This window comes from Camelina sativa, chromosome 11 (genome assembly GCF_000633955.1).
Source record: "Camelina sativa cultivar DH55 chromosome 11, Cs, whole genome shotgun sequence".
Lineage (NCBI taxonomy): Eukaryota > Viridiplantae > Streptophyta > Magnoliopsida > Brassicales > Brassicaceae > Camelina > Camelina sativa.
In genome coordinates this window covers 39,091,767-39,218,361 of record NC_025695.1, presented here as the reverse complement: position 1 = coordinate 39,218,361, position 126,595 = coordinate 39,091,767, and the positions used below count along the sequence as shown (strand labels likewise).

The 126,595-nt window shown below is 36.3% G+C and overlaps 15 protein-coding genes across 17 annotated transcripts; 10 read left to right on the top strand and 5 right to left on the bottom strand.

The window, feature by feature from the left end:
• On the bottom strand, nt 7,065–9,076 carry LOC104725576 (probable UDP-arabinopyranose mutase 4). The gene is made up of 3 exons (XM_010444252.2): nt 8,510–9,076; nt 8,163–8,413; nt 7,065–7,770 (listed from the first exon to the last, which is right to left on the bottom strand). The coding sequence occupies exons 1-3, from the start codon at nt 8,828–8,830 to the stop codon at nt 7,224–7,226; spliced, it is 1,119 nt and encodes a 372-aa protein (XP_010442554.1). The 5' UTR covers nt 8,831–9,076; the 3' UTR covers nt 7,065–7,223.
• On the top strand, nt 17,641–19,679 carry LOC104725575 (heavy metal-associated isoprenylated plant protein 3-like). Of its 2 annotated transcripts, none has more exons than XM_010444250.2 (5): nt 17,641–17,810; nt 17,905–18,076; nt 18,173–18,381; nt 18,499–18,580; nt 19,196–19,679. In XM_010444250.2, exons 1-5 carry the CDS (start codon nt 17,802–17,804, stop codon nt 19,609–19,611), a joined length of 888 nt encoding a protein of 295 aa, XP_010442552.1. In that variant the 5' UTR covers nt 17,641–17,801; the 3' UTR covers nt 19,612–19,679. The 2 variants fall into 2 exon arrangements, with proteins under 2 accessions (XP_010442552.1, XP_010442553.1); XM_010444251.2 differs by having other exon boundaries at nt 17,647–17,810; nt 19,217–19,679.
• LOC104725574 (HVA22-like protein e) lies at nt 25,800–27,099 on the top strand. Its single transcript, XM_010444249.2, has 5 exons — nt 25,800–25,944; nt 26,121–26,147; nt 26,238–26,360; nt 26,461–26,593; nt 26,864–27,099. The coding sequence occupies exons 1-5, from the start codon at nt 25,898–25,900 to the stop codon at nt 26,882–26,884; spliced, it is 351 nt and encodes a 116-aa protein (XP_010442551.1). The 5' UTR covers nt 25,800–25,897; the 3' UTR covers nt 26,885–27,099.
• On the top strand, nt 42,175–42,507 carry LOC109127419 (RNA-directed DNA polymerase homolog). The gene has a single exon (XM_019232069.1). It carries the CDS (start codon nt 42,175–42,177, stop codon nt 42,505–42,507), a length of 333 nt encoding a protein of 110 aa, XP_019087614.1.
• On the bottom strand, nt 51,227–52,657 carry LOC104725573. Its single transcript, XM_010444248.1, has one exon. It carries the CDS (start codon nt 52,486–52,488, stop codon nt 51,934–51,936), a length of 555 nt encoding a protein of 184 aa, XP_010442550.1. The 5' UTR covers nt 52,489–52,657; the 3' UTR covers nt 51,227–51,933.
• LOC104725572 (11-beta-hydroxysteroid dehydrogenase 1B) lies at nt 53,973–55,758 on the top strand. The gene is made up of 6 exons (XM_010444247.2): nt 53,973–54,205; nt 54,350–54,542; nt 54,658–54,743; nt 54,838–54,969; nt 55,046–55,210; nt 55,300–55,758. The coding sequence occupies exons 1-6, from the start codon at nt 54,023–54,025 to the stop codon at nt 55,591–55,593; spliced, it is 1,053 nt and encodes a 350-aa protein (XP_010442549.1). The 5' UTR covers nt 53,973–54,022; the 3' UTR covers nt 55,594–55,758.
• On the bottom strand, nt 55,454–57,407 carry LOC104725571 (11-beta-hydroxysteroid dehydrogenase-like 4A). The gene is made up of 6 exons (XM_010444244.2): nt 57,185–57,407; nt 56,905–57,097; nt 56,738–56,823; nt 56,426–56,557; nt 56,130–56,258; nt 55,454–56,046 (listed from the first exon to the last, which is right to left on the bottom strand). Exons 1-6 carry the CDS (start codon nt 57,365–57,367, stop codon nt 55,870–55,872), a joined length of 900 nt encoding a protein of 299 aa, XP_010442546.1. The 5' UTR covers nt 57,368–57,407; the 3' UTR covers nt 55,454–55,869.
• On the bottom strand, nt 57,758–59,974 carry LOC104725570 (SUMO-activating enzyme subunit 1B-1). The gene is made up of 10 exons (XM_010444243.1): nt 59,797–59,974; nt 59,493–59,544; nt 59,200–59,395; nt 59,039–59,118; nt 58,842–58,958; nt 58,687–58,737; nt 58,525–58,591; nt 58,342–58,445; nt 58,142–58,246; nt 57,758–58,059 (listed from the first exon to the last, which is right to left on the bottom strand). Exons 1-10 carry the CDS (start codon nt 59,877–59,879, stop codon nt 57,958–57,960), a joined length of 957 nt encoding a protein of 318 aa, XP_010442545.1. The 5' UTR covers nt 59,880–59,974; the 3' UTR covers nt 57,758–57,957.
• On the top strand, nt 62,504–65,076 carry LOC104725569 (squamosa promoter-binding-like protein 13A). Of its 2 annotated transcripts, none has more exons than XM_010444241.2 (4): nt 62,504–62,873; nt 63,465–63,966; nt 64,072–64,205; nt 64,289–65,076. In XM_010444241.2, the coding sequence occupies exons 2-4, from the start codon at nt 63,506–63,508 to the stop codon at nt 64,792–64,794; spliced, it is 1,101 nt and encodes a 366-aa protein (XP_010442543.1). In that variant the 5' UTR covers nt 62,504–62,873; nt 63,465–63,505; the 3' UTR covers nt 64,795–65,076. The 2 variants fall into 2 exon arrangements, with proteins under 2 accessions (XP_010442543.1, XP_010442544.1); XM_010444242.2 differs by having other exon boundaries at nt 62,523–62,600.
• On the bottom strand, nt 66,106–66,662 carry LOC109127550. The gene has a single exon (XM_019232496.1). The coding sequence runs from the start codon at nt 66,504–66,506 to the stop codon at nt 66,303–66,305; it is 204 nt and encodes a 67-aa protein (XP_019088041.1). The 5' UTR covers nt 66,507–66,662; the 3' UTR covers nt 66,106–66,302.
• On the top strand, nt 67,395–71,185 carry LOC104725568 (CBS domain-containing protein CBSCBSPB5). The gene is made up of 15 exons (XM_010444240.2): nt 67,395–67,680; nt 67,766–67,942; nt 68,184–68,364; nt 68,474–68,606; nt 68,700–68,870; nt 68,988–69,066; nt 69,189–69,302; nt 69,395–69,461; nt 69,540–69,645; nt 69,728–69,786; nt 69,950–70,059; nt 70,143–70,261; nt 70,352–70,437; nt 70,527–70,616; nt 70,736–71,185. The coding sequence occupies exons 2-15, from the start codon at nt 67,797–67,799 to the stop codon at nt 70,913–70,915; spliced, it is 1,641 nt and encodes a 546-aa protein (XP_010442542.1). The 5' UTR covers nt 67,395–67,680; nt 67,766–67,796; the 3' UTR covers nt 70,916–71,185.
• Nucleotides 74,913–76,981, top strand: LOC104725567 (protein NUCLEAR FUSION DEFECTIVE 4-like). The gene is made up of 3 exons (XM_010444239.1): nt 74,913–75,295; nt 75,527–76,344; nt 76,449–76,981. Exons 1-3 carry the CDS (start codon nt 74,957–74,959, stop codon nt 76,909–76,911), a joined length of 1,620 nt encoding a protein of 539 aa, XP_010442541.1. The 5' UTR covers nt 74,913–74,956; the 3' UTR covers nt 76,912–76,981.
• Nucleotides 104,661–105,302, top strand: LOC104725566 (nuclear transcription factor Y subunit C-8-like). The gene has a single exon (XM_010444237.2). The coding sequence runs from the start codon at nt 104,678–104,680 to the stop codon at nt 105,209–105,211; it is 534 nt and encodes a 177-aa protein (XP_010442539.1). The 5' UTR covers nt 104,661–104,677; the 3' UTR covers nt 105,212–105,302.
• Nucleotides 116,083–118,131, top strand: LOC104728770. The gene is made up of 2 exons (XM_010447706.1): nt 116,083–117,658; nt 117,749–118,131. The coding sequence occupies exons 1-2, from the start codon at nt 116,083–116,085 to the stop codon at nt 118,129–118,131; spliced, it is 1,959 nt and encodes a 652-aa protein (XP_010446008.1).
• On the top strand, nt 123,327–124,021 carry LOC104725565 (nuclear transcription factor Y subunit C-6-like). The gene has a single exon (XM_010444236.2). It carries the CDS (start codon nt 123,352–123,354, stop codon nt 123,880–123,882), a length of 531 nt encoding a protein of 176 aa, XP_010442538.1. The 5' UTR covers nt 123,327–123,351; the 3' UTR covers nt 123,883–124,021.

The following is a 126,595-nucleotide window of genomic DNA, read 5'->3' as shown; positions in this document are numbered from 1 at the left end:
TTTTTTTTTTTTTTTTTTGGTTAAATACTTTACCGGCTGCTCCTAGTGTCCCTCTTATATATAGATAACCTTTGATTGGGAAAGAATAGATGGGTTTACTTTGTGGATATTGACAAATTGATGAGGACGGGCTTAACTTTTGCATATACCCTTACTTCACCATATAAGCACTCATGCCCTCATAATTGAGTTTTTTTTATTTCTTCTACATTATTAATATATATGTATTCTGATAATCTTAGTTATCTCCAACATATTTCTTAATAAACAAATGTTTTTTTGTTATTTTGACATCACTTAGTATATCATTTCAAAACATATTATTGGTAATTTGATATGCTTGTTTCATTCAATTTGGTCAACGAAAATAATTTCGTTGCCTTTACGAAGGCGAATACCACCTGATTTTCCCTTCGAGAATACGTGTTCTAATTTGTTTTTAATTACTGAGAGAACACACGTCCTCTGTTCGGTTGGATTTATTATTCAATATTTGAGCATCTAAATGAAAAATTATAAATGGTTTTGAATGATTCTAAATGAATACGAAGACAGTTGTGTAAATTTCGAAGGAAAATATTGCTATAGACTTGGAAAGATTAGTTTAGCATTTTTTTTTATAACCTATAAAATTTATGGTCAAAGATTTACTCTATTCTTTATACTGTATAAAAGAATGTCAAACAACAGTTTTTTGGGTTGCCGTTAAAAACAATACTTAAATAAGGAGACATGTTTTCCACATTTTGTATGAAGTGTATCTCCTTTTGTATATTAAATATAAAATCGGTACAAGGGAATTTAGCCTATAAGATAGAATCCATTTGGGAGAGATACATTATAAACCTATTCTGGTTTAAACTCATAAAACTAGATGAAACTAAATTTCTTAAAGACTGGTAACTCTTAACCGGGATCGTACGTACCTTGCAAGAGTTTTTTTGAAAATCATGTGAATATCATTAAATGAAGAGCTGTAGATAATACAGAGTCGTAATGCACAAGCGAACAATCCTTGCCAAAAAATAATAAAAAACAAGGAGAATTCGAATCAAAGCCTTTTGTTGAGTAGAGAACTAGTCATAATCAAGCCAAATTGGGAGAAGTTGCTTGAACTGCTTTCGATGTTGTTTGGCTAGAAGAGCATCTCGGATTTGGCGGTCTAGTCTCTTGAAGAGAGCGAGAGCGACAGTGGAGATGTTGTTATGGTATCTGCTGTTGCGTTCCTGCCATAGAGCGTAAAGAGTGGCCTGAGCTACAAGACGTCGTAGGCTAAGGGGGGAGATGGAATCTTTGGTATCAAGCTAGACTGAGAAAGCGACCCAAGTGTGAAAGGTGAATGAGGAGTAGCCCAAGCGATGGGTTACTTTGCTCCAGAGAACCTCGCTGACTTCGCAATGGAGAAAAATATGGTCTCTTGATTCCAGGTACAACCCACATAGGCAGCAGCGTGGTTCGATTTGCATTCCCCATCTTGCGAGTCTCTCTCTTGTTGGTAACCTATCCAAGTGCATCAACCACATGATAAAAGCATGGCGAGGGATATGGCCTTTGAACCAGACGGGATTTGTCGCAGAGCCTCCCAGGTCCTCTTTGCAGAGAACTGGTCAAGCTCCTTTGCTTCAATACACCATACATAAATATCCGGGACGGGGCAAGCAGAAGTTGGATTGAGGTAAGGTGGATTTGGAGTTCTTCTGCTTGAGCCGATCGCGCAGGGCGAAGGGTCCATCCAAGATCAGAGCATGCATTGGAGACTGTTGCGGTTATCGGGATCCCTGTCTGAGACGGTCCCGTAGGCCCCATAAAGTCGATCAGAGGATCAAAGGGAGTCCACCAGTCAAACCAAAAAGTGAGCAGTTCACCATTACCAAGATGGTTGCGGATGAAGTTGCGGGCAAGAGGTCTTAGGTTAAGGATAGTTTTACAGGTTCATGAGACTTGCTTCTTTGCATCAATGGACCAGAAAATATCATCCTTTCACCTTCGTATTTCTTAGCCATAGTGCCCAAAGAGAGTCCGACGCCGAGAACAATCGTCATATGAATTTCAGGCAAAGAGTCTTGTTCTAGGCTTGCAGGTCTCTGAAACCAAGCCCACCTTCGCTTTTAGGGCGACAGAGACTGTGCCAAGCAACTTTTGCGGAGTCTGATTTGTTAGGATCTCCACTCCAAAAGAATTTCAAACATAAACTTTCGATCTTTTTCAGACAGCCTTTAGGTAGGAGAAAAGCCGACATCCAGAAGTTGAGGGTTCCATATGTCACCGAAGCATTGAGTTGCGCTCTACCCGCATAGGATAATGCTCTAGCAGTCCACGAGGAGAAGCGACTGATAAGTTTGTCCAGTAGAGGTTGATACTCTGCAAGTTGGAGTTTCTGGTGCATTAGTGGGAAGCCTAAGTAGCGAATTGGAAGTGAACCAATTTTGAAACCAAGAGAAGAGATCTGGGAGGTTTCAACTTGGTTCAACCCAGCAAAGAATAGGTCAGTTTTACTCTTGTTTATAGCCAGACCCGATAGGTTTGCGAATTCTTGGAAGACCTCAGCAATGTTGCAAAGAGAACGACTGGACCCATCAAAGAATACCATAATATCATCTGCAAATGTCAGGTGAGATACCATTGGTGCACTAGCATTAGGATGGACTCCAATATAGCCATTATCGTAGTTGAGGGTGGGCAGCCTGGAGAAACTTCCATAACTAAAACAAACATATAGGGAGAGAGGGGGTCGCCTTGTCGCAAGCCATTTTCACCCTTGAAGTAACCACAAAGCTCGCCATCTATGCATATAGAAAAGCTTGTGGTGGTGATGCACTCTTTGATCATTGAGATGAAAGCCGGTGGGAAGTTCATGGCATGGAGGGTATTGATGAGAAATCCCCAGTGGACAGAGTCAAATGCTTTCCTCATATCCACCTTTAACATTCCCCGCGGAGAGATGTTTTTTTGGTTGTACCCTGGACTAATTCCGTTGCTAGAAGAACATTTCCAACCAGGAGCCTTCCTTAAATGAATGCAGACTGATTCCTCGAAATTAGATCAGGGAAGACCTTTTTGAGACGGTTTGCAGGATCTTAGAAACGATCTTGTAGACTGTGTTCAAACAGGCTATTGACCTGAACTTTGATATTCTCTGAGCATTTGGTGTCTTTGGGATCAAAGTCAGGATTGTGGCATTCCACTGTTTTAACAGCTAACCCGAGTGGAAAATTTTTGTAACCGCACCGACGACTGATTGACCAACTGTTGCCCACTACGCCGTGAAGAACTCTACACAGTACCCGTCAGGACCTGGGGCTTTGTTTTTTGGGTGAGAGAAAACAATCTCCTTGATTTCTGAGGGGGTAACAGGCGCCGACAGTAGCTTAACTGCTTCAGGGGAACATCGTTGGGGAACCAGAGAGGCAATTTCCTGTGTAGAGACCGTGGAAGGAATCTGCTGTTCACCCAGAAGCTTCCGGTAGAAGTTAATTGCCATGTTTTTGATTCCCTGACTGGTGTCTACTATCTGGTCATGGTCATCAAGAAGGAAAATGATCTCATTTTGGGCTTGTCTTGATTGAGCGGCACGATGGAAGAAGCTAGAGTTTTTGTCACCCTCATCTAACCAACAAATTCAAGATTTTTGTCTAAGGAAGGGTTCCTCAGCAAGAGCCAAGGTACACCAGATTCTATGAGCTTCAGACTCTTGCAGTGCATGAGATGGAGACGGATCAGAGAGCAAGCTTTGTTGACACGCGAGGAGCCGATCATAAGCTTCTCTCACCCTCTTTTCTAAGTTGGAGTAGTTCTCCCTACTAAATTCACGAATTACCAGCTTAAGTTCCTTCAACTTCTTAGAGAGTTTCAACATTTCTGAGCATTCAAATTGCAGACCATCTCACCATAGTTTAACCAGAGCAGCAAAGTCAGGGTGTCGATTCAGCAAGGAGAGGAAATTGAATGGTATCGTTTTCTTTGGCTTTTGGGAGTCAAAAAAAATACAGCATGTACTATGGTCAGAGAAACCAGGTTCCCCAAAGACGGCCAATGACAAGGGGAAAGATGAGAGCCAATCATCGTTCACCATAATACGATCCAACTTTTTAGCCACAAGACCGGTGTCTTGTTTGTTAGACCAGGTAAATGTGTTTCCACAATACGGCAGGTCGTTGAGAGCAGAGTTGGTGAAGCATCAAGATATGTCCAACATACCAGTTGGTTGTGCATTCTGGTCCATGTTGGAGTGCTCTGGGGGTAGAGGATTTGGTTGAAGTCCCCAAGAACAGACCAAGGCTTTCCTTGTACAAGAGGAGAGGATGCGAGATCTTGCAATTCTGCCCAGAGTGGCTTTCTAGCTACATTGCTGACGCTAGAAGCATAAACCACAGAGATGACCAGTTCAGTAGCAACAAAAGGCAAGTTAACAAGACAAGTTATCATTTGGAGTGACTTGCTGAGGATGGAGACTTGAACCGATGGGTGCTAGACGATCCAAATTTTTCCTAAGTCAGAGAACTCATAATTACCGACAAAAGACCAGTCAGGAAGAGCACCCGAGATTATATTCTGCGCATTCACAGGACTGACATGGGTTTCTATTAAACCGCAAAAAAGAGGATGATTATTACGCATCCATTTCCTCAAGGGTATGGTTTAGAGGTTTGAAGGGCCTCCAGCCCGGGCTTTCCTCAACTATTGTCTCAACATTCGCTTAGACACCACTTTTAAGAAACAATCCTCATCTGTTACAAGGTTATCATCTTCTTCAGAGAGGTTGTCTTGGCTCGAGAGGGACGTATTTCTATCATGGTCAGGTCCCTGATAAGCTTCCTCAGTGAATAAACTTGAGCGCAAGTCAACGCAGATTTCACCTTCTTCAAGACCCAATGAGGGCACTACAAGTGGAGCTTGGCGATTAGGGGGGGGGATTGGTTTGAGGCGCATTGTTAGGGATATTCACCAACGAGGGGTCCTTGCTTGGGATAAAAGAACTACGCTTGATCATCCCTAGATTAGTATCCCTAGTGGTAGCAGGGATTGAAGGTGGCGGTGGCTTGGTGGAGGTTGTTTCGGTTGTGTTGCCAACAATTGGAAGCTGGTCCGGGACAAGCCGTTTGCCTTGCTGTTTGCTCTGTTGTTTATCCTTTTTAGCTCTTAAGCAGAGGGACGAAGGGTGCTTAACAGAGCCACACACAGTACAGGTAACCAGGGCTTTAGAGCAGCGTGAGATGGTGTGTCCTACCTGTTTGCAGTGAGAGCAGAGAGATGGAAGCCAAGGGCTTGAGACATTAATGCTCTTTGTCTGTCCCGGTTCGAATCTGGCATTTACAGCTTCGGGAATGGGTTTCCTAGGGTCGATGATAGTATAGACCTTAGCAACTTCTATGTTTATCAGATTTTCTGTTTGGGGATGAAGGCAGACAGGATGACCCACCAACCCTGCGATGTGCTTTAGCCCTTCTCTGTTGAAGAATTCTAGCAGTACACCCACAAAGTCCAACCAAACAGTCACCATGGTCAGCTCAGGTTTAGAAGGAGTGATGTCCAAGGACCATTTAGCAATAAACATTGTTTGGCCGTCGATTTGCCAGAGGCATTGGCTAAGGATGCGTCGTCGTATATTTGGACAGGGAACTCTGAATAGGTATGAGTTACCCTCCATCTTTGAGGCTGTAATGTCTCTAAGTTGGCGACTCCAGATACCATTGACAATGGCCTGTACTGCACCTCGCGGAGGAGGCTCGTCGTAGAATTGACAAAGAACAAAGCAATCCGAGGCCTTTTTGTTCTTCTCTATAACCGAATTGGGGATTGTAACACAAGCCTCACCCGAATCTAGAGTATAAGGTGTACTTTTCCTTTCCAATTTGAGGGCACTTCCATTGACCAGATTTTTCCATGGGGAGTCTGGTTGGACCGTTGCGAGAGCACTCAACGGAGTGGTCGAGGGTGGGTTCTCCGTGGGAGGATGTTGTGGTGTACTAACCGTTGTTATCGATTCAGGGGCCGCCGCTTGTGGAGGTGGGACTGTAGCTAGGGTAACGGGATTAGGGTTTGCCGCAACCGCTATAGGAGGCGATGTGAGCCCTGTGTGCGGGGAGTCAGAGGTCTCTCTGTTAGTCGAGCTTTTCAAAGGCTCAGGTAACGTCTTGGGAGGGTGAGAGGGGGGAGAGCTACCAGCTGCATCATTGGACGCATGTGGGAGTGAGGGCCTCTCCGATGAGTTACTAGAGGTTGGGTTTGTTTTTGGCCATGGTGGCCGGTGAGAGCCTACACCGAGATTGGCGAAGGTGAAAGAAAAAGGAATTGGATCGCATTTTTTTTCACCTTTGCAGAAAGAGAAAGAGCGCATGTAGAGCGTGTGTAATTTCTTTTTCCACCTTGTTTTAAAAGATCCAAGAACAACTAACTAAGAATATAAAAAAATGCAAACAACTTAAAACTTATTATATAACATAAGATTACAAAAACTACTATTAAAAGTCTTAAGAGAAAACGATAAACAGCACACGTGTACGTTAGGAACATGAAGTGCATCTCTTTTTTCCGTCATGAAGTGCATCTTTAAAACCCGAAAAAAGTCAATATAATTGTTTCCACATCTTTTTAATTCTTTAATTAACTTTTGGACAGATTATATCAAGAGAGAAAAAAAACACTTCATGCAAAAGCCTACCTCATATTACGTCTACCTTAGAAAGACACTCCCAGAGACGGCAATATCAATACGTCTTGTTGAGATAAAATTTTATTTCACGTTAAACGACAAAAAATTTGATAGATAACGGCAAAATCATCAACGAAGTCATCCATGAAATAAGAAATAACGATATTCTTATTCTTCCCATCACGCTCAAAGAGCCGGCTCTATGAATTTAAAGGCGACAAACAAAGAAAAATAAAAAGGCTGTTTTGACGTTTATAAGAGTCGAACCCGAGCTAGAATACATGCAATACAAGATTAATACCACTAGATTAGACAAATTTTTTGAAAAAAAGGCCGAAAATTGGCTATAAAATATAGAATTTTCTATAGAGCCACAAGCATTGCTTCATTGGTTTGGTCTTTGGGTCGGCTCTGAGCTCAATACATATCAAGTTATTACATAATCACGCACACTTCCAAAACGGAGAAAAGTAAAGTACAATATCATATAATAAACTCACATCATTACTTATTCAAAACAAAACATTACTTATACATGTAGCAACAATAGCATCACACACTATAATCTTCATCATTTGGCCTTGACATCTTTGATAGTGCCCTTCTTAACCGGCGGGTTAAGCTCCTCATCGCACGCCTCATTCTTAACCGGCGGGTTAAGCTCATCCCACGCCTCAATCCAAGTGACCATTGCATCTGCCAAGTTTTCAAAGTAAGGATCCACTTTAGTGAGATTTTCTTTTGTCATCTTCGAAAGTTCCATATAGCACTTAGTTGCGGTGTCAGATTCTTTGGAGAGACGAAGGTTTTGGAAGAAAGGAACCATTTCTTCTTGCCAGTGGAGTCCCTTGTGCTCTTTCTTCAGGTTTACGAACGGGTTACTGGCTTTGCTGTGCCATAGATACGGCAAACCGGTCTTGACCCCAAAGCCCAAGTGGTCACACACCACCTTGGCTGCCCAACCAGCCCACATGTCATCATACCGGGAAATGGGCTGGCCTTCACCCATAAGGCCGAAGTACATAGCAGGTCCAATAAGCTCTCTGTTGAAAGCAAGATTCATGCCACACATTGGGTACAATACTCCTTTTGGGATTGTCATTACTGCATCAACATACCTGTAAATACCAAAAAAAAATCCTCTAACAGTTTCTTGGCTAAACAAATTCTTTGTTTTAAAAAAAAAAACCATTTTCTTTAATATTAACCATTAAAGAAAAATACAGATGAGGGACGGTGGCAAAACATATCAAACCAAATGAATTATTTTTTTAACATTGAGAATTGGTAAAATATCTTTAGACTTGAAAAAAATAGGAATCACACAAATTTCATCCTACCGAATTGAAACAAGTTGATAATTTAATATACGAAACTGGTTAAAATTTTATTAAAAGTTTTTTTTTTTTTTAAGTATTAGTTGTCAATTATTTCATCCTATCCAAACCGAGAATCTACAACCAACCCAAATATAACGCTGGAAAGGATGTTGAAATTTTTATATTATGACCTGGTGTTACGTTCGCGGGGCTTTACGAGTTGGGTTGGAGCATCGTAATCAGGGATGTTGAGCCAAAGGCCATGAGATATGGCGGTTTGGACACCTTCCCTTAAACTGAAAGGATACCCTCTGACGAAATCAGTTCCATCTCTAAAAGGGTCATAGAGAGTGTTGAAGTAGTGTGGTGTTGAAGGTGTTTCAAGGTTCTTTATGTGCTGAGCTATCACATTGATCTCTTTCCCACTTGGATCCTTTGCCACCTTTTTTTTTTGTTTTCAAAAAGAAAAAATGTATAAAGTTGCATGAATATAATACTATCAAAACGTGTAACGAATATAAATGGAAAAGAGACTTACAAAGCAATCATCATCAATGGTGTAGATATACTTCTTTTTGGACACCATGAAGCCAAAGCAACGACAACCACCATCCTTGTAGGAGATACAACTAGCTCTTGGACCAAGGATCCTGTTGATATCATTGCGGTTGTAGAGCTCGTAGTCATAACCATCAGGAACTCGGATATTGATCGAAGGGTCTCCATCTTGGACAATGATCAAGTGGTAATGCTGCAAAAATGGTCTCCATTGTTCAAGAAAGTCGAGGCTTCTAATGGTTGGGATCACAATATCCACATCGTCCTTTAAAGGTGCCGCTTCGAGGTTGTAGCCAGCCATTTTTGGTACTTAAGAGAGTTAAGTCTTGAATTGGGACCAAGATAAAAAAAATTCTTCCCTCCAAGAGGTCCGTGCTTTCTTTGTTGAAGTAAGTACAAAGGGTTTGATTTGAGATTTCATAAGAATTGGCTTAGTGAAATCCCATATTTCATAATTAGCTCTGTGTATGAGGTGATTGTTCTTAAGGGGAATGGCTTGAGATTTATATAACGGTTCTCAAATTCCTTTATAAAAAAGTGAATTGATGATCAACTACATTTCCTTCATAATCGTGGTTGTTTGAATATTGCGATCACTAGGAATTATATAGGTTAAATCTCGTTATCGAGAAGATAGAGGACGACGTTCATTTTAAATGCTCTAAACTATATAGTCTACTTAATATAAAATATTCCACCTTTTGTCCTATTGCTTAAAAAACATAGATGTTTCTAAACAGAACATCAAATATTTTTTTGAGTATATATACAATTTAGCTATTAACCAAATATCAAAAGACGGATCGGAAGCTACCTAACTTGCTTATCAGTAACCTATACGAAATAAATTTCTTTAGATAAACCAACAGATGAAAAACTGCCTTTATTGTACCTTTCTTTACTAGTTAATGAAAGAAAAAAAGAAAAAGACATTTAGATACTGATTTGGAATTTCTGAATTAAGTGGAACAACAATAGCTTAAAAGTTGGAAATTGTAGACTTAATGGACGACCGTTCAGTTGATTCGTTGAACAATTGTTTTTTTTTTTTTTTATTGTTTTTTTTTGATAAATCGTTGAACGATTGTTGAACCACACTATTCAATCATGTCATATGTTTTCAATTATTCTCGACACTACTAGAGAGAAGAAATATTCTTGTGTAAAACATATACACTTTTAGTTCTGAAGAAGAGAGATTAACTAAAAATTGTGAACATAATTTCTTTTTTTTCAAGAAAAAGAGAACGTAAATATTTTTTAGGTCCGCTAACTCATTGTATTAGATCGAAAACTCACATTACAACCATCCCACATGGGATTCTTCTGATAAATTCATTAAAAGGTAAACTAATTTTGTCGTGTAGATAAACCGAAAATAACTTCTAGAAAGGAATTTGATATAACTACAAAAGGGTTTTCTCTTTAGTCCTTTTCCAAAAGGAGCGAAAAGAAGTAAACAAAGTTAAAAAAAAACAGATTTTACCCACTTTTTACTTCTTTTTCTAGTAATTTCTCCGATTTTCAAACATTTTTCGCCGGACTTTGGTCACGACCGATGCCCTTCCGGAATGAGTCCGGCGCAGGAGACGCCCCTCATGTCTGGCCGTCTGCTTTTGTAACCAAGGAGACGCCCCATCACCTATACTCAAGCATTAACCCTCGCCTGCCATGGTTGGTAAGGAATATGAACAGAGTACTTCAAACCCCACTATAGTAACCTCTCGACTCTCTATCATTTAAGACTTCCCTTAAATATCTTGAACTCCCTCACCTCAGTATGAAGAACTGTATTTCCACCTGCATTTATTATTACTCGCAAGTTAACTCTCAGCTTTTAAAGCAAGAAACCTCAGCTTTAACGGCAAGAAAACTCTCAACTTAGTGTGAAGAATCCTAACTCCAAACAAGGAGACCACGAGCTTCTTTCGACTCTCTTCACTATGGAGAAAAGTATCCCCTACCACCTGAAAGGCAAAGAAAAGCAAGATGAGTTTGCTCCACCTGTCCGCAGAAGAGTCAGAGCACCAGATCTTGACAACATGGACCTTATAGAGGAAAACGCTCTCACACTGATAGGACGACTCACCAATCCTGCTCAACAGAGACTATGGTCACTCATACCTTTCCTATCTAACAGATGGAATCTCCGGGGTAAAGCTACTGGATCTGACTTAGGAAATGGTTGTTTCCAGTTTCTCTTCGAATATGAAGAAGATATGATCAAGGTCCTAGCCAACAGACCTTACCATTTCGATAGATGGATGGTCATACTCCAGAAGTGTGAGCCTATCATCTCCCCATCCTTTCCATCCAAAATCCCATTTTGGATTGACATCAAAGGGCTACCAAAACATTACTGGAAACTCGAAATGATTGAATCCATTGGGGAGGGAGTTGGCGAGCTCCTAGACCAGGAAATCACCTCCACCATGATTAAAATGCGCATTTTGATAGATGGTCTCCAACCTCTCATTAAGGATACAATAGTGGAGTTCCATGATGGCAGTGAAGCCCTCATCTCCCTGGAATACAAGGGACTGAAAAATCACTGCTCTCACTGCAGTAGACTGTCGCATGAAAAGAAAGATTGCCTGGGACTAGTTAAAACAACCAGAGAAAGATCGAGGGAAATTACAACAAACCAGCCCCCATCTCAAAAAATAAGCTCACCCTCCTCAGGACGCAATGCCTCCTCTCATCATCCCATCCAAAACCACTACCCCGCCAAACGGGTTCATCAGGACCACCCCAATCTCAAGGAAGATACCCGGAGGATAGACTTCTAAGTCTCAGAGCTTACTCGGCGCCAAGAGCGAGACACCAACCCCCAGTACTCCCTGCAAGATTGGATAGACAACCACAAAGTTACTCTAGAGAGAATCCCTCCAGACATCACCCAAGACAACTGTTCCCTGAACGTCGACCTCAGTACTGGCAATGGAGGGAAAAACACAAAGTAAAGAAAGAAGTACAAACATACCTATGGACTTCTCTGAAACCTCACGCCCCCGACGTCCCCCTCTTGAACGAGATACTGAACCAGAGGTCACACCTCCCCATAATACACTTCCCCCTCCCCCCTGTGGTACCTTCACGAGAAGAAGTAATGGGAGAGCTCCGTGATGTCACCATCCAATATGTAAGTGTTCCTGACCCTACGGAACAAGCCGCCAGAAAACAAAGAGTCATCCAAGGGGAGGCTCGAAATCTAATGGTGGAGACAGCCTCCCAAATTATTACAAATGCTACAATCGCATGGTGGAGACAGCCTCCCAAATTATTACAAATGCTACAATCGCAAACAGGGAGTTTGAAGAGAGCCAACCTGATATGAGCCATGATCTCCCGCAACATCCGGCTCTAAATGCTGAGGGTAGAGAGGGGACAAAAAAGAAAAAACGAGGCCGCCCTCCAATCAATAAAGCTGCAAGCAAAGGACCAACACATTTGTTAGGTGCCAAATCTAGCAAGAGAAACAAGGTGCTCATTCAAAATTCCCCAAAGCGAAGAACCAATCCTGAGAACCATACATCCCATGGTGGAGAGAACACTGTGAACAACGGCACTGGGGGACAGAATAGACAAAGTCACCAAAATTTTTCAAGACAAGCTGATAACAGACCGTCTACTAGTAGAGTCCCACCACAAGCTACCATCATACCATCCATTGTAAAGACCAAGGAGGGTTTTTGGGATCCTCCACAACCTCTTCCTTAAGAACTCTGAGCTTGAACTGTTGTGGTTTGGGGAATCCCATGACAGTTTGCAGACTTCGGGAGATACACAAACGTTTCTCCCCAGACATAATCTTCCTCATGGAGACAAAGAATGCTGATGACTTTGTTCTCACTAAACTCCAATGTCTAAATTATTCAGCAATTAAACTTGTCTCACCTCATGGCCAGGGAGGTGGGGGTCTTGCTCTACTCTGGAAAAATCATATCGAACTCGAGGTACTGCAGGAAAGCTCAAACTTCATAGATACATCCATCAAAGCAGAGGGAAAAAGCTTTTTCGCTACCTTCATCTATGGCGAACCTGAGAAGGCAAAGAGAAAATTAGTGTGGGATCAGATAACTGATATAAGCAAAATGCAAAGTGATCCATGGCTATTAACATGTGATTTCAATGACATGATAGACTCATCTGAGAAACAAGGGGGCCCAGCCAGACCAGAGGGATCTTTCATTGACTTGCGCACAATGATGTCAGAACTTGATCTTTTCGATCTGCAACACTCCGGGAACTTCTTATTTTGGCAAGGTCGACATTATAATCACTTAGTGCAGTGCAGATTAGATAGGACAATGTCGAATACCTCCTGGGCTAAGGCCTATCCTTCAGGTCGTTCCCAGTATCTCGAATTTGAAGGCTCTGATCACCGACCTCTCATGACTTTCTTTGATCTACACAACAAAAAGACTAAAACGCAACAAGGAAGTCACACATCTCATTAAGGAAAACTAGAGGCCAGAGGAAGAAGAGCAAGTTGAACAGAAAATTAACAAGTGCAGAACTGCCCTTATCCGGTGGACAAAGCAACATCATTTCAATAGTCAGAAGAGAATAGAGGAGGCTCGCCAAAAACTAGACATTTCAATGTCAACTTCTTCAGCTAACACCATGATGATAGCGGTAATAAATGATGAGTTAAAACAAGCTTACAGTGATGAAGAGGCATTTTGGAAGCAGAGAAGTCAACAGCTGTGGCTGACTCTAGGAGACAAAAATACTGGGTATTTTCATGCTATCACCAAGGGAAGGAAAACAATCAATAAACTTGCTGTGTTAGAAGATGATAATGGACAAGCTTGGTACGAAGAGAACAAGATCCTGCAATTCATAACAAACTACTACAATAACCTTTTTCAATCTGTAGGTTTGTATGACTCCACAACGGTGCATGAGGCTTTGTCTCCATGGATTTCCGAGGATACAAACCGAAAGCTGATCTCTCTACCATCACAAGAAGAAATCAAAGCGGCTTGATTCTCCATTCATGCTGACAAAGCCCTGGGGCCAGATGGTTTCTCAGCCAGTTTCTTTCAATCGAACTGGCAAACTGTGGGAACTCAGATCATCACTGAAGTCCAGAGCTTCTTCTCCACGGCTATCCTACCAAATAATATAAACAAGACCTATGTCCGTTTGATCCCTAAAATCACAAATCCAAAGAAAATATCAGACTATAGGCCCATTGCCCTATGCACCGTGTATTATAAAATCATTTCAAAAATCCTTACCAGAAGGCTGCAACCCATCCTGCACACGATTGTGTCAGAGAACCAATGCATTTGTACAGGAGAGAGCCATCTCAGACAATGTGCTCATAACGCATGAAGTTCTCCATTACCTGCATTCCTCCACAGCAAAACAAAGATGGTATATGGCAGTTAAAACTGACATGAGCAAGGCATATGACAGGATTGAATGGGATTTTATATCCAAGGTACTGGAACGACTAGGATTTCACCCTACCTGGACAAGCTGGATCATGCAATGTGTTACCACCGTGAGCTACTCCTATCTCCTAAATGAATCAGCACAAGGACTGGTAACCCCCAAGCGCGGTATCAGACAGAGAAACCCGCTACCCCCCTATCTATTTATCCTTTGCAGTGAAGTGCTGACAGGCCTATGCAAGAAAGCTCAGGATGAGAAAAAGCTTACAGGAATCAAAGTTAGAAAACATAGTCCAAGACTCAGCCACTTACTCTTCGCAGACGACACCATGTTCTTCTGCAAGATGGATCAACAAAACTGCAACACTCTGCAACGAATCCTTCACGAGTATGGAAGAGCCTCAGGACAAATGATAAACGCAGCCACGTCTGCGATCACAATCTCTGCTAAAACGCCCCCTGAAACAAAAGACAGAATCAAATCTCATCTGGGGATCCATAAGGAGGGAGGACTTGGTAAATATTTGGGGCTTCCTGAGCTGTTTGGCAGGTAAAAGAAGGACCTCTTTACAGCAATAGTGGATAGAATCCGCCAGAGAGCTTGCAGTTGGTCCTCTCGACACCTCACAGTTGCGGGGAAAATGACAATGCTAAAATCGGTACTAGCTGCAATGCCAACTTACTCCATGTCCTGCTTTAAGCTCCCCTGCTCCCTGTACAAGCATATACAATCAGTTCTAACTCGTTTCTGGTGGGACTCGAGTATGGAGAAAAATAAAATGTGTTGGGTTTCCTGGGAGAAACTAGCAAGAGCAAAAGGGGAAGGAGGCCTAGGTTTCCGCGACTTACAATGCTTCAATGATGCACTCCTGGCCAAAATAAGCTGGAGAATTTTGACAAAACCCAACTGCTTTTTAGCTAGAGTCCTCCTCGGTAAATACTGCTACAAAACCCCTTTTCTAGAAAGCAATCCCCCGACCTCGACCTCCCATGGCTGAAGAGGCATCCTTATTGGTAAAGAGCTCCTGAAAACACAGTTGGGAAGAGTAATTGGTAATGGTTTGATACCCTTATCTGGAAAGATCCTTGGATCTCTCTTACCTCCCCAACGGTGCCAATGGGACCAGCTCCTCAGGACACGGCTAACCTGAATGTCCACCACCTGATATCTCCGGAGACGCTGGATTGGGACAAAGAAAAAGTAATGCAAATTCTCCCAGGATTTGCTGATCAAATCCTGGAGATCAAACTAAGTAAATGGGGTGGGAAGGATAGTTATGCTTGGCTATCCACAACCTCGGGAACCTACTCCACAAATTCTGGCTACTATGAGAGCATTGTTCAACACCCGACACCTACCCTGTTGCAGGATACGGTCAAAGACTTCAAGTGGAAAGAGCATATTTGGAATATAAAAACATCCCCGAAAATCAAATTCTTTCTATGGAAATTAATGCGGGAAGCTTTACCTGTGGGAGAGAACCTCAAGGCACGACAGGTCAATTTGACGGTTTGCTGCCCTTTCTGTGCCAACAAAGAAACCGCAACCCACCTATTCTTCACCTGCACCTACGCAAAACAGGTTTGGGAACAGACCCCGGTACAACATCAAATCAAATCAAACCTCTTCACCACAAATATAGAGGCTTTTGAAGCTCTCCAAAAGAGTATATGCTTACCGCCAACCGGGGTTGGACAAGGCCCCCTCTACCCCTGGATCCTTTGGAAAATCTGGACTGCTCGCAATCATCAGATTTTTGAGAAAAGCCATGACCCTCCAATCGAGACAGTACGAGTGGCAGTCACCTTAGCTCGGGAATGGCAAGAGGCTCAATTACTAGAGGAAGATCGGAAAGTCAAGCAAAGAAACCAGAGACAACAACCTCCACCACCAGATGTAACACTTGGTTTCTCCGACGCTGCCTAGGATCGAACATCGAGATCTGCAGGACTGGGATGGCACTTCTCGAATCGAGCCACGAACTCTCAACGCTCTGACGCCCTCAGGATGACTCATGTTGGTTCACCGCTTCTAGCAGAAGGACTTGCCCTACTCAAAGCCTTGACACAGGCATCAGATCTAGGTTTTTCAAAACTCTCTTTAGCTTCGGATTCGACTCAATTGATCGAAGTCATCAAATCGGAGATTTCTCACAAAGAGCTCCATGGGATTATACATGATATCCGCACTATCTTTTCTACTTTTCTAGAGCTTTCTTTTCAATACATTCCGAGAGAGCAAAATAAGAAAGCTGATGCTTTAGTAAAAGTGATCTTAAACGATCCTCCTGTTTGTACGAGACTCCTTTAATTAATTAATGAACATATCTTTGCCAAAAAATAGAAAGAAAAGAATTTGATTGTTCCCGTATCACAAGATTAGATGATCTATATAGTCGTCTTCCTTAACTACTACTGGACTTAAGGAAGCCCACTAAGTTCATTGTTTAGGTAAAAAACGTTTCATTATAAATTTATAATACCATATATAGCAATATATCCTGATGGAATATTTTCTTCAAAGTCTAGTACAAAAGAGAAGGCTTTTACATACTTTTTAGTAAAGCCTTGCCAAATACTAGCAAAGATAGAATCGGTTGGTATTTGCAACTAAAAACACCAACCATCCAATAAATGGGACAAGTAATAGTTTAAAGGAGAGAGAGATGGAAGGAACCAAACTGAAACACATGACGAGACTCTCTAGATTCAAAAACATCGTGCCATTATAACAAATTATCGCAAAAAAAAAATTATTGTTATAATATTTCACTTCTCGATAAAAAGAATAGTAGTACTTATTAATTTATGCATGGCCTCTTGTTGGTCTACGTAGGCGGGAGCTTCTTAGCCGGTTTAGCCCCGTCACTCCTTTAGCGCTCCTTAAATATTCGAAATGTCGGCTATGTATGTGAAGATAAAGTTATATATCTCATCTAAATTTGTGTATTTTTTTTGTACGTTTATTCTTTTTTTTTTGTTAATACAATTGACAGGTTCAATTAGGATTCATAAATATGTACACATTAAGACTTCTCTAATATCTCAACGGGAAACTGTCAAACTAAGGCGTTTTCTGACATCGAAAGAATATAATTTGTCATGGATACAACATGTCTTCTTATAAAATTCCAAGTCTTTCTGCCAGGACTTAGTATTTACACCCCCCATGTGAATTTCTACCTATTTTGTGGTATGCCATTTGCAATAATACATTTTATTTGTTACTTAATCAAAGTCTAGGTTGTGCGAAATAGTGGATAAATTATTAGAGGAGTTTAATTTCTTTTTGGCAGAATTCAATAAACCATTCTCAAGTAAATAGTTGTACTTTTTGACTAGATTTTTCAATATATAGTCAAGTATTTGTTCCCCCTTTCACGAGATTTTCGTGTCAATTATAAGAGGTTTCGAAAATGACACAACGTCTAGAAAATTTTGAACTTTTTCTTCATCACATTTTCTCTGTGTTTCAAATCCCTTTCAAATAACGTATTTTACCACCATTAATTATTATTTTTTATGTGATGCAAACATTCAAGTCCAGCATTAACAAACAACAAAAGTACAACACATTCAAAGCAATGACAACAACAACAAAATCTATGAATAATAGTAATTGAATGGGACAAAAAAGATAGTAGTAAAAATACATTATTTCAATACGAAATACGAAATTGGTAGTAAATGCGCTCTGTCTCTGTGGGGTAAAAGAAAAAAACATATATGTGGTGTGTGTGTAATATATAAACAGATCAAAAGCACCAAATCTGACGGTCCATAGAAAGAAAGAAAGAAAGAAAGAAGAAAAAAGCTTAAATAATTGTGCCACTCAACTCTCAAGTCTCAACACTGACACTAAATTCAATGGGAGAGGTTAGTGTGTTTTTTTCAAACTTTTTCGAAATTTTACATAGACAAACACTATTGACTTCTCAAATTCACTACTCCTTATTTTTGCCATTTTCAGGAAGATAAGAAAATGGAGGAGAAGAAAGCTGAAGAGCCACAACTGAAACCAGAGGATAAGAAACCTGAAGAAGAAGAGAAGAAGAAAGAGCCTCAAGATATAGTTCTTAAGATTTTTATGCATTGTGAAGGTTGTGCTAAAAAGATCCATAGATGCCTTAAAGGCTTTGAAGGTATCACTATTACTCATTACAGTGCTTCTTTAGTTTTTAGTACTTAAAAATTTTTAAGCTAAGTTTTGGTCTAATGGGAAAATGTGATATATATAGGAGTGGAGGATGTAACAACTGATTGTAAAACTAGTAAAGTTGTGGTGAAAGGAGAGAAGGCAGATCCATTAAAAGTGTTGGAAAGGCTACAGAGGAAGAGCCACCGTCAAGTGGAGCTTCTCTCGCCGGTTCCGGAGCCTAAACCGGTTCCGAACGAACCGGAGAAAAAGGAGGAGGAGAAGCCTAAACCTGAGGAGAAAAAAGAAGAGGTATTGTTTTTAATATTTGTAAGATTTTAGGGGTTTGATTTGTAATTTGAAGGAGAGTTGATTGGTTCTGTGTAAATTAACAATAATGTTTTGTGGGCACTGAGAAAAAAAAAACAGGTAGTGACAGTGGTGCTTAGTGTTCACATGCATTGTGAAGCATGTGCCATGGAGATTCAAAAGAGAATCATGAGAATGAAAGGTTTGTATTTTTTTTTTTTCACTCTTCTTGTTTAAATTTTTTAATTAAAATATTCTGAATTGGGTACAATTCCTATTAAATCTGAGTTTTAATTCTGAATTTGTGGGACTACACTTAATTGGGACATCAAGTTTTGGACTCTTCTGTATGTCATAAAATGATTCCATTTCTTTATTGTAATTGAAACTGTAAGTGTGTACTATGTAGGTCCTTTTTTTAAAGATAGCAATTTGAAAGAGCATGTGTTTAGTGAATCTTTCATTAGAAAATGAAACCCATTCACCTAAGTTTTGTTATTATAATCATATAGCTTCAACTCTTTCTTCTTTACAAATAGTTTTTGCTTATTTTAAATTATTCAAGATTACATAATTCGAGTAGGGTTGAGTCGAGTCTTAACTTAAGTCAACTACGTTAGTTTTACTTTTACTTTACCTATTCCCCAAGAATCCCAAAGTTCTATACACTCTGATTTTTTTTTTTTTTTTCTTTAGTTGTAATGTTAAATATATCCTCTATAAATAAGTTGTACAAGTGTTTTGTTTCAGGACATTGTTGTTAACTATGATAGGTAGAAATTTATTGGAATGTTAGCAAAATTAACCAATTTTAAAGCCAAAACATGTTTTTATATAGGAGTCGAGTCTGTGGAACCAGATTTTAAAGCATCACAAGTGAGCGTCAAAGGAGTTTTTACCCCGGAAAAGCTAGTTGAGTTCGTTTACAAGAGGGTCGGGAAGCACGCCGCGGTAGTCAAGCAAGATCCGCCGCCAAAACCTCCGGAAAAAGAAAAAGAAACCAAAGACAAGGAGGAGAAGAAAAAGGAAGATGGGCAACCCAAAGAAGGAAAAGAGGCCAAGGAGGACGGTGGTGCCAAAGGCGATGGTGGTGCGGCCGTGGAGGGGAACATAGTGGTAGACCTGAAGAAGAATGAGTATCAGTACCAGCCACCAAGGTACCCCGTGGAGATGTTTGCTTATCCACCACAGATATTCAGTGACGAGAACCCCAACACTTGTACCATTATGTAATAAAATCGTCAGTTTGATGGGTTTGTTTGTAGGATTTATTTATTTTTACTTTATCTATATGCCGTATTTTAATTTGAATGTACTCTTTCTTTTGGTAACTTATTTTTTGTTTCATCCGAATTAAATGATCGTATTTTTAAAAAAAAATGTTAAATAAAAAATTGTCCTCCTAGTGTATTTCATCACCTCACGACATTAATTTTAAATGAAATGAAACACTAAAAAACACATCAGTTTCGTACAAATTTCCAAATAATTCCAATTCTCACATAACTAAAAAGAAACACGACACCCTGATATCGTATGCATCAAACTCGAAACTTTTTTTGTCAAATAAATTTTTTAAAAAAACTGAACTAACTAAATTATCCTTAGCGAACGTTACATCACCTCTATGAAAATTAGGCTGAAATTATCCACTGGACTAACATATACTCTTCACCAATTGGCCTCTTTGTACATTCAGTTATGATTATTCCACTTTTTACTTTTGTATGAAATTATCTATGAAAAGTATCCCACTTTTCACCATCATTCATGGCTACAATTATGAAATTATACACGGGATTAAGAGAACTCCAACCATAAAACACCAAAACATCAAATTTTGACACTAAATTTTGTGTTTCGGTGTTCTAAAAAGTTTTACATCTCCAACCACAACACCAAATTTTACACTAAAAACAAAACTTTTATTTATTATATTATTAAATAAAATTCTTTTTCTAATAGTTTAATACAAATCAATATTTATATAAACGATTTATTTCAATTCAGTACTTAATATAAAATTACAATCAATAAATTAAAATACTTTTTAAAATTAAGAAATAAATTACATTTTACTAATTTTCAGAATTAGTAAATTCGGACCACAAATGCTCAATTAATACATTTCAAAGTTCAATATGTGCTTCGCGATTTTTAATTTGTCTGTGTCGAGCTAAAAATTCTTGAAATTGAGCATCATCGTTGCTCGACTCTTTCTTCAATAGTTGCGTCAACATCATGTTCATCCTCTATAATTATATTATGCATTATGATACAAATGTTCATTATATCATGTAACATTTTCTTACTCAAAAAATGTGCAGGTCCAGCCACAATTGCCAATCTTAACTGCAATACTCCAAATGCACGTTTAGTTGATAAACAATAATTTAAATATATTTTAAATAAAAAACATGAATGAAATAAGATATATTTGTTTAGTGTTTTGTGAATATTGTTACACTATATTTGATGTAACACTATTCACAAAACACTAAAAAAATAGAGATAGTGTTTGTTTTGCAGTTCCATTGAAGTGAATTAACACTATAATTGATGTTTTGCCGTCCCCGTTAGAGTTTCTCTAACATATAAGTTTTCGCCACTAGATTGCTTGCTTGTGATCCAGACTAGCTTTTGTAGTAACCCACTCTTACATAAGGATTTTAGACCATGACTTTTATTAAGGTTTTGAAATGTTACCAGGTAGCGAAGAATGGAATTTGAGTAAACGCCAAAATGATTTTAACGTGGAAGAGAAAAGTTTGGTTAAGTGTTGCTGTTTTATATAGAATCAACAATTATATAAAATTTATTACTTTTTGTTACAACAAGAACAAGTGCATCATGTCCCTATCTTACAGCTTAACTAAATTCGAGTAGAAAAATAAAAAAATGAGAAGATCTTCAAATTGCTGAGTTCCCGATTTCTATAACACTAGGTTGTTATAATACATCAACTCTAATATATAAATCCATCCTTGTGAAGTATAGATACTAGAAAACATGTATAAGTTTATTTTCTTCGGTTTTCATATATCTTCTCATGTGAAAACTGAGAGTGGAATAAGCTCTTTAACAAAAGAAAGAAAATTGAGAGTGGAGCTACACATGTGAATTCATACCATTGGAAATTTTCCGACGACCCATCAGTTGGGAAAAGAGTTTAACTTTTGACTGTTGAAATTATTTTGATGAAATTGGAAAATTTGGAAATTGAGAAACTGACAATAATTTTTTTACGGTCTTAGCCTGTCAAAATATTTTCAACAGAACTTTAGAAAAGTTTTTGATAAAACCATTCTGTGAAAAATTTACCAACGGATTAAAAGTTTGCTGGTAATCCTATGTATAACATTTATCTACAATGGCAATTGAACCAAAACAATATAATGGCAAAAAATCAATATACCATTAATATATATGATTTTATCACTATTTATGAAATATTTGTGAAATCTTCATACAAAATTTAAATATAGAGGATTTTGTCTTTTATTATCCTTACTATATATATATACTAGAAGTAGACTCGCGCGATGCGCGAGATAACTTTATAATAATTTTAACAGATATTAGATTTATTAAAATATTTAAAATTTTATATTTTGTGTGTCAATAAATTATCTTATGTTTGTTATTTGTTTTGTTTTTAAATAAGTATTCTCAGTCACTTAAAATATATAGAGCTTTTTATGTTTTGATTCACAATCAAGACGTACAAACATTTTTTACGTTGAGAAATGAACATTGATTACGTATTACATGGCTGAGCATGAACATTATGTGTTAGTTTGTCCACTTTTAAAATAATCTATAAAACATCAATATCTTCTAAAACCAGACACCTCCAAGAAGAACAAGACAGTAGCTTGAATTTCTCGAATAACCTCTTCTTGAGTCGAAACTCACGCTCTTTCTTCATTCTCTATGTAATTAATTCCATTAATTAGATAGCTAAAGGTAGCATGTCTAAATAATTTTGATATTTATATATTACCATCATGCTTCACACATGGTTAAATGTTTTATTATTATAATTTAAATGTTTTAGCAATAAAATATTATAATCTTAATGAATTATACAAATGACTTCAAATGCATTTGTGTTCTAGAAGTTGAATTCTTTCTATTTCTTGATTAATTGTATTTGGAAAAGAAAGTTGTCTGTTAGATACTTCTATATTTTTATCACGTAATTTATATCTATTGAACATACCAAATGCAAACTGAATTTTAGTTTAGAATTGAGTAAAAAAATGTTATTAATATATATTGATATATTATTAATGTATATATATATATATATATATGTTGTATTATACTCAAAATGACCAACGAAAAAGATTAAAAACATACCATCGTATTATCGAGTTAATTTTTTTAGTGTTCACTGCATAATCTAAGAGAACATAAAATAATTATTCACCAGATAATTTTTTTCTTCTTCTTTGTTTTTATTTCTAAAATCATGTGATAGATGGAAGAAGAGATAACTCAAATCTTTCTACTTCTCCAAGACATTGTTCTTCTCTCTCTTTCCCTCCGTCTCTCTCTAGAATGCAATTGGGATTAACTTCGAGTGATTTTTAGATCTTTCGACTTGATAAACACGTGGTAGAGGTGAATAATGTTAAATGCGTATTAATGAAACTTGCACACATGGTCAAATCCCATTGTCTTGCTCTGCTTGCGGGTAAACACTATCATCACATCATCAACAATCGATCATGGCTAGGAAAAATAAAGGAACATATGAGAAGAGAAAAAAAGTGCATACATAGTATAACCCAAACAATAATGTTGTGAAAAGAAATTAGATGTTAAGTATATTTTAAAAAAATAATTAAGACTAAATTGTGTAAGAAAATAAAAACTGAATTTGGAAGAATCACATGGCTTTGGAAACCCATATCATGAGATATATCACATAGACGTCCAAATCTGCCTTGACCCTAAACCATAAAGCATCGCAAAACCTTTCTCATCAGAAATCATAACCTATAAATAAAATAAAGGACCATGGAATTGGTTATTATAAAGAAAGTTAATAAATACATACAAGCACAGTTGTAACGTTAAGGTACAAATTTAAAGTAATAGTATTCGAAACAGTTAATATTTGTTTAAACTCATTTTCATGGGTAATATATACAAACACACTTGTATAAAATATAACATGGATAATAAGTAGCATAAATATTGTAACTAAGATATAAAATCTATTAGGGTTAATGAATTATGATCTAAAACTAAAATTTTTATATTAAAAAATTATCAAATAGATCAAAAGAAAAAAAAATACAATATTAATATACAAAATAGGCATTCGAAATAACATTTACCAACATTTACAAGTGAGAATGTGTTATGTGCCTAAGACCTTCTTCATCTAACTCTTTCTAATGGATAACCATATTTCATATGCTCACATCTATATATTCTACAAAACCTACAAATGTCTCATAAAGAAAAAAGTTAAATATTACCAAATTTAGAAAATTATGTGAGAGGTAAAATATGATGTTTGATGAAGACTTTGTCTAGCTATTTATTAAATATGTTGTAGTATGAGAGGTTTTTCAGTTTTTTTTTTGTCAAACATCATGGGAATTATGGTTACATTACAAAGAATAAATATATCATAGGTTTTGTCTGTGTTTTTTTTTTCTTTTGTAAAACACAAATTGTATTGCAATTAATACATTAAAGTGTATTCAAAGATTTGTTTTAAATTCTTTTCAAACATCATGGGAGTTACATTTTAAAGAATTAATATGCAATAAATTGTGTTAATGATTACTAATAAAGAAAAATAAAATATCATATTGTTTTATATCTTGAAATTATTTTAAAATAAATTGACTTGATATTTTGGCACAAAAACTGTGAAACAAATATTATATTTTTTGTCAACAAATAACTATTATAATGTTATAATTTTTTTATAGCTTGAAATTAGTAAATAATTCAATAACCATCACATTATATTTTTCCAAAATTATGATATTAATATTTAAAACTTTAATTATCAGAAATTTATTTTGTCCAAAATTTATAATATTAACATTTAATTCTTTTTCATTTGCAAAATTATAATATAATGGTAATTACATAAAATATTGATAAATGATACCTATGCAAAATTATAATGTTATGTTAATTAAATAAAATATTGATAAATGATATCTATATATAATTACTAAAAGTACATTGCATAAATGTCAATATGTTTTTTAGTAATGAAATATCATTTAAATTTAGTGAATATGAAAAATTTAATTATATACTTTAAATTTAGTGAATAATGTATATACTTCTGAGAAAAACAAATTAAAAAAAAATTAATAATTGAGAAGTGAGGACATGTATCGAAAATATACGCTGTCAAATGTCGTTGTTATGCAAAGTTATGAGAAAACCTTCTCATATTATATATAAGATTTAATTATTTTTTATTGGCAGAATTATAATTTTATGGTAATTACATAAAATATTGATAAATGATATCTATGCAAAATTATAATGTTATGTTAAGTATATAAAATATTGATAAATGATATCAATATATAATTATTAAAAGGGCGTTGCATAAATGTCAATATATTTTTTAGTCCTGAAATATCATTTACATTTAGTGAATAAGAAAAATAATGTATGTATTTTTAAGAAAAATAAATTAAAAGAATTTAATAATTGAGAAGTGAGAACATGTGTCAAAGATATACGCTGCCAAATGTTGTGTTATGATAAGTTAGAAGAAAACCTTCTCATATTATATAAAATAGTTTTGGTAAGAAAATAAAGATACATGTATATAATTATATTTTTTTGTTTATTGGATAAAATTTTGTTAATGACAAAATAAGATTTGCTAATGTTTATGAATTGAATCAGTATATATACTTGGCACATTTATACTAGTTATGTGTTTTCTTTTTCTTGATTTACTTTGGTATACTATTTTCTTCTTTCTTAATGGGTAATTAAAGGAAAATAAAGAAAAGAAAAGCATGGAAAATCACAATAAAGAGAATCTCACCGACATCTGGCCTCTATTGGCCAGTGACATGTCGGACACGCTCAAGTTAGAATCCGATACTCTCTGTCTCTTTCACTCCCACGTGTCCGGTATATTACTCATCAAAACTAATCCCACACAAACCGAACCAGAATAGCTAAACCAGACTATCTGATTTGGCTCTCATCAACCGGCATTACGGTTATACCAAAGCCAAATGGGAAAGTTTATGGTACACAAGACTAAAAAATCAAAAACTAGATTCATCGGTTCGGTATGTGAAATAAACGATACCAAATTCTCCCGGTTCGGACTTGAACCAAATTGTGCAAAACCGTTTTGAATGTCCAAACCAGGACAGTTTAATATAAATAAGAAGATCTCTCTCTCTGGTCGTCTTGTTTCAGAAAAACAAAGAGCATTTCGAAACTTCTTTTAAGACTTCTTTCCATTTGATTGATTTGGATTTTTGTTGTGTTGTTCATCTTCTTAAAAATGACAAAACTATCGACATCTCTCTCTGCTCTTCATTCTCTCGCTGGGTATATTTATTCATTCGTCTCCTCTTCTATATCATTTTTTTTTATTGTTTTTCTCTATCTTATTTAGTTTCCTTCAGTTTATCGTTTGATTATGTTTTGATTAAAATTATTTTGAGGATCTCAGTTTATAATATTGTGATTTTGTGTTTTTGTTTTCTTGGGACGATCATACGCAGACCCGTGGTGATGCTGCTTTATCCCTTGTAAGTAATTTCCTATTGTTTTCTAATATACATATTTCTGTTTGGTGTTATCTTAAATTTTTTATTTGATTGTTTATGATATTGGTAAAGATATGCGTCGGTTCTAGCAATAGAGAGCCCATCAAAAGTAGATGACGATCAATGGCTTGCTTATTGGATACTCTACTCTTTCCTTACCCTCTCGGAACTCATCCTTCAATCTCTCCTAGAGTGGTAACATTAACCATATCATATCTATGTTTCATTTCTTGTGGTCATGGTAACGTTATTAAAATAGAGAAAAATGGGTGAAAATATCTTGAGTAATTTATAGGATACCGATATGGTACACGGCGAAGTTAGTGTTCGTGGCATGGTTGGTTCTGCCACAGTTTAGAGGGGCTGCTTTCATATATAACAGGGTCGTGAGGGAACAATTCAAGAAGTACGGCATCCTCAAACCTAAGGTCATATCCTTCTCATCATTTTTCCCTTTTCCTTTGATGACCAAAGTGTGAAATACACTTGATTAAAAGTTGTTAAAGTGGGATTAAAGTCTTTGTGCGGGCCAAATCTTGTCCTTAACAGGTTGGCCCGTAGGATTACCGGTTCAATCCCAAAATATTGGCTGGTTTTGTCATCGATGGACTTGTTGGGTTTCGTATATAGTAAACTAAGAAGTATAGTATTTACTAGTCAATTTCTTTTGTTTTTATATTTTGGTGTTTGGAATATAGGTAGGGCACCAGGCTGAGTGAAGTCAAAAAGAGGAAGGGGCATAAAGCGGCTTCACTGTTGGTGCCTCCAAGTTTCTAACCTTTATGCTTTTTTTCTTTTGTCTTATTTCTCTTTTGGTTTACGGAAAAAATGGGTTCAGACTATGAATTCTTATGAGCTATTTCCTACTTCAATGTATGTGAAAACTAAAAGACCTTTGATCCGACGTTAATTAAAAATGTTATTTTAAGAGATATATATGTGTTTACATGTTATTGACGGAACAGGGAAGAAGCATAAAAATGAAGAAAAAGAAATTGTAATCTTATGAGAAAATAATAATGGTTTATGGCGCATGTTAACTAAATAATCAAGCAGAAGAAATGAGTTATCAAATTGAAAATTTGTCAAACACATCATATAAAATACATAAAATCAAAATAAAATAAAAGATGTTAACAAAACTTGTAAAATATGCATGCAAATTTTAAAATATATAATTAATACTATTGGTGAGACGCATGTTGCTTGATAGTTGATAACACTCTCGTATCGTCTGCGTATAGGCATCTTGTGTTGCCACTTCTTGATCTTTCGGAAACAAAAAAAAATGCAATTCTGAATTCCCGTCGTTGTTGAAATATTATTATAGTATTGCATCGAAGTCTCCAAAATTAAGATCTAGAAGATGAGAAATACAAATGAATTAAGTTAACCAATCCAACTGTTGTTTTACTTTCTTTGTTTGTCCTAACATTAATTATATCTTAATTAAAAGCTATAATTAACATCTTCGACTTTCTTTTAGCTTTTTTCCAAATTCTTAAGGTTAGTTCGATCACTGAATCAAGCAAAGAATACATCGAATAAATAAATTTCTTCTCTTCTAGCAGAACATAACCATCTTGACTGTGCCAAATGATACTTACGACTTTTTAAATGGAGCTAAAAGCCATCAAATTTCAGCATTGACACTTAAAAAAAAAAAAAAAAAAAACAAAAACTATGATGTTCATATAGTTCACCATGTTTTACCTTAGTATATTCACATCTTTTGCATGATTTATTAGCACATTTAGCCATTATTGAGTAGCTTTAGGACTGTTTATGCATTAGAGTAGAATTGCATTGCATTTGCATAGTTTCTTGCATAAACAGGTGAATTTGGATCCTAAGGAGAATGAAAGGATGTTGAGAAGGATTTGAGCTATCAAAGTGAAGAAGATCAAGGAGTTAGAGCAGAAGAAACCAAGCTCAGAAGTCCACTCGACCAGACACTCGAGGTCAACCTTTTGTTCACTAGAGGTCAACCTTTTGTTCTTAAAGACAAGAGAGATTATGAGGTCCCAAGTGAAGTAGAGATTTCAAAAGCTAAAGTCTCATCTCATGAAGAATCTGTGGAGCGGCTCAAGGGTTCAGTTCAAGAGTTGACTGATCTAGTGAAGGATCTTCAAGTGCAACTCAACAAGAGGTCTTTGAAGAAGGCAAGACCAAGGCTCAAAATTAAGAAGAAACAAGGTTCAAGTGTTAAGGGGGCAGTGATCAAGAAGCAACACCAAAGTGATCAAGTTGTACCAGGGAGGATTTCATCACCTCCTTGGTCTCCAAACCAAGCCTAAAAAGGCATCAAAAGTCAAGCTTAGTGACTTTAAACAAGCTCACTAGGGAGGAAGTTCCTAAGGTATCATTGTAAATATGCTTAATTTTCCTTGTAGTTTTGATTTCTTTTCTTTTATGTTTGTGTTGGGCAGGCCATTTTATGAGAGTGTAGATGGATTTAAGAAGAATTGGACTTGTAGAAGTGGATTCGCAAAGCCACTCGACCAGCCCACAAGAGGTACTCGATCGAGTGGAATAAAATTTCAAGCCCAATCGGTTCAATTTTGTCTTACACGATCGAGTGGAGGGAGAAAGGACTTCGAAATTCAAATTTTGGTCAATCACTCGACCACATGGGGTCGAGTGGTGGGGTCGAGTTGCAGCAAAAAGTGAGTCAAAGATTCTCAATTCAAATTTGAATGGTATGGACGCTCCACCCTTGTCTCTTTGTCCCCTTAGCTTCTTTATAAACAGCTAAACTCGATCCTATGCTTCTCACACTCTCTCATTTGCTTAAAACAATCAAAATCTAGCTTATAATCTCTCTCAAGTTCATCTTCTTGCTCAAGCTTAGTTTTTTTGGTTTTTGGGTTACTAACCTATTAACTTTGAGCTATGAGTCTATTCCTTTCAGTTCTCTTTCAAAATGTCTTCAAGGTCTACAAGAGCATCTCGACAAGCTGCTGATCGCTCCTTGGATCGACGTGATGCACAGCTTGCATCAAGGAAATAAGCTGGTGGAAGTACTCGACCACCTACTCGAGCAAGCAAACGACCGAGTGCTGGTCCGAGTAGGCGGTCGAGTGGCATGCCAAGTAAGAAACATCAACCCATTGAGGAGGATCCTGAGCGAACTGAGAGTGAAGAAGAGATGGAGTTCACTCTTCAAGAGCACATAAGGAGGAACAAGGCAAAGGGAAAGAGGCTAGCAGCTGATGTTCAACAAGAAGAGGTTGAAAGTGAGAGTGAAGAAGAAGAAGAGGAAGAAGGAGAGGGAGAAGAAGAACAATCTTGTGGTCTAACTACAAAACAGCTCTATGAAGCCTTCATGAGGATGAGCTTCCAAGGAACAAGATATCCACACAAGGAGACCATGGAGAAGCTGGAGATTGCTGAAGATGTAGAATTTCTCTTTGAGAAGTGCAATCTAAGCAAATTCATGGGATTGTACATGGAAGGGTATAGAGAAGAGAGCTGTGAGTTCTTAGCCACCATCAAGATGCACTTCTACCCAATGATGGATAAAGAATTAGGAGCTGGTTGCTGTTATTTCACCATCAAGGGGAGGAGATATGAGCTTTCATTCAAGAAGATAGCCAACATCTTTGGATTTGAAGTTGGTAGAGAGAGGAGTATGGTGATACCAAGAGAAGAGCTTTTTGTTGTTTGGGAAACCATTGGAGATAGCAGCTTTTACTCATCCTCCAAGACCAAGAGTTCCAAGATAAGGAGTCCAGTCTTGAGATATTTCCACAAGGCCCTAGCAAATACATTCTTTGCTAGGAAGGAAACTGGAAATCTAAATGAGGGAGAACTCAAGATTATTGATATGGCCCTTTATGGAATCATCACTCAAGCAAGGAATGGAACCATCATCCTTGGGAGCAGTGTGGAGACTGATCTTGCTATGGTCCTCATTGACCAATTGATCTATTATAGAAGCTGGGTGACCAAGTTGCACAAGAGAGGATCAGTTGGAGTTCTAACCATTGGAGGCATCATCACTCCAATGATATTAGCTGCCAAGGTACCACTCAAAGGAGAGAAGGTCAAGCCAATATGGATTGACACCAACTACCTCACCTCCACTCTCATTCTAGCCAAGGAGATGCACTATGGGAAGCACCTCTTCAACTTTGAGCTTCCAACACATGGGAAGGCACAACTTGTTCTACCTAATCAAGCTCTCACCACCATAAGAGAAGGGCTAAACATTGACTTTTGGCCAGCTGCTGAGTTTTTGTTTGATGGGACAACCTAAGTAATAGAAGATCAAGCTGAAGATGTGGAAATGGCTGATGGGGAAGAGCAATTCTACTTTGAAGATTATGAGCCAAATCCAAGGGATATTAGAGGAGTGAGAGAGACTAGCAAGAGGTTGACACTTCTACAAAAGTGGAACAAGTGGCATGGGAAGATTTGAAAAGCTTAAAAAGAAGATGGGAAGGATGACTAAGTCCATCAAGGGTTTAAAGAAGGAGATTGTTGAATTGAAGAGTGGGAACTCTTCACCAACACCATCTAGCCCTTTTAGGAGGAGTAGCTCAACTAGAGCATTGTCTAGAGCTGAAAACCCAGTGGAACCAGCTAGAGCTTCAATGCATGAGCCAATTCAGAGGAGGAGAGGTTCAAGCCGCCCAGAACAGCAGTTTCCGAGGCACTCGACCGGTTCACTCGAGCAACCACTCGACCGAGTACCTCCAATGCACTCGGCCGAGTACCTGTCCAGACCTCCTTATGGTTTCACTGCTCCAGCAGGCTATCCAGGCTATCCCTATGGCCAAGCTTACCCACCCATCCATCCCTAATACTTCATGGATCCAGCACTTTTGCAGCAATACTACTAGAAGCAAGGACAACAATTTTTCCCACAACCACCAACTCGGCGACCAACTTGACCAGTGCACTCGACCTAGCACTCGACTGAGTACCAGTCGATGGCCATAGTCGAGTTGCCTCCTTCCCCACCTCCAAGTCAGCAACAAGACCCCAACTACACTTATGAAAGCATGAATGAGGATGTGGACAACTTCTTCCACAACCCATGAGGTACCAACTTCACCTTTTCATTGTACATATCATTGCATATCTAGTTTTATTTTGTTTAGAGTCTTGAATCCTCTTTCAAATTTCTCTTACACAAGGGACTGTGTAATTTAAGTTTGGGGGAGGGTTTGAGATAGTATTTGATGCTGTGTTTTGTTTTCTTATTTCAAATTTTTAGCATAATCATTTTAGTAGTTGCATTTCATCTAAGGCATAGAAAAAACTTAAAATTTGAAATTTTTTGCAAAAATCTTTACAAAAACAGAGTTTTCATGTAGCTTGCATTGCATATTAGCATTTTGTTTAGCATGTTTCATGTAGGACTGTTTCATATCTGCATTAGGGATCTATGATGAGTTTTGCCTTGTTAGCTTGCTTAAATTCACTAAACTAGGATCAATGCCCAAGTTAATAGTACTTTGATGCTAGTTGAGTGGTTAGAAGCATAAGGTTGAACCAAATCTTGAATTCCTGCATTGCATTTGGTCTAAATTGAAGCATGTTGCGATTTGATGCCATTTCCTATTTATAAGAACCTAATATTGACTTATAATTATCAATTTGTGCATTGCTTTAAACTCATGGATACCATATACATATTTGGATCATCTTTCTCCTTTTACCACTCTTGTTGATCCAAGTAGCTGATTTCCTCATTAAGAATCAGTTTCCCCTACCCTTAACCAACCCTTCTTTCAAACCATGTTTATTCTTGAGTGTGTAAGGCCTTTTTGGAATTGAGCTTGGTAGAAAGTGTTAGGTTTGAGCTGACAAGAATATTGCCTTGTATAGTTCTAGTTTGCAATTTTCAAACTAGATAGGACTAGGTGGTTTAATTATTGGGTTTGGGACTTGGTTGTTTTGAAAAAGAAAAAGAAAAGAGAAAGAAAGAAATAAAAGGTTATAGTCTTTAGGAGGGAAATGTGTTTAAATAAATTTAAGCTCTAGTAAAAAAGAAATGGGAAGTATGAGATTGTTAAAGATGGTTCTAGTCAAGGAAAAGAGAGAAAGAAAAGAAGAGTCTAGCAAAAAGCTTTTATGTCTTAAATATTAAGAAGAAAAGGGAACCATAGTAAATAAGAAAGAATCCTCATTCCACTAGATGATTCAAATATGAAACCTCTCCTAAGGCTTAAAAAAAAAAGAAAAAAAGGGGTATTTGCAAAAAGATGAAGATAAAGGGTAGAACTAGGATCATTTGGGTTTAGAGTGATAGGATCAAACACTTTGGTTACTTTTGGATAGACAAGGTTTTGTTCTTGTATTTGTCTAAGTGTTCTTACCTTTAGCTTTCTTCTAAAGCTCAATTCATTTTTATGAGAGAACCTTGATATTGATAAGCCCCACTCTAAAGAGAGACCATCATTGTCTCTAAACCTTTATTACCAAACCAAATGAGTTTAAGCACTGCATAAGATTGATTCATGTTCTTGTTTAGTGAATGTTAAAGGAAATGGTTGATTTAAATGCATGTGGATATCTAAGGCTTAAATCAATAAAGGTTGTGATAGGCTTGTCTAAAATCTTTAAGTACAGCTCACTCAACTTGCATCATAATACTAGTAACTTGGACATTGATTCTAGCTAGTTTATTAGCAAGTTTTAGGAGCTGAGATCCCACTTTCAAACCTCACTCTCCTACTTATGTCTTGTTCATTTGCTTGAGGGCAAGCAAAGACTAAGTTTGGGGGTGTTGATGTTCATATATTTCACCATGTTTTACCTTAGTATATTCACATCTTTTGCATGATTTATTAGCATATTTAGCCATTATTGAGTAGTTTTAGGACTGTTATGCATTAGAGTAGAATTGCATTGCATTTGCATAGTTTCTTGCATAAACAGGTGAATTTGGATCCTAAGGAGCATGGAAAGATGTTGAGAATGATTTGAGCTATCAAAGTGAAGAAGATCAAGGAGTTAGAGCAAAAGAAACCAAGCTCGGAAGTCCACTCGACCGCCCACGTCCACTCGACCGCCCACGTCCACTCGACCGCCCACTCGACCGCCCACTCGACCAAATACTCGACGGTATGCGGAGAAGGACTCGACCGGCTGGAAGAACCAGAAGAAGAGGCCACTCGACCAAGCACTCGACCGAGCACCTGGTCGAGTTGACCGACGACCCTCCATTTTGTCTTCTAGCTACTTTTAGGGTTTCTCCCTCTCTCCTATATAAAGGCTTGTACCCTGCAGCCACAAAAAAAAAAGAGAGGAGAGCCACTTTTAGATAAAATCTATAAACCTAGTATTTACCCCTTTTGGGTATTATCTACTTTATTTTTTTTCTTTTGTTTTAGATTCTCTAGCCACTTTTGCATATTTCTAAGAAATATTTGATACTTGTTGGTTTCATAACTTTCTAAGTATTAAGAATTTGAATTTGATTTCTTCTTCAATATTGTAGATCTTCATCTCATCTTTCTAATAATGCAAGTTTCATTGATTTCTGGGTTTATGACTTTGTTCATCATGTTTTGTGATTGTGAGTAGTGGTTTAGGATCTTGAGGATGAATTAGGATGGATAAGGGTTATGGTTGTTTAGATTGGTCAAGATTGATTGCTTAATATCTCTTCTGGGTTAGATACACTCTATGCTATTCTTATACTGAGAGGGTAAGGGTAGATCTTAAGTTTCTTAGCATCACACCAATGTCTAAGTTGTTAGATAAGGCTAATACTAGAGATTATCATGAAGCATGCTAAGAGATCAGATGTTTACTATGATTTTTGACTTTGATGATCTGGTTGTTTAATGCCTGCTTTGATATGTAATAGCTACTGAGAACTAGGTCTAAGAAGTATCTTGACTTGATTGTTATTGTCATGAGAATGGATTAACATGTATTAGAAGATCATTGTCTAGAGATAGCTCATTGTTGATTGAGGTTTGTTGACCAATTTAGATAACCATAGCTTGAGTCCATCCCATGAATCCATCCTTAGGATCTTTCTTTGTTTATTGATTTCCCTGTCTGAGTAGTGTTAATTGCTTGATGTTTGCTCTGTTTTCATTGTTTGCTCTGTTTCTGTTCATTCGCTTGTCAACTCGACCACCCACTCGATCGCACATCCGATCGAGTGCTTGCTCGAGCTCATCCCAGAGTTCTTGTTTATGTTCTGCATCATATCTGTGTCATTTCCTGTTTCATTCTAGTTTCATTTCTGTTGCATCCATTTCATTTCTGTTTAATCCTGTTTCATTACTTGTCTTGCATTAGTATAATTTATGTTTCTGTTTAGTATCATTACTACTTTGTTTTATTGTTTACTTTGCATTTAGTATCTTGTATTAGTAGCTTTACATTCTGCATTTCATAATTATCATTAGGTTGTTAGTAAAAATCATTCATCATATTGGCTTGACTTAGATAAGTATTCACATCCTGATTGCTTGCATCACACTCATTATGGTTTGACATCCTTTATGCTACAACTACATGAGGGTAATTGAAACACCTTGCATCCACTTGTTCATCCATCATTCATCTCTATCATCATCCATCACACAAAACATCATGTTTCAAACTACAAGATAGTATATCAAGGGAGGAATAGTTACAAAAATCATGTCACGGTACAGTGCATAAGAAAAACTTTCTTGAATCATATGTTTGACAACAAATATATATAAGTAAATAATATATTTAAATTATTTCTTTCAAAAATATTAATTTTTGTCTGTGAATGTTTGTTAGAAAAGAGAATGTTGTATGTTCTAGCCAGAATAACACTACAAGACAATCGGCCATTTCCGACTACATTTTACGACTATTATTCAGTTGCTAAATTTAGCGACTATATAGTCACTACGTTACGACTAAATAAAAATGATCGTAACGTAGTCGCTAAATTGCGACAACATCATGTAGTCGTCAAAATAGTCGCAATTTAACGACTACCTTACGACTCATATATAGAATTATAAAGGCAGTCAAAGCCTTGTCGTTATATAGTCCCTCATTTACGACTAATTCGGTAGACGCATTCAAGTCACCAATTCGGCGACTATTATGCGACAATTCCGGCGGGTCGTACAGGTTGTCGCTTAGTAGTCGTCATTTGGCGACTACTACGCGACACTTTTAGCGGGTCGTAACGTAGTCGTATAGTAGTAGTAAAATGCCGGTATTAAAAATCACGTTTATTTTGTTTGGGGATTGGTGTGGGGGTTGGTATACTTGTATTATGCGACTGATTTTGATTAGTCGCTTGGTAGTCGCCAAAATTGGCTCTATATATACCAGCTTCACCACTTCTTCTCTCCTCACTCGTTCAAAACAAACACATTTGTGCAAAGGAAAAAAAAATCTTTTTGATTATTCTTATATAATGTCTGGGAATTACAATTATAGTAATTCTCGAGAGTGGATGTATAAGAGGTTCAATGAAGTGACGGGCAATTTTTCGGCGGAGTTTACAACGGGGGTGGAGCAATCAAGCATTTGCAAATAGTCAATCTCTAGCACAGAATAATGGGGGTATGTTCCACTGTCCTTGTAGTCATTGTAAGAACGAAAATTTTATGTCAGAAAAAAGAATTTGGACTCATCTTTTTAGCAATGGATTTATGCCTGATTATTATATTTGGTATAAACATGGGGAAGAAATCAATATGGATATAGGAACAAGTTATGTTGGTAGTGATCAAGAAGTGGATAATGTAGATGTGGGTAATGTAGTAGAAAATCCATATGTCGATATGGTGAATGATGCATTTCGTTATAATGTGGGTTTAGATGATAACTATCATGAGGGTAGTTCTCAAAATGTAGAAGAACCAATACGTAATCATTCAAAGAAATTCTACGACTTGTTAGAAGGCGCAAAAAAATCCTTTGTACGATGGTTGCCGTGAAGGTCACTCACAATTATTGTTAGCTGCTCGAGTCATGCAAAATAAGGTGGAGTATAATATGAGTGAAAAGTTAGTGGATTCGGTGTGCGTAATGTTGAATGAGTATTTACTAGAAGGAAACCAGGCAATCGGTTCATATTACGAGACGGAAAAATTAATGCGCAATTTAGGTCTCCCGTATTATACAATTGATGTTTGTATTAACAATTGTATGATCTTCTGGAAAGATGACGAAAAGGAAAAGACTTGTCTGTTTTCTGGTGCTCAAAGATGGAAGCCTAAGGATCCCCGACATAGAACCAAAGTACCATATAGTCGTATGTGGTATCTACCTATTGCTAATAGATTGAAGAGGATGTACCAGAGCCACAAGTCTGCGGCGGCAATGAGATGACATACTGAGCACAAATCAAAGGAAGGAGAAATGTGTCATCCTTTAGATGCGGCGGAGTGGAAATATTTTCAAGAACAAAATCCTCGATTTGCAAAAAATCCCCGTAACGTTTATCTTGGATTATGCACTGATGGGTTCAATTCGTTTGGCATGTCTTTTAATCATTCATTGTGTCCTGTGATCTTGACTCCATACAATCTACCCCCTGGTATGTGCATGAATGAAGAGTTCTTGTTTCTTACCATTTTGAATTCTGGGCTAAATCATCCGTGAGCTAGTCTGAATATCTTCCTCCAACCTTTGATTGAGGAGTTAAAAGAGTTGTGGTCTACTAGATTCGATGCATATGATGTGTCCTTGAGTGAAAATTTTAATCTAAAAGCAGCGCTAATGTGGACGATAAGTGACTTTCCGGCGTATGGCATGTTATCAGGATGGACAACCCATGGTAAATTGTCTTGTCCAGTTTGCATGGAAGATACAAAGTTGTTTTATCTCCCTAACGGAAGGAAGACATGTTGGTTTGATTGTCATCAAAGATTTCTTCCTCACGGTCATCCATGAAGGAGGAATAAGAAAGACTTCCTCAAGGGAAAAGATGCTTCGAGAGAGTATCCACCTCAGTCATTGACCGGTGAGCAAGTTTATTACGAGCGTTTGGCTGAAGTAAAACCAGCAAAAACCAAGGACGTTGGTAGAAATGGTCATGAAAAGAAGACTGTTGGCTATGGGAAGCAACACAAATGGCATAAGTTAAGCATATTATGGGAGCTGCCTTACTGGAGGGACCTCAATCTTTGACACAATATTGATGTGATGCATACAGAGAATAACTTTTTGGATAACATCATGTATACTCTTATGAGTGTGAAGGGTAAATCAAAAGACAACATCATGTCAAGATTGGATATACAAAAATTCTGTTCTCGGCCACAGTTACATATTGATAGTGATGGTAAAGCTCCTTTCCCACCCTTCACTTTGGCAGAAGAAGCAAGTTCAACAGTTTTTCGAGCTCATCTGCCAACGCCGGATGAAAGACATGATTAGCAATGTCAAGATGAGTGGGGAGCGACGAACATGGATCAGAGATACTATTTGGCGAACAATGGTTGAGTATTGGGAGACTAAAGAAGCACAACAAAGGAGTCTCACCTACTCTAAAGCTGGTTTGTCTGATCGTGGTGGTCTTGGTCCTCATGTCCACTTATCAGGGCCAAAGTCTTATCAACAAATCCATACCGAAATGGTTATTAACTTTTATATACCCATAAATTTTGTTTTTCTTTACATTTGGAGCTTTAAATGATTTCATAACCCTTGCTTCTCTTGTAATGTTGCAAGAAACGGAATTGGGAAGACCGGTGAGTCTTGGTGAGGTTTTTATTAAGACGCATACCAAGCCGGATGGTACTTATGTTGACCGGAAGGCGGATCAAATCTCTCTCAATTATGAGAAGAACTTGCAGCAGAAGTTGTCCGACCTTGGGGAACATACTTCACAGCCTCCAGAGCTCACATCAGATGATTACACAAGCATCTTGATATATCATGGTTTTTATGGTTTTTAACCATGATATAAGTGTGCTTTTTGAATCTTTTCATTTGTTTTCTAGGTTGTTTTAGAGTCTTTACAGGTTTTCTAGGATTTTGGCACGGATGGAGCAAAGTGGAGCAATTTGGATCGTTTTGGAGCATTTAACAGAAGAAAATCGACTTGAAGTCGTACCAGAGTAATGGTGTCGATCTACACCTCTGCAGCATCGATCAACACCCCTGTTTATCCGACGAGAGAACCAAGTTTTGGAAGTTTTACAATTTTGCCCGAAGTTTTTCACAATTGCAAAATATGTCCTTGACGTGTTTTAGGACATGTATATATAGTTTTTGGGGTTTTAGAAACCCTGAAAGTTATTTTTCTAGCAGATTTTTGAGAGAAAGATATTGAGAGCTTTTGGGGAGAGATGGATCTGATTTCTTTTGTAGAGAAAAGATTTCTAAACTCCCTCTTTTACTTTTGATATATATTGCATGTTATTCAAAATTATGTCTTGTTCTTCATTGAATATGTCTCAGTAGTTTGCTTCTTAGGTTCAGGGTTTTTCACATGGTTTTTATGATTTATTAGATCTATGATTTTTAGGGTTCTTTATCTTTTATGATCTTCATCCTTGGTTGTTCTTCTCAATAATTCTTTATTGATCACCTAGGCCTAACCTTTTGATTTTCTGATTTCACAACACTTTTATTTAAATAGTTGTGTTGCTTTTTCAATAATTAAACCACCTTGTTTAGAATAATAACAAAACTCCATAATCCATTGTGTTTGATCTTGAGTCTCTGTGGATTCGACCCCTAAGTACTACAGTGATCTCTTGTTTGAGAGAGTAGCTCCATGGATTAATTTGAGCATATCAAATTTTGGCGTCGTTGCCAGGGTCTCTTTGATCTACCATTATATTTGAGTTTTTAATTTTGTCTAAACTTTTCTTTTTATTTTCTACTTACACGTTTTTGTTTTTCTTCTCTTTGGTGTTTCAGGTACATGCCTAATAAGCCTAACACAAGGAGCAACAAGATTGGTCCTACTGTGAAGCTTTCAAACCAAAAGTCGGGAAAACTTGAGCGTGAGAACAGAAAAGCAGCCAAATCCTTAAAGATGGTTAACACAATCATTTTGATTCGTGATGAGGACGGTGCTTTGAGGTATCAAGAGGGTCACTTGCGCAATGAGCAGGGCCAAAAGCTTGATGCAAAAGGCAATGTGATTGCTGAAGCTGTTGTTGTCAACGAGCAAGCTGTTGTTGACGGGGAGGTCGATAGTGTCGACCGACGCAAACAGGGTGTCGACCGACGCCAACAGGGTGTCGACCAACGTCAACAGGGTGTCGATCGACACCCACCTGCAGCAGACGGACGTGGAGCTGCCAACTACGTCCAGAACCCGGTTCGAAGACAGGATCAAAACCGGGATCTGATCAGGACTATTGCAGACTTCAAATGAGCTGATTTGATGTATGAAAACCGCTCTGCAATTGTTCTACCTCCATTCCCAAGGAATGACTTTGAGCTGAAGCCTGCATACTTCCAACTAGTTGGACAGAGACCCTTCTCCAACCTGCCAAATCAGAAAGCTCTGGATCATATTAATACTTTGAAGACCTAGTGACTAGCATCAAAGCCAATGGTGTGACTGAAGACTACATCTACTGCAAGGTCTTCCCATATTCACTTGCAGGAGAAGCATCTCAATGGTTAAAACAGTTGCCAGCAGGATCTTTGACATCTTGGCAACAAATTAAGGTGGCTTTCCTTAGTTACTTTTATGATGATGCTATGTCTGATGAGTTGAGAGTCAAGCTGTCCTCCTTCAAGCAAAGACCTGATGAAGCTTTCAAGGCAGCTTCGGTGAGATTCAAAGCCTATCAAAGGGACTGTCCACACCATGGCTTCTCAAGAATGCAATTTCTAAGTATCTTTTTTAGAGGGATTGACTGGGAATATCAGCTAGCCTTGGATGTTGCAAGCCATGGAAACTTCAAGACAAGATATCCAGATGAAGCTGAGAACTTGATTGAGAAACTAGCCTCCAGTAACAGTACTAAGAGAGCTGATGCTGAAAGAAAGAGATTACATGGTGGATTTGATGCAAACCAGCTAGCTTCTGTTAATGCTAAGCTGGATTCAGTGCACAATCTCCTTGTGGGTAAGAAATCTGTTCATTTTGCTGCTGAAGTTGAGACATATGAGCCAGAACCTGCTCAAGGAAACCAAGAGGAAGAGGATGTGAACTATTCCTATGGCAATCAAGGTCAGCGGTTTGGAAATCAGCAAGGCAGCAGGCCTTACAGTGGAAACAGCCAGCGCAGTAACTTTCAGGGCAATTCTTCTAGTTTCGTACCCATGTCTGACTATCAGAAGCAACAACAAAGCAGTGGGTACACAAGGACCTATGGCAATAACTCATATCAGTCCCCTCCTCCAAAAACAGCTAAAAGTAGTAAGATGGAAGCTATGCTTGAGCAGCTTTTGCAAGGACAGGAGCAAATGACAGTAACCTTCAATGGAAAACTTGACAATGTCTACACTGAGCTTAATGGGAAATTTTAAGCTTTGAACATTCATGTCAAGAAGTTGGAGAGTCAGGTTGCACAAACCGTTGGATCCGTCAAGAGGCAAGAGGGATTGCTCCCTGGGATAACTGAATTAAATCCCAAGCATTCATGCAATGCAGTGACTTTGAGAAGCGGTAAACAACTCCATCCTACACCCCAGAAGATTCAAACTGATAATTTACAGGAGTTGATTGATGTAGAAGATGATGAGGATGTCTTTGCTGAGCCAGTGTCGACTGACACTACTGAGCATCGGTCGACACCCTTACCATCCGAAGCTTCGGACAAAACCCCAACAGATGGCGTCGACCGACACCACCTGGGTGTCGATCGACACCAACCACGGACAGAAACTCTGAATGTCACATCTTCCACTCCAATTGCTGAGAGAGTGTACAAACCCAAGGTTCCTTTCCCCAAGAAACCAAGGAAGTCCAAACAAGAGCTAGATGATGCTAAATGCAGAGCAATGATGGACAAGCTTATTGTTGAGCTACCTTTGATTGATGTTGTTAGGACTTCTCCAATACTTAGGAGATATGTCAAGAGGATGGTAACCAAGGATTTGAATGCTAAGCAAGGAGTCATGATGATATCAGCTCAAGTCAGTGCTATTATCCAGAACAAGATTCCAGAAAAGCTTCCTGATCCAGGTAGTTTTGTTCTTGATTGTACTATCTTCACTGACAGATTTGCTAGATCTTTGTGTGATCTTGGTTCTAGTGTTAACTTAATGCCAAGATCAGTAGCTCTCAGCCTGGGAATGACAGACTTCAAGCCTACCAAGATAACTCTAATCCTTGCGAATCGGTCAATTTGTATTCGTGATGGTGTTCTTGAAGATGTCCCAATTAAGATTGGTGAATTCTTGATACCAACTGATTTTGTGGTACTCAACTATGAAGAAGAACCTAAGGACCCTCTTATCCTTGGAAGATCATTGTTAGCCACTGCTAGAGTTATAATTGATGTCAAGAGGGGACATATTGGGCTAAATATTGGTGATCTGCCAATGCGTTTTGATATGGACAAGCTGGTCAAGAGGCCAACCATTGATGGTCAGACATTATATGTAGACACCTTGTCTAATCTTGCTGAAGAGGCATTCAAGGAGCTGCATCCTGAGGACCCACTTGAGAGAGCATTGGTTGTTTCTGTTGAAGAAGTTGACATCTAGATGACATTGCTGCTGGGTATGTCAAGCTACTTGATGCTAATGGGCAAGTGAAGAAGCTGGTTGCACAAGAAGAATTGGTTAGTACTTCTTCACAAGCTAAAAATTTTCAGATTAGAGCCTTGAGAAAGCTCCAAAACTTGATCTCAAACCACTTCCTGCTGGTGTAAGGTATGCATTCTTGGGTGAAAATTCTTCTTATCATGTTATTGTTAATGCTACTTTAAACAACGCAGAGCTCACTAAACTGCTAAGCAAGCTGCGTAAGGTTCGCAAAGCTCTTGGCTATTCTCTTGATGATATTGCAGGAATTTCTCCCGACTTGTGTATGCATAGGATTCATCTTGAGGAAAGAGCTAAGACATCTATTGAGCATCAGAGGAGGTTGAATCCAAATTTGCAAGATGTTGTTAAGAAGGAGATCATGAAATTGCTGAATGTCGGGATCATTTATCCGATTTCTGTCAGCAATTGGGTTAGTTCGGTGCATGTTGTTACTAAGAAAGGTGGTGTCACAGTAGTGAAGAATGGTAAGGATGAGCTGATTCCAAAAAGAACGATTACTGGCCATCGGATGTGCATAGACTACAAGATTCTGAATGCTGCAACCCGAAAAGATCACTTTCCGCTGCCCTTCATTGACCAAATGCTTGAGAGGTTAGCCAATCATCCATACTACTGCTTTTTGGATGGCTATTCCGGGTTCTTTCAAATTCCGATTCATCCTGATGATCAAGAGAATACCACTTTCACTTGACCATATGGTACCTTTGCTTACCGAAAAATGTCTTTTGGTCTCTGTAATGCTCCTACGACATTTCAAAGATGCATAATGTCTATCTTTATTGATATGATTGAAGACTATATGGAGGTATTCATGGATGATTTTTCAGTTTATGGGTCATCATTCAAGAATTGTTTAGACAATTTATGCAAGGTGTTGGCAAGGTGTGAAGAAAATCATTTAGTGCTAAATTGGGAGAAATGTCACTTTATGGTTAGAGATGGCATAGTACTTAGTCATAGGGTTTCAGAGGCTGGAATAGAGGTTGACCACGCAAAGATAGAGGTGATGACAAGTCTTCAAATGCCAGAGAATGTGAAGGCAGTGAGGAGTTTTCTTGGGCATGCAGGGTTCTATAGGCGATTCATTAAGGATTTTAGCAAGATAGCTAGACCACTTTCTGCTTTGTTGTGCAAAGATGTCAAGTTTGAATTCACTGATGAGTGCAAGATAGCCTTTGAAGGGATTAAGCAAGAGCTTGTGAGTGCTTTTATTGTTCAGCCACCAGATTGGGATCTACCATTTGAGGTTATGTGTAATGCTAGTGACTTTACAGTGAGAGCAGTGCTGGGACAAAGAAGAGACAAGAAGCTTCATGCAATTTACTATGCAAGCAGAACACTTGATGATGCACAAAGAAATTATGCAACAACAGAGAAGGAGTTGTTGGCAGTTGTGTTTGCTTTTCAAAAGTTTCGGCTTATCTAGTTGGTTCAAAAGTCATTGTTTATACTGATCATGCTGCTTTAAAGTATTCGATGCAGAAGAAGGATGCAAAGCCTAGACTTTTGAGATGGATTATTCTTCTACAAGAGTTTGACATTGTAGTGAGGGATAAGAAAGGAGTTGAGAATGGTGTTGCTGAGCACTTGTCCAGGATTAGAATTGATGATGATATCCCAATACAAGACTGTTTGCCTGAGGAACATGTTTATTTTGTGGATACATGGTTTCGGACTGATGAAACAGAGTGTCTGTCCTCGGATGCAAACGGTGTCGATCGACACCACACTGGCATCGTTCGACACCCATGTTTCACCGAGACAGATTGGTTGTATGATGGAGATTTAGCTGTTGTGGCTAGCTCCAATCAACTTTGGTATGCTGATATTGCCAATTACCTTGCTGCAGAGGTAGAACCAGACAAATTCACCGGCTATAACAAGAAGAGGTTCGTGAGAGAGCTTAGGAGATACTATTGGGATGAACCTTGCTTGTATAAGCATTGCAGTGATGGAGTTTACAGAAGATGTTTAGCAGAGATGGAGGTACCTCACATTTTGTTTCATTGTCATGGATCTGACTATGCAGGATATTTTGCTACATTCAAGACAGTGTCCAAGGTTCTCCAAGCAGGTTTTTGGTGGCCAATGATGTTCAAAGACGTTCATGAGTTTGTCTCAAGATGCGATGCCTGTCAGCGAAAGGGCCAAATCAGTAAACGGAATGAGATGCCACAAAACTTCATTCTTGAGGTTGAAGTGTTTGATTGTTGGGGAATTGAATTTATGAGACTGTTTCCATCTTCTTATAAGAACAACTACATCCTGGTTGCTGTTGATTATGTCTCCAAGTGGGTTGAAGCGATTGCCTGTCCGAAGAATGATTTTTCTGTGGTTCTTAAGCTGTTTAAGACCATCATCTTTCCAGGGTTTGGAGTGCCTCAAATTGTTATCAGTGATGGAGGTAAACACTTTATTAATAAAGTGTTTGACAAGCTTCTGAAAAAGTATGGGGTTCAACATAGAGTGGCTACTCCATATCACCCTCAGACTAGTGGGCAAGTAGAGGTTTCCAATAGGCAGATTAAGGGGATTCTTGAGAAAACAGTTGGTGTTACAAGGAAGGATTGTGCTATGAAGCTTGATGATGCACTTTGGGCATATAAAACTGCTTATAAAACACCACTTGGCACTACACTTTTTCATTTACTTTATGGGAAAGCATGTCATCTTCCAGTGGAGTTAGAGCATAAGACAGCTTGGGCAGTTAAGTTGATGAATTTTGATGCTAAGACAGCTTTAGAGAGAGGGTTAGTGTAGCTTAATGAGTTGGATGAGCTGAGATTTCATGCATTTGAGAATTCAAAGCTGTATAAGGAGAGAACCAAGCTTATCATGATAAGAAGATCATCTCCAGACATTTTCAGCCTAATGACCATGTACTCCTCTATAATTCTTATTTGAAGCTGTTCTTAGGTAAACTCCGTTCCCGTTGGTCTGGTCCTTTTACTGTCCAAAAAGTTAGACCATATGGAGCCATTGTGTTGCTAAATTCCAAGGGAGATATGTTCACTAGTAATGGTCAAAGGGTGAAACATTATTGGGCGCCGAGATACCAGACGGACACATTATGCGTTTGGACGAAGCACCCTCCGCCTAATCTATTGCCAAGTCAAGCTAATGACTTAAAATAAGCGCTGAGTGGGAGGCAACCCACTGGTAGGAACTATTTATTTTTCAATTTTATTTTAGGCTTACTAACATATTGATTTTTGGTTTTGAGTTTTATTTGTTTCAGAAAAAATAAACAGATGAAAATGTTTCGGATATCACTGATCAAGGCAGAGCATCGACCGACGCCACCTAGGTGTTGGTCAACACCGTTATCGGTTCGCAGAAGGACAGAAGGGTTAATGGGTTTTAGAATTTGATTTCAGAAAATTGGGCCTACAAATTGCAACTGGGCCGGACCAAATGAATCAGCATCGACCGACACCACTTATGGGTGTCGGTCGACACCCTTAAAACCAAGGAACACCAGAATGAAAATCTGAGTCGTCTTCTTCTTCTTCCATTCGACCTAAACCCGATACCAATGCTTCAAATTCTCATAACTTTCCCAATTCTTATCCGTTTTGAGTGATTCCAAGCTCTAATCCACTCGGTTTTCTCTTCTCTTCCCTGATCCAATGTCAATTTAGGGTTTCTCAGTGATGGGACCAAAGAAAAAGCCCAGAACCAATGACGGAGAAGCTTCTTCCTCTTCCCAATCCAGCTGCCGTCCACCTCCGTCTCCGCCTCTGCGACCGCCGGCGAGTCATTAGGGAGTGCCTTATAGTATGACTTTTGCTGAGATTTGTGATGTTTTTGGTTGGGTCCGTTGGTATCAGCCTGTTGCTTTGCCCAAGCATTATGAGGATGTCTCTACTTTATGGTCTTACATAGGAAATGGAGAATATGATTCCAAATCGGCTCTTCAGTCAGATGTCCGCCATCCCGCGCTCAGGTATATTCTTCGAGCCCTTGGTACCACTTTTCAATGTAAGATAGAACCAGGGAAGATGAGAGCAGCAGAGCTATATTTTTTTAGTGTTGCACTTGGTAGCCTGATTCCTTCCCTTTCTATTCCTGAGCGTCGTGACCCTATGTGCCTAAACTTTGTGGCTGTTTTGGCAAACCACTTGGTTGATCTGCAGACCAAGCCATTTCTGGGTACTAGCACTAAGAAGGAGAGTGTGGGGAGCCTTATTACCGCCATTCTTCAGTACAAAGGTATCCCTACTGCTGGTTACAGTGTTATCACTAGGAGGGTTCTCATGGATGAGACGTATTTGAAGAGTGCACATTGGCTGAAACCAGGTTTGTTGTGGAGGTTTATTGATGGATCAGGGGAGCACTTTATTCGCCTTCCGCGACCTGACCTTACTACCATTGGTAGTGATCCTGAGCAGTTACGTTTTCTCCCTTCTGCTGATGACTACATTGTTTATCCTCCTACTTGTCGTCACCGAGCTTCCCGGTCTGCTGCTGCTTCAGCACCTACTACTCACCCTGCTGGGGTTTTGAGTTTGGATCATCCTCTGGCACTACCGCACCAAATGAGTTTCCAGAACCACCAGAGGATCCTGCTACTATGTCCCAGGGAGCTCATCAGGCCTATATGGTTTTCTGCTTTGCGTTCCATCTGGAACGGCATGGCCCGAATGTCTCAATGCGGTTGCATTCGTCCTACCAGGAGCCGATCACCATCTCCTGGCGGTCCTGATTCTGATGATGAGTAGACATTGATCATGGTTTCATATCCTTTTTCATTTTTATCTCTTAGGATTGAGTCATTTTTAGTCTTGCTTTGAGTCAGTTTTTATTTGGATTTTGTATGAAATTTATGAACTAATCTATCTATAATGTTACTTTTAACTTGTGTTTGAGTGTTTCTTAACAGCATTAACACCCAAGGATTGATCAAACAACTCAACACCACATCTAACTGCAGCAAATTTTCAAGGAGTTACAGCCAGAAACACCATTCGTGATGAGTGTCGATCGACACTGAAATGGTGTCGGTCGACGCCACTTGGTACCCGAGAACTGTTCAAATTTTTCATATATTTTTCCATTAATTTTTGTTTCTTTTAACTTTCCTCTTATTTGAAAACATTGGGGACAGTGGCGTTTAAGTCTGGGGGAGGTTAGTACTAACTACTAACATATTTTTTGTGTTTAGTGTGTCAAAACCGTATTTTTGTTTTTATTGAGTCAAATTTTTCAAAATTCTGTTGGGGACTATGATTTTTCTTTTTAGTGTTTTGCCTTGGCTGATTAATGTTGCAGATTGAATCCAGAATCCAACTAATGAAAAATCCAATGGCTGACCAGTAAACCAAAGACATCCAAATTTCCAACAGAATCCATAAAAGTCTGAGGTAACTTCTGCACATGTTCATAGAGCTTGACTCCTTGTTCGTACCTGACAAGTGAGATATCAAAAGAAAATGGTACTCCTCTCCTTTATTTAAGTTGAAAAGATTATTCCTGAGAGCTTTGTTTAAAAAAAATGAGAGAATAAAAGATTAGATGATTTTGATCAGTTTAGAGAGGTAGGTAAATTACCTGTGACCTCATTATTCTACTCTTGAGTCAAATGATCACACAAAGCTTGGAAGCGAGGGGTAGGTAAATTACCGATGACCCCATTATTCGCCTACACCTTTAATTAAAAAAAAAAGAGAAGTCAGTAAAAAAACAGCAAACAAAGCTCAAAGGAGGATAAGAATAGAATAAGTCTGAGGGAGAGGAAGAATACCACATGTTGAAAAAAATTTATATCTTGCTTGTTATGGTATAGTACGGGAATGAGTCTAGAAGGTTCTTGACATTGATCTAATTGATGAGACCCACCGATGAAGGCTTAATGGAGGAAGTAGTGGAATTTGGTTTGAATTTGGGATGCTACGAATGTCAACGGAGAAGTACATGGTGGTTCGATTTGGATTTATTTGCTAAGCATATGAATTATGGTTTTAATGATCATGGCATTACCTTAGAGAGAAAATGAGTTTCTGTGTTTTCAAACCTTTTTCACAGGTCTAAGTTTTTGCTTTGCTTGAGGGCAAGCAAATGCTAAGTCTGGGGGATTTGATATATCATGGTTTTTATGGTTTTTAACCATGATATAAGTGTACTTTTTGAATCTTTTCATTTGTTTTCTAGGTTGTTTTAGAGACTTTACAGGTTTTCTAGGATTTTGGCACGGATGGAGCGAAGTGGAGCAATTTGGATCGTTTTGGAGCATTTAACAGAAGAAAATCGACTTGAAATCGTACCAGAGTAATGGTGTCGATCGACACCTCTGCAGCATCGATCGACATCTCTGTTTATCCGGCGAGAGAACCAAGTTTTGAAAGTTTTACAATTTTGTCCGAAGTTTTCCACAATTGCAACATAAGTCCCTGACGTGTTTTAGGACATGTATATAAAATTTTTGGGGTTTTAGAAACCCTGAAAGTTATTTTTCTAGCAGCTTTTTGAGAGAGAGATATTGAGAGCTTTTGGGGAGAGACGGATCTGAATTCTTTTGTAGATAGAAGATTTCTAAACTCCCTCTTTTACTTTTGATATCTATTGCATGTTATTCAGAATTATGTCTTGTTCTTCATTGAATATGTCTCAGTAGTTTGCTTGTTAGGTTCAGGGTTTTTCACAGGGTTTTTATGATTTATTAGATCTGTGATTTTTAGGGTTCTTTATCTTTTATGATCTTCATCCTTGGTTGTTCTTCTCAATAATTCTTGATTGATCACTTAGAATTATTATCTTAGGGAAATAAATTGATATGAGAATATAATTGTTTTCCTCATTAAACCATTGATGAGCAAAATTACTTTTTACAAAGAGATTTGATTTAGTAATTTTGTGAACTTATCTAAACCTGTTTTTAAAGCTGATTTTTAACCTAGAATTTTTATAAAGAGATTTGGATTTTCTGATTTTAAATTTAGATAATATTTGCAGTGAGAACTGATTAATTTTACCAAGAATTTAGAGTTCTAGATCTGATTTTAATTGTTTGAACCTTAATTAATTTATTGATTTAATATTTCATAATTACCGGAGAAATTCCCTAGGCCTAACCTTTTGATATTCTGATTTTACAACACTTTTATTTAAATAGTTGCATTGATTTTTCAATAATTAAACCACCTTGTTTAGCGTAATAACAAAACTCCATAATCCATTGTGTTTGATCTTGAGTCTCTGTGGATTCGACCCCTAAGTACTACAGTGATCTCTTGTTTGAGAGAGTAGCTCCAGGGATTAATTTGAGCATATCACATCTTTATTCAGGTAAAGTATCACTTTTCACAACCCACATTGAATTATCTTTCGATTTCTACAGCCTCTTTATATAGTGTTTTTCTCTTTGTTTTCGTAGTCTACTCAGAAAGATTCAAGAGGAAATCTGTATGGAGTTGGAAGTCTTAAGCATACTCTTCAACCTCTTCTCAATGGCAAGGAAAACCAACGACAAGAGTCTGCAATGTTTCAGTCATTGCAAGAGCAAATGAAGGAAACTCAACGTAAAATCGAAAAGCAGCCTGCTTATAATTCTCGTCGTGATGTTGAGGTTGCTGCTCGTGATGCAGAGCTTGCTGCCCGTGAAGCACTACATTTCCAAGCTGTGGCTGAGCAGAAGGACAAGCTAGAGCACTTGTCCTTAGTGGAGAAGTACCTGCGCAAAACTGACCCGACCTTTATGGACTTTTTGAAGACTCAATCAGCTGAAGCAACCACAGAGCCACTCTCAACCACACTTCTTACAACAGCTCCACCTTCAAATCCGGATCCTTCTCCAACTTCAAACATGGATGCTTCTTAGGTTAACTTATCACTCTCCAATTTCATAGACCTAACTCAAGAACTTGTCTCTTTTGTTGAACTCGTCTCTTTTGTTGAACTTGTCTCTTTTGTTGAACTTATCTCTTTTGTTGAGCCATATGTATACCAATATATTTGTCTTGTGAGAAACTTGGTATGCATTTGTCTCTTTTGGTTTGTATTATGAATCATCGGTTAATATGACTTTATTGTCTCAATCTTGTTTTTGTTGTATTTTACAATATTGGTTTCATAATATTTTGAGAAACAGGTACCAATTTCAATTTAAAACATTTACAAATTTGTTTTCCACAACACATTAGTCGCTAAACAGATGTAATATGAGGCATAATAGAATGGTAGCCAAATAGTTGTAAATCAGTAGCAAGTATGTTACGACTACTTTACGACTAACAAGCAAAAATACTGTACATCATGGTTAGTCGTAAATTCGTCGTAACCGAGTCTTCAAATGTTACGACTACACAACGACTCCTTTACAACTGCCTATATAACTGCTGGTTAATCGTAACCCTGTCTTATCGTAGTCGTAATAGTTTACGACTCTGTTACGACTACGTTATTTTGTCGTAGCGTAGTCGTTAAATAACGACTATTTTTACGACTAATTCTTTTACCGACTAAGGATTTACGACTACATGTTTTAGTCGTAACTGAGTCGTAAATAGCAAATTAGCGACTACTTAACGACTCCTACCGCAGTCGGTAATAGCCTGTTTTCTTGTAGTGTAACTATCTATATTAACATTTTTGAAGTATATTTTGTGTTCTAATCTTTTGTTTGTAAGATTCTCATAATTAATCTTTAGCAGAGCCGGCTTTGAGGCCAAGCAAGCCAAGCATGTGATTGCGGCCGTTTATGGATAAGTTTTCGGTCCTATATTTATTGAAATTTCCTTTAACTCAGTTGGTAAAAGGTGTAAATATTGATGTTGAGGTAATGGGTTTGAGGCTTGGTGTCAACTATTTTTGCTTCATTTTTTGTTTTTCGTTAATTTGTTAGCCTAAATTTTTTTTAGCCATTTGAATAAATACTAAAAGTTAGAAGGAATATTTGTAGTAAAATCATAAGTCTTATCAAGAATGTTAATCAGAATATCTTATCTTTCTTAATTACAATTTCTTTTATGAAAATATCCATATAAAATCAAAATTTAAATAACATAACATTTTATTATCAATACACTAAAATATATATAACATTATATCATCTATATTAAAAATAAAAAAAATAAACTAATCAATTATATTATAAAATCATAAAAATTATATGTATAAAAAAAATTATCTCGTGGTGTACCCTTATTAGATCTACTTCTATATATATTCTATTGCACCAACAAAACCACCAAAATAAGACTAATGAGTATCATTTCGTAAATTTGAAGTTATTCCACACTCGCCATCTATGCCGGATGAGGTGTTAATGTCATTTCCAAATCAAGTTACCACCATTTCCTTTATTTAAAGAAACTTAAACATATAAATATCCAAGAGGGGGGAGGGAGGGGGATAAAATAGTCGGTAATACGATTTTTTTTGTCCACACAAGGTAATCAATTTTTTTTTTTCTTTTCTTTTTTCTTGACCGCATAAGGTAATCAATCTAGTGTTATACATTTCACAAAATCTCAATGCATACTAATTATTTATTATTTTGTATTGTTTATTTTAAAACTAATTGCAATTATTTTTTTCACCAATCGAATATTATTTTGTACCTCTTGTTTTACTTCACTTGTCCTGCAAATATATTTTTTCCTTATAAATCGTAGTTGAATCGTAGCATACTATAAAAACGTTTGTCCCATACAATAAAATATACTGTCACTATTCAGACCCTTTAACTTTGAGCAAAATTCAAATTAAAACATTTGGAGCAAAAAGACTTACTTCTAACCAATTCTTTCATTTAGTCCTCAAATCACATTTTTAAAAAAGGTTTACAAAATTTTATGGAGCACTTGCACCCACACCACTATTAAAACATCTGCCTCTCTAGTCTTAATCATGTTCGAACCTTTTACTTTTCAACAGGTACTTATGTAGTCTCACAAATCATATTCATTCGCACAACCACAATCATTACTCTGCATACCAATACAATACCAATGAATCCTATAGCTAGGTACCTCGTAAAAATTATAACTGCGTTTGGTTATTTTAATTGTCAAAAAGTTTGCATTTGTTATTATATTAATTGGTTTCTTGGTAACACAAAATGCTTTTTCTCCTCATTTGGCCATGTATTACTATCTACAAGAAAACATATGATATACGGCTACCGCCTATGATGTAAAAGCCCAATTTCAAGCCTCCTCTGTCTGTTCACACGAGCGATCAGATCATCAGCCCTCTGGTTCAATGGATCCATATTGTGCAACGGACTAAGCTTCCATCTCTTACCCTCGTCGAGCCTCGGTCGATGAATATTCTCTTTCGAAAATCTGTGACATCCCATTTCTACCCTCACGTTCCCATGAGACCACGAGTCACAAAATTGGCTTCTCACACTGAATTCTTTGCATAACTCGCTAGCTGGAAGAGAAGATCTTGAACTAGACATCCTTGATTCTCCGATGAGGGTGATCACAATGACATTTGTCAGAATGAATAAAACCTTAGGGTTTAAGATGTAGTATGTAATAACTCTAGGGATGGTGAGCAAGAAACTGTTAACAACTTGAAGCCAAAGCGGGCTAAAAAATACTATAACGCAAAAAACAACTACAAGAATAGAAAACGAAAGCCGATCAAAAAATTGAAGAAATGGCTTCTTGTAGGTACTTAATCCGTTGTTATATCGGGTCTCTTGCATGGCGATTACGTTATCCATTATCACCACACTAAAACTAGCTATAAGTGTAACCAAGGTTTGCTAAAAAAGATGGAAATATATCTTGATCAAGAAGAAGTAACAAAGAAAACTTTAGTGTTAAAGGATAAGAATGTGACTGGACATGAAATAGCTCGACTACTTTGCGATAATACTTATAGTGCGTGTGTGCTTGCATGCAGCATGAGGTATGATATAAGCTTAAGGGTTCTTCATCGTTAAGATTAAACTAATCACATGCCCGAGCATTTTATTTTACTTAGTTTAGCTCTTGGTAACCATGTGGGCGAGCAAACACTTTTGAATTATTAATTGCCTTTTCTACTAATTTTAATATTTTGTTGTCTTTCACCAAATCCATTTTCAAATGCGTAGTTTAACTTGGATGTAGAGGACCAATCCTTAAAGCTGCATTAAAGCATGTTGAGGACCAATTCTTAAGATGGTATACTTTTTTTACGTGCACACGTCGAAAGTAAAAGTGATGTGCTTGTCTTTTCCTCCCAACTATCAAATGTGTAGAATTATATATTTACCAGTGGAACCGAAAGTCTAAAGAATATATTAAATACAAAAAAAAAAAAAGACATGATCAGTCCTTCCTATGAAATTTCATTCATGTTAGGAATTCAAATATATTTATATATCTAGCCCTATAACAATATAATTTACAACTTAACTACAGTATATATTGTACGAAGAAGGGTTCGTGTTCATAGCAATAAAACTAAAAACATAAAAACAAAAATAAGAGAAACTAAGTCAAGGATATTTTTTTGGCTACGGTCACGGTTTCTCAAAGTCTCTGTTTTCTCCAACTTCAGTTTAGGATGGGTTCCGTAGTCTTTTAGGGGAAATAAAACGTGATGAGAAAAAGTTTAGTTTCGGATGCCCTCTCATATATGTGGTAGTTCGTATCTGTTTTACGAGCCCAGCCCACCATGTCCATAAGTTCTTCAACGTCCTCAAACATCGAGATCTGCGTTGAACGACAATCATTCTATACTTCATAAATATTTCCCAACTTTCAAATATTGTCTAAAATAACATTGACCTGATTTTATCAAAAGTATTTTTGATATTTAGTTTCTTTTGTGAACAGAAATTTTTTTGATTTGTTAATTAATATTCAGGATTGGCATCATAATGAAATCACTTAATAGTGATATTTTTCTAAAATAATTCGTTAGTAATATAATACAAAAGACATAATAACTAACGCGCGTGGTTAGGAGACGACAATAACTTAGTGGAAAGAAAAATTGATCTTATCTAGCAAAGATGTTAAGTGGATAACAAGAAGAACAGGTCGTCGACGTGCGTTTTCCACATCTTGACACAACGTGTCGTCTCGTTGCCATGCAATGTTGCCACACTACCATCTGATCTTCGTGTCTTGTCTCTATTCGTCCCATCACCGTTTGTGTCTAAAATCCAATTTGATTTTGGCGATATATATTCAAACAACGTACGTATAGATCATATTCGATAAGAGACATTATCATATTATGCGTATTGTGTTTTGATCGAAAAAATGGAATTGATAAACGATTTCCTCAATCTAACTGCGCCTTTCTTCACCTTCTTTGGTCTCTGCTTCTTCTTGCCTCCTTTTTACTTCTTTAAGTTCGTGCAGTCTATTTTCTCGACCATTTTCTCGGAAAATCTTCACGGGAAAGTTGTTCTTATCACTGGTGCTTCCTCCGGCATTGGCGAGGTTTAGTTATAAACCTTTTTATTTGATAATTAGTTATAGAACTTTTAAATTTCTTTTAATTAATAATTGTAGACCTAAAACTAATAATTAATTAGTTAGAATATTATTCATTTGATCTGTTTATTACGTGTATTACATTATCAGCACTTGGCATATGAGTATGCAAGTAGAGGTGCATGTTTGGCCTTGACCGCTCGAAGGAAGAACCGTCTAGAAGAAGTGGCAGAGATTGCTCGTGAAATTGGATCTCCCAATGTTTTCACCGTTCATGCTGATGTCTCCAAACCTGATGATTGTAGACGACTCGTTGATGACACCATCACCCATTTCGGTAGATGTAAGTCAGGGCTAACTAATCAAACGTGCATGGTCAAAACCGACCATTTTTTAGTTACCATTCAAGCTTTGTTCCGGATAACAAAAGAGAAATTGTCTTCCTTTGGTCTTTGCAGTGGATCATCTTGTAAATAACGCTGGGATAACGCAGATCTCGATGTTTGAGGACGTTGAAGATATAACCAGGAACAAAGCAGTTTTGGTAATGTTATAACTATGATGATTTATAAAATATTAAGCAAGAAATTCTAAACAAAATATTCCAATTCCAATGAATCTTTTGTGATTTATTTTAGGATACTAACTTCTGGGGGTCAGTTTATACTACTCGTGCTGCGCTTCCGTACCTTCGACAAAGCAATGGTAAGATCGTGGCTATGTCGTCCTCTGCAGCGTGGCTAACGGCTCCAAGGATGAGTTTTTACAATGTAAGTCAATATATATATACACTTTTTTCTTAGTAAAGTAAGCTCTATAGGGACTGAGAAACATTATACAAATTAGGCAAGCAAAGCAGCTTTGTTGAGCTTCTTTGAGACGATGAGAATTGAACTTGGTGGCGATGTACACATTACAATCGTCACACCTGGTTATATCGAATCCGAGCTCACACAAGGCAAGTACTTCTCCGGTGCAGGCGAGTTAATAGTCAACCAAGACGTCAGAGATGTGAGTCATATCTAACGTCCTTAAACAATTATTGTTGAATTATGTGTTGTTAGTGGTAATTTAATGTTTGTTTGTTTTCCCGGGACTAGGTTCAAATAGGACCATTTCCGGTAGCATCTGCATCAGGATGCGCCAAGGCGATAGTGAATGGTGTGTGCCGCAAACAGAGATATGTGACAGAGCCATCGTGGTTTAAGGTGACATATCTTTGGAAAGTGCTATGTCCCGAGTTGATTGAGTGGGGTTGTCGGTTATTGTATATGACTGGAAGTAGTATGTCCGAGGAAAATGCTCTCAACAAGAGGATCATGGACATTCCTGGTGTGCGTAGTGCTCTGTACCCGGAATCTATAAGGAGGCCGCCGGAAATCAAGTCGGAGTAGAGTGAGGTTGATTACATAATAAATAGATGAGAAGTACGTATCTTAGAATATGTGCAATCAGTAATAATAATCAAACATGTAGGTTTGTTTTTGTGAATGGTAGTACTTTTGACTATGTATATTAACACTTATCTGTGTCTTCAAGAATAAGTAAGTTGCCTAATACAAAACATGCTTGTAGAACAAGTCAATTCTCTTCTAGATATGTATTGTCCGAACCAAATGTCTTGAGTTTTATTTTATTGTTCTGCAATCACATGAAAACAATACAACTGGTCAATTCCTTTTAGGCTTAGAGATCAAAAGCTCAGGGCAGATAGCACTAAGCCAGAATAGGACACGAACCCACGACGGCTCTGCTACAAAGGTTTTCCCTCGGCAGATTCCATTAATAACGGCTTTGGCGCATTCCGCTGCTGACTCGATGGCCACAACTTGCGACCAGTCTTGTTTCTGCAAGGAGACATACAAATTGTGACAAACACAGAGATAAAAGAGGAAACAAACGTTTTGTAAATATGATTATAGTAAAATACCTCAGTCAAAAGGTCCGGGTTGGCATTTCCGTTATCGATTAGACCCGGAAACACGATCGTCACACCAATTTGTGGATGAAGCTCAATCCTAAGAGTCTCGTAAAAGTTTATCATAGCTGCTTTGCTTGCCTGAATCAAAATGTTTTAACATTAATTACGTTACGGCCAGTTATAAGTTCAAACGTTAAAAGTACTAAAACAAACGCTCCATGTAAAAAAGTTTTTTTCCAAATAAATTTCACATATTATTCAAAAAGAAAAAAAAATTAGAGAAATGAATAGTAAGAAGCATTTACAGCATATATGCTCATCCTTGGCACTCCACCCCATCCAGCAGGCGATGCAACCGCTATGATCTTTCCTTTGGTTTTCTTGAGATGCGGTATAGCAAAATGCGTCGCATAGACCGGTCCCCAAAAGTTAGTATTCTGCAAATTATTCACAGAGTTGAAATGTGCAAGTTCACAGAGATTACTATGGAGTATATAGTGTATAAAATTTCTTTTTTTCAGGCAGTAAGATTTGACTACTATACTAGATTATATGGAAGTTCATAAACCTCTAGAAAAAGGATTAAGTATGCATTAATTATATCAAAAAAAATATACCACAATGGGAAGAACATCCGAAATTTCTGAATAGTCCTCGAACATTTTGGCCTCCATAATTCCCGCATTGTTCACCAGGTGATCCACTGTTCTTCATTTTGTTTAGATTCTTATATTGTTTAAGCAAGAAGCAATATTACTTATTCAAATAATCGCGACTAACTCACGTCTTCCAAACCGAGCGATGGTTTCTTGAACGAAATGTTTACAGTCTTCAATGACTGAGACATCACCACGAACCACGGCAACGTCCGGTGAACCAAGCCTGCGGCACCTGTCAGCCACCACCCGCAGACGGTCCTCTCTCCGAGCTACCAATGTCAAGTATGCTCCTCTACGCGCGTACTCATACGCGAGGTGCTACACCATTATTAAGTAAACTTGAATCATTAAATAAGGCTTTTCTTGGTAACTTTGATGAAACGAGGGATAGCTAAATTAACTAACCTCACCAATTCCTGAGGAAGATCCGGTAATGATGACGACTTTTCCATTGACTTTCTCGGACTCTTTGTATCTTCTTATGAAGCTGAGGAGCTTGAAGAATATTGAAACTGGCATAAACACTAAAAGAAATGAAACCGTGATCATAGGAAGAAAGATGTTAAGGATCTTGTTGAACAGAGCCATGTCCTTGACTTTTGTGATTGAATCCTCCTTCGCCAAAAGTTCCTTGCTTATACAAATTATACAGACTTTCGAGTTTTCTTCTGTTTGAATGTCACTGTCTTAATTAATATTTAACAATCAAGGGTAAACGAATCTCCAAATCATAATATGGTATCTTTTCTATGTTCAATCTTTGTCCTCATCCAACCAATGTTTTATCAAATATTTTTCTCAAATGTGGACAAATTTTTGGTTCCCAATTCCAACTATGTTTGTTTAAAATCTCACTGTAACTACAGAGTATGTCAAATCCATAACAACGTCACTCTTACGCTCTCAAATGTTGCAGTTAATTATAGATATGCCACTGACAAAATGATAACTTCTCCAGAAAAGCCGAACCCGACAGAATTTAGAACCAATACATTCACATAGATTGGATTATAAAGTAGCTAGTGGATTTCACATTGTCTTTTAAACCGAACCAAGTTAGTAGATACAAAAGACAAGGAGCCAAGTTCTAAGCACTCTAATACAATCTTCAACAAGGAACTAACTTACTAAGAGCAGCATTTCACGGCACTTTTAAGGATTAGAAGTTGAGGCGAGGCTTAATGGGCTATGTCCTCGATTACACCTTTCCCATCCTCTGCATCAAAGTAGAAGAAGTTTTTCAACGGCTCTCCTTTGCCTGATATAACTTTTATCACCTCCTGTACATGCAATACAAGTTTAAGTCAGCTAAATGCTTATCTATATAACCAAAAAAGTCCTCATTGAAGAGAGATAACAAACCTGTCCTAGAATCCCTCCAATGATGGCACAAGCTGGTGGGAATTCTGTGTTACCAGATACAAGTCTCTCCAAGAGGCTATCTGGAATATGATTCTCGCTAACCGACTGTTGCGACACATAGGATTCAAAGTTAAGTGGCAAAGTCTGTTCTTTGTTATCTTTATTCTAGAGCTTTACAAATAAGGTTTATAGAAACTTACATTTCCATCACAGAGTTCGTTTTTGAGTTTTAAGACTCTTGGGAGATCAGACAGCGAACATTCTCCAGGTTTACGCCCTTCAGTTTCCTCAAATAGTTCTATCACTGCAAGAATATCACGAAAACAAGATTAGTTATGTAGGAAGTAACCAAGCTTTCAGTTATTAGATGTTGTAACCAAGACCTCTCATTGCAAAGTAGAGCTTCGCTGTTCTCCTTGGAATCGGTTTCCATGGTACTGAAACTGCTTCCTGGAGGAAAAAAAAACAGCCAATAGATTTAAAATCCTATTGCTTCTCATACAAATGTATGATCTGAGCAACTAAGAAGTCGAGTTTCTTTGTACCTCAAAACTCGGAAACGTTAGTTCACATTCCACAGTTTCATCAAGTTTTTTCTATGAAGCCAAAAAACAAAAACAAAATTGCAAAGTTAACGTATCATCATATACCAACAACGCATGCGATATACAGCTGTCAAAAGACTCAACGAGATAAGTACCTTTGTGTACTTATAATTCTGCAGGTCAACAAATATTTCACCACATGAACCTCTACAATCAACTGTGTAGAACGCCACACGTTTGGTTAGCTTCCTACATTTCTCATTTACAGCTTTCTGCATAACAAAGCACATTATCTAAAGTTATGTACATAGCAACGAAATAAATCAATTGGGCAAAGGAGGGTATACAGTACCTTAGTAGCTCGGGAACTGTAGCCAATAACCACAACATCAAACTTCTCGAAAAAATCAACACCAAGTGTTGACAAATCACCTGAGAATATATACGATATTACAATCATTTCGTTTTTCTTATTCTCAGAGATTAGATAGAAACAAAGAAAGGGAGAGAAACCTTTTTCAATTGAAACATGGACCATAGGATTAAATTCCTTAAGTGAATCACAACAAATCTCAGCTACGGTTTTGCCCGCATAAGCATTCTCATCAGGAAGAATCAAGAAGTTTGCGTTGAAGGCTTCCTCTGTAACCAACCGATCATCCAACAGAGTAACACTACCAACTCCTGCCAACACAATGTTCTTACAAAACTGCCACCAAAGAGAAACCAAGTAAAACGCCCACTCCTACTACATACAAATTCACTAAATAAACAATAAAGATGAGAACTTTCAAAGTAAGAGCTACCTCAGCAACAGTCCCCTTTATTCCAGATACCAATACATGAGATTTACTCAATCTGCAAACATAACAACAGAACAGATCAAATCCAAAGAAACACTTATCCCAAGAGAAGCTCTAATCAAATTGAAACTGCTTAATTAGACAATTTAACTCAAAAACCCAGAAAGAGATTAATTGATTGTGGAAACAAGAAACCCTTCAGGAGTTTGAAAGCACTCACACAAAACCAACCAAGCGACTCATAACAGCAAATGAAAAACAGGTTCTTGCTTACAGCCATAGAAGTTAGATTCCAATGTAAAGTTACCTCCTTTGAGCACCAGCTCCCCAAACCCTAATTTGGCGGTCGTATAGAGCAGTTTCCTGCTCCGTCAGCTCTTCTCCGTCCATTCTCGAAAGCTGAGCTTTTTGTGAAACCCTAGCAGCGAGTTCTGTCTCAGAGATGATCAAAACCCGCGCATCTATGAAGAAGAGATGATGATGTTTCGGAAGAGAGTCGCTGAGTTTTGTTGGTTGTTAGTTAACCGGAAAATACCATTACATGGTTTGGCCCGGTCTGTTATTAAAATGGGACAATTTTATAAATTTTAAATCCATTAAAGAGTAACACAAATTACCACCAAATTAACTATTTCGAAAAGTTAAAACATTTAAAGGCATTTCTTAAATTCCATATGTTCCAAAAATATCACCAAAAGTTTTGGTTTTACTAAACTTTAAATATTAAACCTTACCCAATAAAAAAATATACTCTTAATGTAAAATGGTTAACCTTAACCTAAAAATTAAATACAAAATTTCTTGAATATGAATAGTTGGGTTTGTAGTGGTTTAGAAAAACTAAAATTTTTATGGTATTTTTGGAACATATATATAGTTAACAAATTTTGAAAATGTGGTATATTGAGAAATTCTCTAAATTTTAGTTGGTAGTTGATGATAATTGGGTAATTTGTTTCAGGGTTCTGTTTTTCATTTTTTTTTTTTCCTTTTGACAAAGATATTATACTATTTTCTCTAACAAATGAGAACTAGTTTGAGGCTAGCTTTGAGTAGAAAAAAAAACAAAAGAAAAAAAAATGATGTCAAAAAATTACTAAAGTGTGACATGTGATTGTGAACGTAAGTCAAAGAAATAACGCGTATGGGGGGAAAGAGAGAAGAAAAAAAGAAAAAAAAAACAGAAGAAGATGATGTCTAATGCGAAGCACAACATTCACATGCTATGTTTTTTCCGTAATCAACTAAGCATCTTATATAAGTACCTTTTACTTTTACTTTCCAAAAGATCTATAAAAATCTCACCATAAGTTTAAAGTAAGTTTTTTGGATGGTTAAAAGAAGAGAGTAAAAACTTTGGATTATCATCACAAGCTAGTACGACCTATTTGGACTGATTATGAGTTAGTTGAATGACAACAATCCCCTATATAATAAAACGGAAGTACAACAACGTTGTTTTGTAAACTATATAATTTTAATAAGTTTGTTATAATAGGTTATGGATTAAGTTTTATATTATTTGTATAGTTTGTATTTAGTATTTCCAAAAATCTTAAAGAGAATATTCTAAAGAATCATTTGATATCATCTAACTTACCATATTAATTTTCTTTATTAAATTATTCATCAAATAAAATCCTTTAATATCTAACTTAACAATTTAATTTGTTAATTATTATTATACTTCACCTCTCATTTTTATATATAAGTCTATTTTGTGAAACAAATAAATTATCATATTATTTATTATAATTAAAAAATAGTTTTATTTTCAGATATATCATAAGTTAAATTTTTAAAAACATATATAAATGATTCAATCTATAAAATATTCAATTTTTATTAATATTATTCTTTAAAAATAATATCTATTGTATTCAAATTTTTACTGAGTAACGGGTGAAACTTTAAATATTTAAATTCAGTTTCATACTTTTTGCTGAATTTTATAATTTTATATAATATAATAAACTTTAAATAATTTATTTTTAAATATTTTTAAAATATTAAAACTTGATATTAAAGTTAGAAACTATAAACACTCTAAATTGGTTTGTTATAGCAATATCAATAATATGTCACTATAATATGAAAGAATTTAAAAAAACCAAGTATATTAAAACAAAAAATATAACAATATATTAAATTATTCATAATATAATAACTCGCTTTTTAAAAACCAAATTCACAAAATTATGTCTTATAATGACATTCAAGTCATGAGGTAGGATATACATTGTTGAAATAACTTCAAGTACATAAACTAAAACAACATATTAAAATGTTATTTTAAAATAGAAAATATATAAAATATTGTATAAAATAAAATTTAACTAGTGTTATAGCACGGGTACTTATCTAGAATCATTAACAATATAAAACTTACAAAATAAGTGTCTTTTTCAAATCATCATATTTAGCATATGATTTTTTTGCATAATATTTTATCCAAAATTTTTTAAAAAACAATCACATAAATTATATTTTATTAAAAAATTATAATATAAATTAAATTAATTTCAACACATGCTCAAAGACGGGTCTTAATCTAGTGATACATTTAAAACGCCAAATCATAACACAAAATCCAAAACTAATATATTTTATATGACAGTACAAATATGTTGGGTTTTGCTAACCAATATGTAACAGTATAAAAACTACACACATATTTAAGTCAAAAATATTATGGTAACTTATTGTTAACTTATCAGTTTACAGTTATTTCACTATAATAATGGAATGTAGTTTATGGATAAGGTCTGTAGGATTCAAGATTTTTGAGTATTTTGAATATTTACTTCAAGCATTTAAACTATGTCTGTCTCTATAGTCTTTTAGCCTTTTGCTCTGTTCATTCATAATTTAATCGGATGTTCAGAGACTTCAGACTTTGTTGAAATGGCAGATTGAAAAAAAAGAAAGAAAAGTAAACAAAAAGACTAAAAAGTTAGCAAAAGACCAAACAACAACAGCTGTCACTTTCCTCAATTTCTTCTTCTTCACTTTGTTCATCTCTCTCTCTCTCTCTCTCTCTCTTACTGACTCAAAGTAAATAAAAATGATATCCAATAAACCCTAAATCAGGTAAGCAAAGAAACAATTAAAGTAAGCAAATCATTCCTTAACTTAGTAATAGCAATAATTATCAATTTACTCTCTCTCCATCTCTATTTCTATCTCTGTATGTCTCTCTTATTGCATTATTGATGCAGCAGCCACACTTGTTGTCTCCACTTTCTCTTGCTACTTACTACAAACCCTCCATCTTCTCTTTCTTTTTCTTTTATTTCACTCTTTGTTCCAATTTTTTAAAACATATTTTTCTCTATTGGAGAGTTTCTTCTACTGACTGACTCTACTGGTAGGTGTATGGATTTGGTAAGCTTTCTCAACTCTTCCTTAATTCTATATAATTTTTTCTTTTACATGTTTCCATCTTTCTTTAATCTTTATTGCATTTTTTTTAAAAAATTCTTGTTTGGAATTGAGTAGACAACAAAAAAAGAAGATGAAGAAAGGCTTTTTATTATGATGAAGTGAAAAAAAAAACTCAAAACTGCAAATTTATTCTTTTTTTTTTTTCTTGTTTTTGCTTTGTTCCCATTTCGTGGGATCTGTTTCTAGTTCTATATTTCTGCACTTCCTATTTCGTTTTTACAGTACTATAAGTTTGCCTTTTTTGGGATTTCTTTTTTTTTTTTTTATATATATAAAGAAAAATATATAGAAAATGGTGTTAAAGAGATTCAACTGTAATTTCAGTGTACCCTTTAAATTCACATACCTTTGTGTTAGCTTTTTTTGCTTCTGCTTCTCTTATTTTTTTTTTTCCTTCATAAATGTTGTAAAATTAAATTTTTGTGTTTAACAGTTGTTCTTGGTGTTTTTTCTTGAATTTAGAGTAACCATATAAAAAAGGAGAAATCTTGAGATTGTGGTTTGTGTTTGCGTGTTGTTTCTTATTTACAGTGAGTTAAGAACCAAGAAAGAAAAAAAAGACAATCTTTAAAATGGATTGGAACTTCAAACTCAGCTCTGGGTATTTATCTGGGTTTGATCAAGAATCTGTACCGGATTTATCACCAATGGATGGTTCGATCTCGTTTGGTGGGTCATCATCATCATCAACACAGCCAAAAGGGGATTTTTCATTTGATCTGAAACTTGGAAGAAACATTGGCAACTCTTCCTCTGTTTTTGGTGATACAACAGAGCAAGTGATGAGTCTAAGTAAGTGGAAAGAGAGCGTTGTAGCAAAACCAGATAGTTCAAGAAGCTTGAGTTCGAAGAGGACAAGAGGGAATGGTCTTGGAACCAACCAGATGCCGATTTGTCTTGTGGATGGTTGTGATTCTGATTTTAGTAACTGTAGAGAGTATCATAAGAGACATAAGGTTTGTGAGGTTCATTCTAAGACTCCTGTGGTTACAATCAATGGCCATAAGCAGAGGTTTTGTCAACAATGCAGCAGGTAACTCTCTTTGTTTCAAGATTAGTTGTTGGTAGTTAAGCTTCTTGTTGTGTTAGTGAACTTGTTTTTTAAGTCATGACAATGTTAACATTTGTGTCTAATTAGGTTTCATTCTTTGGAAGAGTTTGATGAAGGGAAGAGAAGTTGTAGGAAACGTCTTGATGGACATAACCGAAGAAGACGGAAGCCTCAGCCTGACCATATGACTCGTCCTGCGAACTTTTTTACCGGCTTTCAAGGTTCTTGCTTTCAGCAAACTTGGTTTCTTGGATCCAATAGACCTTTCCTGGTTGATAAAGAAGCATTGTTTTATATTTTTCAGGTAGCAAATTGTTTGAGTTTTCGGGTGGTTCACATGTGTTTCCAACTACATCTATGGTGAATCCGAGTTGGGAAAATAATCTTGTAAGCGTTGCTGTGGCCGCCAATGGTTCGAGTTACGGGCAGAACCAGAGCTATGTTGGTTCTTCTCCCGCAAAGACAGGGATAATGTTCCCAATCTCTTCGTCTCTGAACAGCAATAGAAGCACAGGGAAACAGTTCCCTTTCTTGCAAGAAGAAGAAGAAAGCTCTAGAACAGCATCGTTGTGTGAGAGAATGACGAGTTGCATCCATGACTCTGATTGTGCTCTCTCTCTTCTGTCATCCTCCTCGTCGTCAGTCCCTCATTTGCTTCAGCCACCACTCTCTTTGTCCCAAGAAGCAGTAGAAACAGTTTTCTACGGGTCGGGGTTGTTTGAGAATGTGAGTGCAGTCTCTGATGGATCGGTTATATCAGGTAACGAGGCTGTCACTCTTCCTCAGACGTTCCCGTTTCACTGGGAGTAGTAGGTAGGTAGAATCACAAAGATCTCTATGTGTCTCTCTCCTCTTCTCCTTCAATTTTCGATGTTTTATGTCATCATTGTTTATGTTAAATGCTGAACTGTGGGTGTTTAATGACATTTTGTTAGTTGATCTGTAGTTTGTATTGGTCGTGTAGCCTCCACTTAGCTGCAAGGTAACAGTTGAGAGTAGATAACTCTTTATGTACACATCTTATTTCAAGTATAGAATTTTAGAGCCAGACTTATCCTTTTGGCCTTTTGGGTTATATGCATTTTAAAAACATTTCAAATCTAAGTTAACTTTGTTTCGGTTAGATATATGGCAAAAGATTTAAATATGGATTTCCCAACTTGTTTACTCAGAGGATTTGTTTTGTTTTTTTGTTTGTAATTTTTTTAAACTAGTGATATTATTAATTTGTGAACTCAAGTCAATTGGTTAAGTTCGAGTAAACAACATTAAATGGAAGTCAGATTGAACCAAAGCTGGGTACGCAGTTAGTTGTTGGCCGGTTTTAGTAGTTTGTTAGTCAAAACAGAACAGGAAGAGCATATAAGAGTCTTAGTTGTGTGAAGATCTTCTGATGTCGTCCTTGTAATTGTGAACCTTCGGAGTTGTGGAGCTCTCGATGAGATTGTAAACTTAAGGTAGTTGATAAGATTGTTAGTCACCCATCTTCTTTATCCTTGTTTCAATTCTGTTCTGGAACTGGAACAGAGCATGTTCGATTGATTTGTTCATCGAATGCGAATGGTTTTATTATGAGTATAGAGTATTAAGCTCCTGGTTAAGGTTCATGCAAGATTTGCAACAACTGATATCAGAACGTCATGTTGTAGATTCAGTCATTCAACGGCTTATACTCAGGAGTGGAGTGGGATCAGTTCAATTATAGCTATTTTTGTCATTGTTTTTGGCGAAAACATAAAACAGATATAATAGAAATGGCTGCTGAGATGTTCCAAAGAGATTCATATTATATACGCCTATGTTTGTTGCCCTGTCTTTTTAGGCTAAAATTTTAATAACATTTGAAATAATTTTTTGTACTCTTAACTTACCAAATTTCGTAATAAAAATGGAAAATCGGTCAACTCTCCATTTTGTCATAACGCGAAATTTCGAAACAGGTTTGAGGTTTGTTATATGCATCGCCAGTTTTTTTGTTCTTCTTCTTTCATTTTTGGTAAGTGAATTACTTTTGCTATCATTTTAAGTTAGTACTAGATTAAGACCGTGGGTTGAAATTCATTTTATTTACATTATAATTTTTTTATAAAATATAATTTATGTTGTGTACTTCCGTTTTATTATATAGGGAATAACATACGGCACAAAACATTAGCATAATAATCATGTGAATAATATACGAAAATATGGTAAAACTGATAATATACAAAAGGTAAGAAAAAAAAGAAGCATATATATATATATATATATATATAATATAGGTAATAATAATAAGGTAAGAAAAAAGTATAAATATTGGTGAAAGTTACGTAGAATTATTAAGTGCCTGGAAAGTGGATGACGACGGTGAAGACAGTGACGAGGCCGAAGTAGATGAAGGCGTGGAGAAGGATTGAGTATCCGCTCGTTTCCATCTTCCCGAAGTCTACAAAGTGGTTGTTGCCCGGAACCTGAAACAACAATCCCGGCGTCAGAACCACAAACAACACCGTCGCCACCACCGCCGCAACCCAATCCGACATTTTCCTGTCCTTATATTTGTTTGGTATCCCAACGAAAGAGAGAGAGAAAGAGAGAAGTTATATTAAAAAGAGAGGGAGAGATAGAGAAGTTATATTACTTGCGTTGGTGATATTGAAACCTTGGGGTACCGTACGGTTGGTGAAATGGCATAATACTAATATGGCTTGGTGTTATACGACAATAAATGTCGTGGTCAAACTGTGGGTTGATGACTTGGCCTGTGGTTAATGTCCTGCGAGATTCGTTAGACGATGGTTGAGTGGTCTCTCTCATTTTTTTTTTTTTTTTTTTTAATATGGTTAAACACTTAATCATTGGGCCGGGTCACGTTGACTAAAAGAAGTTAGAAAATTTTCATTGTCAGTGACGGGGTAATTACTAGCTAGTAGTCTAGTAAATAGGAATCGAAATTTCAAATTTATTAACGAATATGATATAAGCACATTTTTCATGCATTTATTAGAAGCGTCTTTGGTCTTCTTTTTTTTTAATATTTTTCTTTTCTTTTCTTTGGGTTGTAGGTTTTTTTTTATCATCAAGTCATCAATACCCATAGATTATAATATTAGTATAGTATAATAGGTTTAACTTAATGACATAAGCTAGGGGAAACAGTGGCTATAGCCACTCTCATATAAACATATTTAATTAGTGTATATTCTATGTTGTCCTCTTTAATACTTGTACTCTTTAAAGTTTAAAGGTTCATATGTATTTCTTTTAACCAATACTCAAAAATTTATAATTATTCCTTTTTTATATATAGTTGTTGTCCGAAACAAATTTGTTTAGTTTATTTATTAGTCTTAAATACCATCCCTCACATTGTATAAACAAGCTTGTTTTTTTTTTTTTTTTTTCTGGGTCAAACAAACAAGCTTCTGATAAGGAGAGAAGAACAAAAACATAGCGTCGTCGTTCCCGCGTGGCAGTAGTACCAATCCAGCAAATCGCAAGGGCAAATATGTAATCAACTATTAGCTGATTGGCACATGAAGAAAAGTTCCACCACGGATTTATTTTTTTTTATTTGTTGGTCTGGCATATTGCTTTCCCTCTCCTTTGGGTCTTTCTCTTCCAAATCATCCTTAGAACCACATTTATCAAATCCCAAATCCTCGATCGATAAATTTGTTTTCTCTGTGAATATCTAATTTTTCGAAGATTGTTTCGGTAAGTTCCAATGTAATCGTATTCAAATCGTCGTATATCTGAATTTTTTTTTATGGTTGATGATGATGATGATGATGATTGTCAGAATTTTGGACGAAGGAGATCAGATAATTACAATGGCAAACCATGGTGTTGGTTCGTCTAGAAAAAGTCTATCTTTCTCTGGTAATTCATTTCAAGGGAGGAAGAAAAGTTCTGAGAACGAAGGTGGTGGTTCTGACCTTCTCCCACGAAGATCTCTCACATCTTCTCGTTCTTCCATGTAACTTAATTACCCCTAAAAAAGCTCTTAATTTACATTTTTGACACACTTTTATATAATTGTTGGATTCATTAGGCGTGAGTCTTCTTCTGTTTATTTGTATTAATGGCCTGGCAGGAGGATATACTTGGTTAATTTGTTGGCTGTTGGTTGATTCAGTGTTCTTCATTGTTGGCTATTTAATTTCAGATACATGTTTTAAAAGTGTATGTATATGTTTGCATGTTTTGTTTTGTTTTAGAAGCTTGAGTGGGGAAAGGAGTGGAGAGAGAACTGTAAAGAGACTTAGGTTGTGTAAGGCCCTTACCGTACCGGATAGCACAACTTTATTTGAAGCTTGCCGAAGGATGGCTGCACGTCGCGTTGATGCCTTATTGCTGACTGATTCTAATGCATTGCTTTGTGGGATCCTTACTGACAGGGTAAAATATTCCATCAACCAGTTTCACTGCAAAAAAATATTCTCTGGATTTTTCTCTCTTTTGTAATTGGTGGCTTGAATAAATCTTTGTCTCTCTTTTGGTTTTGAAGGACATAGCAACAAAAGTAATTGCTAAACAACTCAACCTTGAAGAAACACCTGTATCTAAAGTTATGACCAAGAACCCTGTTTTTGTTTTGTCTGACACTATTGCTGTGGAAGCTCTTCAAAAGATGGTGCAAGGTTTGTTATATATGCTTAATTAGGGGAACACATTTCTTTCTTGTTCTTTCATATGTTCTTTTCCATGGTATGAACTGACAAGTGGATCTGCAGGCAAATTTAGACATTTGCCGGTTGTAGAGAATGGAGAAGTTATTGCACTTCTCGATATTGCAAAGTGTTTGTATGATGCAATTGCTCGCATGGAAAGATCTGTTGAGAAGGGTAAGGCCATTGCTGCAGCTGTTGAAGGCGTTGAAAAGAACTGGGGTACATCTATCGCTGGTATATCTCCATTTGATTCCTTCACTACTGCAGAACAGCTTTAAATTGTCTTCTTGCATGCATAGGTTGTGTTTAAACTTAAAGTTGTGTCTCTTATTGCTTTTTTGTTGGATACAGGACCAAACATTTTTATGGAGACACTTAGAGAACGAATATTCAAGCCTTCACTTTCAACTATAATTCCAGAGAATACAAAGTAGGTAATATCTCCTTTAAAATCTGTGATCATTCACTTTGATCTTATTATTCTTAATACTTTTTTTTTATTAAAGAGCAATGCAAAGCTTAACGAGTATATTTGGAAATTAAAACGTACAGAGTTTTAAAAGTTGGATTGGATGAGACGGTGTTAGGAGTAACCATGAAGATGGTTGAATATCAGTCTAGTGCAGCCATGGTGATGGTTGAAAACAAATTAGTAGGGATTCTTACGTAAGTGTCATATGAGCCCTTGTTCTGTTACTTTGGTTTTGTTTCAAACTTTTCTAGTGAAGCTTTGATATTGAATAGTGAATTTTTGTTAGTTCAAAGGACATCTTGATGCGGGTGATAGCTCAAAACCTTCCTCAAGAGACAACTACTGTGGAGAAGGTAATGTTTTCCTTAAGTCAGCCCTTCCTTAGATTTAAATCAGTTCTCATTTCCTGTCTCTGTTGATTCTTTATATAGGTTATGACTCAGAATCCAGAATCTGCAACTGTTGATATGGCTATTGTTGATGCCTTGCATATCATGCACAATGGAAAATTTCTGCATCTTCCTGTATTAGATAAAGGTAACAAAAACGTATGCAAAAACGGACTTTGAGCAATAAAGTATATTTCAGCACTAGTCTAATGTTGATGATTTCAAAACAGATGGAGATGTTGTTGCTGTGATTGATGTGATCCACATAACTAATGCTGCCGTTACTACGGTAAAACTTTTTTTCCTTTATTATTCTCTTTTAGTTGAAGTCGGAAACATGAGACAAGATCGATAAACAATCCGAGAAATGACAGAACATGATGTATTTGTTGTTGCCATTCTTGTTGAGAATCTTCTTTTGTTATAAGCTCTCTTTACTTCCTTTTGACAAGGCTGGGAGTACGGCTGGAATAAATAATGAGACAGCAAACTCAATGATGCAAAAGTTTTGGGATTCAGCTATGGCTTTGTCTCCTAACGAAGATGGAGATGAAACTAGGAGGTTTTCTACTCATGTTCCTATGAACCATTTAGTTTTGACCGTAGCCTGGTTTCTAAAACTGAACCATATATATGATTTTGCAGTGAGGAAGAATCTTTGAAATTATCTTCGGAGATAGAAGGGACAAAATCATTCTCATATCCTAATACATTTGCTTTCAAACTCCAAGATAAAAAGGGACGAATGCATAGATTTATGTGTGGTACGTTAACTCATAACACTTGAAAAATAGGATACCTTTTATGCCAATGCTGCAGAGTCCATTAACCTTATTTTTACTTTCTAATTATAGAAACACAGAGCTTGACAACTCTGATAACAGCAATCCTACAAAGGATGGGGGATGACATTGAGCCTGATAACTTGCCTCAGATAATGGTACATAGTTATTATTCGAAAACTTTTTAAACAAACGAGAAGAGGAAAAGTTCTGCTTCTGTTCTTGACATGTTTTGTGGTGTGTATAGTACGAAGATGAAGACAATGACAAAGTCGTTTTAGCATCAGATAATGATCTTGGAGCTGCTGTAGAACACGCAAAATCAATAGGCTGGAAGGTAATAAATTGTAGATCCATTCTATTTGGTTCAAGAACGTGCTTATTTTTTCGGTTTGGTTAATGTGGATTTTGTGTTAAAGAAGTTTATATTTTGGTTTGGGATTCCAAATGGTGCAGGGTTTGAAATTGCATTTGGACTACACAGAAGGGAGAGGGCACATGAGAGGTTTAAGCGCAGTGGATATGGACTACGACCAGTCAAACTCATGGGCAGCCGCTTACAAGACGGTTGCAGCCGGGGCTGCTCTTGCTGCTGGACTTGGAGTTTTGGTGTACCTTAAACGCCACTCAAACTAACAGATTCTTTTTTCGGGAGGTACAAAGTTGAATGCTTTTGCAAACCAAATTTTCAAACCAAAGCTTGCGAAGTAGACCTCTTCATTAATTCGTGTTTGTTGTTTTTGAACTTGTTGCTCATCATTATGCTTACTTGTTTTTCAACCTTACACATGAATTGTATATAAATAAGTGAACATTTATTTGTATTGACGGTGATTTGTTTTTTTTAAGGTTGATTTGGTAAATGTTTGGACACTTCAAAAGTTTATATTTTCTTCAGAAGTTTGATATGTAAGAATGCATAGATTTATGTGTGGTCAAGAGAGAACAACACCGACGTTTCTCTTATTTATGAGCCTTTTGAAAGCAAAGAGAGATTTTTTGTAAATGTGGAACTTTGTATTATTATTTCAGCTCAAAGTTTACAATGCAGCTCTTGGCTTATTTATACACTCGAACATAAGCCCTAGTGCTTACACTTTTCACGATCAGCTTACACATATGAATCAAGGGTTGTGAAAGGATTTGACAGCTTGATGATTGGCTGATCATTTGACTGCTTTAGGACTGCTTTAGTTGTACGGCCTGGACACGCGGCTACCTCCTTCCCTTTGTCGATCTTATCTTTAGTTGATGATTTCTCAGACGCAGCTTCCTCCTTTGTTCCTTTAGTTTTGTCTTGGAGTGAAGCTGTCTCGGTTTTGTCTTTTGGTGAAGGGATAGCCGTTGGAGTCAACCGTCGGACTTGTTCAACCTTGGTGGGCTTCGCATTCTTGTTTATACGGCCTATTTCTTCCTTTGTCAAAATGACGTCGTTTTGCGTCTTTGTTGGATTTGGAGCAAGCAAATACTCTGCTTCCAGTGGAGGCTTCATTCTGATGTTGCTAACATGTTAATAGGTAATAGGAATTTGTCCTCTTCCTAAGAGTCTATGACACTTCTCTGGAATAGGTACAATGGTACCACCAAAACCTAAAGGCAAGGCCAATGCTAAGGCCAACGCTGCAGAACCGAAGGCTAAGGCTAAAGCCACTGCACCCAAGCCTAAGTTTAAGGCTGCAGCACCCAAGCCAAAGGCCACAACACCCAAGCCTAAACCTGCAGCACCAACGCCACCAAGGCCTAAGGGCAAGGGTCGCAGGGATCGCGAATACTTCTTTCATAGAGGCGATAAACGCAAGTTGGTCTTAAAGATCTTCAAACAATTCTGGAATGAATGCTATGACATTGCCACTACTAGGCATTTGGATGCTTTTTGTAGGCTAGAGGGGTTTTTAGGCAATGATGAGTTCTTGTCTATTCCAGAAGTGATAGACTTGATGCCTAGGGGAAAATTAACTAGGGTTCTCTGAACGATTTGTATGTGTTGACAGACGTTTTTGAAAAAGGAACCGTCTTAAAGAGTGTTAACCCTCTGACTTTTCACTATGCAACTACAGCGAAAGCACCTGCAACCGATGTCAAAAGGTACAAAGCTGTAGTCACACATGAACTTAATGATAGCTATCCGGACACCAAAGAAACCAAAAATACTGGTGGTGAAACCGGTGAAAAAGATATGTTTGAAAAGTATCTGGAGGAGTCTGTCAGATTGTTACCAACAGCCTCTCGTCTCCTCAGTGTGAAAAAAGTATTTGGCAGTAACAAATACTGATTCCTACATATAAAATGTAACTATGTTGACTCTATATCTTATCATCCTTAATTTTGACGTCATTACATTAGTGGATCGAGATTAGTGACTCTCTTATTTTTTCTAAACATTTGCCAATAAAAAAAATGGAAGGTTGTAATAAAGAATTGAGGCGGGAGAGTTTGGAATTTCACGTTTTTTCTTCTAACGCTCCAGGTATGCAAAAAGAACAGTTTGGGGATAACATCATTATGCTTTCTTTAAAACAATTATATATATAAAAAGAATAAACTAAAAATATTTTTGTTAGTTCTTAACGTCCCTCATTCTTCTTCTTCTATATGCATTTAGTCCATGATAAAAGTGTCCAAAAACATTGTAATCATGTTTAGAAGATTGTGCAACCGTCGTTCAAGACAATGTTGCTCATAATCTTGCGATACTATGTTTAGACCATGACTATTTTAAAATTTTAAAATGAACTCTACATATTGTGTTTTGCATTTACATGTTTATAATATTGTAATCAAATCTCATAGATGCATAAAACATAGTCATAAAACAAAAGGGAAAAAGAGAGGTAATTTAATCTAAGAAGGTAAATAAGTTAGTTACCATAATTTATGTTTAGGAGAGTTTGTAAACTTACTTAATAATTTATTCTTTTTAGAAAAATAATCAATACTTTTAAATCATTGGAAATTGATTTTATTTATTCAATAATAAGAAAATGACAACTCTAAAATTTGAAAATTCAAAAACATGAAAACATTTGTTTAATATATTATTAGACTAACAATTTTTTTTTTCAAACATTTGTTTTACTATATTTATTATTATTATTTATTCGGTAATATCTACATATGTATGTCAATATGTCTATAACACTTACTAATTTGATATATAGTTAAGGTAACCAAATTTTCTATAAACAAGTAATTCTTTTCTCTCCTCCTCATTATCTACTTTTATTTTTGTAATTCATATTTGTCTTACCCATTTAAAAATTACTATTGATTTTAAGGTTTAATGAATGTTTATATTCCTTCATTTTTTAAACTATTTCTGATTAATCATTGTAATTCTTTTCCAAAATAAACTATACAACTATAATGTCTCATTATATGATCTTAGTCTTAAATACATTTTTTCAGCATACCCCTATAACACATTTTTCTTTGGCTAACTTTAAATTCATATTCTTCAAGTTTATCATTGAAAAAAAATATATAATAAGAATAATCTGAATAAATGCCAACAACATTTGTGATTTTTCGTCATACTTTTATCTAAAAAAAGATGTTGTAATTTTAAAAAAATGATTTATACGGTTGCGTCTGTTCATTTCTTTTCGTTTCAATAGTTGTGTATATTCAATATTCATGTCTTTTGAACTCTATATATATTTGTCTCTTCTTTAATGACTAACAAATTATTGTTCGTTGAAACATATTTTCTGTTTTATGTTGAATCAAAATTATTTGAATATTAATATATTAATATCCAATGTTGTTTAATAATAAGATTTTAGAAATGATTATAGCAATATAAAAATATTTAATTCAATTTCAAATATATAGTTTAGATTTGTGTCTATTTATCTATCTTAACTCTTCGTAGAATATGTAATTTATTTTTAGAAATTTTGTATTTTTACTATAATTCTCCTTGATAAATTTTTACTAAAAATTAAATATATTTTATATTTATAATTATTTTATTAGAAAGTCACATTTACTTATTACAACCATTCGTTCGATATACTCAATTAAGATCACTTTGTCATAATAGGTTTTTTTACTAATAATAGAAATATCAATAACTGTTATAATGATTGCAACTCTTTATCACAATTCTTTATAAAATACTTTATATTTCTAATACATTAAACAATATTTTTGACAAAATTACCTTGATTTTTTGCCATAATATTTTTTTTATCATAGACAATATTTTTAATCTTTATTTTGATGGTTGTATTTTTACTAACACTCTATATTTAATATTTATGTAGGTTACTTGCAAATAAATTTATAATATATAATTTTAATTTAATTGAATTTTTTTATTTTAAATACTTTCGCGCGACATCTGGGGAGTGTGATCTTAGTAATAGTAATAATTATCCATCAAAATTGTTGTAAAAACATTGTAATGCAAAATTGTATATTTTCTGGTTTTTTATGAGAATTTATTTTTATGTTTACAATTAGTTTAGAGCATTTATAATGGGAGTTTTCCCAATAATCTCTCATCTAAAAAAGAATTAATAAAATAATAAATATTATTGTTAATAACGTGAGGCTGTAAAAATCGTAGAGAGTAAATGTTTGATTTCATTAGATGAGATGTTATTGTTTAATAACGTGAGTCTGTCAAAATATTTGATTTCATTAGTTACTTTTTTTTATTTCTGAGGCCTGACTATGCCTTGTTGGCGTCACAAACTTGAGCTCCTAGCCAACGACCGATGGCTAGTCTTCGTCTGTGCCATGTGGATCCAATCCGTCGCCGGCGTCGGTTATTTATTCGGCGGCTCTATGTCTCCGGCGATCAAGACATCCCTTGGTTACAATCAGAAACAAATCGCTCTACTCGGCGTTGCTAAGAACCTCGGTGACGCCATCGGTTTCGTCTCCGGTGCTTTATCTGAGGTCTCACCTTCCTGGGTGGTTCTAATCGTCGGTGCAACTCAGAACCTTGTCGGCTACGGTGTTGTCTGGCTAGTCGTCACTGGTCAATTGCCTAATTTGCCTCTCTGGATGGTTAGAGATGATTCAATTTTTGCATAAACACATTCGTTTTCTTGGTTTAAGTAATCGTGATGCTCTTAACCAATTTTGATTTGTGGTATACTTAGAATCTAATTCTTAGATTTGTAATCGGTACCACAGAGGGGACTTGCTTGCTTTAGCAAGCACTTGATTTAATGTTCTTGATTCTGGTTTTGTAAACTATAAATAGAAAGTAACACTTTTTTTTTCTTGTTTATGCAGTTGTTTGTTGCTATATTCGTGGGAACAAATGGAGAAACCTACTACAATACAGCATCGCTTGTGTCATGCATTCATAACTTCCCAGAGAGCCGTGGTCCTGTTGTTGGAATCTTGAAAGGGTTTTCTGGTTTGAGCGGGGCAATCTTGACTCAGGTTTACTTGATGTTCAACCCTTCTCATGATTCTTCGGTTATTCTCATGGTTGCTCTTGGACCACCAGTAGTGGTTCTTGCTCTGCTATTCATTGTTAGACCCGTTGATGAAAGGAGTTGCAGAACGAACTTGCGATCAGATGATTTACGATTCCTGGCTATTTACGGGTTTTGTGTTGTCCTTGCTATATATTTACTAGGACTGTTGGTACTTCAGAGTCTTGTTGATATATCTCAAACTACTATCACAACCTCTGGAGCTATCCTTGTCTTTTTCATGGTTGTTCCGGTTCTTGTCCCTTTTTCATCGGTTTTTACCTCGGGTAATAATGTCATCTTAATGAAGTCCGAAGAAGGAACTTCTAATGTAAATCAGCATGAGGTTAAAACTTTAATTGAGAGAAGTGACATACTGCCGGAGAAGAAAAGAGCACCGTGTATAGGAGAAGATTTCACCTTGTTACAAGCTTTGGGACAAGCTGACTTCTGGCTTATATTTATGTCTCTGGTTCTAGGTGTAGGTTCGGGGATAACGGTTATAGACAATCTTGGTCAGATTTGTTATTCCCTCGGGTATAACAACACCAAGATATTTGTCTCACTGATCAGCATCTCCAATTTTCTCGGCCGTGTTGCTGGTGGCTACTTCTCTGAGCTAATCATACGGTACAATACCCTAAAACTATTTTTCACTTTCAAAGCAAACATATATGTTAAGACACAACTCTGTTTCTTACTGACGTTTTCATCACTTTCTTCTTCTTGACAAGAAAATTCTCGCTTCCAAGAACATTGGCAATGTCTGCGGTTCAGGCGATAATGTCTTTAGGGCTTATCTACTATGCAATAGACTGGCCCGGGAAGATCTACGTAGTGACCATTGTAATAGGAATGGGTTATGGCGCTCATTGGGCCATCGCTCCTGCTTCAGTCTCCGACATTTTTGGCTTGAAGAGCTTTGGTTCTCTCTATAATTTCCAGATTACAGCTTTGCCTATTGGGTCGTTTGTTTTCTCAGGTATGATTGCTAGTAACATCTATGACTACTACGCCAGAAAGCAAGCTGGAACCACCAAAGAGACTGAGTCGCTCGTCTGCACGGGTTCAGTTTGTTATTCAGTCACGTGCGGTCTCATGTCCATGTTGTGTCTAATGGCTATGGTGTTTAGTTTGAGTGTGGTTTATAGGACTAGGAAGTTTTACTTGAGGCTTCACCGAGTCTCAAAGACTTAAAGATTGTATGATTGCGTAAGCATTTGCCATTTAGATCTTTCGAAGATATATATGTAAGCAATTTCTACAAGCTTCGGTTCCATCAAACATGTCTAATTAGAGTTTATATTTGTTGATATTAAAAGATAATTAGTCAAAAGAGTTCAATGCGTTTAGACAATTTTGTGTGTTATGAGAATTGTGTTAAAAAAAACATAAATAAAATATCTTATTACAGTTTATAGAGAAATAAATAAGACTTTAATTTGTTCAATGTTTTATTTTCTATCAAGCAAAAAGAGAAATAAATCCAACACATATATACTATAAATTGATTAATTTAGACAAACACTAATTGCAGATTTTGAGAATGGAAATAATTTAAAGTTGAGCACTGGAAACTTTGACTAGATACATTTTGTAATAACTAGTAATATAATCTAACAAAGAAAAAAAAGATTCTGTTCGAAGCTCTATAAATTGAGCTTCTTCATCGATTAATCTAACGAAGAAGCATAAACAAAATCACCGTCTAAAGCTGTTCTTTTCTTGGTTGTTTTCAACGTAGAGGTATGTATATATATACTTTCATCACATAGGTTACAACGCATCATTCTTTTCTCAGTTATGTTATGTAATATGATATGAATATCTCTCTTTTGATAGGTGGTTTTTGGTGTTTGGCTCTCCAGATTAATTGTGTGGAGCAGTAAAGGTATTGAATTGTTACTTTAGTTTTGATTATCGTGTTTTAATCTCTTATCCAGTTTTTTTTTTCCTGACTAATTGTGTGTGTTCGATCGTATCATCTTTCCTTGTCTTAAACATATTTATATACATGTTGATAAACGCTTAGTGTTTTCAGATATTTATTAGCTTCAATTTTAGAGACATCAATATCTTCGGATCTAACTAAACATGTTTTGAAACCCGAACCTGTTTTCATGAGTTCGTGATTTTACTATGTAACGAACTTTCACGACAAATTTTATAAATCTTCAACGAACTTTCGCCCGCTAAGTTATTGTAGATTTTCTAGATTTGGCATGGGTTGCTTATTGAAGTGTTTTTGTTCCTCTTTAGATCTGGACATCTATATTTGAAACAGATCTTAAGGAAAATATATTAATTAATTAGAAGAACAATATTGTTGGATTTTAAACTCCATGATTATAATGAATTTTAGGGCGCAAACAATCTAGTTGGATTTTAAATTTCATGATTGATCCATAACGAATTTTGGTTCAACTTATGTTTTACAAAACTTATGTTTTCATTGTTATATACTCAAAAGCTTTCTCTCTTATTGGTTCAACTTTGTTCAAGAGATGGACGCTGGCGACGATATCGATAGGTTCCTACAAAATATCCGCAAACGTGGCAGACTCGAGAATACTCCAAATATGATTGGAGGTGCTTCTGCAGAAAAGGCTAGGAATGGAATCAAACAACGCCTTAAGAAGATTGCATCTACCTCTCAAGACAATAATGGTGGTGCTGTTGTTGCTGATGAGATAAGCCCTCTTCGATCTAAGTTTGTTATAGATAATGATTTCTATGACTTTGACAAGGACCGAGTTGAAGGTTCGTTTAAAGAGAACGAAGTATGGGCTGCTTATGGTGGTGTTGATGGAATGCCCCGACTCTATGCACTGGTGCATAGTGTTGTCTCTCAAGAACCGTTCAACTTGAGTATTTCTTGGCTGGATATTACCAATGATGAGGAACCGGCTACAATGAACTGGGTTGATTCAGGTTTTTCCAAGACAAGCGGACGCTTCTCAATAGGGGAACGCATCAACACCAAAGCTCTCAAGCTATTCTCACATAGACTCAAGTGTACAAAAGATGCTGAAGGTTTTATTCACATCTATCCAACGAAAGGTGATGTGTGGGCTTTGTATACAAACTGGTCGCCATCTTGGGGAGACGAAGATGATTGGGACGATGAAGAAGAGCGGAACGAGTTTGATATCGTTGAAGTGGTTGAAGACTTCGACAGGGAAGTAGGTGTAATGGTTTTGCCATTAGTGAAGGTCCCTGGATTCATATCTGTCTTTCGTCGCGATTCTGATCAGTTGGCATTCTCAGTCAAAGAACTGCTCAAGTTTTCACATCAGGTGGTCTATCACAGGCTCACTGGTCAGGAAGGTGAGAATGTTCCAGAAGATTGTTTGGAGCTTGATCCAGCAGCTTTGCCACCGGAGCTTTGGGGGGATCTCTCCGAGGACGAGCTTCTCACTGAGGACGAGATGAGTGAATGGGAGGATTAAGTCTTGGATTAAGTCACCGGAGTCTGATACCCTTCTTTTTTTGTTTTTTTTTGCTTTTATATTTGATTCAAGAAACTACAGTGAAGCTGAGTCAGTATTGATTCAGTGAATTTATCTTTACTTTTAATTTTGTTTTTGGTGTTGTTTGATGCTCCTAGCATATGGTTGTATCTTGAAGCAGGGTTTTTCAGATTGTAATGAGACTTTGATATTATGTTTTCTATATCATTTTAAAACTCATATCTCCATATATGCATACTACACTAGAAAGTAAGCCAGACACTGTCTCGGTGTGTTATTTGTCGTCTCAATGTCTCATGTCTATGTTGTGTCTAATAACAATGGTGTCTAGTTTGAGTGTGCTTTGTAGGACGACGATGTTTTAATTGAGGCTTCACCCAGTCTCAAAGACTTGAAGATAATCTATTATATTAAAGCACAAGTCAAAACGTCCCATGTTCATTCTCAGGCACAGATTATCGTTTTGCCATTAACGAAGGCTACCACAAGACAAAAGATCTTCTTTCAAAAGAGATTCGATATGTTGAAATATTTTGCCCCTGTACGTAAATTTACCTATTTTTGCATTAAAAATAAATCAAAAAAATCGAAAGAAATAATCTAATTACACAAAAAGTTATTTGCAAAACTAGAATTTGCTAAATTAATCCCTATTTTTCGGAAAACACCATTTTTACAACTATGGTTCTGTTTTATACTATAAATTCTACAAATTTGAGATAATTAATGGGTTTAGATTGTTTATAGATAGATCGACGTTAATCTAAAAATTAATGGACTTCTACAGGAAAAAAAAAGCCGACGACAATACACCTCTTTACTGGAAACCCTAAAAAAATAGGTCATTTACAACTATAAATACAATGTTATCGTTTGCTTTCACCATAACTCAACAAAGAAAGAAAAAAACTCTCTTATCTTGAATTTCTAGTTTTATCAATTTCAATAATTCTTTCATCTTGCTGTTTTTTAAGATTCATCGACTGATCCTATTTATTTTTCTGTTCATATAGTGGTTTTTTAGAAAGCAAGATACACAAATCATAACACTTTGGTTGTTGTTGGTTCATCTTTCAAAAAAAGTATAATATTGTGATTTTTGGTTGAGATTTTACATTAAATTGTTTAATCATGTTCTCAAAATTATATTTGTATTCTGATTTTCTATTTTATGATTAATCGACTTATTCTTTTTATTTACCTGTTCGTATAGTAGGGAGGGTAACGACTGCACTCGAGTTGGAGAATGGTCGAGTGACACTTTGAGTTTTCTATTTGGTTACCAAAACCTCAGTTTCTGCCTCATTCACACTTTCAAAGATTTCAAACGCAGCTTTATGATCTTTATCTTCAATCACGAAGGTATGCCCATCAATAGTTGATTTCTTCTTAGAATCCTTGATGTCAAACTTCATCTTGAAGTTTTTACCCAGATTGAGATCAATCATCCCTTTCTTGACATCAATGATTGCTCCAGCTGTAGCTAAGAAAGGTCTTCCGAGGATTAGTGGATCTTTAGGCTCTTCATCCATTCCCAGCACCACAAAGTCAGTAGAAATCTCAGCTTTTCCAATTTTGATGGGCAAGTTCTCTAATAGACCATGAGGCAATCTAGTAGTCCTATCAGCCAATATTAAGCGGAGGTTGCATGACTTGTATTCGTTGAATCCTAGCCTCTGAGCTAGAGAGAGTGGCATGAGGCTTACTGAGGCACCAAGGTCACATAGGCACTTTTTGAAGGCCAATGGACCTAGAGAACAAGGCAAGGTGAAAGAGCCAGANCATCTTGCTGTTTTTTAAGATTCATCGACTGATCCTATTTATTTTTCTGTTCATATAGTGGTTTTTTAGAAAGCAAGATACACAAATCATAACACTTTGGTTGTTGTTGGTTCATCTTTCAAAAAAAGTATAATATTGTGATTTTTGGTTGAGATTTTACATTAAATTGTTTAATCATGTTCTCAAAATTATATTTGTATTCTGATTTTCTATTTTATGATTAATCGACTTATTCTTTTTATTTACCTGTTCGTATAGTAGGGAGGGTAACGACTGCACTCGAGTTGGAGAATGGTCGAGTGACACTTTGAGTTTTCTATTTGGTTACCAAAACCTCAGTTTCTGCCTCATTCACACTTTCAAAGATTTCAAACGCAGCTTTATGATCTTTATCTTCAATCACGAAGGTATGCCCATCAATAGTTGATTTCTTCTTAGAATCCTTGATGTCAAACTTCATCTTGAAGTTTTTACCCAGATTGAGATCAATCATCCCTTTCTTGACATCAATGATTGCTCCAGCTGTAGCTAAGAAAGGTCTTCCGAGGATTAGTGGATCTTTAGGCTCTTCATCCATTCCCAGCACCACAAAGTCAGTAGAAATCTCAGCTTTTCCAATTTTGATGGGCAAGTTCTCTAATAGACCATGAGGCAATCTAGTAGTCCTATCAGCCAATATTAAGCGGAGGTTGCATGACTTGTATTCGTTGAATCCTAGCCTCTGAGCTAGAGAGAGTGGCATGAGGCTTACTGAGGCACCAAGGTCACATAGGCACTTTTTGAAGGCCAATGGACCTAGAGAACAAGGCAAGGTGAAAGAGCCAGAGTCCTCTTGCTTCTTTGGGATAATCATCTTCTGAATAACAGCCTTGCATTCATGAATAACCCCACCTATGTCATGCACTACCCTCTCATCTTCCAGAGCCTTAGCTTGAGCTCCTTTAGCTATCTCCTCCTTCTCTTTGGTCCTTTCTGTTACCAAATCAGTTAAAAACTTTTGATATTGAGGCACAAGTGCAACTGCATCAAGCAAAGGCATCCTAAGTTCAATCTCCTTGACTTGTTTTTCGAACAGAGCTTTATACTTCTCAGTAAGCTACTTCTTAAGCCTCACTGGAAATGGTAGAGGTGGCTTGTATGGTGGAGGAATGAATCTCACAGGTTTATCCTTGGGAGCAGTGGGTTCTTTAGTAGCTTTAGGATCATATTGCTTGGCTGACTTAATTGGATCCTTGAGCACCTCGACAAGATCCGTTATCTGAACTTCATCTTGAAGAAATTCCTCCCCAGATAAACTCTCAGTGTCCTCAGCGAGCCGTACATCTACAGCTTAGGTGGTGATTGCATGGATAGTAGCATAGTCCTTGGGGTTTTGAACTGCTTTTCCAGATAGTTGGGCAGATGTTGGGGTAGAAGCAGTCTTGCCTTNCTCTAATAGACCATGAGGCAATCTAGTAGTCCTATCAGCCAATATTAAGCGGAGGTTGCATGACTTGTATTCGTTGAATCCTAGCCTCTGAGCTAGAGAGAGTGGCATGAGGCTTACTGAGGCACCAAGGTCACATAGGCACTTTTTGAAGGCCAATGGACCTAGAGAACAAGGCAAGGTGAAAGAGCCAGGGTCCTCTAGCTTCTTTGGGATAATCATCTTCTGAATAACAGCCTTGCATTCATGAATAACCCCACCTATGTCATGCACTACCCTCTCATCTTCCAGAGCCTTAGCTTGAGCTCCTTTAGCTATCTCCTCCTTCTCTTTGGTCCTTTCTGTTACCAAATCAGTTAAAAACTTTTGATATTGAGGCACAAGTGCAACTGCATCAAGCAAAGGCATCCTAAGTTCAATCTCCTTGACTTGTTTTTCGAACAGAGCTTTATACTTCTCAGTAAGCTACTTCTTAAGCCTCACTGGAAATGGTAGAGGTGGCTTGTATGGTGGAGGAATGAATCTCACAGGTTTATCCTTGGGAGCAGTGGGTTCTTTAGTAGCTTTAGGATCATATTGCTTGGCTGACTTAATTGGATCCTTGAGCACCTCGACAAGATCCGTTATCTGAACTTCATCTTGAAGAAATTCCTCCCCAGATAAACTCTCAGTGTCCTCAGCGAGCCGTACATCTACAGCTTAGGTGGTGATTGCATGGATAGTAGCATAGTCCTTGGGGTTTTGAACTGCTTTTCCAGATAGTTGGGCAGATGTTGGGGTAGAAGCAGTCTTGCCTTCCATATACTTCAGCTTCGAGTTCAGAGCTTCAAATTTGACGTTCAGATCATTGTAAGAAAATTCCATACGCTGACTGAGTTCAGCAAACTTCTTAGCAGTATCCAGAGAACCACTAGCTTGACCTTGAAGAAGTTGTTGCATCATGTGCTTCATTTCTTGGTTAGGAGCTTGAGTAGGCTGAACTTGTTGAGATGGAAATCCTGGTAGGGGTCCGGAGGGAGCTTGATAACCTTGCTGAAACTGTTGTTTGGACATGAATCCTTGATTGTAAGGCACAAAAGGTTTTAGTTGACCTTGTTGTTGTTGTTGAGGAGGGTACACCTGATCTTGTGGATTAGCAACATTGTTACTTCGGTAAGACACATTGGGGTTTGCCTTGTATTGGTTGTAAACTTTGTTGTACCCACCCTGATTCTGGACATAGCTGATCTCCTCAGTCTGCTCACCCTCCCCATTTGGAACTTGGAAATGGTCATCCTCAGATACGAAGTGGACGCCTCTCTGCTGGCTTAGCAAGATACGGTCAAGCTTCTCATTGACATTCTTTAGGTCTTTCTTGTACTTCTCCTCAGACCCAGCGTCGCCGCGAACTGTGCGGTCATAATCCTCATTGTAGTTGCCGTCAGACTGGGCGAGATTCTCAACCAGTTGCCATCCTTCATCAACGTCTTTGTTCAGGAAATTACCATTAGAAGCAGTGTCAAGCAGCATACGTATCTTTGGTAGTACACCACAGTAGAGAGTGCTCAGCAGTGAATCGTTGCTGAATCCATGGTGTGGACACTGGCTGTGGTAACCCTTGAAGCGCTCCCAGGCTTCACAGAATGATTCTGAGCTCTTCTGAGTAAAGCTAGAAATCTCATTCTTCAGACGGGCTGTTCTGGAGTTGGAGAAGAACTTGGCCAAGAAGGCTTTCTTACAACCATCCCAGGTGGTGATTGATCCCTTGGGAAGGTTTTTCTCCCATTGATGAGCTTTGTCTCCCAGCAAGAATGGGAAGAGGCGTAACTTGTAGCCATCCTCACTCACGCCGTTGATCTTGGTGAGACTGCACAGACGGTCGAACTCGTCCAAGTGGTCGAGTGGATCCTCCATAGGCAACTCGTGAAACTTGTTTCCTTGGATCATGGAGATCAAACCACTCTTGATTTCGAAGTTGTTGTTCTGCACGGCGGGAAGGACGATTCTAGCACGCTGGGTTATAAGTGTTCGGTGCATCCCCAACACCAATGTTTTGCGGTCCCGGATGTGGTCCATTCGGTTGTTCCATTGTGATGGGTGCGGGATGATCAGTGAGCTGACGAGCTTGTCGTGGTCTTTGTAACCGGTTGATATCGTCGATAGCAGGAAGGAGGTTCTGATGTCCTCTTGATCTGGTGTGCATGCAACATTGCAATCAACAGGTTCTTGAGATGTAAAACAAACAAGCAGACAACCAAAACAAGTCAGTACTCAGAATGATATGTGTAATAGAACTTAATCTTGCAAAAATTGAAATCTTAAATGTAGCAAAACGAATTCCAAATGGCAACGGCGTCAAATTGATACTAGGCTTTTTGTGTGTCTATCCTAACAGGTTCAATTAACCTTATGCAGTTGTAATACTTAAGGTGTCAATCCAGTTGGGAAACTTTACTAACAATTAAGATGCAATCAAGATTTCACAAGTCAAGCCAATTTAAAGAGAGTGTTTTTATCTAACAATCCTAGAATGATCCAAATGCAAAACGGAAATGTGTTCTAGAACTGGAAATGTGAATGTATGACAAGAAGTGAAAATAAATGAAAACAAAAACGAGTCTAAGCATGGACTAAGGATCGAAACAGTCTCAGGAATGCAATAAAAATCATAAAGAAAGAAGTCCTAAGGATGATGGTAATTGATGTCGGTGGAGTATCCTAGTCTATAGAGTGTTTAACATGCCACAAGCAAACTATCCCTAAACAATGGACATCATTTCTTAGCTAATCCAATCTCTTGACAAAAGCTACTCAAACTCAACCACTTCCAAACCTAGCTCTCGCTAGAGAAACATGATCAAGCATGGCATGAAAAACAAGTTCATTCACGTCAACAAACATCCTAGACAACTAATCTCTTAGGCTAGGAACGTAAGTCTCTGGCACTAGTTGGTCAGACATTTCATCAAACACCTTTTGGGTGTGGAAATGCCTAAGACCTAGTTCCAATTGATCATAGAGAAACTAGTATTTATAACTCTTGTCCAGAAGGGAATCATACAATCAAAGCTCAAACACTCTACATCCTAAGATCCTCCACCTAATCTTTCCCATCCTTAAGAACTACCACACTACTCAGATAGATTAAAAAGTGAAGAACAACTTGTAAAAGAAATCAAATGAAAATACTGAATAAACTCAAAGGTGTCGGAATACAAAGTCTGAGTACGTTTTTTGGTAGCTAGGGTAAACCTTCTGGGAAAGAAAACAAAATGAAAACAAGATCAAAGATAAGATGTCTCAGCAAAGACTTAACAAGATGTATAAATAGTAGTCCATCATGGAAAGCCCTAAAACTTAAAACGACAAGGTAAAGCGTCGGTTCGGTAATCTTCCTGACATGTGCGATCGAGTCCGTGCGCTTCGAATGGAATGCAATGTCATCATGGCTTGTACGGACGCTGGGGAGCATGGTTCGGACGGACGCTGGGGAGCATGGCTCGGACGGACGCGCTGGGGAGCATGGCTCGGACGGATGCGCTGGGGAGCATGGCTCGGACGGACGCGCTGGGGAGCATGGCTCGGACGGACGCGCTGGGGAGCATGGCTTGGATGGATGCGCTGGGGAGCATGGCTCAGGCGGATGCGCTGGGGAGCATGGCTCGGACGGATGCGCTTCCAACGTCTCCTCAATACCTGAAATACTCCAAAATGCACAATGTATGCAAGGATGATGCAAGAACTACCTAGACATGCAAAATGCAAAGAAAAGACTAGAAAATAATGCAAACCAATGAGTTATCCTAGCTAAATGAATGATAAATATATGCTAAGGAGAGACAAAATATAGTCATATCAAGGGGAAGAGAGACAATATTTGAGTTCATATAATATTGAGACTTCCGATACAAGTGCTTACGATGCAATGATCTACACTCAAGAATTCTTAAACAGTATTCACGTTTATGGATTACCTAACCATGTTCTGACATTGAAAAAGGGAGCACCTATCATATTGCTTAGGAATATTGATCCTAAGGGAGGTTTATGCAATGGTACGAGATTGATTGTCACTCAAATAGCTAATCATGTTGTTGAAGCAAGGATTTTAATAGGTAAAAGAAACGTTAATGGTAAAGTTCTTATCCCTAGGATGTTTGTGTCTCCACCGGATGCAAAGTTTCCCTTTCGTATGAGGCGTCGTCAGTTTCCCGTTGCTCTTGTATTTGTGATCACTATAAACAAAAGCCAAGGTCAGACGTTGGAACATGTTGGATTGTTTCTACCCAAGCCTGTATTTACACATGGACAACTATACGTTGCATTCTCTAGAATGACAAGCAAAAAAGGATTTAAGATTTTGATTACATATGAAGAAGGGAAATGTCAAAACAAAACCCTTAATGTGGTTTTCAAAGAAGTTTTTGAAAATATATGATTTTTTTTTAAGCATCTAATATCTACTATAACGTTTCATTTCACACATTTGTTATCTGAATCTCAGAGTTTTTTTGTCTTAATTATCTTATCTTTTTCATATTAATATCTAAGTCTTAAGTTTTAAAAAATGAAAACGTGAAAACATCTTCAATATGTTAGCACAAATTTTATGTTGGACATGCAAGGGTGACAAATCTTATATTAAAACTGTATTTTTTTATATAATATTTAACAATTTAATAGTCAGACCAAATCTGAGACACTAAAACGATTAAGACGCAACGTTAAATTGTGACTCTTTGTATTCTTACAAATCTCAATTCCTTTTCTCTTTTTCGATAACAGAGAAGAAACAAGAAAAAAACTAATTTGAGAAAATCATGAAATTCGATTATATTTCTGATCTTCGTCTCGGAAGAACTAATTGGTGTATCCACGCCAAGGTCTTACATTCTTAGAGAATCAGCGAGTTCTTCACGAAACGAGTTCTGCTTCTTGTGGATGAAAAAGTTATTGATGTTCAATTTCAAAATTTTAACATTTCTTAATTATATATAAGGCTTCTTACACAATTGTATATAACTGTGAAGGATGACACAATCGAAGCTGCTTTTGTACCAAATACACTCGCTAAACTCCAAAAATATATCGACAATGGTGAGTGGTATAATATTCGAAGTTTCAAAGTAATCAATCCAACCCTGAAGTAGAGGAATACTCATCAAATAAAATTCACGGATGATACCACGATGAAGCTGCTCCAACCATTGAGTCCAAAGAATTATTATCGATTCGAGGATTTGGATGATATATATCGTGGAAGAATAAATCTTCCCATCTCTTTCAGCAAGTGTTTCTTGAATAAATTGTATATTGTTATGGTACAATCCGTGAATATAGTTAATTGTATCTTTGTGTTCGGAAATCTTTAATCTTTTTAGGTATTTTGTAACTTTGTGTATTGGTCCCTCCCATATGAAACACTTTGGAAAGTTAAATTCTGTCTTCTTCTCGAATTAGATGTTTGTGGGTGTATAATAGATGTGGAAGACAAAAGAAGACATGAGAGTGCCAATAATAGTAATGAAGTTTTCATCACGATGTTAAATGGCAGGTAAAGGACATTTACTCTATCTTTAAGACACTTACATTTTCAAGTGTTCTCTGTTAAGATTTTAAAAATTTGTTAAACGTGTAGGAATGAAACTTTAAAGTGTCGTGCAAAAGACAACTACGCTTCTCAATTCATGTATTCATGGGAATCAAATGGTTGCCATCTCATATATAAATCAGAACCTGTGTTTTGTGTAATGCGTTTATGAAGATCGAAGAATATGAAGGTATGTAACATAAAATAGTTCTGATATAATCATCAAAAGGTAACCAATATATTCACTTCAAATTGTAAATGTCTATAGGTGCATCATGTATTCAAAACACATTGGCCTCTTCGAAAATCTTTATAAAACCAGAGTTCGAAGGACTGGAGCATCACAAGGCTATGTAAGATGTTATTATGTACATAAAAATCAAGTTGTCTATGATGTTAAAGTAAAATTGTTTATTACACTTAATATATTTACAGGTCTGAATTCGTTGGACGTTATTACATAAATAATGTGATGGAGCATCAAGGTGAAAGTTAAGGAACTCAGATGTAAAGAATGGAGCCTTGAAGATTTTTTTTTTTTTGTATATTTGAATGTCTAAAAAATTCTGAATGTTTGTACTAACCGCTACTTGAAATACAAATATGGATTACTCTCATTTTTATTTTGTAACTGAGATAACACATTATAATATTGATCTTTTGGAATTTGCTTACGCTTAAGAAAATTTTGAATTTTCTTATCGAATCTTAATATCTATTTACTACAGTTTAATTGTTTATTTATAAGACTTAATTAATATTTTACATTGAGAATATTATGGATCTTTTGAAAGTAAACCCTTCTGTATATGTGCAAATACAAAAGTTCTTGACAATCAAATAAAACATTATAAACTTTTTTCAAAAGATAAAACACTATATTTTAAGATGTCAATTATTACATATTAAATAAAAAAAATAGCATATCCTAAAATATTAAAACCATTTTTTTTTAAGATCTTATTACCGCGTTTACGCGCGGGTATCTCCCTAATGTAAGATATATATATATATATATATATAAACAATTTCTACAAGTTTCATTGGAAGAATACAGATCAATAATAGGAAATGTGAACGCAATTTATAAACTGGAGCTCACGTTATAGAATGTAATATTAAAATATAATAATTAGGATAAAGAGTTAAACAACCATCTTGTTTACTCATATCCTGTTTTTATATTTGGAAGCAAAATACACATCATGTAACACCTACAAATCAAATTTCCGGTTTGGATGTCGATAGACACGAAAAAAACGGTGTTGGACATGTTGGGAGGATTGTTGTGGTCTTGAATTCGTTATTGTTGGTCAGAAATTTTTTGTTGGAAAGGTGAGTGCATAACCAAGACTTATCTAAGCTTGTGATTCTCTGATTTTGTGTTATATGAATTGTTTGATTGATTCCCATGAATGTTTGTGTGCTTTTCGTGTCTTTTGTGGCTTGGTTTCATTCCTGGGAATGCATTGGATGCGTGTGAGGTGTTTGGAGGCAGAATGTAATGCCCCGACCGCCACCTCTTAGTGGGCCCGTCCAATTCATGTCCATGGGCCCACCTTCTTTAATGGGCCTCACGTTCTCTCACTAGACCCGTGAGCGTATCTATATCCGACGGCCGGTTTGCTACGTCCGGGAGGCTTTAAAGAATTGTTACCATCCCTACAAATTACCACATGATATTTTCCGGTGTTTTGTCATCACTCGCACAGTTCCGACAGTCACTTCCCGGAAGGTCACCCATCCTGAGATTGCTCAAGCTCAAGCACGCTTAACTCTGGAGTTCTCTCAGAACCCTTGACCGAAAAAATAAGTGCACTTTGGTGACATAGGTGGCCAAATCAATTCTTTTAAACCTCTCCGCATGTCCCTGATACCGGGGTGTCACGATGCACGCCCACTAACAGCTCATAACGTCCTTGTTGCGCACCAAGACCGTCACCCCCGACAGTGTGAGCCCACTCGACTCCACACTTGTCTGGGTTCGGCTCTGCTAGCACTTGTAAATCCCCGACCGCCACCTCTTAGGGGGCCCCATGTCTAATCCCAATCTATGCGCCTACCTTCCTTAATAGGCCTCACGTCCTCTCACTAGGTCCATGAGCCCATCTATATTCGACGGCCGGTTTGCTACATTCGGGAGGCTTTAAAGACTTGTTACCGTCCCTACAAATTACCACATGCTCTTTTCATGTGTTTTGTCCTTACTCGCACAGTTCCGACAGTTACTTCCCGAAAGGTCACCCATCCTGAGACTGCTCCAACACAAGCACACTTAACTCTGGAGTTCTCTTAGGACCCTTGACCAAAAAGATAAGTGCACTTTAGTGAAATAGGTGGCCAAATCAATTCTTTTAAACCCCTCTGCATGTCCCTGAAACCGGGGTGTCACACAGAAATCGGAGGTAGAGATCGAAAGAGATCAATGCGCGGCAACGGTTTTGGTTGACACAAATGCGAGGACGGCACAAGAACTCGAATAAGTGTCAGTCTACACCATGTGGAGGTGTTATTCGACACAAAATAGGGTTTTCCGGAGATGCCAAACAGTTGTCGGTCGACACCATCCTCAATAGGCGGCTTATGTTTTGTTTTCTTTGTGTATTGTCTGGTTGTTGATTGTGACATGTGGATATCTTAATTACTTATGTGTATAGCCCAGTAGATGAGATGATTTTCTCACTAAGTATTTGTGATAATAGTCATGCATATCAATTATTGTTTGTGGTGAAGGAAAAGGCAAAGTGTAATCGTAAAATCAAGGCAATGAAGAGGAGGATGTTCTAGTGGCTCATTTGGTTGATGTCTATCTTCTGTTAAGTTGCTTGAGTTGGATCATTAGAATGCTGGTGATTTGCTTTATGACATTGCCGGTTCATTGTTATTTAATACATTGGTTTATTGGTTATTTAATTTATTGGTTTTGGCTATTGAATAATTTCTGGTTTAATGTTGGTTGTTTCTGCTATTTGAATTGAGTGCTGTTAGGTTGTTAGTGAGTATGAAATTATTAATAAATAAATTATTACGTTAAAAAATGGGTTGGGTCATTTGACATAATCACTGAATATGTTTATAATACTTTTTTAAAATAGGCTGAACGAGTTATATAAAGTGTTTAATGCGCTTAACCTGTTTTGTCTGTTATGATAATTGTGTCTAGACCTCTATAATGACCACACACATTACATAGTTTGAAATCTGATTGGATTTTAGAATAATTACTTATCCGAACAACCAGTTAGTAGCCAGATTTTAAGACCAAACTTTGCTACTTAATAATTGTTTATAGATAGAAAAGAATCTTTTACATTTTAAGGGAATTTTTCTTTATTCGAATAAGGTTCACACTCCTTACTTAGAACTTAAATAAAAATCTTAAAAAATCTCATTTTTCTTTAAAGATATATAAATATGTCTCTGTTCAAAGTTTTTATTTTATTTTATTTTATTTTAATTATTATGAAGCAAAAGAGAATTAAATTAAATTATTAAATACATACTTTAGAATAATTCATTTTGACAAATACTAATTCTAAATTTTGAGTATGGAAACAAATAAAAATTGAGCAATAGAAAATTTGACCGGATGCAATTCTGAATATAGGAAAAAATAAACTTTACATATTTTGAAGCTTTAAAAAATCTAGTAATCTTAGGAAGGAGGAAACACAAAATTATCTTCAAGTCTAAAAGCTGTTCTACTCTTGATTTTCCTCAACATAGAGGTATGTTTACCTTCATAACATAAGTTACTTTCCTTTGTGCTCATTTGCTCAACTACAATATGTTTTATCGATCTTTCTCTTGTCTAATATGAATATATCTGTTCGTTGGTGGTTTTGGTTTTTCCTGACTACTTTACCACTTTTCCTTTTTTTGGTATATATATTTACAACATTTTTTCAATAAATGAAAATTACACTATTGCAATTTTTGGTTGTTTCAGTGATCAATCTCACTGTTTTGCATGATCTAGTGACACTATTTGGACCCACAAGTGATGCAAATGAGATCAATAGCAGAATGCTTTAAAATAGAAGCTAGAAGAGCAAATATTGATTATTTCTGTTTGGCTCCACCATTTATACATCTTCTTATTCTGTTTTGAGTGGCATTAAATGTAATAATCTCAAACTCTATGTATTTTTTATTAAAAATGCTTTCCTTTTAAATTGATTACGGTTTCGAAAAAGAAACCGTATTATTCTATTTGCCGATATACGCCGATATTCTCTCCATCTAAACATTAAATACTCACGATATTATTCTATTTGACCAACATTTTTTTATCTTGAAAATCCCTTGAAAATAAGAAACACACAGATAGCATTTTCTAATTTTATATTGGATTAAAACAAATCAGAAAAAATTTAGGACTATATGGATTAAGAAAAAGAAAATAAAACAACCATCATAATTCAGAACAAAAAAAATATGAAGTAATCGGATTTGTATAGTATTAAATTTATGGGGAATATTGTGTTATCTATTTTAGGTTATGAGAATTAAATTGTTTGTTATAATTTCATAAAATTTCTGAAATAATAAAATTTAGAAAATATTAAATTGATTACAGTTTCTGAAAAGGAAAACATATATACGCCGATATTCTCTCCATTTAAACATTAAATGCTCACGATTTTATTCTATTTGATCAGGATCCTATATTTTTTAATACAATTTTGATGGCCAAGATGAAAGTGAAACAATGGTCCAGATTAAAGAAGAAGATCCGAAATATTATAAGCGGGTCATTTTAGATCCGCGTCTTTATCCATTTCTGAGAGGGATAAAATTTCGGTTTTATCATTTTTAAAATAGATTAAATTAGTCATAACTCCAATGGCATATCCTTGTAATTTTTTACAAAACAAATGTTATTTTGTTAAATGACTTTTCTTTTTTTTCGGATTCTTTTATGAAGCAAAAAGAGAAATAAATTAAACACATTCTATAAAATGATTAATTTTGAAAATTAAGATTTTTGAGTATGGAAACATATTAAAATGGAGCAGTGGAAACTTTGACTGGATGCATTTGTGAATAAAGCAAAAATAAATTGTATATGTTTTGAAGCTTTATAAAATCTAGTAATCAAAGTAAAGAGGAAAAACAAAGTCGCCTACAAGTCTAAAGTTGTTCTTCTCTTGATTCTTCTCATAGTAGAGGTATGTTCACCTTCATTACCCTATGCTACGCTGAAGCAGTCTTCTTTTTTTTCTCGTCTTTACATAATATGAATATATCTCTTTTTCTTTTCTGGTATCAGATTGATTGAAAATATATCTTTCATTGCTGGTTTTGGTGTGTGTATCTCTCAATTTAATTATGGAAAAACTAAGGTATCGTTCTTCTTAAAAAGTATAAAACTGTTACTTTGCTTTTGATTTTTCTTGTTTTATTCTCATCTACTTCGTTTTGATAAATGTGATTTGGTTTGTGTTTTTCGTGACTAAGTTTCTCTTCACCGGTTTGTAGACTGAGAAGGCATTATCTGGGCTCTGTTTGCAAATTGGTCACCACTGGGGACTTTTTCACGTCATTAGAAGTTATGAACAAGTATGAATTGGTAGAAGAGTGCAAGATTTTGATGAAGGAGGCGTGATGGTTGCAACGCTAGTTTAGGTAAGAGGATTTTAAACTGTATTTCGTTGGCATCCAACTTTTGAGGATATACCCCAAGGACGAAACTGTTAAGGTACTCGTATTAGGGAACTCCTCATTTACTTAGAGGTGAGGAAGGTATGAAGACTCCTAAAGGTTCCTTTGACGTAGTTGCTGGATCAAGCTCCAAGAAACCTTTACGAGCATTCATACCTTCTTCACCTGAAGTAAATGAAAGGACACCTAATGTGAGAATCCTAACAATTCTTTTTTCTGGGTATGTCATCCGAGTTGGATGCATACGGAATACAGGGTAGAATCCTGGGAGTTTAACTAGCAGTGTAAATATCACACTTCCTTCATCAAAATCTCGTAGAACTTCTACCATGTTGTCCTGGTTCATAACTTCAAGTGAAATTGGAAGGTTCCAAGTTGGTGACCTGTTTGCAAACATAGCCCAAATAATGCTTTCTTAGACTGCAAATTGGCAGTCAAGAACCAGAATCTTCTATGAAGCTATCAGTCAAGGACCAGAAGGACATAGACCGGGAGTAGACCACCAAGATCTTTTGTGAAGCATTTTTCTTATGTTGTTTCTTTGATGTTTATTTTCATTCAAGATATCTACTTTTCCTCCAAATTTTCTTAAAACCTGTAGAAGCTCGATAGAGAACTAAACGACTCAAATAAACACTCATTGACTCAATACAATATAAGGAGATTTACTCCGATGTCATACATTTTAGGTAATATTACGAGAACCATACAAATTTTTTTTTATTACTATCATATTTCAGGTATTTTTCTATACCTAGCGTGCCCTTGCTTTATGTTACAGGAAAAAACGTAATTAGAAAGAATGTCATTGCCACGTCAAACGCCACGTTAAAAATCACTAATGAATATTAAATAACTCAGCCGTAACGCATTAAAAGGGTAATAACGGCTGAGTTATGGTATGTTGCGGCTGATTTATGGAAAATGGCTGAGTTATGAAAAAATGGCTGACTTGCGAGCATAACTCAGCCAGTAGTTACGGCTGACTTAATAAAATGTGGCTGAGTTATAAGAAAATGTAATTACGGCTGAGTTTTTATCCGATGGTTGAGTTGTAAAAAAATTTAGCTGAGTTAATACTTCGACACAGCTGAATTAACTTTCTCCGGCTGGCTGAGTTATGAGCAACGACTGAATTATGAGATGTCGTTACAGCTACATTATCTTAATTATAACTCAGCCATCATAAGCTGACTTATCGGACAACTCAGTCATTTTACGGCTGACTTATTAGCAAAAGATTAATTACTAGAATATCATTCAGTTACGGCCGACTTATTAAACGATACGATTGATTTACAGATTTTCAGTTAAGTTATGACATTAAGTGGCTGAGTTTAGCAGCCTTTTTTTAGTTTTTAATTATTGTAATATTATTCATGTTGCGGCTAACTTATAATTTTGTTTGATGGCTGATTTACATGTTTGTTTGGTTTGCCACTTCGGACACATCACCCATGTCATCATCTTCTAAGGAAATACGAAACGTTTTTTTTTCGACTCTTGTTCTTCACCTGGTTCAAAAGTGAAGGATTTACATGTTTTTTAAATTGTTCCTCACCTTGTTCATCACTTCTTAATTTTCCTTATTCTTCTTCATTTTCTTTCATGGATCCAGTTCCGGTAATTGAGTAAAGAAACACAAATATGTATTTAACACCGACGATAGAGGGTGTAGAGTTGTGCAGATAGATGTGGAAACAACATGTTAAGCCATCAGCTAAAGTTGAGCTACAAGTTCTCAAACAAGGCAGTGAAACATATGTCGCATGATACACCATCAATTTACGTCTCCAATAATCGAGAGTTGCAATGTTTTTTTGGAATATGAAAAATCGATCAGCTATGTCTCCGTGTGGAGTTTTTGGCAAAAAGTTCTACCAAAATTAGTGCTAAGGATGGAACGAGAGAAAGGATGAAACATCTAATAAGTTAGCCACAAAAAATTATAACTCAGCCGTCAAACAAATCTACGAAACCTTTTGATTTTCCTTAAAAGTATTATAACTCATCCGTGAAATAATATAGATCAGACGTTCACTTTCAGTTTATTTCTTGTTAAAAGTCTGCTACCAAGCATTATAACTCAGCCGTCATATGAATCTACGAGACATTTCGTTTTCCCTTAAGTATTATAACTCAGTCGTGAAGTAATATAATCAGACGCTCATTGTCAATAATGACGTGGAATCATTTGTTGATGTGTACTTTTTTAAAAAGAGAGAGAACTCTTGGTTATTTGTTGTAAAGGAGAAAGAGAAGGAGATCAAGCTTTTTCCTTAGAGTAAAAATAGAAACAGAACTGTCAGGGTTTGGGAGAAGAAGGATCCGACTTCTCAAATCGTTTTGAAAGTTTCGTGGGGCGTTTCTTCTGAGTCACGGATTTAGAACAGCGAGTGTTTTGTGATCGATTACGGATTCATCCGAGATCTGATCGTGCCGAAATTTTGTGGGAAGCTTCTGGACGTCTAGACTTTGCTTTTCACCAGAGGGATTAATGGTTCGTTTTGATTTAGTGGTTTCACTTGTGAGGTTGGTCTTTTCTGTTTTAGCATGGTAGTGTGTTTTCAATGTTTGTTTGTTGTTGTGATTGGTTTTAGGAGAGAGTTTGGTTGTTCTTGGATATTGGAGGGCCTCTGTTTTGGTTGTAGTTATTTTCGTGAATCACTTGAAGGTGAGTGCACGACCATAAGCTTATATGAGCAATTGAGTTGTATGACTTGTTTTGTGTGATTATTTGTAGGTGTGGTGAATGTATTATTGGGTGTTCTGTTTAATGAATGGTTTGTTATATTTTCTTTATGGTTGTACTCTTGATTTGCTTGTGTGTATAGCTCTTAGATGGACGGATCGCCTCATTGAGTATTTCTGGTAATACTCACGCATCTCATTGTGTTTGTGGTGTATGTAAAGACAAAATCTGAGAGTGGGATCATGACAATGAAGAGGAGGATGTTCTAGGGACTTAGTTGTTATGCTTTGGTTTCTGCTAGGTTGTTAGAATTAGAATGTTTAAGTTGCTAGCTTTTGGTCTATGATTCTGATTATTGTTGGTTTATTAGTATTGGTATTATCCGCTGATTATTTTGTGAGTTTCTGGTTATATAAATAAATATTTTGGGTTATTTGTTTATTATTTATTATTCAAAAAAAAAGGTTGGACCGTTTCAGTTTGGTATCAGAGCCCTTACGGTTCTAGGTACGGGTTCATTGCATTTCTGTTGTTGATGTTTAGGATTTGCATGCCTTTTATGTGAACTAGTCGATTGTGTGTGTGGCACGATACCCAAAACATCCTGTTACCGAGAGGGGTACCAGTGCAGGCTCTAGTTGTGCTGCATGTTGCGGGTGCAGCCGAGGGCTATGGATATTGAGGAGTTTCCATCATATCTTAGGTGGATGGAACAATATATAGTAGATGATCAATAAGAGATTCTTCACAAGAGTTATCGAGCCTAGAGGGGCGTATTGGTGGTCAAATGCAGTTGGAGCATATATTTCTCTGTTTGGTGGGTGATCCAATTGGATATAGAACTTGATTGGGCATGTATGACATTGCAATGTTATAATCGGACCACGGGAGGTACTTTTAGTCGGGAGATGTTTATAGACGTTAAGGCTTGTTGCTCAAGAAGGGATGGTGAATTACCCTCGATACCGATAGCTGTGGGCCCTGAGAGTGGTAAAGGGGATGGTGTTCCCCCTTGAGATGATGAATAGTTCCTATGATACTGAGATCTCAAGGATCATGGTCCAAGAGTGAGACGGAATGACTCGAAGATGGTGGTCTAAGAGTGAGATCGGTATGGCTCAAAGGTTACGTGGCTTGAGTTGGCGGCTTGCAAACCATTTGACGCGATGAATCAGAGTATGTTAACGTATGGTACTTGTTTGTTTTAGTACGCTCATATGGATGATTTGTTGTGGAGAATTTCCAAGCAGAAAATCTATTTTGGAATAATCTATCTTGTGAAAGTTTCCCTAAGAGGCAAGTTACTAAAGGATCTTGGACGGACAAGAGGTGTTCATATTAAGGTGGCGGTGAGTTGATGTTGGCGTACTTGATTATCAGTCAAATAGAGCTGAAAAAGGAACCCGAAGATTTGATGAGCAATGGATTCATTTGTCTTATCACTTCACCGTTGGGAGCTATAGTGTAGTTGGTAAGAAGAAAGACGAGATTTTTTCTTGTATATTGATTATCGGGATCTGAACTAGGTCAATGTGAAGAACAAGTACCCTCTTCCAAGGATCGATGACTTGTTAGATCAGTTGAGGGTGCTACTTGGTTCTCCAAGATTGATCTGCGTCAGGTTACCATCAGATCCCGATAGATGAGGCAGATGTGAGAAAGATTTCTTTCAGGACGAGGTATGAACAATATGAGTTCGTGGTGATGCTTTTCGGGTTGACAAATGCGCCAACAACATTTATGAGATTAGTGAACAGCGTGTTCCAGGAGTTTCTTGATGTGTATGTCATCATTTTCATCGACGACATCCTGGTATATTCTAAGAGTCTCGAAGCATGCAGTGCATTTGAGAGAGTTTCCGGAGAAGCTGCGGGAGCAATAGTTGTTTGCCAAGTTGAGCAAGTGTAGTTTCTGGCAGCGAGAGATGGGTTTTCTGGATCACATTGTGTCTGCAGGTGGAGTTTCTATAGATCTGGAGAAGATTCAGGCCATCAATGATTGGTCTAGACCGCATAATGCCATGGAGATCAAGAGTTTTCTCGGGTTGGCAGGTTATTACAGGAGGTTTGTGCAGGGGTTTGCGAGCAGGGTATGACCGATGACTAATTTGACAAGGAAGGATGTCCCGTTTGTTTGGTTACATGAGTGCGAGGAGGGTTTCACAAGCCTGAAGGAGATGCTGACTACTACCCTAGTGTTAGCATTGACAGAGCAGGGGGATTCCTATGTGGTTTATACATATGCATCTAGAGTTGGTTTGGGGTGTGTGTTGATGCAGCATGGGAAGGTTATTGCATACACTTTGTGGCAGTTGCAGAAGCATGAGGACAATTATCCTACTCATGATTTGGAGATTTGGAGATCTTATCTTTATGGTGTGAAGGTACAGGTGTTTACATATCATAAGAGCTAGAAATATATATTTACTTAGCATGAGCTGAATTTGAGGCAAGGGCGATGGATAGAGCTGGTGGCAGATTATGATTTGGAGATAGCCTACCACCCAGGTAAGGTTAAATTGGTTGCAGATGCTCTGAGTCAGAAGTGGGCAGCTTCGGCTCAGGAGCAGGACATGGATTCTCTCGTAGGAGAGATCAGTGCATTGAGGTTGTGTGCTATATCTAGGGACCGTTGGGTTTGGAGGCGGCTGATGGAGCAGATCTTCTAACAGAGTGCGAATGGCTCAGGAGAAGGATGTGGTGCAGGTGAATGTCTCTCGAGTTGCTGATTCAGAGTATCTGGTTTCTGCCAATGCTACCATACTTTTGCATAGTCGGATCTGTGTGCCTAAGGATGAGGAACTGAGGCAGGAGATCCTGAGAGAGGCTAATGTGAGCATATTCTCTATTCATACAAGAGCGACCAAGATATATCGTGACCTCAAGCGGTATTATCACTGGGTCGGGATGAAGAAAGATGTAGCTAGTTGGGTCGCGAGGTGCGACGTCTGCCAGCTAGTGAAGGTTGAGCATTAGGTTTCGGGCGGCTTGCTGAAGAGTTTGCTCATCCCGGAGTGGAAGTGGAACATTATCATGATGCACTTTGTTGTAGGTTTGCTAATGTCTCAGACCTATGATTCGATTTGGGTCATTGTGGACAGGTTGACTAAGTCGGCACATTTTCTGGCCATAAAGAAGACCAATGGAGCAACGGTCTTGGCTAAGAAGTATGTGAAAGAGATAGTCATGTTGCAAGGGGTGCCAGCGAATATAGTGTCTGATAAAGATTTCAAGTTTACTTCAGTGTTCTGGAAGGCATTTCAGGCAGAGATAGACACTAAGGTGCATATAAGTACAACCTACCACCCCCACATAGATGGACAGTCATAGAGGACTATCCAGACGTTGGAGGATTTGTTGAAGATGTGTATGTTGGATTGGGGTGGCCATTGGGAAGATCGCCTGAGCTTGGTAAAGTTTGCATACAACAACAATTAACAAGCGATTATCAGGATGTCTGCTTATGAGGCATTGTATTGGAGGCCATGTTGTACACCATTATGCTGGACTCAGGTGGGGGATAGGAGCATGTACGGGACGAGTTTTGTTCAGGAGACCTCAGAGAAGATTCCGGTTCTGAAGCTGAACATGAAAAAAGCTCAGGATCGGTGGAGGAGTTATGCTGATAGGAGGAAGAGATATCTTCAGTTTCAGGTGGGAGATAGAGTGTACCTCAAGATGGCCATGTTGGGGGATCCGAAGAGGTCATTGACAAATACTAAGTTGAGTTCAAGGTACATGGTCCATTCAGAATGATTGAGCGGGTGGGACCGGTAGCATATAGCAGGAGTTGCCTGATGTTATGCGCACTTTCCACAAGGTCTTCCATTTGTCAATGTTATGAAAGCTGTCTCCGCGAGGATGATCAGTTGTTGGCTAAGATTCAAGAAAATATTCATCCCAACATGACTTTGGAGGCAAGACCAGTGAGGGTCCTCGAGAGGAGAGTCAATAAACTTCAGAAGAAGAAGATTCCTATGATTCCTTTGATGAGAGACCTATGGGACTGTGACGGTGTTGAGGAGCAGAGTTGGGAGCCAGAGGCAAGGATGAAGGCAATGTTCAAAAAGTGGTTCGAGAAGCAGGTCGCGACTTGAGCTTGTCTAAACTGGTCCCAGTCATAGTCCATGGCTGGAGCGGGAATTGAATATTTCAGCCCATCTCTCTTGTTACTTGGTCACTTAGGGGTAGTTGGTTGTGTGACTAAGTACCAATATATTTTGGTGTTCGGGATACGAGTTTCTGTGAGGCTAGGTTAAAATAGGAAAGTTTCCTGAAGTGGAAGTTTACAGAAATGGAAGGTACTTAAAATGGAAAGTTTTATTTAAGTTAGAAATTTTCCATTTTCAACGGTTATGAGCCTGGATGGGGCTTGTGTAGCCTTCGTGACAGACTTTTGAATCATTATGTAGCCCATGTGTGGCGGTCTTGTGAGATGTGTGTGGCTTTTGTGGTGGGTTGTTTAGCCAATTGTGTGGCCTTTGTGGCAGGCTGTTTAGCCAATGTTGCTTGTTTAGGCGGTCCTTCAGGATGTATGGTATTCGTGATGGTCTTTCGGGACGTGTGGCTTGTTTAGGCAATCCTTCGGGATGTGTGGTCTTTGTGATGGTCCTTTGGGACAAGTGGTCATTGTGACGGTCCTTCGAGACGAGTGGTCTTCGTGACGGTCCTTTGGGATGTGTGGCCTTGGTGGCGGTCTTTGTTAGGACAATTATTTGACCTTTGTGGCGGTCCTGTTTAGGACATTTGTTGGCCTTAGTGACGACCTTTGTGGCATGTTGATGATCCTTGTGTGGTCATGAGGTATTCCAGAAAGAAAATATGTGGTTGGTAGGATATTTTGATGTTTTACGCGAACCACGGGAGGGAAACCTGGTTAGGGATAAGACTCAGACGTGATCAGAATTGTTTGCTCTAAGGAAAGTTGGTCCTGAATGACTCTTGGGGGACTTTAGTTCTCCTAGTGCCTTCATATTCTAAGACTTTGTGGCTTGTGAGTTTGACCGGTATATCAACTTCGGATGAGGATCCGGGGGCGCACTATAGGATGGCAACCCGAGAGACGAATATTGGAACTCCTTATATAGTATGGCATGTGATCTTAGGTCCGATGAGGAGCCAATAAAACTCAAGGTCAAGACCTATGAGTAAAGAAAAGTCCAAAAGTCGAGAGCAAACGATGCTTGGAACGTGAGTCTATTGGCTATAAGTGACCTTCGTAATTCCGTCAACTACAATTACCTTCCGAATTTTCTTGTAGAACCCTCTTATTGATTGACCAAATGAAATGAATAGATACTTGAATCTACCATCACAATCAATATCATAATTTGTATGCGTACCAGGATTCGCCTCTTTTAGCATATGCAAGTATTTTAAGTATCTTAGCAAAACTTTTCTCTGGGATTCCTCTTACTCCGTTAACTACATACTCACGAGATTCCCAAGCTTGGGTATAAGTTAGCTCACATCCATTCTCCATACGCATAATATTAATGATGTCATTGGGTTTAGGTCCCTCCTTGACACCTTCATAATTATGTTTGATGAGATTCCAGATTGTTCTTAATGAAGGTGTTCTACCAAATTTTGTTTTCCTTAAATGAGCACAAGTATGGCTACCCACATACTTGTTGATTTTCCAACACGTAGACCCTTCTAAGCACTCAGCACGAATACGCCAATTGCAAATATTATCAATACAGCGTATACACCATAATCTTGTACCAGATTTAGTAACTCTGTAATCGAAGTTATACTTCATCGTAAAAATTTCTAAACTTGCCTGTAAAGCTTCCTTGCTTTTGAAATATTGCCCCTTCTTTACCATAGAATCAACCATCATAGATCTAGCACCAGCACCAACTTCAGCGTCCTTAGAAGTTATGAAGTTACAATCATTCGGTTTTGCTTTGCTCACAACTTTTTGCTGCTTTTTATGCAGGAGACCGTCAGCGCCTTCCTCACTTGAATCGTTTGGTTCCTTATTCAAATCAATATTGCTTCTATCATTCACCGTAGCTTTAAACGTCACACACAACCGTATGTTATTCTTCATTCTCCAATAAGCAACAAAAATTTTCACTTGGAGATCATTCATCATAACAACTGGAAGAGAATCAACACTGAGATCAAAGGGTAAATAACTGAATTCCACATCAACTATATTTTGTTGTATTTCATAGTCTTCCAAAACTATCATCTTTAGCTCTTCAAGAGTTGAATTGGCTTGAAAAGTAAGAAGTATCCCACATTTTTCTTCATCAACAATAAATCTCCATTCATTTTGGCCGATACATCTCCATATACCACATGTTACATAGATTTGCAACATATTGCAAAATGAACTCTTCAATGAAAGAACAAAAAATTTAGGTTGACAAGCGTAGGAAAGTGACAAAAAGAATGAAAATATCTCCCTTAAACCTAAGGTAATCGATTAATAATGTTTTCAGAACATGTTTTCTAAACGTGTTAGAACGTAATATTAAAAATATATATGATTTGCATAATTTCGGGATTACGTAAATATTTTGTTTCCTTTAATTTAGGATTGAGTTTCCTTGTTTAACATAAGTCTAGACTTTGTAGAATATACTTTCTAAATTAGAATATAATATCTTCATAATATATACAGTTAGTAGAAGATGTATTCTAAATGTTGCAGAACAATTTTTTGTCAATATTGAAACACCACATTTTCATCAAAAACATCTTTAGACAACCTCTTTCTCATTTAGTAATTTGTTTTTAGTGAATTTCCCTTTTAAAATTGCTTAAAAGTTAGTTTCATTTTTTTAAAGGATAGTTTAGGCATAATTGATAATTTACGGTATAAAGCATAATGGGACAAACTGAAGAAAAAACGTCCTTTACAAATTTGTTTCAAAACATCATTGTAGTTTGTTGTTTCTCAAACTTACTTTCTCCTATGCATGATTGTGATGGTTCTTCGATTTCCCTCTTAATGTAGTTTCGTTTCTCAAACTTAGGGTTTTTCTTTTCTTTTTGTGAAAGATGGTGAATATCATACGATAAAATCTGTGCAGCAAAACATAAAGATATTTCCAAATCAAGGATAATAAGAAAGTAAACTTCCTATTCTTCTTCATCTTTATTCGGTTTACTGTAAACCTAATTCTATCATTATCTTATACTACAGGTACATTACCAGCTGTTTCATACAAAATCCCCCTTCAATCGGCAGTAGGAAAATTGTAGATTATATAATTTTTATATAATGGTTTTTTAGCTTAATATTTTAGTACAATTGAATTATATAGATTTAAATTTTAATTTAAAAAGTGAATCACTCTATGGTGTCTTTGAAGAAAAACCCTTTCTGACTCTCTTTCTTCCTATTGGAGGTGCCACCTATGTCAAGATATTAACTAATTACGACTTACTTTAGTGACTATGTTTTATTAAAAAATCAAATTAATCTTCTTTCTTACAATTAATAAGTGTTTTATTATTCCATGTATTCAGATAAATAACTCCATCCCGATGATAGATCCTAGTATCCTACACTTCTGTTCTAAATTAAGTCTTGTTTAAGGTTTTGATACTCATACTAAAAAAATGCCTTTTTATTTTGTTTTGTTAATCGTGTGTATGATTGTAAATATTTTCTGGAATATTATCATTTGGACTAATGTAATAATACATAGAATAATGATATACATTTAGTCGCTACAAAATAACGCTTGCGGGTGAAATCCATTGAAAAATATGAATAACGAACATTTCCGTAATAAAACTTATGAACGAAATAGTCGCTACAAAAATCTCAAAATAAACATCTACAGATCCATATAGCTCATGATATTTTCCAATAGAAAAATAATAGAAACCACAAATTTCATACTCATCAACCAAGTATTAAAATGTTAGTATTGGTCAAAATGCATAAATTACTGTATTAAATAGTACTGGCATAGTTATTATAACAATAGAGTATGGATTGGCTAACCAATACTTTTTTTTATTAGAAAAATACATATATAACAAGAAAATAGTTCGTAGAGCTAATTTTTACCTTTCATTTTTATAGAGAAAAAATATATATATATATATATATAGTTATATTTCTAATTTCTTTACATATTTCCTTATTCAATAATTAAAAAAAAAAATCCCCTTAATTGGTATACACTTTAAGTAAATATAAATCACTTTCTTTTTATTAGAAGATACATTTGAACAAAATCATAAATGGGTAATGATTACATATCAGTGACAAGTTTCGCTAATTCCCACCCCACCATATCTTGTATACACTTCAGTTTTCCTTTATATATGTGCACCAGCTCCCATCAAAATCTCAACCTTCAAACCAGAAAAACCTTTAAAACTGTGAATATGGAGAACAAAAGTAACCAGCCGCCCCAAGATAACCCGAAGCTAAAACGCTACTGGTTAAATAAGATGGAAGGTGACTTAGATTTCAAGAATCATGAGTTTCCCTTGGCTAAGATAAAGAGAATCGTTAAGTTTGATCCGGATGTGTCTATGCTCGCAGCTGAGGTTGCTGTCGTCTTCTCGAAGGCCAGTGAAATGTTCATCATGGATCTCACCATGCGTGCGTGGAACCATGCCCAGGAGAACAAACACACAACGATCCGCGGACCAGATATAGCCGCCGCAGTTGGTCGAACGTTCAAGATGGATTTTCTTCTTGATGTTGTCCATGAGGAGGAGGAGCCCAAGGCCAAGCCAGATCACGAAGATGGAGAACTGCCACCGGGAATGGTGATAGGAACTCCTGTTGTTGATGGTAGTGGGATATTCGGTGACGTACTGGAGTCGTGGCCGGGAACTTGGACCGTGGCGCCTGGTGAGGGTCCTGTGGGAGAGGATGTGCCTGGGGGAAGTGGAGGAAATGGTGGAAATTAATATTTCGATTTGAGTTTGTATCCGCATTTGGAAGGATTTTAACTTTTTTTTATGGTTGTCGTTGTGAAATGTTATGTTTTATTTATTTATTTTTTTTTTGTGGTTGAATGTTAAATGTTATGTGTAGTCTTTCATGTCAGTCTAATGGTTTATGCATATTTGCTTCATATAAATTTATGCATACAATGTCTTCAATTATTACTCATAGAAACATAACCTTCTAGTGATCCTTCTAATTAATTTATGCATACAAATATAAGCGTATTGGAGACTCTATATATCACTAATTGTCCCTGTTCAGAACTCTGTGTGTTTGCAGTCATTATAAAGGCAACAAGATACCGAGATCTAGCAATGACAAACCTAATTTTGAAACCTTAGATCTGTTTGAAAAAAGTTTCAGCTTGTTTTCATATGGTGAATCCTGCTTAGTTTTCTAACGGAATTTCGTGAGAAAAACGGTTTATTTTGATCTTAATCTTTCAACGAAATTTGGCAAGCTTTAAAGAACTTTAGTTTACAACTTATCTATTCAATTATATTATGATTTTATCACCATTTTACGATTTGGTACTTGGTTCTTATTCACAAGTACTTTTCATATATATGGATTTTAACCAATTTTGGCATTTTTGTGTTATGTTTTATGGCCTTTAATTTGTGTTAGATTAAGTTTTAGGATCTAACCAAAAATATTTTCCAAAACCTAAAGCCGGTTTAATTAGTTTTTCCAGCTTCTTAATTATCAACGGCATTAGTATGCAAATTTATTTGATTTTATTATGCAACTACATTTTGGGTGTCAACTCTATACTGATTCAAACCGTCAATTCGTTGTTACAGGTTTTTTAGATAAAACATAAATGAATTGTATATAGTTATATCTGTTAAACATATTTTTAAAATGAACCCCAAAATCTTAAACATCTATATTAATCACATAATAGAATCATAAAGAGGATTAAAGTAATACATTCACTCATTATAGAAATGATGTTTTCCTGAATGGTTTTTTTTAATGGCTTGAAGACTTGAAAAAAAAATCTTAGAAGATCTTTAGGTGGAAGATGAGGTTTCTCTTCCCTTTCCTCTAAACTTTTTTCTTTATATGTTGTTTTGTTCTTGTGATGATTTATGATGGAACAAACCATCTATTTATAGGAGAGAAGAAGACCTCACTCCTCGTAAGGGTTTTGTCTTCTAATTTAATATCAACCATCCATCATAGTAGAGATGAAGACATTGATGACAAGTGTGAGGACAAGTGTCTAGCATTGCTTCTCAATCTGTGTTCATTGAACATAAACACAACATGCAACTTAACACTTGTCCTCTTATAAGCTTTAGCATGGGGAAAACAGCTAAAATCAATCCCAACTATTTACTAAACGCTTTTTTATACCTAAACTTCAACACCCTGCAAATAACAACCTGAACTGTGTTAAAATTCAAATTTGCTACCTAAACTATATAAAATGTTGTCAATTTCAACCTCTGTTCGAACAATGTTAAATCAGAGTTTAATGATGTTGAGTCAGACGGTCTGTGACTTCAAAGTAGCACTGGGACTAACCAAAACTATGTCGTTTTGGTCATTTTTGGGTATTTTCTAGCAAGAAATGACCAAAAATGAAGTCTCACAACACACCCGAAAACGGACTCCAATACTCTATTTTTTGTCAAACGTTTTGTTTCTTGCCACAACACACCTAAAAATAACCAAAACAACTTAGTTTTGTTCCCAGTGTCATGTGGATGACACAGATCGTCTAACTCAACATCGTTAAACTCTAATTTAACATTGTTCGAACATAGGTTGAAATTGACAACATTTTATATAGTTTAGGTAGAAAATTTGAATTTTAATATAGTTCAGATTGTTATTTGCAGGGTATTGAAGTTTAGGTATAAAAAAGCGTTTGGCAAATAGTTGGGGTTGATTTTGGCCTTTTTTCCTTTTAGCATGACATGTAGCTTAGCACTTGTCTTTATAATCATAAACATGACATATAGCTTAACACTTGTCATTTTGGTTACCAAATGATTATTAAAAACAAAATATAACAAATCCAATTAAATAACCTACTAACTATACGACCACATTCATGGGTAAGAAATAATTATTTTTTTACATTCTCCCACTTTGTCGTTAGTATAATGGTTATATTCGGGAATCATAAGGTCGGCATAATATGTTATATTTTCTTTTGGTCGTTAGTATATGTTATATCTCCATGAAATGGCACCTCCACCAAGGAGATACACATAAGCCGAGAGTACATTGCCTAGAATCTTCATATCCACCAAAATCTGAGTCTGAAAATCCAACCATTTGTGGATGTGTTGATTAGTTTCTTGTTACCTTTAGGTATCTCAAAACTTTCTTCGCATAGCTTTCCAATGAGCAAGTCCTGGGTTACTCTGAAATCTACCCACCATTCTGAAGGGTAGTACAAAGGGTTATCCATCCAAATGGTTGTGATGTTAGTAGATAAGATATGATCAGAACAATGCAAGTCGAGCTAAGCAATGGTGTGGGTTTTTGACTATCAACCTAAGGAAAATAAAAAGCAAATAAAAACAAGAACCACACAACATAAGTACATGATGCAAGCATTCGAGTACCGGATCGAGTGGGTGGTCGGATAACTGAAGAATCAACAACACAAAGATGAACAACTCGAGGGTTTACAAGAGGTTGGTGATCGAGTACCAGTTCGGGTAAAGGATCGAGTTATAGACGAAAGGCTTAAACAATCAAATACGAAAGCTCTAAAGGATAGGGTAATTGACTCATAAGTGTTCCTGATCAATTTGGGATGTCTCACATGTCTCAAGAAAAATATTCCCTAGACAATGAATCTCTAAACCTTGCAAATCCACTCTCGTGGTAAAAACAATCAACCTTAATCATTCCCCTACCTAACTCTCGTTGGAGAAACATGACTAAGCAGGCTTTAAAATCTGATTCATTATTGTCAATAAACTCTTTACACATCTAATCTCTTAGGCTAAGTGAGTAAATCTCTAGTATTGGTTGGTTCAAGCATTTCAACAAACATCTCTCGATGGCAAAACACCCTAGATCTAATCTCAACCTCTCGGTCTGAAACTATCATTAAGCATACCAATCTAGAAAGGAATTTTCATAAAAACAATCAACCTAAGACATCCTAATCGATCAAGAACACATACTCGCCTATCCCATCCTTAGAAACCTTGATTCATTGCTCAGAAACAATATGAAAACAGCAAAGAATATGAATTACATTGAATAAAAAGGAAAACTGAAGTAATGAAAAATACAGAACGCAAATGAAAAAGTAGTTAAAAGAAGTAAAAATAAAATCCTAACAAAGCTTGAAAATAGTAAAATCTCTCTCTCTCTCTCTCTCTCTCTCTCTCTCTCTCTCTCTCTCTCTCTAGATTCGTGAGTGTTTGCGGCTCTCCTTTGGCGAGAAGAAAGAAGGGGGTTTAAATATGGAAACCCCTTTGACCTAATTGTCCAGCTCTGCCCGAAGGTCTGCACGAGGTTTTGATCGGGTAGTTCCTCGTGTAGGGCTTCGGATTGTTCTTCCTGTGCTCGGATCCTCTTTGATCGGGTTACGGTTCGGACTGTTCTTCTCGCACGATGGCTCCATCGGGTACATGTTTGGGTTTTACCTCATTTTTGCCCTTTTTGGGCTCCAAAGCACCTGTTTTCATCCAAAATGCACAAATGCAGCAATGCAGCACCCTAAGTAGCCTAAATGCAAATTCCTAAGGTTAAGAACCTAAAAATGCTAAGGTTAGGGTATAACTCTTAGTCTCATGTAGTAGACAAAGATCATTACTGGTTAATAAGATATCATCAACATACAATACAAAAAATATGAACTTACTCCCACTGATCTTGAGGTATATACATGGATCCACAACATTTTCTTTGAAACCGAATTTCGTGATGGTTTCATCAAACTTTAGATACCATTGTCTCGAAGCTTGTTTCAGTCCATATATTGATTTCTTCAATTTGCAAACCATATCTTCCTGGCCTTCGATTATGAATCCTTTAGGTTGGCACATATAGAATTCTTCTTGCAAGTCTCCATTAAGAAAGGCAGTTTTCACATGCATTTGATGGAACTCGAGATCATACTAAGCTACTAATGTCATGATAATTCTGAGAGAGTCTTTTCTAGACACAGGTGAAAAAGTCTCACTATAATTGATGTCTTCTTTTTGACTAACCCTTTGGCTACAAGTCTGGCTTTATATCGTTCTACATTGCCATTAGAGTCGAGTTTGGTCTTAAAGATCAACTTACACCCGACTGTTTTGTGTCCATCAGGCAACGTAACGATGTCCCAAACTTCATTCTTAACCATCGAGTCTATTTCATCTTTACAGGCATCAATCCATTTATTAGAATTAACATCTTTTATGGCTTTTGAATAAGAAATCAGATCTTTAATGTTTTCTTCTCTAGATTTTATTTGATAAATCACAAAGTCATCAGAAATAGCAGATCTCCTCGTATGAGTTAATCTTCTTAATAAGAAATATGTCCTACGCATTTATGCCACAAGAAATATGAGTCATCATTACATGTTTTATTTTTAAGTCTTTTTTCAGAATACAAGGAGAGATGTGTCTCATAAGGTTGATTAGCCAGTTTTAACATATAAAGACCATCAACTAATATTCCAGAACCAATTCGTTTAGAGTCAGAAATATATTAAAACAACCATCTCCTTGAGTAGATTTAAAACCAGCCAAATCAAGTTTGCTTACAGAAACTAAATTACGGGAATAGATGGAACATAAAGAGTGATATAAATCGAGACAAAATCCACCATCTAAAATGAGACGATAGGTGCCAACAGCTTCAACTGGTGCCTTGTCTTGAATTCCCATCAGTAAGTAGTTTTCACTTGAATTTATGGTTGGATCGTAAGTGATATGTATATATTTTACAATCTTTCATCATGCATTTGTTATTCATTTTGTTCTCTTAACTCATTGTTTTGCATTGTTTTTAGTCTCTTTTGCATAATATGCATATCTAGGTAGTCTTTGCATTGGCCTTGCATACATCTTGCATATTGGAGTTATTTCAGTTGTTTAGGAGATGTCCAGACTATTGGAACCAAATGGAGGTTGAGACATGCGGCTCGACCAAGCATGCCCGGAATAGACGTCATGCGACTCGAGCGACGCTCCCGAAGGAGAAGCAATGTGACTCGACCGACATGCGACTTGGACGCACTACCAGGAAGAAGCACCAGCACCCCACTCGATCCATCATGCCTGGAATGGATGTCATCCCGCTCGACCGACAACGCCAGTTATCCGACTTCATCCACCTCTTTGATCGAGTCGAGTGAAGATATTTCCTTGGGATTCAGCCTTCGATGTCTTCATCAAAGTTGTAGGTAATTGAGTCAGATTTCCAATGGAGTTTATTTCAAGCCAATCAGAGGTATGGTTCAAGAGTTATCATCGTTTTAGTGGATGCGTATACACCCGTCTCACACGCTTCAGGAGATTTCCAAACCGACTCTTTGCCTTGTCGTTTTAAGTTTTAGGAATTTACATGTTTTTACTATAAATAAATTTTGTTAAGTCTTGGCCTGAGACATCTTTTATCTAGTTTTGTTCTTTTCCTTAAGGTTTTACCTAGCCACCTAAAACGTTTGGAGACTTTGTAATCCGACATCTTTGAGTTTATTCAGTTTTTGCATTTGATTTCTTCTACAAATTTGTTCTTCCCATTTTTATCTATTAATGATGTTTGATTCAATTTTTTCTGATTTTGTATCGTTGATGATGATTTCTAGATCCGAGTAGTGTTAGAGTTCTTGAGGATGGGATAGATTAGGTGGAGGATCTTAGGATGTAGGGTGTTTAAGCTTTGATTTGTATGATTCCCTTCTGGACTAGAGTTAGAAATACTAGTTTATCTCTGATCAATTGGAACTAGGGCTTAGACATTTCCACACCCAAAAGGAAATTTCTGACCAACTAGTGCCCGAGACTTACATTCCTAGTCTAAGAGATTAGTTGTCTAGGATGTTCGTTAACGTGAAGGAACTTGTTTGGCATGCCTGCTTGATCATGTTTCTTTAGCGAGAGCTAGGTTTGGAAGTGGTTGAGTTTGAGTAGCTTCTGTCAAGAGATTGGATTAAGCTAAGTAGTGATGTTCATTGTTTAGAGATAGTTTGCTTGTTGCATTTTAAACACTCTATAGACTAGGATACTCCACCGACATCAATTACTCTCATCCTTATGACTTCTTTCTTTCTGATTTTTATTGCATTCCTGAGACTGTTTCGCTTCTTGCTGTTTAGTTCATGTTTAGACTCATTTCTATTTTCATTCATTTTCGCTTCTTGTCATGCATTCTCGTTTCTAGTTGTGTAACTCATTTCCGTTTTGCATTCTAATCATTCTAGGATAGTTAGAGATAAAACCACTCTTTTAATTGGCTTGACTTGTGATTGCTTGATTGCATCTTGATTGCTTGATTGCATCTTGATTGCTAGCAACATCCTATTTGGATTGACACCTTAAGTACTATAACACATAAGGTTAATTGAACCTACTAGAAGACACAAAAGTCCTAGTATCAGTAAGGAATCCCTGTACGGAATTTGTTACATGTACATTAGCACCGCTATCAATCCACAAAGTTTTGGAAGAAACATGAGTAAGATTAGATTCAAAAAAGCTTATAGAACCCATAGGATTACCTTTCTTTTCAAACCATTCTCTTATTTTAGGGCAATCTTTCTGAAAATGTCCAACCTTTTTACAAAAGTTCCACCTGTAATCTTTCTTTGCATTTTTCTTTGGATTAACTTGATTGAAATCGTTCATTGTGGGTTGTGTTATTTGATGGCTCTTTTTATGTCTTTTCCCAACTTTAGGTCCAGATCCTTGAACATAATGAGAAACTTTAATGCCTTCCCGACCAAGTCTAGTCTCCTCTTGGATTAGTTTATAAGCAAATTCATTAGATGTCTACCTTTCATCAATTGCATTATAATTGATCTAAAATGATCCATACCGAGGAGGTAGTGAATTTAGGATAAATTGGACAAGAAATGAATCGTCCACACTCATTTCTAAATTCTTTAGTCTAGCCGCAAGGTTGGTCATCTCAATGCAATGTTCATGTATAGACCTTGTCCTATCATACTTAATGGTTGTAAGAACTGCCATAAGTTTCCCTACAAGGGATTTGTCTGCAGTCTTAAAACGCTCTTCTATAGCTGCTAGATAAGCTTTAGATTTATCTGCATCTGAAAGGGAAGTTTTAATATTGCTAGCTATAGTCATTTTTAAAAACATCATGCTTAGTCTGTTCGCTTTCTCCCAAGCTTTATGGAGAGCCTTTTCTTCTTCAGTACTAATTATATAGTTAAGAGATCCGGCTCTTCTTCACGAAATGCCAAATCCATATCTAATACTCCTAATGTGATCTCAACTTTCTCTTTCCATTTTGAGAAGTTGTTCCAGCTAAGATCGGAACAATAGAGACCATAGATGACAAACTAGCAAGAAATGATGTTGCGATTTATAGATATAACAAGCTTTAATTGAGGTTCAAAATTTAAACAACACATTAACAGAAATTATTGAATGCATATGACTTCAAATTATAATGCTCATATGGGTAGTCATTATAACATATGCTAATGTCATAGCTTTCAGAAATTTTTTTCGAATGATGTTTTAGATTAATTGAGCTATCTGTGGATATACTTAATTAACTCACATACAAACATTCTAATAAATTATTGATCATATGTCAATAGTCTACATGTGAATAGCTAATTAATACATTAACATATTAATTTTTAAATATTTTGGTTTTCTATTTGCAAATCATTATAAAGATAAACCCATTATGGTGATATCAATTTCTTAATTATGCACATTAAGAGAAACCAATCTTTTATCACTTAGAATTTTTTTTTAATTTAAACAAAGATTGTAACTTGAAGCTTAAATCAAACAAAAATTCAAGTGTACAAACATCATAACTTAAAGCTTTAATTTTCAGTTCTTTAAACCATAAATCTATTATTCTTAATGGATTAATTAGATGTTCATAACCATAAGCTCTGATACCACATATTTAACATATTTTCAACATAAACCCTAAGATCTTAAACATCTATATTAATCACATAATAGAATCATAAAAAGGATTAAAGTACTAACTCCACTCATTATAGAAATGATGCTTACTTGAATGATTTCTTCTTCTTTAATGGCTTGAAGACTTGAAAATAAACTCTTAGATGATCTTTAGGTGCAAGATAAGGTTTCTCTCCCTTTTTTTATAAACTCTTTTCTCTATGTGTTGTTTTGTTCTTGTGATGATTTGTGATGGAGCAAACTATCTATTTATTGGAGGGAAGAGGACCTCACTCCTCATAAGGGTTTTGTCGTCTAATTTAATCTCAGCCATTCATTATAGTAGAGACTTGAGATGAAGACATTGGTGACAAGTGTGAGGACAAATGTCTAGCATTGCTTCTCAAGCTTGGTTCATTGAACCTAAACAAAATATGCAACTTAAAACTTGTGCTTTTATAAGCTTTAGCATGACATGTAGCTTAACACTTGTCTTTATAAGGATAAGCATCACATATAACTTAACACTTGTTATTTTAGTTACCAAATGATTATTAAAAATAAAATATAACAAACCCAATTAAATAACATGGACAGGAAATAATTATTTTCTTACAATATCATCATATAAGGTTGAAATTGAGATTAAAAGAAATATATTATTTAGAGCTAGGGAAAATATATATGGATCTATAGATTTTAAGCTCACTATTTAACGAATATTACCGAGCAACCCACATTTGAATCACCCAGATTAGTCAAAGAAATAGGAAAACGAAAAACGTAAAGGGAAGTTACAAACTCAAAACCACTGGTTGCAAATGAAATAGTTGCTCAAGAACCATAAGGTAGATCCTAATCACAATATATTTAACTGTAAGAAAAAAACTAAAAGATAACCGTTAAACTGCAGTTATAGATATAATTAAAAACCAAGGATTGTAAACAAATGATGTATGCCTTGTAATTGTTACATAGTGATTGACTGCTACAAATATTATCAATTAGTGTGACAAGACAACAATAATATCTCGTACTTGGCATCAAACTAGACATGTACATTTAATTTAAAAGGATACCCCAGGAAGCAAAAATACAAAAAGAGAAACAAAACCCGGCACAATTAAAAAAAAAAAATGTAGAAAGTGAAATTCAATCCCAAGATCATCTGCCAAATTGAACACTACTAACTTCAAAACGAGGAAAACATCGGCCAACTAGTAGTGGCGGACCAGAAGAAAATTTTAGCGGGGGTCAATAATTGTTTTTAAACAGTTGTGATTGAAAAGAAAGAAAAAAAAGCAACTTGTTGGTGTGATATTGGAGGATCGATCTTAGGTTAGGAGAGTCATACTTAGAAGAAAACCAACATTGCTGCGGATACGTTTATAATTCACATGCAAAATGACTTATTTCAATAATTTACCCAGGTCAATTGACCCACCTATTTCAATTGACCCACCTATCTAAAGTTCCAAATATCATCAACTGTTTTGGTTTAGACTTAAGAGTAGAGATACTCTGGTTACCTTTTTAGATATTATTAAAAAAAACATTCTTTAGTCAAAAGTACATTTTCTTTAAATTAGAAAAGAAATTAAAAAAAAACTTAAATATTAATGATACTATTCTACAAAATGAGATTTTGTTTATGGAAACAATATAAAGTCGAGAAAGGAGTGTTTTGACTGAAGGGGAAAAATGACTAGGCATATCTGATTTGTCAAGGTAGAAAACATTGTAAAATTTACACCATAAATCTCATAATCTCTCATATGCATGCACTAACCCCCATTCATCATCCTATAAATTTGATCTCTCAAAACGTTAAAGAAGAAGAAGAATAGAACAAAATCACCCACAAGTCATATCCTATAAATTTGATCTCTCGAACGAGGTTTTTCTAACTTCAACGTCACAGAATAAGAAGAAGATACGAACAAAATCACCCACAAGTCAGAAGCTGTTCTTCCCATCTCACTCTCAACGCAGAGGTATAGTTTCTTGACCGTGCATATCGTCTTTTGTTCTCTTTAGCTCTTTAGATTAATATGTGCTTTAGATTAATATGTGCTTTGTATCTTGCTCGTTTGTAAATNCTCTCTCTCTCTCTCTCTCTCTCTCTCTCTCTCTCTCTCTCTCTCTCTCTCTCTCTCTCTCTCTCTCTCTCTCTCTCTCTCTCTCTCGGTCTAAATTTTTTGGGGATACCAGATTTTAGAAAATGTTGTTTTGGTCTGTCAATTTATTTGATCACTGGTTTATGTTTGTGGTAGAATAAATGAGATCAATCATGGTAAAGCCTTTTAGAACTCTTTGAGTTTGCAGATGTATGTTACATTTAAAAAAAAAAAAAAATCTGTTTTTTCAACGGATCTCACCCCCAAACTCTAACCCTACGTTATTATGGAACAAAATTTCGATCGATTATGTATCTAAGAATTCATAAATAATCTTAAGGGATCTATCTCAAGCTTTATTATATTTAACGAACTTTTGCTCCAAAACAAACTATTTCAACATCTCTTTCCATCACTTATAGTTGCATAGATTTGGTATTGTTAATTATCTATGTTGCCTTTACTGGGTAAAGTTGGTCTAATGGCTTGAAGATTTGATTTACGTTGAATAATGAAACTTGTACTTTGAGAAAAAGCTTTCCCACTTTCTGCTTTTAGCATTATTTAAGTATCGGCACTTACAATGTCTATCTCTTGTATAGGATCTATTTCTACGAAGAGATTCTACAAATGGACGAAGCAAGGATCCAAGAAGAAGCTAGAAGAGCGAAAGCGACAGCTGTGGAGATGTTTAATGCTGGTGCTTTAAATGCGGCCAAAGAGTTTGCGGTCAAGGCAATGACTCTTGATCCTAATCTTCTTGGTGTTGTCCGTCTAAATGCAGTTCTTGACGTGCATATGGCTTATGAGAAGAAGATCAATGGTGAAGTTGATTGGTATGGTATTTTATCAGCAGACCCATCCGAGGATATTGGAACAGTTATTGCACGTTTCATCACATTATCTTCAACCATTTTCTCTGACATTGACGACTCTATTGGTGGCACTGATGAAGCAACGAAAATACTTATGGATGCCTATAGACACATATCTGAAGAAAAGAACACGCAGGTTCGTGAGAGACCCGAAGCTCAACCTTCATCAAGAGTTCGGTTTGAAAATGCTGATTCTCCATCGGGAGTTACTAGTCCTGTAAACCAATCAGGGATGATAAATGGAGGAGAAAGAAAACGAAAGGAGCCTTTATCAACAAATGAGCTTCATGCTCCTCAGTGTAGAAGAATCAGCGAAGACGACGCAGGGATCAGAGGTGATACGCACGTGCTTACTCCAAGTTTGGTTCAAATTGCTTTGGATGCTACGGAGACGAGTCTTGACATGTATGTTCCCGCTTCTCATCAACACATGAATAATGGTGCATCGTCTTCCGGAACAAAAACACTTCAAGAGGAATGGGAAGAAGAGAAAAGAGTAAAGGGTATTAGTGAGGAGGACCTTGATATGGTAGATACGAGTCTCCTAGATACTGAATTTAACAATGTTCCAGCTCATGAATTCTACAATTTTGATGAAGACCTGATGGAAGATTCTCAATGCAACAGCATCGGTGCAGCTGCCGAAACATTTCAAGACTCCAACAATGGTGATGAAGGGGAAGGAGTAGAGATTGTTAAAGAGGAGGAGGACCCTAATGTGGTAGATACGAGTGTTCCAGATCATGACTTCTACAATTTTGATGAAGACCTGATGGAAGGTTCTCAACACAACAACAACGTTAGTGCAGCTGCCGAAACATTTCAAGACTCCAATAATGGTGATGGAGGGGAAAGAGTACAGATTGTTAATGAGGAGGAGGAACCTTATGTGGTAAAAACGAGTGTCTCAGATCCTGACTTGTACAATCTTGATGAAGACCTGATGGAAGATTCTCTATGCAACAACATTGGTGCAGCAGCTGCCGAAACATTTCAAGACTCCAACAATGGTGAAGAAGGGGAAGGTCTAGCGATTTTTAATGAGGAGTACTATGACCCTTATGAGGTAGATATGAGTGTCCCAGATCCAGACTTCTACGACTTCGACCAAGATCGAACCAAAGATTCCTTTCAAGAAAACGAGGTATGGGCTCTTTATGATGAATATGGAATGCCAAGGATTTATGCACTGGTGCATAAGGTTGTCTCTCGGGAACCGTTTAAGCTGCGCATGTCTTGGCTTAACAGCAGGAAAAATGACGAACTGGGTCCAATGAGATGGATCGAATCATGTTATTACAAGACGAGCGGAAACTTCTCAATTGGGAAACGCATCAAGTACGACACGCTGCACTCATTCTCACATAGAGTCGAGTGGCAAAAAGGTGATAAAGCATTGGTGCACATATATCCGAAAAAAGGAAATGTGTGGGCACTGTTTAAAAACTGGTCACCGGCATGGAACCTCTACACTTCACCGGAAGAAATGAACCATTACGATATGGTACAAGTGTTGGAAGATATTGATGACGAAGGAAGTGTGGAAGTTGCACCACTTGTTAAAGTCGCAGGACTCCGCACCGTATTCAAAAAGTATCCATCGTGGAAGATTTACCCTAGAGAAGAACTCTTTAGGTTTTCTCATCAAGTGTCTTTTAAATTAATTACTGGTGAAGAAGGTCCGGATGCACCAGAAGGTTGCTTGGAGCTTGATCCAGCAGCTATGTCACCGGATCTTCTCAAAGTTTTCACTGTGGAGGAGATGAGAGAAGTTGAAAATGCAATGGAAAGGAGAGCAAGCTGATGAGGTAGTGGAAAAATATTAACAATGTTATAGTTGATTATGAAACATATGGAAAGCTTGAAATGGAAAGTAACAACGAGGTTTGTTGTGTGCAGGTGTACAAGGGGATATATAAGAGGAGAATTCCATAGTGGAGATCCACTTTTTTATCTTTTATGTTTTTTTTTTTTGTTGATTTAAGAAACTTAATTGAAGCTGAGTCCAGTATTAGTATGGTACTGATTCAGTGGCTTTACCTTTAAATTTTTATTTTTGTTTCATGAAAGTTGTTGGAATAACTATTGTATCTTGATGCTGGGTTTTCTGATTGGAATGAAACTTTGATTTTATGTTTAATATTCAAAAGAAATTATTGAAGAACAGCAAAATTGTTTAGACCTTAATATTTGTTCCATGAGAATATTTGTTTGTGTCAAGTATAGCGATACTATTTTGACATGTGTGAAAAGAAAATTTATTTAATAATTATAGGAAAATTAAAAAAAATCTTTAAAATAAAAGGATTATAATTAATATTTTTGAACCTAAAATATAAAACCAAAAGTAATCTATTAGGAAAGTTATCTATTAAATTACTAATTTCGATAGGAAAACATGTGCAATTAATAAGGAAAATATTTGCAATTTAATTGCAATTATTATTTATTATAATCATATTGTAAAAATAAATTTATACAGAAAAGTGATTAAAGTATGAAAAGGTTTAATGTGTTAAAATTAGTGATTAACATAATGTAAGAAAAATAAGATAATCAAAATAAGAAATTAATGTAATTTTCTTAAGTTTTTCAATCGGTGAATGATTTGATAGCGTATTCAATATTATGTTATTATATAAACCTTGGTTTTCAAAGTTAGTAACTCATGTGATCGCGACACATGTCAATTTAACAATTAAAGATTTTGTCTTGTGTTATACAAAAACTTTGTTTTAACATATTTTTAAATTATAAGAAATTAAAAATTTTAACAATTTAATAAATATAAAAAGATAGTTCATATATGAGTAAAAAATAAGATAGTTTATATATGTATATAAAAAATAATACTAATTCTAATTTTAAGATGCTAATTCTTTAAGAAAAAAAATTAAGAAAATTATACAATTACTTACTATAATATCATAATTAAATAAATTATACTGTCAATTATTAAGGTCTAAATATTAAGGACTTTGAAAACTAAGGTTTGTTACTTAGTGGGGGTTATTGGTTTGAGATTTGAATAGAGTTTTAAAGATTTTAAAAGTTATGTAGAATATGTTGTTATTAGATTAAGATTTTGTTTAAGTCTGTTAAAGTTTAGTGTTATTAGTTTGTGATTTGTAAAAAGTCATTTAAAATCTTAGCAAATTTGGGTTATTGGATTCAAACTTTTATAAAGTCATTAAAAGTTTTGTGTATTCAATTAAAACAAAATAATCTATGATTGTTAATGAGTTCAATTATTATGTTATCGGTTCATGATTTTAGACACTTTTTTACAAAATAAAGTCATGGAAAGTATCACAAAAATACAAGGATTGTTTGGAAGACTTTACAAGATTTTAGAAAATTTAGAAAATTAATCAACAAAACTCTTTAGCAATCTTTAATAATCTTTCATTTATTCACTTTTAATGATTTTATTAAACTCTTCAAAACTCTTCATAAATTAGAATCCAATACCAGTGAGAATATTTGTTTTTGTCAGTCTCATACTCACATAGTAAGGACTGTGGTATCTCCATCCGTGCAAAACTTTTGAGAGTTCCCATTTTATTCATTTCGTAACTTGTAGAACTGTAGTGAGCTAGCCAAAGACTATGGTATCTCCATCCGTGCTAGAGACCTGCTTAGTAGTGACCTTCGTACCTCTTCTATATTGATTGTTGAGAAAACAATTCTTGCATGGATAGGAAGTGATGAGTTCTCTGAGCGAGCGTTCAGCAAATCCCGTCCTTGCTTTTCTACGACACAGCAATATAATTATAAACGTTCAGGAACAAGAGCATTACACATTCACATCACACCGTAAACATGTTCAAAGTTTTGACGCGTTGTTTGCCAATAAGTATTTTTATCGAGTTGTATTTACTATTATATAATTTAGGCATGTTATTAATTTTGCTAGTGATTTTAATACTGGGTTTTGAAGTATATAAAAAAACAAAAAAAAAGTATTGTTATTTTTTAGTTTTTGTGGGGTTTGAAATATAAGAAATAGAAAATACAATCGATTCTAAAACATATATGGAAATGGGACGCATTATTTATTTATAAAAATGCTTTATAACATCAAAATTAACTTTTGTAGAAATATAAATTGGATTGCTACTCATGTTGATGTTCAGGAAGCAGATGCTAAACATTGATCTCAAACAAACAGTTTGGAAACTACCTATAGCTCCGAAACTAAAACACTTCCTATGGAGATGTTTGTCGGCGGCTCTTGCTACAACAACACGATTGAGAACCAGAAAAAAATCGATTCGTTTAGAGACTATGGAAAACAAAAAAATAGAAGTTGAATTGTCGTATTATTGATCAAAGTCTCGAGCTCAAATACAAGAATTCAAGTAACAACAAATTAATCTATAAACCCTAGCCGCGTTCTAGATTTGAGTCGTGTGTCTTGTGTTCTAGGTTTCTTGCTTTGCTCTCGATCCCCCCTCTCGTGGAGGCCGCTCTCCTTTTTATATAGAGATATTTTTACCCTAATCCCTTAGGATATGTCTTGGGCTTGCCGACTCTATCTGTGAGAGGGTCGGTCATTAGACTCTTGGCTCACTGGTAAAGTCGGTCATTAGACTCTTGGTCCATTAACAGATTCAGTCATGTGACTTCCGGCCCATTGACGAAGCCAGTCGTGAGATTCTCGGCCTATTGACAAAGTCAGTCGCGAGATTCTCGGCCTATAGACAAAGTCAGTCGCGAGATTCTCGGCCTGTAGACAAAATCAGTCATGAGACTCTCGGCCTATTGATAAAGTCAGTCACAAGCTCTTGGCCTAGTGACAACGTCGATCACGTGACTCTCAATCTATTGACGAAGTCAGTCACGTGATTTTTCTCTTAGTAGATTGGCAGACTTGTGTTGACTTTGTCATGTAGAATATAAGTTGACTCTATCCAATATCTTCGCGAATATTCTCTATGCTTCTCCTGATTTACCAAATTTGTCGAACTAACCACGAAATTTATTTATTTAATAGAGAAGATAAAATTATACCCAACACAGCTAATCTGGTTTGTTAACTATGTTGTTATGGGGATGAGACAATTAATCATTTGCTTTTCACTTGTCAGTTTGCAGAAGCAGTATGGCGATGTTCCGCTGTTAACTTGGACAGGCAAATGTTTTTCACTGATGACTTTGAAGCAAATCTGTGTATGTTACTCCAATTCAACAACAGAAGATTGCCCCGCTTAATATACAAAAACTTCCCTTCTGGATGATGTGGCTTATTCGAAAATCTCACAATGATTTTATCTTTGGAAACAACCGTTCTCCACTCTCCGAAGCAAAAAAAAAAAGATACACAAAGCAAATGAATGGTATGAAGCTACGGGTACACCAACAGAGAATATTCCTACAACTAGTTACTCTTTTGACTTGCCAAATAGAAGAATAATGTAACATTGGAATTCCCCTCCCACGGTTGGCTAAAATGTAACTTTGATAGCGGCTTCATACAAGACAGATTTACCAACTCAGGTTGGATAATACGAGACAACAATGGACAGATGATTCTTTCGGGTTGTGTGAAACTACAACAGTCACATTTTTCTCTTCATGCTGAAGCTTTGGGTTTTCTCCATGTTCTTCAAGGGGCGTGGTTTCAAGGATTTCGTTATGTTAACTTTGAAGGCGACAATTTGGAACTTACCAATTTAATCAATACAAGGAAAGATCACCGTAAGATATGTACCCTACTCTATGATATACGGTTTTGGATGTCCAAATTACCATATTCTTCGTTGGGACATGTTCGTCATGAAGAAAATAAGGCTGAAGATAAACTCTCTCATTATGCTTCTTTGATGAACTCTATGTAACAAATCTTTGATGTAAACCCAAGCTGGTTGACTGACAGTTTGCATTACTCTTATTCCAATTAATAAAGATAGATGTTATATATATATATATATATATATATATATATATATATAAAGTGTGCTCAATACATTTTCGGTGTTTATTTAGATTATTCTTTATATTTCAAAATTATATATATACTCACACGAGTGGTTTATACGAAGATTTTTCCCTTCGTATAAACCACTAGAAAAATATGATCATATAGCTTAAAAATCTTTGTATAAACCACTTGTGTGAGTATATATATAATTTTGAAATATAAAGAATAATCTAAATAAACACCGAAAATGTATTGAGCACACTTTATCTTTATATATATATATATATATATATATATATATATATATTTTAACATCTATCTTTATTAATTGTGTGTATTTGTGCCACAACAATTTGTGTCTCTAAATTTGTAGCAAATTTGCTTCAATTTTTTTCCGTTGCTATTTGTAATTTTTTAGTTACGTTTTGTAACTAATTAGCTACAAAATTTATTATTTAAATTTTCGTCACTAATTTGTAACTATTTGTAATTAATATTTTGCTATTATTTTGAATTAAATCATAGAATACTAAAAAAAATATAATGTAGATTTTGTTTGCCGAAAAATATGTTAAATTCTAAATTTGTATAACTATACAGATAGAAAATTAAATGTACACAAGTTTTGCCAAAAAAAGGTGAATTTTTTTTTACGTTTCACTATGAGAAAATCCTTTTTTTAGTAAAAAAAATTTACTTTTCAATCTTATAGGTTAAGAAACATATACCTTTTAGCTTCTTTTTTTTGTTGTGCAACACATATACCTTTTAGCTTTTCCTTATTATTTCCCTCTTTTTAGAGTATTTCATAGTTAAATTTTTTTGTTTAAAATTACATCTTAATTTGCTTAAGTAAAAAAACAAAATTTCACTTTACTCTTTTTGCCTTTTATAATACCAACCAGTCACACACATAAGACTATTATTAGTACTAAATACTCTAAAGAAAAAATTAAATGTGTCAAGATTTCATTTTGGACAAAATATTGTCTGCTTCGAAGCCCACTGTATCCATCTACGCGTTAGGTTTCCTTTAAATATATGCAAACCCTCTCATCAAAATCCTTCAGACTACAAACAAATCCCTAGAAATTGTAAAGAATGGAGAACAACAACCAGCCACCACCGTCGTACTCGCAGCCGCAGCCGCCGCAGACGGAATCATCCAACCCTCACATACGTGACTACTGGATTGAGCAGATGGAAAACGTCACAGATTTCAAAAACCGTCAGCTTCCATTGGCACGAATAAAGAAGATTATGAAGGCCGACCCTGATGTGCACATGGTCTCAGCCGACGCTCCGGTCCTCTTCGCCAAGGCTTGCGAGATGTTCATTATGGATCTCACGAACCGCTCGTGGCGCCATGCCGAGGAGAACAAACGCCACACGCTTCAGAAATCGGATATATCCGCAGCAGTGGCGGGCACTTATACCTACGACTTCCTTCTCGATGTTGTCCCTAAGGACGCTGATCCCGGCTTTGCGCCTATGCCACATCCCGACGGTGTACCGCAGTATTATTATCCACCGGGAATTTATCCGTCGCCGCCGACGCAGGCGTGGCCCGAGGAGGCTGGTGAGGGAGAGGATGAGGCTGAGGGGAGTGGAAGAAACGGCGGTGGAAACTAGGGTTTGAAACCGCCTTTGTGGTGATTTGAAGTTTGGTTAAGTATTTTAGGTTTTTAAATTGGTGGGATATGTTTTTCATGTGAATATGGTTTCGGAATCGTAAACAATGTGGAAGGCAAATAATTTATTTTTAGTTTTTTTTGTTAGACTGGTGAGAATTTATCTTTTGAAGTGTTTTTAGTAATTTATGTGAATATGGATGAGGCCATCATAAACAATTTAGAAGGCCAAATAATCAACAACAAAAAAACCTTGACTTAAGTCTTCAATAATTCCATAACCAATCAACAATAATCTGGTTTGAGCATTATAACACGACTAGTGTCATGGCCCCAGCTATGCGCGGAAAAATAAATTAGAATAATTTTTTTTTGTAATATAATCAAAATAATGCTTTTAACAGATTCTCTAATTCAGACCTTTGTAACACATACTATAACAAATGAATTAGAATAAAATATTGTGTAATATTATCAAAATAATGCTCTTAACAAATTCTCTAATTCAAACCTTTGTAACACATTTACAACAAAAAAAATAGTTATCTATACGAAGAGAATAGCTTACATGTGAATAGGTAATGTAAACTTTGTAATCCATGTTCAGTGCACTAATAATTAATCATATTGGTGTAAGTGCATTAATTTTGTTGCAAAGAAATTAAAGACTCTGGTTAACTCAATAAAACACCAAAAAAAAAAAAAAAAAAAAAATTGAAGACGTCCATTTAGCGCCGTAAACCAAGTCATCAAATCGTGCAATGAGAAAAGATCGAAGGGCAATCAATTGAAATTATTTGAAAAGTAAAATGATAAAATTATATGAATCTCTACTATAATTAAAGTTGGTATATTATTCGTGTTGATCCCACGTACGGTAAGAGAGGGATCTTTTGTTTCAAGATAAGTAGATAACCAAAGGAGCTTTGAGCAGGAAGAGTATAGGAGTGCAGATATATAATTGGTGTGTTTTGGTTAGTATAGTTCGTGGTTGTGGTCATGGTGTTGTATTCTTCTTGAGTTTGAAGCTCTGAAGCTAGCTGTATGTTTTGAGTCGTGTCTCTTGCGATCCTGAAACAAAATAGCAATGAAAATAAAAATGGATGAGTTATTATTATAAATCAGTTTTTTTCCAAGAGAACATCACTTGTAAGCAAAACAAAGGAAGAGATTTTCCTTTGCAAAATAAAGTAAAAACAAAGACAAAAGTTATGTTTTAAACAAAGTCTAAATGCAGACAAAAGTTACGTTCTTATTAACGTTTTTCAACCTTCATATTACTACTTGAAACACCACAATTAAAACTTTCCATTTATCTGAACACAACAAAAAAAAACGTCGAGAATAAATATTTATGTTGTTTGTTACTTTGCGAAGTTTCTTAAGTCTTAAAAGCTTTGCATCAGACTAATAGATGGAATGGTAACAGTAAATAGATCTTTATGGAGTTGAACCAACTAATGATTGGTTTGACAGTTAAAGGAAATAGAACTGGATGAAACTATATAGATCATAAATCAAAAAGACGATCTGCTATCTATAAGAACTGGTGTCTTTGGATCATAAATAAGCTTCACATTATTTGCTACTAATTGAGATTAGGTACCTGCAGATAAGAACATCTGTTTGGGGTCACAGATTTCGAATGAAGAGACGACGGCTAATTAGAAACTGGAATCTGAACCTGCAAATCTAAAAGAAAAAAATTTGAGAAATAAAGAATTTGATGATCATTTAAAAACGACTTGTGAATTGCAAAGAAGAAGGTAAGTACATGTGAATCTAAAAGTAGAACATGAAACGACAACTTCATTTTTTTTTACCTGATAGAAGGAAGAGAAGCAGAGGCTTCTTGTAGAAAATCATGTTGCTGTTCTATTGTTAAAGAAAGAAGCGGAGTGGAGCATTTGAGATCGTGGGAAAGAATCAGTTGAAGCACAAACCTATTTTTTACACGATTTTTTGTATTTTTTTTTTGTATTTTTTCTGTTAATTAAAAAAAATCTGATGTGCCTTAATTCTATTGGACAGGTGACTTGTGCTTTATAGTATAAAGGATTCATATTTATGATCCTCTAAGAGGGTAGAAAAAAATATAATACTCATTTCATAAGATAATAGAGTGTATTAGTATTTAGTATTATGATTAAGAGGGAGTTTCTTCATTTTGAAAAAAAAAACTCTATTATGATTTTGTTATATTTACGTTTAGCCCGCAAATTGTTAATTCATATATTGTTGGAGCTTTTCTACATTTGGCATGAGTTGTTTTGTTCATGTTGTAGTTACTGTATTTCTTTCAAGATATGAACATCTAATTAAGGGTTGAAGTTGATATTAACGAAAACATTTCTTTGGAATCTTTGAATCTTTTTATTTGAAGCATGATCGTGAAAACTATCTTACTCAAATATCTCTCTTTTCCACCACTTATGGTATCATAGATTTGGAATATTGTTATCTATATTGAGTTTTGTGGCTTGAAGTTTAGTATATCTTCGATTTTTACCTTTAAATTAAGACATCAGATCTATTATGATGAGTCTGATCACGTTCTATTGCGTCATATGATACGGCATGTTTGCAACTCGGGTATATGTGCATCTTCTTTTACATGATGGGTACCAAAGTGCCACTCTTTCTAAAATGCTTCCAAAAATTTTCCTTCGAGAATGATAGCGTGAAAAAACAGGCCAAGCATTCCGGTTTCAAAC

What these genes read in the sequence shown, in the direction of transcription:
- LOC104725569 (XM_010444241.2), top strand. Translation starts at nt 63,506, where the DNA reads ATGGATTGGAACTTCAAACTCAGCTCTGGGTATTTATCTGGGTTTGAT. An exon ending in TTTTGTCAACAATGCAGCAG is followed by an intron (nt 63,967 to 64,071) that starts GTAACTCTCTTT and finishes GTGTCTAATTAG; the next exon opens with GTTTCATTCTTTGGAAGAGT. An exon ending in CTTTTTTACCGGCTTTCAAG is followed by an intron (nt 64,206 to 64,288) that starts GTTCTTGCTTTC and finishes TATATTTTTCAG; the next exon opens with GTAGCAAATTGTTTGAGTTT.
- LOC104725575 (XM_010444250.2), top strand. An exon ending in CTGAGGAGAAAAAAGAAGAG is followed by an intron (nt 18,382 to 18,498) that starts GTATTGTTTTTA and finishes AAAAAAAAACAG; the next exon opens with GTAGTGACAGTGGTGCTTAG. An exon ending in GAGAATCATGAGAATGAAAG is followed by an intron (nt 18,581 to 19,195) that starts GTTTGTATTTTT and finishes CCAATTTTAAAG; the next exon opens with CCAAAACATGTTTTTATATA.
- LOC104725576 (XM_010444252.2), bottom strand. Translation starts at nt 8,830, where the DNA reads ATGGCTGGCTACAACCTCGAAGCGGCACCTTTAAAGGACGATGTGGAT. An exon ending in CCATTGATGATGATTGCTTT is followed by an intron (nt 8,414 to 8,509) that starts GTAAGTCTCTTT and finishes CAAAAAAAAAAG; the next exon opens with GTGGCAAAGGATCCAAGTGG. An exon ending in CCCCGCGAACGTAACACCAG is followed by an intron (nt 7,771 to 8,162) that starts GTCATAATATAA and finishes TGGTATTTACAG; the next exon opens with GTATGTTGATGCAGTAATGA.
- LOC104725570 (XM_010444243.1), bottom strand. Translation starts at nt 59,879, where the DNA reads ATGGACGGAGAAGAGCTGACGGAGCAGGAAACTGCTCTATACGACCGC. An exon ending in TAACGTTTCCGAGTTTTGAG is followed by an intron (nt 58,592 to 58,686) that starts GTACAAAGAAAC and finishes TTTTTCCTCCAG; the next exon opens with GAAGCAGTTTCAGTACCATG. An exon ending in TTGGAGGGATTCTAGGACAG is followed by an intron (nt 58,060 to 58,141) that starts GTTTGTTATCTC and finishes TTGCATGTACAG; the next exon opens with GAGGTGATAAAAGTTATATC.
- LOC104725568 (XM_010444240.2), top strand. Translation starts at nt 67,797, where the DNA reads ATGGCAAACCATGGTGTTGGTTCGTCTAGAAAAAGTCTATCTTTCTCT. An exon ending in CTGGGGTACATCTATCGCTG is followed by an intron (nt 68,871 to 68,987) that starts GTATATCTCCAT and finishes TGTTGGATACAG; the next exon opens with GACCAAACATTTTTATGGAG. An exon ending in ATAACTTGCCTCAGATAATG is followed by an intron (nt 70,438 to 70,526) that starts GTACATAGTTAT and finishes TGGTGTGTATAG; the next exon opens with TACGAAGATGAAGACAATGA.
- LOC104725572 (XM_010444247.2), top strand. Translation starts at nt 54,023, where the DNA reads ATGGAATTGATAAACGATTTCCTCAATCTAACTGCGCCTTTCTTCACC. An exon ending in CTTCCTCCGGCATTGGCGAG is followed by an intron (nt 54,206 to 54,349) that starts GTTTAGTTATAA and finishes TTACATTATCAG; the next exon opens with CACTTGGCATATGAGTATGC. An exon ending in CAAGGATGAGTTTTTACAAT is followed by an intron (nt 54,970 to 55,045) that starts GTAAGTCAATAT and finishes TATACAAATTAG; the next exon opens with GCAAGCAAAGCAGCTTTGTT.
- LOC109127550 (XM_019232496.1), bottom strand. Translation starts at nt 66,506, where the DNA reads ATGTCGGATTGGGTTGCGGCGGTGGTGGCGACGGTGTTGTTTGTGGTT.
- LOC109127419 (XM_019232069.1), top strand. Translation starts at nt 42,175, where the DNA reads ATGAAATTGCTGAATGTCGGGATCATTTATCCGATTTCTGTCAGCAAT.
- LOC104725566 (XM_010444237.2), top strand. Translation starts at nt 104,678, where the DNA reads ATGGAGAACAAAAGTAACCAGCCGCCCCAAGATAACCCGAAGCTAAAA.
- LOC104725565 (XM_010444236.2), top strand. Translation starts at nt 123,352, where the DNA reads ATGGAGAACAACAACCAGCCACCACCGTCGTACTCGCAGCCGCAGCCG.
- LOC104725574 (XM_010444249.2), top strand. Translation starts at nt 25,898, where the DNA reads ATGACAAAACTATCGACATCTCTCTCTGCTCTTCATTCTCTCGCTGG. An exon ending in GCTCTTCATTCTCTCGCTGG is followed by an intron (nt 25,945 to 26,120) that starts GTATATTTATTC and finishes GATCATACGCAG; the next exon opens with ACCCGTGGTGATGCTGCTTT. An exon ending in GTGATGCTGCTTTATCCCTT is followed by an intron (nt 26,148 to 26,237) that starts GTAAGTAATTTC and finishes ATATTGGTAAAG; the next exon opens with ATATGCGTCGGTTCTAGCAA.
- LOC104728770 (XM_010447706.1), top strand. Translation starts at nt 116,083, where the DNA reads ATGGACGAAGCAAGGATCCAAGAAGAAGCTAGAAGAGCGAAAGCGACA. An exon ending in AAACTTCTCAATTGGGAAAC is followed by an intron (nt 117,659 to 117,748) that starts GCATCAAGTACG and finishes ATCCGAAAAAAG; the next exon opens with GAAATGTGTGGGCACTGTTT.
- LOC104725573 (XM_010444248.1), bottom strand. Translation starts at nt 52,488, where the DNA reads ATGGATAACGTAATCGCCATGCAAGAGACCCGATATAACAACGGATTA.
- LOC104725571 (XM_010444244.2), bottom strand. Translation starts at nt 57,367, where the DNA reads ATGGCTCTGTTCAACAAGATCCTTAACATCTTTCTTCCTATGATCACG. An exon ending in CGGATGTTCTTCCCATTGTG is followed by an intron (nt 56,558 to 56,737) that starts GTATATTTTTTT and finishes AATAATTTGCAG; the next exon opens with AATACTAACTTTTGGGGACC. An exon ending in CAAGGATGAGCATATATGCT is followed by an intron (nt 56,259 to 56,425) that starts GTAAATGCTTCT and finishes ATTTTGATTCAG; the next exon opens with GCAAGCAAAGCAGCTATGAT.
- LOC104725567 (XM_010444239.1), top strand. Translation starts at nt 74,957, where the DNA reads ATGCCTTGTTGGCGTCACAAACTTGAGCTCCTAGCCAACGACCGATGG. An exon ending in CTAATTTGCCTCTCTGGATG is followed by an intron (nt 75,296 to 75,526) that starts GTTAGAGATGAT and finishes TTGTTTATGCAG; the next exon opens with TTGTTTGTTGCTATATTCGT. An exon ending in TTCTCTGAGCTAATCATACG is followed by an intron (nt 76,345 to 76,448) that starts GTACAATACCCT and finishes CTTCTTGACAAG; the next exon opens with AAAATTCTCGCTTCCAAGAA.